At 59.3% G+C, this 135,291-nt stretch overlaps 5 protein-coding genes across 29 annotated transcripts; 4 read left to right on the top strand and 1 right to left on the bottom strand.

The window, feature by feature from the left end:
* Positions 1-31,897: 31,897 nt before the first annotated feature.
* EPPK1 (epiplakin 1) lies at positions 31,898-57,600 on the top strand. Of its 5 annotated transcripts, none has more exons than XM_039464729.2 (2): positions 31,898-31,963; positions 37,048-57,600. In XM_039464729.2, the coding sequence occupies exons 1-2, from the start codon at positions 31,913-31,915 to the stop codon at positions 48,982-48,984; spliced, it is 11,988 nt and encodes a 3,995-aa protein (XP_039320663.2). In that variant the 5' UTR covers positions 31,898-31,912; the 3' UTR covers positions 48,985-57,600. The 5 variants fall into 5 exon arrangements, with proteins under 5 accessions (XP_039320663.2, XP_039320661.2, XP_039320660.2 ...); XM_039464727.2 differs by having other exon boundaries at positions 31,898-31,972; XM_039464726.2 differs by having other exon boundaries at positions 31,898-31,981.
* Positions 57,601-61,751: 4,151 nt separating this feature from the next.
* Positions 61,752-69,216, top strand: NRBP2 (nuclear receptor binding protein 2). Of its 3 annotated transcripts, XM_010329873.3 has the most exons (18): positions 61,753-62,149; positions 62,635-62,757; positions 62,834-62,935; positions 63,036-63,125; positions 63,401-63,441; positions 63,557-63,651; positions 63,793-63,816; positions 63,888-63,971; positions 64,050-64,105; positions 64,219-64,314; positions 65,217-65,349; positions 65,463-65,565; positions 65,644-65,694; positions 65,769-65,904; positions 66,666-66,719; positions 66,816-66,879; positions 66,971-67,026; positions 67,116-69,216. In XM_010329873.3, the coding sequence occupies exons 1-18, from the start codon at positions 62,027-62,029 to the stop codon at positions 67,182-67,184; spliced, it is 1,500 nt and encodes a 499-aa protein (XP_010328175.2). In that variant the 5' UTR covers positions 61,753-62,026; the 3' UTR covers positions 67,185-69,216. The 3 variants fall into 3 exon arrangements, with proteins under 3 accessions (XP_010328173.2, XP_010328175.2, XP_010328174.3); XM_010329871.3 differs by having other exon boundaries at positions 61,752-62,149; positions 66,816-67,026; XM_010329872.3 differs by having other exon boundaries at positions 66,971-67,227.
* A 3,587-nt stretch (positions 69,217-72,803) lies between these two features.
* Positions 72,804-85,544, top strand: PUF60 (poly(U) binding splicing factor 60). 6 transcript variants are annotated; one of them, XM_039464535.2, is made up of 12 exons: positions 72,804-72,916; positions 77,668-77,766; positions 80,010-80,105; positions 80,237-80,326; positions 81,225-81,275; positions 83,388-83,549; positions 83,638-83,730; positions 83,848-84,061; positions 84,141-84,331; positions 84,461-84,596; positions 84,795-85,030; positions 85,101-85,544. In XM_039464535.2, exons 1-12 carry the CDS (start codon positions 72,893-72,895, stop codon positions 85,398-85,400), a joined length of 1,692 nt encoding a protein of 563 aa, XP_039320469.1. In that variant the 5' UTR covers positions 72,804-72,892; the 3' UTR covers positions 85,401-85,544. The 6 variants fall into 6 exon arrangements, with proteins under 6 accessions (XP_039320469.1, XP_039320471.1, XP_039320470.1 ...); XM_039464536.2 differs by having other exon boundaries at positions 72,828-72,916; positions 77,671-77,766; XM_039464537.2 differs by lacking the exon at positions 81,225-81,275.
* A 603-nt stretch (positions 85,545-86,147) lies between these two features.
* Positions 86,148-109,875, top strand: SCRIB (scribble planar cell polarity protein). 9 transcript variants are annotated; one of them, XM_039464438.2, is made up of 38 exons: positions 86,150-86,748; positions 87,906-88,023; positions 88,125-88,203; positions 88,331-88,420; positions 88,519-88,575; positions 88,669-88,732; positions 88,873-88,947; positions 89,015-89,159; positions 89,576-89,694; positions 90,568-90,767; positions 90,841-91,007; positions 91,096-91,226; positions 91,307-91,432; positions 92,159-92,326; positions 92,807-93,220; positions 94,092-94,154; positions 94,704-94,793; positions 95,222-95,299; positions 96,161-96,484; positions 96,598-96,657; positions 96,771-97,052; positions 97,458-97,568; positions 97,674-97,967; positions 98,048-98,236; positions 105,460-105,570; positions 105,651-105,704; positions 105,882-105,956; positions 106,941-107,003; positions 107,525-107,602; positions 107,762-107,869; positions 107,961-108,114; positions 108,186-108,333; positions 108,409-108,594; positions 108,680-108,822; positions 108,898-108,935; positions 109,062-109,136; positions 109,361-109,412; positions 109,496-109,875. In XM_039464438.2, the coding sequence occupies exons 1-38, from the start codon at positions 86,590-86,592 to the stop codon at positions 109,639-109,641; spliced, it is 5,034 nt and encodes a 1,677-aa protein (XP_039320372.1). In that variant the 5' UTR covers positions 86,150-86,589; the 3' UTR covers positions 109,642-109,875. The 9 variants fall into 9 exon arrangements, 8 of the variants coding, with proteins under 8 accessions (XP_074243370.1, XP_039320372.1, XP_039320373.1 ...); XM_039464437.2 differs by having other exon boundaries at positions 86,151-86,748; positions 96,598-96,678; XR_012514215.1 differs by having other exon boundaries at positions 86,152-86,748; positions 96,598-96,678; positions 109,118-109,136; positions 109,496-109,517.
* Positions 109,876-109,895: 20 nt separating this feature from the next.
* On the bottom strand, positions 109,896-131,945 carry LOC104649947 (IQ motif and ankyrin repeat domain-containing protein 1). Of its 6 annotated transcripts, XM_074387277.1 has the most exons (8): positions 131,685-131,945; positions 131,444-131,569; positions 111,448-111,738; positions 111,233-111,325; positions 110,916-111,024; positions 110,722-110,815; positions 110,511-110,645; positions 109,896-110,436 (listed from the first exon to the last, which is right to left on the bottom strand). In XM_074387277.1, exons 3-8 carry the CDS (start codon positions 111,673-111,675, stop codon positions 110,133-110,135), a joined length of 963 nt encoding a protein of 320 aa, XP_074243378.1. In that variant the 5' UTR covers positions 111,676-111,738; positions 131,444-131,569; positions 131,685-131,945; the 3' UTR covers positions 109,896-110,132. The 6 variants fall into 6 exon arrangements, with proteins under 6 accessions (XP_074243378.1, XP_074243377.1, XP_074243376.1 ...); XM_074387276.1 differs by having other exon boundaries at positions 110,511-110,815; XM_074387275.1 differs by having other exon boundaries at positions 109,896-110,815; positions 111,448-111,502; positions 111,599-111,738.
* Between the last annotated feature and the right edge of the window lie 3,346 nt (positions 131,946-135,291).

The raw sequence follows: 135,291 nt of genomic DNA, 5'->3' as shown, positions 1-135,291 counted from the left end.
CCCGCCGCAGGTGCCCCCACACAGCCTCCTCCGCCCGCCGCAGGTGCCCCCACACAGCCTCCTCCGCCCGCCGCAGGTGCCCCCACACAGCCTCCTCCGCCCGCCGCAGGTGCCCCCACACAGCCTCCTCCGCCCGCCGCAGGTGCCCCCACACAGCCTCCTCCGCCCGCCGCAGGTGCCCCCACACAGCCGCCTCCACCCGCCGCAGGTGCCCCCACACAGCCTCCTCCACTGCCGCAGGTGCCCCCACACAGCCTCCTCCACTGCCGCAGGTGCCCCCACACAGCCTCCTCCACTGCCGCAGGTGCCCCCACACAGCCTCCTCCACCCGCCGCAGGTGCCCCCACACAGCCTCCTCCACTGCCGCAGGTGCCCCCACACAGCCGCCTCCACCCGCCGCAGGTGCCCCCACACAGCCTCCTCCGCCCGCCGCAGGTGCCCCCACACAGCCTCCTCCACTGCCGCAGGTGCTCCCAGTACAGGAGCTCTGTTAGGTTACGGGCCCTGAGTGGCAGGGCCTGGCTCCACAGCCTCAGCAGCTGGGCTACCCTTCCTTTTCCTGGGCCCCACTCAAAACTGGAAGCCTCCGTGCCACCTGATAAAGGGATCCATGTCGGGTATCGTGCCATATCAAGAACCCAGAGGCCCTCTGGCTGCTGGGCTTCTTTCCCAGTGGTAGGAAACTCAAGTCTCAAAGCTCGTCCTTGACCTGGGACAGGATGTCCTAACACGTCCAGATCTCTGGACTCCTAAAACCATTTTTTTTTTTTTTTTTTTTTTTTGAGACGAAGTTTCGCTCTTGTTGTCCAGGCTGGAGTGCAATGGCATGATCTCAGCTCACCGCAACCTCCGCCTCCCGGGTTCAAGCGATTCTTCTGCCTCAGCCCCCCTGAGTAGCTGGGATTACAGGCATGCGCCACCACACCTGGCTAATTTTGTATTTTTAGTAGAGACGGGGTTTTGCCATGTTGGTCAAGCTGGTCTCGAACTGACCTCAGGTGATCCGCCCGCCTTGGCCTCCCAAAGTGCTGGGATTACAGGCGTGAGCGTCCGCACCCAGGCTGACTCCTAGAACCTTCATGATGTGACCAGTCCCTGAATCCTGGCTCAGCCTCTCTCCCACCCTAGAGTGCCCGTGTCCTAGCAGGATGTTCAGAGTGCCCGCCACTTCCTGCTCGCCAGGCCTGGTGCGTGCGATGCTGGCAGTAAACGGACCTGTGTGTTTATGCTTTGGACAATTGTCCATGTGTCTGCGAGTCTGTGAGCCGCTGTCCACCCATGTGAGCCGGAGCTGCCTTGACCTCCTCCCAGTGCAGTGGAGAGCCCTTTACCCGGCCAGCAGCCACAGACCGCTGTCTGAGGCCGGGAGTCTGCAGCCAGCACAGCAGCTGGGCCGGCGCTGCCGGGGGACACTGGCTCCGCCGCCGTCCGCCACAGTCCACCCAGCTCTTGTAGGGACCTGACCAGAAATCAAGTGGGAAGATGGTGACCATCACCCCTGCACCCTTTAGGCACCTGAGGAGTTGCTGACGCTGCCATTTTGACCAGGATGTCGTATTGCTTTGTTTGGCTGGGGCTAGGGGTCGTTTCTAAGGCTTCCATTTGGTCTTTCTACTACCGTGATTTTTACGCCGTGGGCCAAAGAACTACGTGAGGATTTGCCCGCCGTTGAGCACACCTGTTCCAGTCACACATTCCTGGGCTGGGAAATGATGGGCTGAGACCTGAGCCGGGACTCCGTATACTTCCTGCCCGGACGGGGAGCCTCTGAGGGTGCCTTGGTCCCAGGTGTCCGCCTCCGCTCAGATCCTGATCTGGGCACCTTCTCCCCAGGGCACAGTTGTCCAGATAAGCGGCTTTGGGTCCCTGGGACAGGGACGGAGGGGTTGCTGCTGTCCACACTTGGAGTCCTGAGGCCTCACAAGGGGCCCTGGCCCCTCTTTCATGCCGTGGGCTCTGGCTCTGAGAACTGGCTCACATAAGGAGACAAAGCAGCCGCTGTGTTTTCAGCAGGAGCAGCGGGCCTGGACTCGCCGGTGCTGTGTGCTAAGCCGGTGGTCCTCCGAGTATGCCCTTGGGACCACCTGGGAGCTCGTGAGAGGCAGAGCCTCGGCCCTGGCCCAGACCAACGGAGTCAGAAATTCTGGGCCTGGGGCTCAGCCACCTGTGCTCTAAGGAGACCTCCAGCAGCTGCCACGCGCCCGCGTGTGAGAACCAGCGTCGTGAGCTGCCCCGTGCAGGCTGCCCATCTGCGCCTCCCCTCAGGGTGCGGCTCCCACGAGCCAGCTTCACGGGCCCCGGTGGTCAGGGTCTTCTGGCCGCTGCCCTGCCCCCAAACTTCCCGCCCACGGCCAGCAAATCTCAACAGGTGGGAGCTCCGTGGCTGCACTGCCATGGATGCCAGGCTGACAGCGTTGCCAGGCAGTTGGCATTCTGATCAACTGCGGCATCTGTGCCCCAGGACCACGTCTGCGCCCCCTGTCCCAGGTCAGCTCTGGGAGGCGGAGCCTGAGCTGCACATGGTTTCTAGAGAACTCTCAGGAAAGAGCTGCAGGAAGTGGGGAGGGCAAGGAGCCGGCAAAGCGGGCTGGAGCCACAGCCCGCCCCGTGGGCACCTGAGAGGTGGGCACAGCCCAGAGGCTCCCGCTCCTGCGCAGACATGGCTCTGAGCTGCCTGAGATGTGGCACGTGGACCTCGGGCATCTCTGAGTGAGCAGCTCTCGTCGGCCAAGGGCAGCGTTCCGGAGGACAGGGCAGGTGTGTGTCTATGGCAGTGGGGGAGCGGCGCACGGAGCCCCCGGAGGGTCCTGGCGGAGTGGCCACAGCGCCCGCCTTCACAGACGGAGCTCCTCAGCAGCGCGGAGGGACGAGACACCCTGAAGACCCTCCCTCGTGCTGGGCGCGGTGGCTCAAGCCTGTAATCCCAGCACTTTGGGAGGCCGAGGCGGGTGGATCACGAGGTCGAGAGATCGAGACCATCCTGGTCAACATGGTGAAACCCCGTCTCTACTAAAAATACAAAAAATTAGCTGGGCATGGTGGCGCGTGCCTGTAATCCCAGCTACTCAGGAGGCTGAGGCAGGAGAATTGTCTGAACCCAGGAGGCGGAGGTTGCGGTGAGCTGAGATCGCGCCATTGCACTCCAGCCTGGGTAACAAGAGCGAAACTCCGTCTCAAAAAAAAAAAAAAAAAAAAGACCCTCCCTCGTAAAGTCAGGTCAGACTTAAATAGCTTCTCAGGCGCGTGCCTGACGTTACCCCAAAAGAAAAAGAAAGCCCCAGGGATGACAGACAAAGGGAGGCGTCAGCGGCTGAGCTGACACTGCCCAAGGAGCCTGCTGATCATGGAAACCCTCAGGGACAGGAGGCAGGTCGCAGGCCACACAGACAGAGGCCTCTGTGGCTTCTAGATCCTCAAAGGGCTGCACCCAGTGAGAAGGTGGGTGAATCCAACGATCCAGCCACAGAAGGGAAACACCGGATTCTGCCCGCGCTCTGACAGGAAGCGTTTCCACTGAACTTTATAACTTCGGGCCATCCCCCTGCAGGGTCTGGAGAACCGCCTGTGGAGAAGTTACATTACCATGGCCCCAGGTTGGTTGCTGCCTGGACCTGGCATAAGCTAACATGATTTTTTTTTTTTTTTGAGACAGAGTTTCATTCTGTCACCAGGTGCCAGGCTGGAGTGCAGTGGCGCAATCTCAGCTCACTGCAACCTCCGCCTCCCAGGTTCAAGCAATTCTCCTGCCTCAGCCTCCCAAGTAGCTGGGACTACAGGTGTGCACCACCACACCCAGCTAATTTTTGTATTTTTAGTAGAGATAGGGTTTCACCATGTTGAGCCAACATAACTTTATCTGGAGGTCTTGGCCCCAACCAAGGCTTCCCAGGCTTCGGATAAAGCCCCAGGCTTTCCAGCGTGACCTCACAGTCAAAGGTTATAAGATGCGTGGAAACACGCATCACGAAGAAACAAGGACAGCCCTGGAACCTGAAGGACGCAGGATACTGGGATTATTCTTTAAAGAATATAGAGTAAGTATGCCTAGAATGTTTGTAACAAAAAATTTATAACGTGAGAAGTAAGATCTTAGCTAAAAAGAGCAAGAAGATTTTAAAGAAAGTTGATAGAATTCCTGGAAATGAAACATATACTAATAATATTTAAAACTCAATGGACTATTAAACAGCAGAGTAGTCACAGTTGAAGAACTGGTGATTTATAGAATAGATCTGAAGAGATTACTCAGAGTGTATCCCAGAGATGGGAAATGTGAAAGAGAGTTAGGAAGTAGAACAGAAAACATCTACTTTCAGTTTAACTGCGGCTCTAACAGAAGATCCTGGAATAAGGTGAGAACGTTTTGAAGAAATATTGGCTGATAACTGTTTTCTAGATAGGTGAAAAACATGACTCACTTATCCAAAGGCAGGGTGAAACCCAGATACAGCAAATAGAACGTCTGCATCAAAACACACTGTAGCAAAATTGCAGAAAGCCAAAAACCAAAAAATGTTTAAAGCAGCTAGAGAGAAAGGACAGATTCCCTTCGAAAAGATAATGGACACAGCGCAGTAGCAAAGGTGGAAGCCTCCTAATGTATGTTCCGTGAGCTGGGAGCGCAGGCTTCACCCTGGAACTTTTGAAATGAAGACTCTTGAGACCCACCGCAGACCCACCGTGGAGACAGAAGTGACTCCGTGCTACTCAGGAGGCTGAGGCAAGAGAATCGCTTGAACCTGGGAGGCGGAGGTTGCAGTGAGCCGAGATCGCACCACTGCACTCCAGCCTGGCAACAGAATGAGACTCCATCTCAAAAAAAAAGCCAGGCATGGTGGCTAACGCCTATAATCCCAGCACTTTTGGAGGCTGAGGCAGATGGATCACGAGGGCAAGAGTTCAAGACCAGCCTGACCAACATGTTGAGACCCCGCTCTACTAAAAATACAAAAATTAGCCGGGCCTGGTGGCACGTGCCTGTAATCCAGCTACCGGGGAGGCTGAGGCAGGAGAATCACTTGAACCCCAGAGGCAGATGTTGCGGTGAGCCGAGATTGCATCACTGCACTCCAGCCTGGGTAACAGAGGGAGATTCTGTCTGAAAAACAAAAAGAAAAACAAAAAACTTTTATTGCCTTTGTGTTTCTCAGGAAGAAGGTAGAGATTTTTATCGACTCTGGACTTTGTCAAATATCTATGTTGAAAATGCGATAGCAACTATTAAACAATGGAAGAGCCGGGCGCGGTGGCTCAAGCCTGTAATCCCAGCACTTTGGGAGGCCGAGGCGGGTGGATCACGAGGTCGAGAGATCGAGACCATCCTGGTCAACATGGTGAAACCCCGTCTCTACTAAAAATACAAAAAGTTAGCTGGGCATGGTGGCGCGTGCCTGTCATCCCAGCTACTCAGGAGGCTGAGGCAGGAGAATTGCCTGAACCCAGGAGGCAGAGGTTGCGGTGAGCCGAGATCGCGCCATTGCACTCCAGTCTGGGTAACAAGAGCGAAACTCCGTCTCAAAAAAAAAAAAGAAAAAAAAGAAAAAAAAAAAAGGCCGGGCATCGTGGCTCACGCCTGTAATCCAAGCACTTTGGAGGCCAAGGCGGGCAGATCACCTGAGGTCGGGAGTTCAAGACCAGCCTGACCAACATGGTGAAACCCCATCTTTAAAAAAAAAAAAAAAAAAGAATGGCAGCGCTGCTGCATGCCTGTCAGTGGCGCTGGGACAGGAAACAGGGTGACTGAGGAATGCTAACAAAGAAGCCATTCGCCAAGGCGTGGGCAGGGGTGACGGCGGGAGGGAAGCTGGTCCTGCAGGGTTCTGGACCTGCCAGCACTTGCTACCTCAGGCAGATCCTGGGGGAGGGCTGCTGCTCCCTGTTAGGGCAAAACAGGTCTCTCCGTTTCCAAGGTGTTTTATCTGCTGTGTATTCACAGGGTTCAGAAAATTTCCCAGGAAACATTAGACAACTTCATATTGCAAATTTAATCATCAAAACGCTGACCCCAATCAGGAAACACGTGGGCATCTGGATGTTCCAGAAGCAGCAGTGAGGCCCCACAGGTGAGCCCCCAAACGGAGGCTGAGCTCGGGAAAGAATTCCAGGGTGAGGGGTGTGTTAGGAATGTCGTTGCTGCCGCCAGGCTGGAGCACAGTGGTGCCATCACAGGCCACTGCAGCCTCAAGCCCCAGGGTTCAGGTGACCCTCCCGCCTCAGCCTCCTGCGCCGCCGGGACTACAGATGTGTGCCCGCGTGCCACCACACACAGCTCATTGTTGTATTTTTTTTTTTTTTTTTTTTGTAGAGACGGGGTTTTGCCAAGCTGTCCAGGCTGGTCTTGAATGTGTGGGCTCCCAAAGTGCTGGGATTCCAGAAGTGAACCCCTGCACCCGGCCCAGACAGCAACCGTGACGGAAGCTCCTCAGAACAGGCCGCCCAGTGGGCATACACCTGGAGTTGCAGCAGAGCCAGGGCTGAGGGCATAGGCATACCCAGTTTGTTTGTTTGTTTGTTTGTTTTCTGAGACGGGGTCTTGCTCCGTCACCCAGGCTGGAGTCTGGTGGTACCATCAGGGCTTCCTGCAGCCTCGAACTCCTGAGCCGAAGTGATCCTCCCACCCCAGATTCACAAAGTGCTGAGATTACAGGCATGAGCCAGGGCACCCAGCCTACCCACTTCTGCTTACAAGCCCGTTAAGGGGCGGTTTATGCAGAAATCTCTAGGATGAGGGTAGTGACTTCCAGGTAGTCCGGCCGTGGCCATGGACAGGGGCAGTAACTTCTGGGTGTGTGGCCATGGCAGCAGTGAAGTGACTTGGCATACTGGTGGGCGTGTCTGATGGGGAGGTGGTTCCACCCTGCGCCTGCTTTAGCTAGCCCTCACTTTTGTCCAGTCTGTCCAAACCCTGCCTCCGACCTCAGGATGAAGGTTGCCCCGACTGCTGGGCCCCGGGAGAGGGCATTCTGCAATGCTGGGGTTGCACTGAGCAGGGCCGCAGGCCACAGGCAGGGGCGGAACCCCTCCCCGCCAACACGCAAGACCACCCAGCAGCCTTTGTGCCCTGGGCACAGAGGGCCAGCATGGGGAGGGCAGCCCCCAGGCAGGAGACGGGAGACTTGTGATGGGATTGCCCTGAGTTTGCAGGTCAGCTTGGGGAGCGAGGCGGGCATAGCCTCCCCTTCATTCTTTCGGCAATGGTTTCTGGTCTTAAGTACACAAACCTCGAAGTTCTTTGGCTACATTTATTCCTGAGTGTTCTGTCATCTGCAGAGCTGCCGTGTGTGGAGTCGTTTGCTTGGTGTCATGTTTGGACTGCCTGCTGCTAGCCTGAAATACAGCTGATGTTTGTCTACCCACCGAGCATGGCACCTGTCCGGGGCCTCTCCGGACAGCCCGGCAAGGTGGCTGGGCCCGGGGGGCAGACTGGCTTGCACCACTGAGTCATATGCAGGCAGGACCCGGGGTTCTGGGACCCGAGCCCTCACCCCCGCCTGTTTGCCCACCAGGTCCCAGGGACGGCACTGTCGACAGGCTCCTCCTCCCTGGGCTTGGCATGGAGGGGCCCTCCTGGTTCTGGAGCGATCCGCAGCTCCCACCCTGAACTGGGCTGTGGGCCTGGCGGGTGAGGAGGAGGCTCCGCTGGCTGCAGCCGCTGGCCCAGAGGAGCAGCCTCTTTTCTGGAGGCATTTTTCCCACATGAAGGAAAGGGAATGGACCATGTGAGCCCAGGCGTCCGAGGCGAGGCAGGACGCCAGAAGGGTGGGGCGGCCGTGATCTGTGGGACGTGGCTTCCTGCTCTGCCCCTCTCGGAACGGGAGGCTTTGCCGTCCTAGAAACACGTTTGGAAGATGAGACGGTTTGAGCTTACTAAACTCACCTGCTTAAATTCCTGAGTTTTTTTAAAAAATTAACTGATCGTTCTTAGGGGATCCCGGCAACAAACTTACATTTTTTAAAATGGATAAATTATACCAGCCTGACCAACATGGTGAAACCCCTTCTTAAAAAAAAAAAAAATTGATGGATAAATAAAACACAAGAACCAAGAATCAAGCGCTCATTCTGTGTTTCCTGTGCAAACGGGCCTCTGGGGAGCCAGCGGCATGAGAGGAAACGTTATCATCGCAGAGTTACTCCAGCCAGTGGACAAAGACAGCAGAGCTGAGGGGACGCCCACTTCCCATGCCAGGCAGCGCACGCCAGCCTCCGAGGAGACACAGGCCTCACCCCCACAGACCTACCAGAAACCTGATCGGCTCCACCGTGTCCCATCCTGACACATTTCGGAGCCTTCTGGGGGCAGAGTCTGATCCCCCACCCTGAAACCCTGAGCGTGTTTGCTGGGGAACTGCTGGCCGGAGCCTCTGGGGAAGCGACACCCTGGGGGCCACAGCTCTGAGGCCAAAAGCCAAGTGGGCTTGGAGCTGGGAAACGCCGGGCCCTTCCTTCCCACTCCGGGAGGCAGCTGCCTGAGTCACCGCCCTCCCCTGTCCTGCCCCTGTTCGGGAGCGGGGCTTCTCTTGGGCCTGGTCAAAGGATGCTGGACTGTGGCCTGCCCTTGGCCTCAGCGCAGGGAGTCCTGGCTGGGTCCCCCTCCACACACACCTCCTCCAGCTCTGCCAGGAAGACGGGGCTCCACCTGGCCTCTGAGGTCGGGGGCTGGATGGAGCCCATTCCCCAAGACCAGGCTGAGCAGCGCACACTGGGCCCACCCCACGTGGTCCTCTTCCGTCTCACATCGAGGTGGATTCAGAGGTGGCGCCAGGGCGGCAGAGTGGCTCTGCGGCTCCCTGGGTGGTGGCAGGAGGCCACCCCTCAGGGGCACCGCCAGGATGTGGACAGCCTTCACGTGGACAGTGGCTTTGTGCTTCCACCTGCTCCAGGTCCACGGAGGCTGCTGTCCCAGCAGGGGGCGGCAAAGCACCTCCCAGCGCCGGCGTCTGGTCCTGGCCAGTCTCACTCCTGCTTTCTGACCAGAGTGGGGACAGCAGGCTGCGTTCCATCCGGGAGGTGCCACATCAGCCCCGAGGGGAAACCAGCTCAGTAAGAGCGGCGGGGGGTGGGGGTGCTAGCGTCGCCTCCGCAGCCCGAGCCCCAACACATCCCAGAGGATGGTGGTCCCCAAAACCCTCCTGCCTAGAGATTTCTCATCCCGGGGATGACGGTCACAGGCAGAAGGTTTTGGAAACATTGAACGAAAAGTATTCTAATTGGTAAAATGTAAAAAAAAAAAAACTCGATCCTGGTTACTTTATAATGTATCTACTCAAAGGATTATAAATTTTGTTTTCGTTTCAGCCTCTCTGGCCATGGGAAGGATTTGCTGAGGGGTGAGGATGGTGGCGATTACCCACAGTCATATCGTGACCTGTGCACCCCCAACACTGAGCACTGAAAGTCAACAGAAAATTTGAAAAAGAGGGCAGTCTGTGCCATGGAGTAGACATTATTTGAAAAAAAAGTTTAAGTGGGGCGCGGCTGGTGCTCACACACATGCCCTCATTTACCGTCAAGAACCCAAGAACCAGGATTCCCTACGAAACCTTCATTTGAGAATCTGTTTTCTTTTCTTTTCTTGAGCTGGAGTCTTGCTTCATTGCCCAGGCTGGACTGCAGTGATGTGATCTCAGCTCACCGCAGCCTCTGCCACCTGAGATTACAGGTGCCCACCATCACACCCAGCTAATTTCCGTATTTTAGTAGAGACAGAGTTTCACCATGTTAGCCAAGCCAGCCTCAAACTCCTGACCTCAAGTGATCCATCCACCTCGGCCTCCCAAAGTGCTGAGATTACAGGCATGAGTCACTGGGCCCAGCTGAGAATCTATTTTAAATTAGAAAAGTGGCCAGGTGTGGTGGCTCACACCTTAATCCAAGGACTTTGGGAGGTCAAGGTGGGAGGATCACTTGAGCCCAGGAGTTCAAGACTAGCCTGGGCAACATAGTGAGACCCCCATCTCTCTTAAAAAAAATACAAGTTGCAGCCAGGCATGGTGGCCTACTCCTATGGTCCCAGCTACTTGGGAGGCTGAGATGGGAGGATCGCTTGAGCTCCAGAGGTCGAGGCTCCCAGACCCAAGGCAGTGACCAGCCTGGGCAACAGAGGGAGATTCTGTCTCAAAAAAATACAAAATTTGAAAAAAAAAAATGAGGCTGGGCACGGTGGCTCATGCTTGTAATCCCAGCACTTCAGGAGGCTGAGGCAGGCGGATCACGAGGTCAGGAGATAGAGACCAACCTGGCCAACATGGTGAAAACCCGTATCTACTAAACACACACACACACACACACACACACACACACACACACACACACACAAATTAGCTGGGTGTGGTGGCATGCGCCTGTTAATTCCAACTACTCAGGAGGCTGAGGCAGGAGAATTGCTTGAACCCAAGAGGCAAAGATTGCTGTGAGCAGATATCATGCCACTGCACTCCAGCCTGAGCAACAAAGACTTCATCTCAAAAAAAAAAAAACAAAAACAAAAAACTGAATGTCACATTTGATGCACATGGCTTCCTGAACACAAGGTTGAGCACGGAGGACGAAGCCTCCCTGCACCCCAGCCCCACCCTGGCTGTGCCCACACCTCTTTGTTGATCCTCACACTTTGCAAAACACCCTCATGTTAGTACAGCTGTTTACTCATTGTGTCTGCAATGTGACTCAAAGCTTTCCCCATACACTGTTCTGTTTAAAGCCTTTTATTGATTTTGGGGGATATAAGTATAAAATGTTCCTGTATAAATACTGCTAGAAAGTGTAATAAGAGATGCGTAAGTTCTTTGAAGTTTCGCTTCTAAAAGCCCAGAGGTGATCAGTGGCAGGAATGTGACTCTGGCGGGGGTCCTGTGGGCTCAGCTTCCGGTGAGGCAGTATCTAGGGTTCGGAAGACCCTTCAAACAACCGCACATGTGGGATAAGGTAAGTATCATTCATTTGGCAGAAATCATAGCAAAATCTAGTAACATGCTGCCCAATCATGTAAGTGGAAAACAGTCATCTATACCAAAGATTACTGTTTGTCATTTAGAGGATAAATTATCTGAATAAATAACATTATGGCAGATGGAATGAAGGTGAGGATTTGGAATGAGGGGAGCAGTGGTCCCCGGCAGTGCTCCCGACTCCACTTCATCTTCAGGTGTGTGAGAGGGGCCAGACTGCCTGGTCCACCATGAGGGGCCCTGTGGGGGGCCATTGGGGGATCACGGGGTGGGGGTGGGGTCATGAGGTGGTGCTATGTGACCGGTATTGGCCAATGAGAAATGAAAGGAGGTATTTACGTGGCACTTTTACACCATGTGACCAGTATTGGCCAATGAGGAATGAGAGGAGGCATTTACGTGGCACCTTTACACCATGTGACCAGTATTGGCCAATGAGGAATGAGAGGAGGCATTTACGTGGCACCTTTACACCATGTGACCAGTATTGGCCAATGAGGAATGAGAGGAGGCATTTACGTGGCACCTTTACACCATGTGACCAGTATTGGCCAATGAGGAGTGAGAGGAGGTATTTGCGTGGCACCTTTACACCAGAGCGTTTACTTCCTATTGCACGGCCCTCCAGAGCCTGTCTCTCATCCAGGAAGACCCACAATGTTCAGCCTGGGTCCTGAAGCAAAGATGGAAGAGGGAACCTCAACCAACCTCTGCCATGCAACGCGAGTGAGAACAAGCTGTGGCTTTAAGCCGGAGACCTGGGCTTGCTTGTGAGTGGCGGAAGCAAGCCTGTCCCAGTGTATGGACTGTGGACTTTCTACAGCAAACCCCATAGGACACGCCCTAGTGGCCTGACAGCAAAGCCCTTATCAGGACAGAGACCAGTGTTATGCAAAACACTTGGCAAAACTGTCTTCAGGAAAACTGGGAAGCAGGTCATGTATCAATGAACTTGTGTTCAAGAGAAGGGGGTGGCAATAGAGCTAGGCAAATGTGTGGGTGGCTGTGGCCACGCTTGCTGAGCATTGACAAGCGAAGCTGTGTTTGACTATCGCAAGCAGCAGCAGCGAGCCCTGGAGGGGAGCACAGAATCTAATTTCTAAAGTTGTCACACTATGTTGTTTATTACTTTTACCGTTAGCTTTGTTGAGACAGTCTTGCTCTGCTGCTCAGGCTGGAGTGCAGTGGCACGATCTTGGCTCACGGCTGCCTCCACTGCCCCGGGCTCAGGTGATCCACCCATCTCAGCCTCCTGAGTAGCTGGTGTGCACAAGTGTGCACCACACCGTGCCTGGCTAAGTTCTTTGTATTTTTCGTAGAGATGGGGTCTTGCTATGTTGCCCAAGCTGGTCTTGAACTTCTGGGCTCAAGTGATCCTCCTGCCTTGACCTCCCAAAGTGCTGGGATTACAGGTGTGAGCCACTGCATCCAGGCCTATGCCTTATCATATTTACACGTAAATATATGTATATATATTTTATATTTATATATTATATGTGTGTGTGTGTGTGTGTGTGTGTGTGTGTGTTTTAAGACTGAATCTCACTCTGTCACCCAGGCTGGGGTGCAATGGCGCAATCTCAGCTCACTTCAACCTCCCCCTCCCAGGTTCAAGCAATTCTCCTGCCTCAGCCTCCCAAGTAGCTGGGACTACAGACGTGTGCCACCACATTCGGCTACTTTTTGTATTTTTAGTAAAGATAGGGTTTCGCCGTGTTGGCCATCCTGACCTCAAGTGATCTGCCTGCCTTGCCCTACCAAAGTGCTGGGATTACAGGCGTGAGCCACCGTGCCCAGCCTCTATATTGTTTTAAATGTCTACTTTTCGACAGAAAGTCATTAAACATACAAAGAAACAGGAAAGTATGCTCGTACACCTAAGAAGAGAAAATCAACAGGAACAGCCACTGAGGAAGCCCGCGCATTGCACTTACTAGATGAAGACTTAAAATTAGCTATTGTTGAATAGCTCTGTTCAAAGAGCTAAGGAAATAATATATTTTTTCTTTTTTTTTCTGCCTGTGCCTCGTGCAGCCCGAGATGGGCATGGCTGCCCGCCCCCCGGGCTGCTGAGGACTGCTCTGCCCCTCCGTCCTGGCTGCCGGGAGCAGAGGAGCTCCAGCAAAGCTCGAGGGGACCAGAAGTAATATTTAAAGAGCTAAAGTATGAGAGAAATCTCTCACCGGGTAGAGGGCATGCATTAAGAGATAGAAATTATAAAAAGATGGCCGGGAGCAGTAGCTCACGCCTGTAATCCCAACACTGTGGGAGGTCAAGGTGGCAGATCACCTGAGGTCAGGAGTTTGAGACCAGCCTGGCTGACATGGTGAAACTCCATCTGTACCAAAAATACAAAAATTAACCAGACATGGTCGTACACGCCTGTAGTCCCAGCTATTTGGGAGGCTGAGGCAGGAGAATCTCTTGAGCTCAGGAGGCAGAGTTAGTAGTGAGCTGAGATGGCGCCACTGCACTCCAGAATGGGCGACAGAGCAAGACTCTGTCTCAAAAAAAAAAAAAAAATCCACCTCAAATCCATATAAAGAAACAGAGCACCAGCATAAACTTATTTTTTGCTTGTGTCTTCCTTTTCACGGATTTAAAGGTAACTGCATAAAGTAATACTTACAAATCTGTGTTGATGAGAACACAGTGTACAAAGGTGCAATCTGTGACAAGAATAGCACAAACGGGGTGAAAAGGGATGGCGTGGGAGCAGCATTTTCAGATACTATTTAAGCATAGTTTGCAATAATTCAAATTAGATTGTTATCAAGTTATTTGTCAACAGTAATCCCCAAAGCAACCACTAAGAAAATAACTGTTTAAAAAAAAAAAGAAAGAAAAAGAAAAAAGGAGAGAGAGAGAGTGGGCGGTAAGCTCAGACAAAATAGACTTTAAGACAAAGGTTGTTAATAAAGGAAAGGAAGGACATTTTATAATAATAAAAGGGTCGTCAATCCATAAAAAAGATATTATATTTATAAACAAACTTGTGCCAAACAACAGGGCCTCAAAATACCCGGAGCAAACACAGAATTAAAGAGAGAAACAGACAATTCAACAATCACATCCTATTAAATTAGTAAAAGGAGGAAAGAAATGTGACGCACAGAAAGGTGCTCGGTGTCACCGGTTATTAGAGAAATGCAAATCACACCACTATGAGATACTACTTCATACCCACTAGAGTGGCCGTGATTTATTTATCATTTATTTATTTATTTATGTTGAGACAGAGTCTTGCTCTGTTGCCCAGGCTGGAGTGCAAAGGCGCAATCTCGGCTCACTGCAACCTCTGCCTCCCGGGTTCAAGAGAGTCTCCTGCCTCAGCCTCCCGAGTAGCTGGGATGACAGGCGTGCACCACAATGCCCAGCTATTTTTTTTTTTTTTTTTTTTTTTTTTGTATTTTTAGTAGAGACAGGATTTCACCACGTTGGCCAAGCTGGTCTCAAACTCCTGACGTCAAATGCTCTGCCTGCCTCGGCCTCCCAAAGTGTTGAGATTACAGGCATGAGCCACCGTGCTTGGCCTCATAATCGATTTTTAAAAATGGACGATAATAAGTGTTGGTTGCCGGGCGCGGTGGCTCAAGCCTGTAATCCCAGCACTTTGGGAGGCCGAGGCAGGTGGATCACGAGGTCGAGAGATCGAGACCATCCTGGTCAACATGGTGAAACCCCGTCTCTACTAAAAGTGCAAAAAATTAGCTGGGCATGGTGGTGCGTGCCTGTAATCCCAGCTACTCAGGAGGCTGAGGCAGGAGAATTGCCTGAGCCCAGGAGGCGGAGGTTGCGGTGAGCCGAGATCGCGCCATTGCACTCCAGCCTGGGTAACAAGAGCGAAACTCTGTATCAAAAAAAAAAAAAAAAAGTGTTGGTTGATGAAGGGGGGAGAAGTTAAAATCCTCATACGTTGCTGAAGGGGACGAAAAATGGTGCAGCCACTTTGGAAACCAGTGACAGTTCCTCCAAAAGTTAAACCCGAATTACAATATGACCCAGCAGTTCCATTCCAAGGTATATACCCAAAAGAATGGAAAACATGTCTATACAGAAACTTATACATTAATGTTCACGGGAGAACTATTCATCACGGCTAAAAAGTGAGAGCTCAAATGCCCATCGACAGTGAGAGGATAAAGAGAATGTGGATTTTCCTGCAATGGAACATTATTCAGCCATGAACAGGAACGAAATAGTGACACATACTACGGCTCGGATGAGCGTTGAACACATGCTGCTAGATGAAAGAAGCCAGACATGAAAGTCCGTGTATAGTCTGATTCCCTTCATATTTAACACCCAGAGAAGGCCAATCCCTGGGGACAGAAAGCAGATTAGGTTTCCAGGGCATGGAGACTTCCTGTTAAAAGGTGCGGGGTTTGTTTTGGGGGTGATGGAAATGTTCTGGAATCACATAGTGGTAACGGTTGCATAACCTAATTGTACCAAAAACTACTGTGAACTGTACACTTTAAGGGGTGAATGTTAGAGATTATTTTACTGCATGAAGTGGATGTAGAGAGGCAGAGAGGTTTAGACGAGAACAGGCTGCGTTGAGAGCCGGAATGCACGGGAAGGGCCCCGGTCGTATTAGCAAGGACTTACAAAGCTGGAAGAGGCCACCAGCGAACCCTAAGCAGAAACGCTTCAGTGACAGAGGGTAACGTATCTCAGCCTTAAATCAAGGATTAAGTCCAGAGTAAGGCCGACACCCACGATCCAGTCTCTGTAGATACCTTTAAGTGATGCAATGGCTGTAGGAAAACAACCTGAAGGTCCCTGCAGGGACCGCGGCGCGCATGATGAAGTCAAGAACTCGAGGCCGGAGTGCAGAAAGCGAAGCTGCTGTCAAACCTTTCGTCTCCAGCAAGGGTCTGCCACGTGGCCCTGGCCGCCGGGGTCAGATGGGGGAGAAGACAGCTCCTTCTGTCATTTCTCTAAAGTGTTCATAGCGAAAAATTTGAACACACGTACGAGTGAACAGAACAGGATACAGAGCTCCCGGGCGCCGTCACCAGCTTCAACAATAAGCCCGTGGCCAGCCTTCCGTCTCCAGACCCGTCCATCTCCCACGTCCGGTCATCCTCCTGCACGTCTATCAAAGACAAGGGAGCTTTTACCAAATCATAATCCCAGCATCATTACTGGGCCTTAACATCATCAGCTAATAAGGGCCCTTACACTCCTAAGACCCCCACTAAAGTTCACAAGCCGTATGTGGGTCTATGAAACAGGAAGCAAGCTGTGCCAGGCACCGAGCCCAGACCCCACCTGGAGTCCCAGCGCTCACTGCCCTGCCCTCTGCAACCCTGAGCATGAGTTCTAGGATCTGAGATAGGAATGTGGACCCCAGAGAGGGACTCAAGGTCAGCAGGCTCCCCTCCCCTCGGGCTTCTGACTCAGGATTCCTAGGAATTCCAAGCGTCTCTGAACTATTGATACCTCCAGCCGCTGAAGGGCAGGAGAGAGTGCTGTCTCTAGACTGTCCAGAGATTGGCGGCAGTGGCCTGGAAACTGATGGTGCCTGCCTGCCTTTCTCTCTGCTTTTCCCGCAGAGGTCTGGGCTCCCTCCGCCATCCCACATCTAGGACGCTTCCGCCACCTTGAATCCTAGGGTAGGGTTACAATATCCTGGTTCAGCAAAGCTAATAACATTGCCAAAAAATGGCTACCCTGAACAAGACATTTTCTTTTTCTTTTCTTGTTTTTTTTTTTTTTTTCTGAGATGGAGTTTTGCTGTTTGCCCAGACTGGAGTGCAATGGCGCGATCTCGGCTCACTACAACCTCCGCCTCCCGGGTTCAAGTGATTCTCCTGCCTCAGCCTCCCTGGTATCTGGGACTACAGGCGTGTGCCACCACGTCCAGCTCATTTTTGTATTTTTGGTAGAGACGGGGTTTCACCTTGTTGACCAGGCTGGTCTAGAACTCTTGACCTCAGGTGATCTGCCGGCCTCATCCTCCCAAACTGCTGGGAATACAGGCGTGAGCCACCATGCCCGGCCAACAACACATTTTCAGTGTAGACAAAACAACTTTCTCCTGGAAGAAGATGCCATCTAAGACTTTCATAGCTGGAGAGAAGCCAGTGTTTGGCTTCAAAGTGTCAAAGGGCGGGAGGATCACTTGAGGCCAGATGTTTGAGACCAGCCTGGGCAACAGGGTAAGACCCTGACTCTACAGAAAAATACAAAAATTAGCCGTGTGTGGCAGTATATTCCTGTAGTCTCAGCTACTTGGGCAGCTGAGGCAGGAGAATTGCTTGAGCCCGGGAGGTTGAGGCTGCAGTGAGCTGTGATCACCATTACACTCCAGCCTGGGCGACAGAGTGACACCCTGTCTCATTAAAAAAAAAAAAAGGACCAGGCACAGTGGCTCACGCCTGTAATCCCAGCACTTTGAGAGGCTGAGGCAGACAGAGTAGAGACGGTGAAACCCTGTCTCTACTAAAAATACAAAATTGAGCCAGACGTGGTGGCGTGCACCTGTAGTCCCAGACACTCAGGAGGCTGAGGCAGGAGAATCACTTGGACCTGGGAGGCGGAGGCTGCAGCGAGCCGGGATTGCACCGTTGCACTCCAGCCTGGGCGACAGAGTGAGTCTCCGTCCCCCCACAAAGAAAGAAGTGATACACTGGCATGGTTGTCACCTCGTGGGATTCTTGTTGTTAGAGATTATTTAATGCGTTTTGGTCAGAGGACTGTCTATGGGATATTGATCATTTGGGTTGTTCCAAAACTTCTCTGTGGCCTGATAAAGGAGCAGAAGTGTCCCAGAAGGTCAAAAATGAGAAAGGAGGGGTGGGCCGCGCACGCCTCTGCATTCGTGTGTCTCTGGGCCCCGGCGTCCGTGAGGTCTGCTCTGCAAGCTAGGGCCCGCCGTCCCTGGGGTGGCAGGCATCCAGGATCGCCGCCTGGAGCCCACCGGTTGCCGGTGTTGCCTGCTCCTGCTCCAGGGGTCCGAGGGTCTCCTCGTGGCTGAGTGTGGCTGCGCCTGGCGTCTCCTGCAGTGTTTGGAGCCCTTCCCTCGTCTCGTTCCGCAGCTCCACGTACCGTGCTTTGTTTATGGCTTTGCACTGGACGCGTCGTGCTTCCCCTGCGGGCCGGCTGCACGAGGCCTGCACGCCCGCTCTGACCTCGGCTGCCCTGCGGCTCGGAGAAGCTTGTCCCGCTCCTGTCAGCTGCATCTGAGCTGCCTGCTCCCCGGGCCCCTCTCGCCGGCCCTGGGCCCGGAGTGTGCCGGGGCGGGGGGGGGGGTGCACTTCCTCCTCCCCCTCCGCAGGCTCGTGGTTGTGACCCCCCATGCACCCGTCTGTTTATTTTCTCCTTTTCTTCTTTCTGACCCCTCCTCACGTTCACACCATAGGACGGCCTGCAGGCCTGAGGCCACTGTTCTCAGGATGGGCTCATGTTTAAGAGACAGCTGGATGGCCAGGGAAAAAGGCCCAAGATCAGGGATGGGGTCCAAGGCCCGGACGAAGGTCTAAGGTGGAGAAAGAGGTCTGAGGTGGGGAGGGAGGTCCGAGGTCGGGGAGGGAGGTCCGAGTCGGGGAGGGAGGTCCGAGGTCGGGGAGGGAGGTCCGAGGTCGGGACGGAGGTCCGAGGTCGGGGAGGGAGGTCCGAGGTCGGGGAGGGAGGTCCGAGTCGGGGAGGGAGGTCCGAGGTCGGGGAGGGAGGTCCGAGGTCGGGGAGGGAGGTCCGAGGTCGGGGAGGGAGGTCCGAGGTCGGGGAGGGAGGTCCGAGGTCGGGACGGAGGTCCGAGGTCGGGGAGGGAGGTCCGAGGTCGGGGAGGGAGGTCCGAGGTCGGGGAGGGAGGTCCGAGGTCGGGACGGAGGTCCGAGGTCGGGGAGGGAGGTCCGAGGTCGGGGAGGGAGGTCCGAGGTCGGGGAGGGAGGTCCGAGGTCGGGACGGAGGTCCGAGGTCGGGGAGGGAGGTCCGAGGTCGGGGAGGGAGGTCCGAGGTCGGGGAGGGAGGTCCGAGGTCGGGGAGGGAGGTCCGAGGTCGGGGAGGGAGGACCGAGGTCGGGGAGGGAGGTCCGAGGTCGGGGAGGGAGGACTGAGGTCGGGGAGGGAGGTCCGAGGTCGGGGAGGGAGGTCCGAGGTCGGGACGGAGGTCCGAGGTCGGGGAGGGAGGTCCGAGGTCGGGGAGGGAGGTCCGATGTCCGGGACGGAGGTCCGAGGTCGGGGAGGGAGGTCCGAGGTCGGGGAGGGAGGTCCGAGGTCGGGGAGGGAGGTCCGAGGTCGGGACGGAGGTCTGAGGCCCCCAGTTCTTTCCTTCCGTGCTTCAGGACGAGACGCAGTCGTCGCCGCGGCTGAGACACCTGATGCCTCGTGGCTCCCCTTAGGGACGTTTCTCTTTCTATCCCAACATTTTTACGATTTTCCTCCTTCCTGTGACGCTTCCGGGTCACAGGGCAGGGTTTTCAGGGTCTCCGCCGTGGCCTCCCTGACCCCGACCCTGTCTGTGCGGGATCTTCCCCTTCGCCCCAGTGCACAGCTCCCGGGCCTCCTCTCGCCTCTGTCCTCCAGAGCACTGGCATTTTCTTGTCTATTGTTGGCATCCTTTTCCCTCACAGCCACCACCGAGGCCCTCGCCTGCCCCCCGTGCTGTGCGCCCGGCCCGCGCCCCGGCCCCGACGGGTTCAGTTCTTTTCCTAAGCAAATTCTTGCCCTGGCTTCTGGCCCCTGGCCACGCCCCTCGTTCTCATGAAAGTCCACGGCCCTGCCCCGGGTTCCCCTCCGCTCAGCCTCGCCTGTGCCTGACGCGGCCAACGCCGCCAGCCGCACGCTCACGGCACCCCCTTCTCCGTCCGGAGGCTACAGGCTCTGTCCTGGGTGCCAGGGCACCACGGATCCTCCCGTACGCATTTGAGGGAGGTGGGTTCCACAGGTTCCTTTCCTGCAGCCCCGGGGCTGGAGGACAGGCCCGGCAACGTGAGCCCTCAGATCTTGTCACAACTGGTCACCCAGCCTGTGTTTTTTCTCAAAGCCACCATCAACCGTGGCAGTGCCCTGTGGGGAAGAGACGGATGACCGTCCACAGGTGGTGAACCAGGGAGCAGCAAGCACAGAGCCCACCCGCCCACAGCTCCCCGCACCCACACTTCCTCCTGTGGGGGCCTCACTGGGTGGTTTCTGGAGTCCACGCCCCTTCTTGCTCGGAAAGTTTCCCAGGGCTGATTTGAGGGTGGGCCAGTAGGTGTGGCCTCACGGGCAGGAGGTTTGCTAACATCTGCTGGCCGCTCCCTGGCTGGTGTGGCATGGAGGGAGGACCGTAGCTCAGGGCCGTGGAACCCGGGCGTCCTGGGGGCCCAGCGGGCTCCTTGGCTGGGGGTGGGCAGAGCCTGCCTCAGGCGCTGTGAGGAGTGGAGTGGGGACTCGAGTGGTTCTGGGGGTGACAGAGAAGGGGGAAGGAGTGAAAGGTGGGTGCCAGGACGTCGGGAGAGGCCCGGTGGCACAGCCCCCCGGAACACAGGGGGCATGGGAACCCACCACAGCTCTCTAGCTGCAGCGGAAATCACAGCCCCGGCATGGCCCCGCTGCCACAGACGAGGGAGTTTTCGGAGGCAGGGGGGCTGTGGCTGTGCTGGGCTGCTGAGCTGTGGGCTCCAAAGCAACTGCAGGGCACAGTGGTCCCGGACCTGGCCTGCGTGGCCTGGGAGCCAAGGACAGGCCACAGGCGGCCAGGATGAGGCACAGACCAGGCTGCGAGTCGAGGAGACTGGGTCTTTCCCCACTGGATCAGGGCCCACAGCTCGAGTCTCGCCCAGCGTTTGAAACCAGGCGTCCAGCCCCTGAGAAAAGAACGTGGCCGGTGGCCGTGCCTAGGCAGGCAGGCAGAGACGCAGGAGGACTGCGCAGGTGTGCCGGGTGCCGGGGGCCCGGGCATGCACCTGCTAGAGTAGACAGCTGTGCGGGGCCCACCGCGGCGGCGGGAGGCAGGGCCTTCCTGGGGGCCGCCGGCCCCCTTCCCATAGGAGGTTCCCGGCCTGGAAATGGACTCTACGGTGGTGACTCCTGGAGCCCCCCATCAGCTCGCTCCTCCTGGGACCACGGCGGAGTCGGAGCCAGCCCCAGCCACAGCCCGGCCCTTGCTGGAGCCGCCGCAGGTCCTGAGCCCACACGCACACCATCGGTGCCAGCGCTATGTCTGTCCTTTCTTGCTCAGCGCCCCCAAGCCCACCCCTCATGCAACCCCAGACCTACGCTCAGATGCATCTGAAAACGGAGCAGCTGCCCTGGCGGGGCAGTGGCCTCCGTGTCCTCTGCTCAGACTGGACTCTCAGTCCTAAAGGGCATCTGGTTGCAGGAGGGGATGCAGGGTCCTCAAGAGGGCAGCGGCAGGGATGGCAAATGGGGTCCCTGCCATTTCCACATCTTCGCCCCAGGCCCATGCGTTCTACTTACTGGGGAGGAGATGCCAAGGATGCCCTGCTGATGGGGCATAGGCCCCGCCCTGGAGCGCAGTGCCCCGCTCCACAGCCCTCGGCCACCGGCTGCCCCCTGAGCATGACTCCGCAGGGCATTTCCACCACCCGAGGGCCCCGGCTCTGGCGTTGCCATGCGGATCACCACGCGACCACAAGGCCCTCGAACGGGCTTGTCACACTGCCTGCGCTGCCTTTGCCAAAAGTGGCCCCTGGGGTTCAACTGTGTTATGTGGCATCCTGCCAGGCACAGCTCCCGAGGCTGGGAGGCATTCCTTCCCTTCCCTGCCCAGAAAGAGGAATAGAAGGAGTTTGTGGTTTCCTGGGATGGATGACGGTGGGATCCCTCACGCCCTCCATCATCACCCTGCAGCCCAAGGGCGCCCATCACCTGGCAGGCCATGGAGCATCATGGTGGCCCACTGTGGTAGGGGCCGTGGCCCTGGGACCCGGGGACGCTCGGATGCCTGTTTAGACACCTCCCACTCCAGAGATGGACATGGAACTGGAAAGAAAATGACGCAAAGAATAGCCCACGCAGAGCCACACGGAGACCAAGGCCAGCGTGGGTGAGAGCCGAGCCGGAGAGGCGGCTCGGACGTACAGACCCGCGGCGCCGCCCAGCAGCGGGACGCGCAGGGCTCAGGCCCCCCATGTGTCCGAGCCGCGACTCAGCCAAACGTCACCGCCAGGATCTCGGGGTGTCCTCCAGTGTTGCCCTCAGCCCCCCAAAGCCACACAAGGCCTCTTAGATTCTGTGACTATAGTCATACACCTGGCGCCACCTTGGAGCACAGACACAGGTGGGCAAGACGTGGACTGTCCGTCTTCACAGCTGAGGTCCGTTTGTATTTGCGCAGCCACGCCTCAGACTCTCGGGCTCAGCCAGCGGTTCCCTCTCAGGCTGTGGCTGCTTCGGTATGCAGCGGGCCGGAACACATCCAGGCCTTGCCCTCCGACTCTCCCTCCCCAGCGTCTGCTGAGAGGCACTCACCCCCTCCCAGGCCCTGCCCTGATAAATCTCCCAGCACACGCTGCCCCAGATCCCGGCAGTGGTATTTCTGGGGAACCACTCCTTCCCCACCCTCAGTCCGTGGCTCAGCCGGGCCAACCCCACCCCCAGCCCCAGGCCCCAAGATGGCTCAGGTGGACCTGCCTCCTGGGGCTGCCTCAAGCAAGGACCACAAAGTGGGAAGTCAAACAGCAGAGATGTACTGTCTCCACATTCTGGAGGCCAGAGCCTGTGATGAGGGTGTTGGCAGGGCGTGCTCCTCTGAAACTGTGCTGACCTCTCCCTGTTCATCAGCTTCTGGCTGTTTGCTGCCAATTCGTGGCAGTCCTGGGCCTGCGGCACAGCGCTTCAGCCTCTGCCCCCGTCACTTCTCGAGGGCTCACAGGGCGGCGTTTTCTTGTAAGGACGCCACTCCACTAGGAGTGGGACCCACCCTGGTGACCTCATCCTCACTTGATGACGTCAGCAAGTGCTCTATTTCCAAGTAAGGTCGTGTTCGCAGGTACTAGGATGAGGACTGCAGCGTGTCTTTTTGGGGGGCACCGCTCAGCTCAGGACAGCAGGCCATTCGATGAGAACTAACGTGCTGTTTCTAGAATTTTGGGAGCGAGGCTCATGGGCTTCCTCTGCCCGGTCGGCTTCGTGCTGGCCTGGCCCTGCGGGTCCTGGTGCTCCGGGCTCCCCAGGCTGGAGCTGCAACCTGATGCTACTTGACCCCAGCCCCCACCCCTCCACCCCCCACCTCTCCACCTCCCCCACCCCATCAGTGCTACCAGCTGAGCTGCCTTTTTATTTTCTGTTTTTAAAGACAGTTTGAGCTGGGCACCGTGGCTCAAGCCTGTATTCCCAGCACTTTGGAAGGCCAAGGCAGGTGGATCACCTGAGGTCAGGAGTTTGAGACCAGCCTGACCAACAGAAAGAAACCCCATTTCTCTGACAGATACAAAATTAGTTGGGCATGGTGGCAGGTGCCTGTAATCCCAGCTACTTAGGAGGCTGAGGCAGGAGAATTGCTTGAACCCAGGAGGCAGAGGTTGCAGTGAGCCGAGATTGTGCCATTGCAGTCCAGCCTGGGTAACAAGAGTGAAACTCCTTCTCAAAAAAAAAAAAAAAAAAAAAAAAAAAAACACACAGTTTGAGTTCGGTTTCTGGGGACTGGCTAGAGTCTGGGCGTCACTCATTACTCTGAGGGGCCTCAGGGCGTGGGACCTGCCATGTGGCCACTTCTCCAGCTCTGGGAGGGGCCCAAGAGCTCTGCCCAGCTAGGATGGGAGTGCAGGCCCCTCAGATCAGAGTATCCCAACTCTCTGGGCTTTTCTATCACAAAGACACCCGAGCTGATCGGTATGGAAACAGTTCTTCTTGCCATCATTTTTTTCCTAGTGAATCTTTGGATCTTGCAAAGAAAAGCCACTCCTTATCTCAACTGACACCCCCACCCCCTTCAACCCAGGTCTCTGCTGAAGTCGGCTCTCCCTGGGACCCCTCCCCATGCCAGCCCCTTCCTTCCAGGGGCTCAAAGCTCCCCTGAGAGGAGAAGAGCCTGCTGTGCCCATTCGGCCCCTTGTCCTGGGCCAGAGGGGAAGCCAGAGTCCCAGCCCCAGGCCCTCCGCCCTGCCCCCTCCAGCCCCTGTGCCTCCTGCCTCGGCAGACCCCCAGACCCTGGCGCTGCTCCAGGCCCCATGAGCACATCCGTGTGTCCACAGCTGCTGTCAGGCACACACAGCGTGTCCGCCAGGAGGTCCCTGGGGCTGGGGCTGTCTGGGCTTCATCTGTAGCGCTGGTCATCTGTGCCTGCCCTCAGGCCATGCACACGGGGTCCTCCTGGGCCTGCGTCTGTGCCGGGGCTGGGGCCGTGATGCCCTGAGGGCAGAAAGCCGCAGTGCAGTGGGGCCAGACCTCTGTCCCCAGCCCAGGTCCGGGGCACGAAGCCAGGGGAGGAGGGGTATTGCGAGAGGATGTCAGCTTGAATGGGCACGGAGAGGACAGGGAGAAGGGAGGTTATGGTAGACAGATGGCCTGCGTGAAGGTCCCGTGGCAGCACCCAGGATGAGCCCCAGCAAGGCAGCTGCTTCTGTGTGCAGGGGCAGGCATGGAGGGCGGGCCCCGCCTGTGACGAGGAAGCCTCCCTGGGGAAAGGGACCCTGTGGGCAGCTGAACTACCAGGAGCTGGATGTGCCCCGAAACTCGGAGAGTGGCTGTCAGAGCCCCTGGGGGAGGTGGGGTGGCCGCCGTGCCTCAGGGGTCCTGCCCGGTGGGCGTTGCTGTTCCCATCCGGGAGGAGCCGGGCTTAACCCAGGTGCCAGGCAGGAGAGGCTGGAGGCTACCCTGGGCCTCAGTCCTGTGGCCAGCCTTATGGAGGCTCGAACAGAGGCCCCACGCGCCCTGCCTGGCTGAGGAGGCGACCCAGGGTGTCAGGACCCAGGGCACCTGCCCCCCCTCCCCGGGGGAGATGCCCTCCACTGCTCCTGTGGGGCTCACATGCTTGGTACCCTGGGCCTGGGGTGGGGGTGTCCGTGGGCAGCATGGACCATCCGAGGGTGCGGGCCAGAGCAGCCCCTCCCAGGAGAGGCGTCCACCACCCATCCACCCACAGCGTGTCTGCGGCCCGCCCGGCCTACTCACCCCGCCCAGCATTTTCTGATGGAAAGTTCCGCAGGCCACAGCAGCACAAACCCTGTGAAGAAGACATGCCTGGGCAGGGGTGGGCCTGGGCCCCACAGGCTGGGCAGGCGCTGGCCTCCAGCCCCAGGGACTCCCAGTCTCTGTCCGGGCGGCCTGGAGGCTGTCCCTGCTCTCCTTCCTCTCTCCCGGGGGTAGCGCAGTGGCGGGCACAGAGGGGCCTTGGCCCGTGCGCCCAACACACCACCCTCTCCCCGGTAGAGACCAGCGTCGCAGGAAGGACTCGGTGGGTGGGGGCAGTGCCTACTGACCAGCTGACCACAGACAGCCTGCACCTGCAGGGACCGGGGCGCCCACCCCTGCCCTGGGAAGTCCCCTCCTCCCATTGTCAGGCCTGGGAGGGGGGGCTCCAGGCTAAGGACGGGCAGTTTCATTCCAGGCCTGGGTGGGGGTGGGAAAGGCGTGGCCACAGGGCGGAGGTTCCTGGAATCGAGACCAGCCAGTCTGGGGTGGTGGGAAGTCTGGGGTGGGGGCTGTCGGGGCCCTGGGGGTTGGGCAGCTGGGGAATGGAGAGACCATGAGGGTGTGGGTGAGGAGAGAGGCGTCCTTGGGGTCTGCATAGCTGCAGAGGAGGAGGCGGGAGAGCCCAGCTGTAGTTCCTCAGTCCCTGGCCCACAGGAATGTGCCCAGCGCCCCCATTTCCCCCGCCCCCAGTTCCTCCCAGGGCAGGCCTGGCACACACCGCCAGCAATCCCTCCCCCTGGCCGCCCGCCCAGCAGGGGAGCTCAGTCCGGGTGGGCTGGATGGGTGGGGCAGTGAGCCCCTCCCACCCTGGCCCCTCCACCGCCCCCGAGGGGCAGGGAAGCAGGGGCAGGGTGAAAAGCCCCTTCCCAGCCCCTCCTCCTCACACGGTTGGGCCAGGCCCTGGTCTTCCCGGAAGCAAATGGCTGAGAGGAGGCCGGGTGGAGAGGAGAGAGGGGCACTGACCGCACCTGACGGCTGCACCGGCCAAGCTGTGGCGGGGAGGGAAGGCTGGGGCAGGGGCGTCGGGAATGGTGGAGCTGACCCCGGGCTCTGGGCTCCCTGCTGCCCCCTGGCCTGCTGCAGCGGTGGCCACAGACAGTAAGTCTGAGGACGCGTTCCCAGCCCCAGGTTTGAGCACAGGGCTGAGGGCTGGCAGGCCCAGCAGGCTTCCGGGTCCTTTCAGGTCCCCCTGCCCCTCAGCGCTCACCGTGGGAAACCTGGCCGCATGGTGGGGCTGCCTGGGGCCCAGAGGAGCCACTCAGGGCTAGGCCCCCAGGCCAGGGAGTCTCTGCTGCCACTCCTGGAGCTCCCGGGCCTGGAGGATCCCCCGTGCCATGGAGGTGACAGAGAGTGGTGATGGAGACGGTGGTAACAGAGGCTGTGAAGCGGGAGCCTGGCAAAGGGGAAGGGCAGCCAGCTCTGGTGAGGAAGCAACAGCCAGGGTGGGGGGCCGGGCAGTCCCAGGGCCAGTCATACCTCCGGCAGGCATCCCCGGGGTCCCTGGATGCCCTTCGAAGCTGGCTGGACGGTATGGAGGAGCTCAGGCCTTGTAGGAGTCTCTGGTCCCTCATGCTGTGGCAGCCACCACCCAGCTGCAGGAGCATGAGGTATGGAGAGCAGGGGGTAGGGCTGGGTGGTGACACCTTTGGGACCCCCATGGCCTCCTCTGAATCTCAGCTGAAGCCACTGATGCCTAATGATGCCACTGGGCGTCAGGTCACAGCCGACCCCACCAGGGCAGACGCTGGTGGAAAACATGGTTCTTGTCTCCATGGCCAGTGACCCCTGAGAAGGGCAGCGGTAGGAGGACTGGACAGAAGCTGTCAGCCCCCTGTGCTCAGCCTACCTCCATGCCCCAGCAGCTGCTCCTGTGCCTGCTGTGGGTGAGGGCACCACAGGTGGGTAGAGGCTACAGGAAGACAGGAGCCCCTCGGAGCTGTATGCACAGTGGGGCCGCCTGGAGCAACAGGCAGAGGCCAGGTGAGGGGGCAGGAGTGGGGAGGTCACCATCGCAGGGAGCGCACCACTGGCCGCCTGGTCATGGTCCCCAGGTGGAGGCTCCTGGAGCAGCTTGTCCTGGCAGCGCAGAGCTTTGAAGTGGCCCACCATGCTCTCCTGGCTGTGCCGTGGCAGGCAGCCGGAGCCTGAGGGCTAGGAGGGGCCGGCCCGGGGCTCCTCAGCACATGTCCCCAGCACACATGTGCCCCAGCACGCGTCTGCAGCATGTTCGTGGTGGGGCTGTGGCATGAACCCCTCAGCCTGGCTGGTCGGCCCCCCAAGGAGTCCTGAGTGCTCTCAGAAAAGCTCCCCCACAGCCCCTCCCCCGCCATTCCTTGGGGTGCCATCCTGGTGCGGATGTCTGTGATGTTGCCCCAGGGGACGTGTCCCAGGCCCCCAGTTCAAGGCCCCCTCCCGATGCCCGTGTCCCCACCCCGGCCCCTGACCCCTTTCCCTTGCCCCTGGTTCAACAGGGGGTGAAGCTCAGCTGGTGGGGCAGCCGCAGGGGCTCCAGGACTAGGTGAGGCTGGCCAGGGATGGCACTGCCTGTGCTCAGTGGGAGCAGCTGCATGCCCCGAGGTCTGCTGAGCCGTCACCCCAGCACGCCTGACGGCCCAGCTCGCGCTGGCGGAAGCAGCCTCTGAACGTTGAGGACTCACGAACCAGGAGCGGGTATTTGCACCCACCTGGCCAACCCCAGAGGAAGGGTTTCCACCTGCCTGTGCCTTTGGGGAGGCTGCAGTTCACAGCCCCGAGGAGCAGGGATGGCTAGGAGTGCCCGAGGGCTTCCAATCCCCAGGCCACACTGCCCAGGACCACACTAGCTTTCCCCCGGCTGAGGGCCCGGCTGGCTAGCATGGCATGGGGGGCAGAGGCAGCTGCCCACCCAGCGGTGGCCCCAGAACAGCACCCTCTTACCAGGTAGCCCCAGGCCTGCTGGGTCAGGCTCTGGAGGGTGCAGGGGCCAAATGTGGAGGGTTCCAGGCCCAAAGCTGGCAGTCAGGTGGCACCGTCTCTCCCCAGCTGTGCTTTAGGCAGAGGAGGACTCCGGGGGAGCCCTGGTCAGAGCCTCAGCAGCCGGACACGGGGCTGAAGGCCACACAGGAGCCAGGCCAGCAAACCTGGTGGGGCCTGGTGGGGCTGGAGGAGGGGCTTTGCCAGAGGGCTGCTGGGCCCCAGTCTTACAGGTGCCTGGGAGGATTGAAGGAGGGAGGAGGTCACCCCAGAGTCCCTGAGGAGAGGAGAGGTGACCACGGGCAGGCTGGACAACGTGGGCCTCTGGGCTGGAGCTGCTGGGAGGGGCCGAGCAGAGGACACACGCTGTTTTGGGAAAAGAGAGTACAGCGGTGGGGGGCGGGGGGAAGGGAGGCAGGGGCAGGCGGGGTCGGGCGGGGCGTTCTGGTGCCGATCCGTGGCTCGGCTCTCACCCTTCTGACAACCTGGAGCCCCCTGCGTGGCCGCGTGGCTCTCCCATGGGCTCAGAGCTGGAGGTACGGGCGGCCTTGGGGCCCCCAAAGGTGGGTCTAGCCAGCCCAGGGGCAGCGCCTCTCGGAACAGCACTGCCGGCCTCTCAACTGTGTTGGGGTGGGGCCCGGCGGGCCCAGGCACCTGGCCATGACTTCTACCTATTCTAGCAAGTGGAATTCCCAGTTAAGATCGTGGCATCGCTGTGTGTGACCTCCATGTACGTGGCGATGGGAAAGCAGATACATTTGGAGCAAGACAGGAAAAAAATGTGCCTCTGAGGTGAGGTTGGAGCCTCCTGTCCTGTGCTCAATGCAAGCTCAAGGCCCAGAGTGGGCTCTGCCCGGGCTCGGCCTTCCTCTCCCCTCTTCCTCCTCCCTCCCTCCCCCTCCTCCTCCCCCGCTTTCTATAAAATGGGGGAAGCTGGGCTCGCAGGAGGCAGTCTCAGGCTTTGCCTCCCCCCGGACCCTGCAGCCCCTCTGCCCTTGCTCTCCCTGGCTTATTTCCCTGGCTTGGGGACTGTTTGGATTTCCTGGGGCTTCCGTAATCAACTATCCCCAATGGGGCGGCTCTGACAACAGTAACGTGTGGACCCGAAGCTCTCCAGGCCGAAGTCCATTCTCCTCCTGCAGCAAGGCCTGACTCCAGGCCCCGTGGCGCCTTCCCTGTGCGTCTTCACACCGTTTCCTCTCTGCGGTCTGCGTTTGTGTCCAAGCCCCTGTCTGAAAGCACAGCCCCTCCAGCGTGACCTTCTCCAAGTCACCGTATCCGCAGCGACCCTGCTTCCAAATAAGGTCCCGTTCCCGAGGGATCTGGGGTCAGGCCTTCCATGTGGGAATTTGGGGTGCAGTTCAAGCCCCAGTCGGGAGGAACGCTCTGGCCCTTCCTCTCCTGGCCCTGACTGAGCACACGGGGCCCTGGCAGCAGAGGCTGTACTCGCTTCAGCCGGCCTCCGAAGCCTGGGCAGCCAGGGCCATCACCCTTGCTGGCGGGGGACAGGGGGTGAGTGCGAGGCACAGCAAGGAGGGTGTAGAGAAAGAGAATTCGGGATGTGGGGGGTTCTCAGGGGGACAGAGGCAGCAGGGCTCTGATACCCACCTCAGCCCTTCCCCTGCCCTGGAGGCAGGTGTGTCACCAGGCTCCTCTGACGGCAGGTGTCCCCTGAGAGCCATTGAGAGGAAGGCCTCCCACCCCCTGTACCCCAGCCTGTGGTTGGAGCTTTGGGTTCCCATGTCCAGGCCCTTGGTGGAGAGGTCAGCCTACGGCTCAGCCCTGTCCCACCCACTCCTGCCAGGCCAGCCGTCCTGCCTGCATCTGCCCTGTCTCCTCTCTGGGCCGTGTGCCCTGGAGGGAACACTAGAGGGGGACTCCCTGCTCCCAGCTGCTTTATGGAGCAGTGGCGGGCACTCCTGTTCCTGCTAGGCCAGGCCAGGACCCGAGGGACCAATGGAGATCCTGGCCAGAGGCTCTAGCCAGCATAGTGCCTCCACGGACCAGCCCAGGGGCAGCGTGGGCACTGCTCTTGGGGCTCTGCCCTTTGAGGGCCTCCCTGACCTGTAGGGGGAAGCTGGGTGCCCGTACCAGGTAGAACTGGGCAGTACTGGGTATTGGGGCCATCTCGCTCACCTCCTGACACCCTCCCTGACGCCCCTCCCTGCTGTGTAGGCGCTGTAGGCCCAGGTCTGGGGGCTGGAGGAGTGACCTGTGGCCCCTGGGGAGGTGGTAGCTCCCAGAAGCCCTGACCCGGGCCCAGGGAGCTGAAGAGTAAGGCAGGCACCCAGGATTTCCCCCCGAAGGTGTCCCCAGAGGTCGCTGGACTGGAGGACTCCACTGGGCAGGGGATCTGGAGTCAAAGGAAGTCAGAGCCAAGGAAGAGAAGCGGGGGACAGATGCCAATGGGTGCATCGAGCAGGGCCAGCTCCATGCTGCCTGCCTCCACGGGAGGGGTGGGAGTGGCAGGCATGTGGCCCATCCCTGGGCACTTGAGCAGGCTCGGCCTTGCCAGCCTCACGCCCCGTTCTTGCAGCGAGGGCTGGCATACACCCAGGTTCTGCGGCCTGGCAGGGACGTGGCCTGCAATGGCTCAGCTGAGGGAAGAAGTGGCTCTGGGTGCACTCCAAGCCACAGGCCACCGCCAGACCCACCACGCTTTCCAACAAGACTGCACAGTGTCCAGGCATCCACTGAGCAGGCCTGGGGTTGGATGCGGTTGGAGTGTCTGTGCCTTGGGGGAATGTGGGCCCGTCCAGAGCTCTGCAGAGGTCAGGGCTCCCAGCAGCCGGCAACAGCCACGGTGCATGGCCCGTGTGGCAGATGTGGACAGGGTCCAGGCAGCCTGGGTGAGCAGGTGTGAGTGTGGGCCTGACGGCTGGGTGAGGGCAGAGCCAGGGCAGTGGCCCGAACACCCTCACCCCTGAAGGCCTGACCCCTCCCTCCCGTGCCTGCGTGGGCATCTATAAGTGCCCTCATAGTGTGCATCGTAGGTGACTAGGTGGCTCTAGGTGAGTTTCTGGTCAAGAATGACCCAGGTAGAGGTGAGGGCTGGGGCTTGCGGGAAGGGGACACTTGTGGGGGGTGAGGAGCACCTGAGCCCTTAGGACCTCCAGGACTAGTGGACAGTGGAGAAGGAGCCCTGGGGACACAGGAGGAGGGGCCCTGGGGACACAGGAGGAGGGGCCCTGGGGACACAGGAGGAGGGGTCTTGGGCCCTGTCCTTCCCTGGCCCTGCCCACCTGGGATCTCAGGGCAGCCAAGGAGAGGGCCCAACAGAAGATCCATGGAAGATTCCCCTTAAGGCTGAGGCTGCCCCCAGGCCAGCCCTCGAGGCTGTGAGCCTCCGTGCCCAGCATCTCCAGCTGGCCCCAGCTTTGGAACGTGGGTGCCAGAATGGGCTTCAGAGAGAGGGCCAGGTACTCCCAGGGTGACAGGGGGCATTCTCTGAGCCGGATGGAGGGGGTGAGGCCTGGCCCTGCTCCCACACAGGACACAGAGACCTCAGCTCTTAAAACCTCCTAGGGGAAGAGGGGTCCGCCAAGGAGAGTCTTGAAAACCCCGGACCCAGCAGACACAGGACGCCAAGCAGTGCTCCAGGGGGCTGAGCAGACAAGAGGGGCGTCGGGGCTGGAGGCAGCGACACCAGCCGCATGGCAAGCAAGTGGCCTGTGAGGAGGGCAGCCGCTGCTCTGGCCGGTCCGCGCTTCGCTCCAAACGCCTTTCCTTAAAGAAAAAAAAAAAAAAAGCTGTTCCGAAGAGCGCAGGACGCCCCCACCCCCCACGCCCCGCCCGCGGCGCCTTCCTTGGCGGTGACTACCTGCTGGGGCGGGGACAGGAGAGGGTCCTGGCTGCCTGCCCCGCCCCGCGTCCGGACCCCACCTGGCCGCCGCCCTCGACGGGGCGGGGCCTGCGCGGCTTGAAATGCGGGCGGCGCGAGCGCGCGGGACACTGCGGACGCCACGGCACGGGCAGGTGCGGCAGGTGCGGCAGGTGCGGCAGGTGCGGCCGGGCGCGGGGGGACCCGGACTCTTGCGGGAGCCGCTCGCCGAGGCCAGGGTGAGGCGCGGCTTGGGCTCCAGGGCCGCAGGTGTCCCGCCTGGGGCAGTTTGAGCTCGGAGGGCCGAGGTGGCCCCTCTCCGAGTCCCGGGCGCCCGCCCCGACCGTCACGGGAGAGGCGGCCACGGGTGGGGGTCTCAGGGGCCGGGCGGTTTCCGGCAGCAAGGGCTGGGCGGGGCGGGCTCTGCGGGGGGCAGGGCTGGGCGGCAGATGGAGGGGGCGGCGTCGCTCACCCGGGGGAGCTGCCTGCGTTGGGTGAGCCGGTGAGCGGTCCCCGGGCGGCCCCTGCGGGAGGCAGAGGCGGGAAGGGTCCTGCCCGTCGCTTGGACCCAGGGCTCTGCGTCCCTGCTCCTCGCCGCGCTGCGCTGTACCAAGCTGGTTAGCGGGGCCTGATCTCCGACTGTGGTGCAGGATGCAGGCGGGTGGTGTCTTCCCAAAAGGGCACATACCCGGGCAGAGGCCAAGTCTGCCGCCTCCTGTGTGGGCCCAGGCAGGGTCTGTCCTGACCCGGCTCAGGCAGGCAGCTGCAGCCGCCCCGACCCGTGTCCCAGGCCGCAGCGAGGACCCGCTGTGCAGTCTGGTGACAGGCAGTGACCTCTCCCAAGAGATGCAGACCCACCTTCCTCGGGAATGGCCCTCCACCACTGGTGCCTGGGGGCCCCCTGAGGTGGGGAATCCGCAGGGGGGGGCCTTTTGTGCCTCAGACTCTGGGGAAATCTGCTCAGCCTCCTCCCCATGGTCACCTGGGCAGCAGCCACCTCCTCCCGATGCCCCCACACTCGAAGCTGCCCTCCCACCCCCGTCTGGCTGCAGACTCTCCAACCCACCTGCCCTCCCCAGTCCCCACATGGAGTCAGGCGCCCTCTCCTGGGCCTTCTTCCTGCCCAGGCTCGGAAGGGGCAGGGCCCTGGGAAGGGGCAGGGCCCAGGAGGGCTCATACCAGGCCCAAGGTCACCGAGGAAGAGACAGGGAGTGGCGCAGGCAGCCACAGGCCGCATCTCACACACGGTGCGGGCGTGCACTGGCTGGCACACACACATGCAGGGCACGCCTGCCCCCGACTCCCTGCTCCAAGCACCCAGTCTCCAGCCTTCCTCCCTGAATCTCCTCTTTGTTTGGGGAACTGGAGCCGCTGGCCTAGCTTCTTCGGCCCACACAGCACGTGGCCGGTCTGGGCTGGCTGCCCGAGCCCAGGTCGAAGGCTGGTCAAGATGCTGTCCCCACCCTCCCCAACCCCCCACCCCATCCCTGCCAAACTCAACACGCATTTTGGACTTGGCTGCCACCCACCTCCGCGACACAGGCTATGGAGGCTCCCGTCTCCAGTAATAGGATTCTGCTCCATCTTTATTCACCCATTAAATCTGAGACCTCCTCCCACCTCCCAGTGGGCACCGCCCCTCCCCCTTGCTGGGAAGCCAGGTGCTCCTCTCATCTCCTCACCTAGGGGAGGCAGGCTGGGTTCCTGGAAGCAGTCTGATGCAGGGGTCACAAGGGAGTTGTCTCAGGATGGCCTCAGGAAGGGAAGGGAGGAGGAAGCAGGGTGGATAAAGGAGAAGCTGGCCCAACCCACCATCTCGTGCACCCCCTGAGAAGCAGAGAAGGTCACCCCAGACAGGCTGTGCCCTTGAACCCGGCCTCTTCCTGGGGAAGTACAGAAAGAAAGTTCTCAGTGAGGATCTGGCCCCTGGGGCCACCTCCCTGTACTCCAGGCCGGATGCCCTCCACCCGGGCGTGCCTGCTGGCTCAGGACTTGTCAGGTGTGACAAGATCCTGTTCTGTGAGGGTCCCCTCTAGGGCTGGGGGTGATGTTTCATTGACTGTGAGAACCAGGCAGGACCTGGGTGCCCAGACCAGGTGCCCGAGCACTGCCTGCCCCTCTCCGCAGTGCCTCCTTCTGCTGCCCAGGCCTGCCCCCTGCCAGATGGGCGCCTCCTCCTGGCTTGCTCCTGGGACATGACAGTCTGGAGTGGCCTGGGAGCAGCATAGCCTTTGACTCAGTGACACTAGCTGTGTCCCCTGGAAGAAGTGTTCCCCTCCAGGGACCAGGACAGCTGAGCCCACCCACCACAGAGCTATGGAGCTGAGGAGCCCAAGTGCCATCATGTCCATCATGGGTCAGAGGGAGAGGGTGGGTGGGCCACTGTGGCCACCAGGCCTTGGTTCCCAGAGACCCCTGTGGCCCACCTCCTGGGACACACGCATGGGACACCAGGTTTTGGAGTGGTATAGCTGGCTTCCTGGGGAATGGTGCTCCAGCCTGCAAGATGTCACTGGGGAGCTGGCACTCTAGCTGTGCCTTCCAGAAGTCATTCGGAACAGCAGATTCTGGCTTGGGCAGTTTGTGGTGTCACCAGCGGGTCCGCGGCCAGTTGCACCATGATGATTCGCACCCAGGCATCCCTGTGGTGCACCGGCCAGCTGCCCAGATGTCTGTAGCCTCTGGGAGCTTTCTCCAATGCTGGCCGTTTAACAGCCGCCTGCTCCGTGGTTCTCTGCATCCTCCACATCTTCTCAGCCACCTGACACTGCATCCTGAGCACGGCCCCTCAGGACAGCTGAGCTGCAGCACTGCTCCCTGGAGCCCTGGCTCTCTGCACGTGGCCAGTGGGGTGGTGGTGAGCCCTCTGGCCCTGGCTCTGTGTCTGAGGCTCCGATCAGCCCAGCAGCAGCAGGATGCCCTGAGGAGCCCCAGGACCAGTATCTGCAGATGGGAGGAGAGGGGGCTAGAGTTTTGCTGTGGAGACTAAGTGGGCCACAGTTTTAACAGGCAGCCCTGAGGAGGGGCATCGATAAGCCTTGACAGCCCTTGGAGTTGCCCCAGGAGTGTGCCCTTCGTGGGACCAGATGTGGGGAAAGGGGACGGGAAGGACTCAGCGCTTTCTAGGGTTAGGCTCTGCACATTCAGAGGACGAGCAGCATGGGGTGCCAGTAAGACCTCCAGGAGGCAGCTGGACCCAGGACAGGCTGGGCTCTTGCTGCAGATTTGGGAGGCTGAGGGTAGGTGGGAGGAGGTCTCAGATCTAATGGGTGAATGAAGATGGAGCAGAATCCTGTTACTGGAGAGCGGAGCCTCCGTAGCCTGGGCCACGGAGAAGGGTGGCAGCCAAGTCCAAAATGCACGTGTTGCGTTTGGTAGCCGCGGAGGGCAGCTGCCTCAAGAGCTGTGGAGAGTGGGGGTCGGGCGCAAACGTGGGGTCCGGCCCTTCTCCCGAGACCCCTTGTAGAGGTAGGGAAGGGTGGGCATGGACAGGCTGCTGAACAGAGGGAGGCTCCAGCCGGAATGAGGGTGAGAACCAAGAGGGGGTCTGGTGCCTGTGGTGCTGAGAAAATGGGGAGCAGACCCTACTCCTGGGTGGGTGGGCACAGGGGCGCAGAACACTGCAGGGGCTTGAAGAGCAGGAACTTGCTGTCACGCCTCTGGAGGCCAGAAGCCAGCAGGCGAGGAGTGGGCAGGGTCGTGCTCCCTCCGGAGCTGGAGGGAAGGATCCTTCCTGCCGCTTCCAGCTTCTGGGGCCACGGGCGTCCTGGGAATTCCTTGCTTGTAGATCCAGTCTCTGCCTCTGTCTTCTCCCTGTGTGCGTGACTTCTTTTTTTTCTTTTTTAAATGTTTTCATTTTTTTGAGACGGGGTCTCACTCTGTCGCCCCAGGCTGGAGTGCAGTGGTGCAGTCTCAGCTGAAACCCCCGCCTCCCGGGTTCAAACGATTCTCCTGCCTCATCCTCCCAAGTAGCTGGGATTACAAGCACCTGCCACCACACTAGGCTAATTTTTGTATTTTTGGTAGAGACAGGATTTCACCATGTTGGTCAGGCTAGTCTCTGCCTCCTGACCTCAGGCGATCTACCCACCTTGGCCTCACAAAGTCCTAGGATGACAGTTGTGAGCCACTGCACCTGGCTGTTGTCTGTCTTCTTACAAGGACACTAGTTACATTGGGTAAGAGCCAGCCTAGCCCGGTATGGCCGCACCTTGACGGCATGACATCTGCAAAGATCCTGTTTCCAAATAAGGTCACATTCTCAGGGACTGTAGATTAGGACTTACACATACCTTTTTAGGGCACACAGTCCAACCTGGTGCAGAAGGGGATGGGCCTGGGTGGAGGCGGCTGACGTGCAGGAGCGGTAGGGATGCAGGTGAGGCACCTGCGCCCTGCTCAGCCAGTCGCACAGCTGTGGATGGAAAGGGTCAGCACGGGGCATGCTGGGGCTGCAGCCGGAGGACCGGGGCCCATCGGGGAGAGAGCCTTGCCTGGCCTGCACACGGCTCCTCGCAGGACTACCACGTGGCTGCGGCCCCCAGGGCAGGGTGTGGGCTCAGAGGGGCAACAGCCCAGAGGCCGCAGTGCTGGGGCATGTGAGATCTAGCACAGGCAGAGGAGGGTGCGGGGCCCGGCTGGGTTCAGAGGGCAGGATTCGCGCTGGAGCCTGGTACATGGCTGCGGAGGGAGGGCGGAGCCAGCAGGAGGTGGCAGAGGCTTCTCTGGAGTGACAGGTCCAGGTGGGGTGGGAGGTTTCAAGAAGTCGCTGGAGCTAGGGTGGGGCAGAGCCTTTGGAGAACAAAAGAGAGGAGCCCGGAGGTGGGAAGATTCCCCGGCTGAGTGGTGGGCCCTGACGGTGGAGCCACAGCCCCATGGAGTAGGGCTGGGCCCCTCAGGCAGGGTTGGGGACCGGGGTGCCCAGGCATGACCCGAGGGCACAGGGCCTGGGGTGGAGGCCTGCAGGAGGGACAGCCCTGGAGTCCCGAGAGGCTCCTGGCAGCCAGCCTGGGTCCCTGCGCTCTGGTTCTCTGTGCCCGCCCTGTCCCTCTGAGCCTGCACTTCTGTGGTACTCCTGATGGAGCGCTCCCAGGCAGACTCAGCTCCTCGGGGACTCTCTGGCTGCACTCTGTGGGTGGAGCTCGGCCCGGATAGCATGGGATTGGCCCCGCGACCACATCTTCCCTCGTGCCCACCAGGCCACGCAGGGTCCCTGACTGAGCCTTTCTGTCCCCTGCAGGACAGAGGTGGACCTCAGCAGGCTCTGCATAACCAGCTATATGTGATGAGCAGCTTTCACCTCCCGGGCACCAACAGCACGGAGCAGGCCAGCGTCCCCAGAGCCATGGCAGCCACGCTGGGAGCCGGCACAGCCCCCAGGGCCCAGGCCAGGAGCATAGCTGGGGTGTATGTGGAGGCCTCGGGCCAGGCCCAGGGCGTCTACACTGCCATGGAGCAGGGTCTTCTGCCCGCTGGGCTTGGGCTGGCTCTGCTAGAGGCCCAGGCAGCCACTGGGGGCCTGGTGGATCCTGCCCAGGGCCAGCTGCTCCCTGTGTCTGAGGCCCTGAAGCAGCGCCTGGTGGGGCTGGAGCTGAAGGAGAAGCTGCTGGCCGCTGAGCGTGCTGCTACAGGCTACCCTGATCCCTACGGGGGTGAGAAGCTGCCCCTGTTTCAGGCCATCGGGAAGGAGGTTGTGGACAGGGCCCTGGGCCAGAGCTGGCTGGAGGCCCAGCTGGCCACTGGTGGCCTGGTGGACCCTGCCCATGGCGTACGTGTGGCCCCTGAGCAAGCCTGCCAGCAGGGCCTCCTGGACCAGGAGACGTGGCACAAGCTGTCAGAGCTTGAGCCTGGCACAGGCATCCTGCACTTCCTCGACCCCAACACGCTGGAGCGGCTGACGTACCACCAGCTGCTGGCAAGGTGTGTACGGGCCCCCGGCTCGGGGCTGGCCTTGCTGCCTCTCAAGATCACCTTCCGCTCTGTGGGCGGGGCCGTGAGTGCAGCCGAGCTGCTGGAGGTGGGCATCCTGGATGAGGAGGCTGTGCAGGGTCTGCAGGAGGGCAGGCTGGCTGCAGCGGACGTGAGCGCACGGGCCGAGGTGCGGCGCTACCTGGAGGGTACCGGCAGCGTGGCCGGGGTCGTCCTGCTGCCCGAAGGCCACAAGAAGAGCTTCTTCCAGGCTGCCGCCGAGCACCTGCTCCCGATGGGCACCGCGCTGCCACTCCTAGAGGCCCAGGCCGCCACCCACACCCTAGTGGACCCCACCACAGGCCAGCGGCTGTGGGTGGATGAGGCAGTCAGGGCAGGCCTGGTCGGCCCAGAGCTCTACGAGCAGCTCCTGGTGGCTGAGCAGGCTGTGACAGGGTACCACGACCCCTTCAGTGGCTCCCAAATCCCCCTCTTCCAGGCCATGAAGAAGGGGCTGGTGGACAGCCCACTGGCGCTGCGGCTCCTGGATGCCCAGCTGACCACGGGAGGGCTGGTCTGTCCAGTGCGCAGGCTCCGGCTGCCGCTGGAGGCCGCTCTGCAGTACGGCTGCCTGGATGAAGACACTCAGCAACAGCTCTCGGGAGCCGGTGGCTTCTCAGACCCCGGCACACATGGCGGCCTGCGCTATGAGCAGCTGCTGACCCGCTGTGTCACCGACCCCGACACTGGTCTTGCTTTCCTGCCGCTCTCCGGGGGGCCCAGGGAACGGGAGCCCCAGGGACCCCCATTCATCACACACAGTACTCGGCAGGCCCTGAGTTCAGCCACAACCACCATCTCCGTGGGGAAGTTCCGGGGCCGGCCCGTGTCCCTCTGGGAGCTGCTCTTCTCTGAGGCCATCTCTGCAGAGCGGAGGGCGATGCTGGCCCAGCAGCACCAGGAAGGGACCCTCTCTGTGGAGGAGCTGGCTGCTGAGCTGAGTGCCACCCTCGAGCAGGCTGCAGCCACTGCCAGGGTCACCTTTTCTGGGCTGAGGGACACCGTGACACCAGGAGAGCTGCTCGAAGCTGAGATCATCGACCAGGACCTGTATGAGCAGCTGGAACACGGGCAGGCCTCGGCCCAGGACGTGAGCAGCCTGGCCTCCGTGCAGAGGTACCTGCAGGGCACCGGCTGCATCGCTGGCCTGCTGCTGCCCGGCTCCCAGGAGCGCCTGAGCATCTATGAGGCCCGACGCAAGGGGCTCCTGCGACCCGGCACCGCCCTCATCCTCCTGGAGGCGCAGGCCGCCACCGGCTTCATCATCGACCCGAAAGAAAATAAGGCGCATTCTGTGGAGGAGGCGCTGAGGGCCGGTGTCATCGGGCCCGATGTGTACGCGAAGCTGCTGTCGGCCGAGCGCGCCGTCACCGGCTACACCGACCCCTACACCGGGCAGCCCATCTCCCTCTTCCAGGCCATGCAGAAGGGCCTCATTGTGCGGGAGCACGGCATCCGCCTGCTGGAGGCCCAGATCGCCACGGGCGGCGTCATCGACCCCGTGCACAGCCACCGCGTGCCCGTGGACGTGGCCTACCGGCGTGGCTACTTTGATCGGATGCTGAACATGATCCTGTTGGACCCCTCTGACGACACCAAGGGCTTCTTCGACCCCAACACACACGAGAATCTCACGTACCTGCAGCTGCTGGAGCGCTGCGTGGAGGACCCCGAGACGGGCCTGTACCTCCTGCCACTCGGCAGCACACAGTGCCCGCTGGTGGACGGTGCCACCCGGCAGGCCTTCCAGAACCTGCTGCTCTCCGTGAAGTACGGGCGGTTTCAGGGGCAGAGGGTCTCCGCGTGGGAGCTGATCAACTCTGAGTACTTCAGCGAGACCCGCAGGAGGCAGCTGCTGCATCGCTACCGGCGGCGTGAGGTCACGCTGGGGCAGGTGGCCCAGCTGCTGGAGGCTGAGACGCAGAGGCAGGCGGACGTCACACTGCCTGCACTGCGGGGCCGGGTCACTGCCCACCAGCTCCTGGAGGCGCGTATCATCGACCAGCAGCTGCTGGACCAAGTGCTGGCTGGGACGGTCAGCCCTGAGGCCCTCCTCCTCATGGATAGCGTCCGCAGGTACCTGTGCGGCCTGGGAGCTGTGGGCGGCGTGAGGCTGCTGCCCTCTGGCCAGCAGCTTAGCCTCTACCAGGCCATGAGGCGGAAGCTGCTGGGGCCCAGTGTGGCCCTGGCTCTGCTGGAGGCCCAGGCAGCCACCGGAGCCATCGTGGACCCTCATGGCCTGGAGAGCCTCTCAGTGGATGAGGCTGTGCGCAGGGGTGTGGTGGGGCCAGAGCTGTATGGCCGGCTGAAGCGGGCTGAGGGTGCCATCACTGGCTTCAGAGACCCCTTCTCTGGGAAGCAGGTGTCCCTGTTCCAGGCCATGAAGAAAGGTCTCATCCCTTGGGACCAAACTGCCCGCCTCCTGGAGGCTCAGGTGGCCACAGGAGGGGTCATCGACCCCACGGGCCACCACCGCCTCCCCATGCCAGTGGCCATTCAGCGTGGCTTTGTCGACCAGGAGATGGAGACGGCCTTGTCCAGCTCCTCCGAGACCTTCCCCACACCAGATGGCCAGGGGCACACCAGCTACGCCCGGCTCCTGGAGCAGTGCCCCAGGGATGAGACTTCTGGCTTTCACCTCCTGCCCTTGCCAGAGAGTGCTCCTGCCCTCCCTACTGAGGAGCAGGTCCAGAGAAGCCTGCAGGCCGTGCCGGGCAGCAAGGACGGCCCGTCCCTCTGGGACCTGCTCAGCTCCTGCCTCTTCACCGAGGAGCAGCGGAGAGCTCTGCTGGAGGACGTGCAGGAAGGGAGGACAGCTGTGCCAGAGCTGCTCGCCTCTGTGCAGGAGACCAAGCTCCGGGCCCAGGCCCACGTCACGGTGCCAGGCCCGCGGGGTGAGGTCCCTGCCGTCTGGCTGCGGGATGCTGCCATCATCACCCAGGAGACCCTTAAGGCCTTGGCTGAGGGCAAGCAGTCACCCACCCAGGTCGCTGAGCAGCCGGCGGTGAAGGCCTGCCTGTGGGGCACGGGCTGCGTGGCTGGTGTACTGCTGCAGCCCTCCGGGGCCAAGGCCAGCATCTCCCAGGCCACGAGGGATGGCCTACTGCCTGCAGGCCTGGGCCAGAGGCTGCTGGAAGCCCAGGTGGCGTCTGGCTCCCTTGTCGACCCCCTGACCAACCAGAGACTGTCAGTGGAGGATGCAATTAAGGTCGGCCTGGTGGGCAGGGAGCTGAGTGAGCAGCTGGGGCAGGCCGAGAGGGCAGTGGCCGGGTACCCGGATCCCTACTCTGGGGGCTCCCTCTCGCTGTGGCAGGCAATGGAGAAGGGGCTTGTGCCGCAGAAGGAGGGCTTCCCCCTCCTGCAGGTGCAGCTGGCCACGGGGGGCGTGGTGGACCCTGCCCATGGGGTGCACCTGCCCCAGGCGGCGGCCTGCAGACTTGGCCTTCTGGACACGCAGACAAGCCGAGCGCTGACTGCGGCTGACGAGGACAACAAGTTCTTCTTTGACCCCAGTGCAAAGGACCAGGTGACCTACCAGGAGCTCAGGGAGCGCTGCGTGCAGGACGCTGAGACCGGCCTGTTGCTGCTGCCCCTGCCCTCGGACACAGCGCTGGAGGTGGATGAGCACACTGCAGTGGCTCTGAGGGCCATGAAGGTGCCTGTCAGCACGGGGAGGCTTCAGGGCTGTAGCGTGTCACTCTGGGACCTGCTGCGCTCCGAGTACGTTGGCGCTGACAAGCGGCAGGAGCTGGTGGCACTCTGCCGGTCTGGGAGGGCTGCGGCCCTACGGCAGGTGGTCAGTGCAGTCACTGCCCTGGTGGAGGCAGCGGAGAGGCAGCCCCTGCAGGCCACTTTCAGAGGCCTCCGGAAGCAGGTGTCAGCCAGGGACCTGTTCAGGGCTCAGCTGATCAGCAAGAAGACGCTGGACGAGCTGAGCCAGGGGGCGACGACTGTGACGGAGGTGGCAGAGATGGACAGCGTGAGGCGGTCCCTGGAGGGCGGCAACTTCATTGCCGGGGTCCTTGTCCAGGGCACCCAGGAAAGGATGAGCATCCCAGAAGCCCTGAGGAGGCACATCCTGCGGCCTGGCACGGCCCTGGTGCTGCTGGAGGCGCAGGCGGCCACCGGCTTCATCATCGACCCCGTGGAGAACCAGAAGCTGACCGTGGAGGAGGCGTTCAAGGCAGGGATGTTCGGCAAAGAAACCTATGTGAAGCTGCTGTCGGCCGAGCGCGCCGTCACCGGCTACACCGACCCCTACACCGGGCAGCAGATCTCCCTCTTCCAGGCCATGCAGAAGGGCCTCATCGTGCGGGAGCACGGCATCCGCCTGCTGGAGGCCCAGATCGCCACGGGCGGCATCATCGACCCCGTGCACAGCCACCGCGTGCCCGTGGACGTGGCCTACCAGCGTGGCTACTTCGACGAGGAGATGAACCGCGTCCTGGCGGACCCCAGCGATGACACCAAGGGCTTCTTCGACCCCAACACGCACGAGAACCTCACGTACCTGCAGCTGCTGGAGCGCTGCGTGGAGGACCCCGAGACCGGCCTGTACCTGCTACAGATTGTGAAGAAGGGCGACACCTACGTGTACATCGATGAGGCCACAAGACACGTGCTGCTATCCAGAACTGCAAAAATGCGCGTGGGGAGGTTTGCTGACCAGGTGGTCTCTTTCTGGGACCTGTTGTCCTCTCCATACTTCACAGAGGACAGGAAGCGGGAGCTGATCCAGGCATATGGAACCCAGAGTGGGGGCCTGGAGAAGTTGCTGGAAATCATCACCACGACAATTGAAGAAACAGAGACGCAAAACCAAGGCATCAAGGTGGCGGCCATCAGAGGGGAGGTGACAGCTGCAGAGCTGTTCAACTCTGGGATCATCGATGAGAAGACCCTCCACATGCTTCGTGCAGGGAGGACTGGGGGGCAGGTGCTCAGCACACTGGAGTGCCTGAAGCCCTACCTAGAAGGCAGCGGCTGCATCGCAGGGGTGACGGTGCCCTCCACCACGGAGGTCGTGAGCCTCCATGAGGCCAGCAGGAAGGAGCTTATCCCTGTAGCATTTGCGACCTGGCTGCTGGAGGCGCAGGCCGCCACTGGTTTCCTTCTGGACCCCTGCACCCACCAGAGGTTCTCTGTAGATGAGGCCGTGGTTGTGGGCCTGGTGAGCGAGGAGCTACGTGAAAGGCTCCTGAAGGCCGAGAGGGCTGCCACGGGCTACAGGGATCCGGCCACGGGAGACACCATCCCGCTGTTCCAGGCCATGCAGAAGCAGCTCGTCGGGAAGGCAGAGGCGCTGAGGCTGCTGGAGGTGCAGGTGGCCACCGGGGGTGTCATCGACCCACGGCACCACCACCGGCTCCCATTGGAAACAGCCTACAGGCGGGGCTGTCTGCACAAGGACATGTATGCACTCATTTCTGACCAGAAGCACATGAGGAAACGGTTTGTGGACCCGAACACGCAGGAGAAGGTCTCGTACCAAGAGTTGCAGCACAGGTGCCACCGGCAAGAGGCCACTGGCTGGCTACTCTTCCCAGTGGCCAAGGACGCACGGGACTCCCAGTATGTTGACGACGAGACGCGAAGGGCCCTGGAGGCAGAGCAGGTGGAGATAACAGTGGGAAGGTTCAGAGGCCAGAAGCCCACACTGTGGACACTGCTGAATTCGGAATACGTGACGGAGGAGAAGAAGCTCCAGCTGGTGAGGATGTACAGACTGGATACGAGCCGGGCGCTGCAGAAGGTAGCACAGCTGATCTCAGACACGATTGAGGAGCAGGAAAAGGGCAGTAAACAACTGTGGTTCCAAGGGATTAGAGGACAAGTCACAGCCTCGGAACTCCTAAGTTCAGGCATCATCACAGAGGAAATGCTGCAGGACCTGGAAGCCGGGCGGAGCACGGTGCAGCAGCTCAGGAAGGACAAGCACGTCCAGCGCTACCTGGAGGGCACCAGCTGCATCGCGGGCGTCCTGGTGCCCACCAAGGACGAGCCGGGCCGCCAGGAGAAGATGAGCATCTACCAGGCCATGTGGAAGGGCGTGCTGCGGCCCGGCACGGCCCTGGTGCTGCTGGAGGCGCAGGCGGCCACCGGCTTCGTCATCGACCCCGTGCGCAACCTGAGGCTGTCCGTGGAGGAGGCCGTGGCTGCGGGCGTGGTGGGCGGCGAGATCCAGGAGAAGCTGCTGTCGGCCGAGCGCGCCGTCACCGGCTACACCGACCCCTACACCGGGCAGCAGATCTCCCTCTTCCAGGCCATGCAGAAGGACCTCATCGTGCGGGAGCACGGCATCCGCCTGCTGGAGGCCCAGATCGCCACGGGCGGCGTCATCGACCCCGTGCACAGCCACCGCGTGCCCGTGGACGTGGCCTACCGGCGCGGCTACTTCGATGAGGAGATGAACCGTGTCCTGGCGGACCCCAGCGACGACACCAAGGGCTTCTTCGACCCCAACACGCACGAGAACCTCACGTACGTGCAGCTGCTGCGCCGCTGTGTGCGTGACCCGGACACCGGGCTCTACATGCTGCAGCTGGCCGGCCGGGGCTCCGCCGTGCACCAGCTGAGCGAGGAGCTGCGCCGTGCCCTGCGTGACGCCCGCGTGACGCCGGGCTCGGGCGCCCTCCGGGGCCAGAGCGTCTCCGTCTGGGAGCTCCTCTTCTACCGCGAGGTGTCCGAGGGCCGGCGCCAGGACCTGCTGAGCAGGTACCGGGCGGGCACGCTGACCGTGGAGGAGCTGGGTGCCACCCTCATTTCGCTGCTGGCACAGGCCGAGGCTGAGGCCGGGGCCGGGCGCCGACATCCAGACCCCCGGGAGGCCCTGCGCGCGGCCACCATGGAGGTCAAGGTGGGCCGCCTCCGGGGACACGCGGTGCCCGTGTGGGATGTGCTGGCGTCCGGCTACGTGAGCGGGGCCACCCGGGAGGAGCTGCTGGCCCAGTTCGGCTCGGGGAGGCTGGCCTTGCCCGCGCTGACCCGCCGGCTGACCACCATCATCGAGGAGGCCGAGGAGATCCCGGGGGGCCGGCAGGAGCTCCAGGAGGCCTCGCGTGACCCTCGGGACCCGGGGCCAGCCGGGCAAGGGGACAGTGACTCGGGGCACTCCCCGGGTGAGGCCGAGGCCACCCACCACCAGGAGCGGATCCTGCGTGGCGCCACCATGGAGGTGCAGCACGGGCAGTTCCAGGGGCGGCCGGTCTCCGTGTGGGACGTCCTCTTCTCCTCGTACCTGAGCGAGGCCCGCCGAGACGAGCTCCTGGCCGAGCACGCGGCCAGCACCCTGGGCCTGCCCGACCTGGTCGCCGTCCTCACCCGGATCATCGAGGAGACCGAGGAGCGGCTCAGCAAAGTGTCCTTCCGTGGCCTGAGGCGCCAGGTGTCCGCCTCCGAGCTGCACAAGTCCGGGATCCTGGGCCCCGACACCCTGCGGGCCCTGGCCCAGGGCACTAAGACCCTGCAGGAGGTGACGGAGATGGACTCGGTCAAGCGCTACCTGGAGGGCAGCAGCTGCATCGCGGGCGTCCTGGTGCCCGCCAAGGACGAGCCGGGCCGCCAGGAGAAGATGAGCATCTACCAGGCCATGTGGAAGGGCGTGCTGCGGCCCGGCACGGCCCTGGTGCTGCTGGAGGCGCAGGCGGCCACCGGCTTCGTCATCGACCCCGTGCGCAACCTGAGGCTGTCCGTGGAGGAGGCCGTGGCTGCGGGCGTGGTGGGCGGCGAGATCCAGGAGAAGCTGCTGTCGGCCGAGCGCGCCGTCACCGGCTACACCGACCCCTACACCGGGCAGCAGATCTCCCTCTTCCAGGCCATGCAGAAGGACCTCATCGTGCGGGATCACGGCATCCGCCTGCTGGAGGCCCAGATCGCCACGGGCGGAGTCATCGACCCCGTGCACAGCCACCGCGTGCCCGTGGACGTGGCCTACCGGCGCGGCTACTTCGACGAGGAGATGAACCGTGTTCTGGCGGACCCCAGCGACGACACCAAGGGCTTCTTCGACCCCAACACGCACGAGAACCTCACGTACATGCAGCTGCTGCGCCGCTGTGTGCGTGACCCGGACACCGGGCTCTACATGCTGCAGCTGGCCGGCCGGGGCTCCGCCGTGCACCAGCTGAGCGAGGAGCTGCGCCGTGCCCTGCGTGACGCCCGCGTGACGCCGGGCTCGGGCGCCCTCCGGGGCCAGAGCGTCTCCGTCTGGGAGCTCCTCTTCTACCGCGAGGTGTCCGAGGGCCGGCGCCAGGACCTGCTGAGCAGGTACCGGGCGGGCACGCTGACCGTGGAGGAGCTGGGTGCCACCCTCATTTCGCTGCTGGCACAGGCCGAGGCTGAGGCCGGGGCCGGGCGCCGACATCCAGACCCCCGGGAGGCCCTGCGCGCGGCCACCATGGAGGTCAAGGTGGGCCGCCTCCGGGGACACGCGGTGCCCGTGTGGGACGTGCTGGCGTCCGGTTACGTGAGCAGAACCACCCGGGAGGAGCTGCTGGCCCAGTTCGGCTCGGGGAGGCTGGCCTTGCCCGCGCTGACCCGCCGGCTGACCACCATCATCGAGGAGGCCGAGGAGATCCCGGGGGGCCGGCAGGAGCTCCAGGAGGCCTCGCGTGACCCTCGGGACCCGGGGCCAGCCGGGCAAGGGGACAGTGACTCGGGGCACTCCCCGGGTGAGGCCGAGGCCACCCACCACCAGGAGCGGATCCTGCGTGGCACCACCATGGAGGTGCAGCACGGGCAGTTCCAGGGGCGGCCGGTCTCCGTGTGGGACGTCCTCTTCTCCTCGTACCTGAGCGAGGCCCGCCGAGACGAGCTCCTGGCCGAGCACGCGGCCAGCACCCTGGGCCTGCCCGACCTGGTCGCCGTCCTCACCCGGATCATCGAGGAGACCGAGGAGCGGCTCAGCAAAGTGTCCTTCCGTGGCCTGAGGCGCCAGGTGTCCGCCTCCGAGCTGCACAAGTCCGGGATCCTGGGCCCCGACACCCTGCGGGCCCTGGCCCAGGGCACTAAGACCCTGCAGGAGGTGACGGAGATGGACTCGGTCAAGCGCTACCTGGAGGGCAGCAGCTGCATCGCGGGCGTCCTGGTGCCCGCCAAGGACGAGCCGGGCCGCCAGGAGAAGATGAGCATCTACCAGGCCATGTGGAAGGGCGTGCTGCGGCCCGGCACGGCCCTGGTGCTGCTGGAGGCGCAGGCGGCCACCGGCTTCGTCATCGACCCCGTGCGCAACCTGAGGCTGTCCGTGGAGGAGGCCGTGGCCGCGGGCGTGGTGGGCGGCGAGATCCAGGAGAAGCTGCTGTCGGCCGAGCGCGCCGTCACCGGCTACACCGACCCCTACACCGGGCAGCAGATCTCCCTCTTCCAGGCCATGCAGAAGGACCTCATCGTGCGGGATCACGGCATCCGCCTGCTGGAGGCCCAGATCGCCACGGGCGGAGTCATCGACCCCGTGCACAGCCACCGCGTGCCCGTGGACGTGGCCTACCGGCGCGGCTACTTCGACGAGGAGATGAACCGTGTCCTGGCGGACCCCAGCGACGACACCAAGGGCTTCTTCGACCCCAACACGCACGAGAACCTCACGTACGTGCAGCTGCTGCGCCGCTGTGTGCGTGACCCGGACACCGGGCTCTACATGCTGCAGCTGGCCGGCCGGGGCTCCGCCGTGCACCAGCTGAGCGAGGAGCTGCGCCGTGCCCTGCGTGACGCCCGCGTGACGCCGGGCTCGGGCGCCCTCCGGGGCCAGAGCGTCTCCGTCTGGGAGCTCCTCTTCTACCGCGAGGTGTCCGAGGGCCGGCGCCAGGACCTGCTGAGCAGGTACCGGGCGGGCACGCTGACCGTGGAGGAGCTGGGTGCCACCCTCATTTCGCTGCTGGCACAGGCCGAGGCTGAGGCCGGGGCCGGGCGCCGACATCCAGACCCCCGGGAGGCCCTGCGCGCGGCCACCATGGAGGTCAAGGTGGGCCGCCTCCGGGGACACGCGGTGCCCGTGTGGGACGTGCTGGCGTCCGGCTACGTGAGCAGAACCACCCGGGAGGAGCTGCTGGCCCAGTTCGGCTCGGGGAGGCTGGCCTTGCCCGCGCTGACCCGCCAACTGACCACCATCATCGAGGAGGCCGAGGAGATCCCGGGGGGCCGGCAGGAGCTCCAGGAGGCCTCGCGTGACCCTCGGGACCCGGGGCCAGCCGGGCAAGGGGACAGTGACTCGGGGCACTCCCCGGGTGAGGCCGAGGCCACCCACCACCAGGAGCGGATCCTGCGTGGCGCCACCATGGAGGTGCAGCACGGGCAGTTCCAGGGGCGGCCGGTCTCCGTGTGGGACGTCCTCTTCTCCTCGTACCTGAGCGAGGCCCGCCGAGACGAGCTCCTGGCCCAGCACGCGGCCGGCACCCTGGGCCTGCCCGACCTGGTCGCCGTCCTCACCCGGATCATCGAGGAGACCGAGGAGCGGCTCAGCAAAGTGTCCTTCCGCGGCCTGAGGCGCCAGGTGTCCGCCTCCGAGCTGCACAAGTCCGGGATCCTGGGCCCCGACACCCTGCGGGCCCTGGCCCAGGGCACCAAGACCCTGCAGGAGGTGACGGAGATGGACTCGGTCAAGCGTTACCTTGAGGGCACCAGCTGCATCGCGGGGGTCCTGGTGCCCGCCAAGGACGAGCTGGGCCGCCAGGAGAAGATGAGCATCTACCAGGCCATGTGGAAGGGCGTGCTGCGGCCCGGCACGGCCCTGGTGCTGCTGGAGGCGCAGGCGGCCACCGGCTTCGTCATCGACCCCGTGCGCAACCTGAGGCTGTCCGTGGAGGAGGCCGTGGCTGCGGGCGTGGTGGGCGGCGAGATCCAGGAGAAGCTGCTGTCGGCCGAGCGCGCCGTCACCGGCTACACCGACCCCTACACCGGGCAGCAGATCTCCCTCTTCCAGGCCATGCAGAAGGACCTCATCGTGCGGGATCACGGCATCCGCCTGCTGGAGGCCCAGATCGCCACGGGCGGAGTCATCGACCCCGTGCACAGCCACCGCGTGCCCGTGGACGTGGCCTACCGGCGCGGCTACTTCGACGAGGAGATGAACCGTGTCCTGGCGGACCCCAGTGACGACACCAAGGGCTTCTTCGACCCCAACACGCACGAGAACCTCACGTACCTGCAATTGCTGCAGAGGGCAACTCTCGACCCTGAGACCGGGCTCCTATTTCTTTCTGTCTCTCTGCAGTGACTGTGGTCCCCTTATGAATATTCTGCAACTCTCGAGAAGATGAGGCCTAATTCTGGTTTTGTGTGTGTTCATATTCTTTCATTTTGATGTTTTACCCATCAGCTACCTGTGGAAAGTGTTTCAAGTTATCATGTATTGTCAATGGAATTTGTCTTCCTGTGAACATCTTTCATAATTGATTTCGTGGTTTTTCTGTGGCCCTCTTGCTTTCAGATGGTTTCACTTTTCACGACTTTTTTTTTTTTCCCCAGAGCATTTTGGTGTCTGTTTTGGATTCACTTGCTGCCTTTTTAAGCAAGGTCACTGTAGACTCTCAGTCCATCATGTCAACCAGCAGCGCTTTGTCGCCGTGTAATTTTCATTAAATGCACTGATTTCCCTGATGTTGCGCCATTCATATTCATCGTGAAACCCATTTTTCATCAGCCCACGTCTCCTACTTCGTGCTCTGGCTCAGTTTGCTTCCTCCAGTGCCTTCCTGCTCCCTGCTGTGCTGGCCAAGAGCAGGGGCTGGATTCCATCTCCTGGCTGCTGCTTCACCTTATAGTGTGACCTCACCAGCGTTTACCGAGCGACTCTGCTGTGGAGAAATACCTGTGGTGACAGTTTACAAAGAAAAGTGCTGGACGAGTAAAATATGAATGAAACTCTTTTTTTTGATTTCAGGTTTTTGAAGGTTCAATCACCAATGTTTATACCCTGAATACAGAGATAGATAGTAGATTAAACAAGTGAAGGAAGCCATCCAAACCCCAGGGTTCCTAGAGCCCTATCTCAGAATCGTATCCTAGGCTGCAGTGAAGTCATGCTCAGAGATTCCCGGGAGAGCGTGAACTCCCGTTGTTAACAGAAGAGTGGCAGTTGGAGCAGGTGACAAAGAAGCTGCACCAGTCCCCCTTCATTCACTCCACACATGGGTTGCCTGCGGCATCTGGGCGGCTCGCTCTCCAACGGTAGCAGCGAGAACCCAGGTGTGCTGCCCAGTGGCTGTGTGTGGCTGGCTTCCTGGGGGCCTGTGGGCTGGGCGTGGGCACCACAGAGGACAGTCCCTGTGCTGGGCTGGCTGGACCAAGGGCAGACTGTGAGGACAGGGCTTGGACATTCTGGATGAAGAGCCAGTGGCCTCAGGGCAGAAATGACATCTGGGTAACTCATCAAAATGTGCCTTCCAGGCTCTGGAGAAAATCCCTGCCAGGGTCTGGAGGTGGGCCTGAGGGGACAGGGGGCCAGCAAGGAAACAGAAACGGTAGTGAGGTTCACATGTGCTAACGTTCACAGATGTCAAAGTCGTCACTCGGCACAAGCCACTTAACAGCTCTGAGCCAAATTTCATCGCCGTGCAACCAGTGGTGAAGGCTGGGATGGGGGATGCAGTCAGGGTGCCAGCCTGGACTTGGGGGCCAGGGAGAACCCTGAAAAACAGGTATGGGAAAGGCCTCGGCAGGGCGCTGTCACACACGTTCCTCCTGTTGTTCTTGAGCAGGCCCTGCATGTGTGCCGGGTGCCGGTGCTGCCCGAGTCCTCACTGTGCGCTTTACGGCAATGCGCGGCAGGGAATACACACCTGATCGGTGTTTATGAGCTCCACGTTTTCTAGCCTTTGACTTTTACCTTATCTTTGTCATTATATTTGAAGTGAGTCTCTTACACACAGCATATTAATGGGTGGGGGCTATCTTTATCCAATTTCACAATCTCTATGTTTGGATTGGTATATTTACACCATTACATTCTATATGACTATTTATGCATTTAGACTTTTTTTTTTTTTTGAGACGGAGTTTCGCTCTTGTTACCCAGGCTGGAGTGCAATGGTGCGATCTCGGCTCACCGCAACCTCCACTTCCTGGGTTCAGGCAATTCTCCTGCCTCAGCCTCCCGAGTAGCTGGGATTACAGGCACGCGCCACCATGCCCAGCTAATTTTTTTTTGTATTTTTAGTGGATACAGGGTTTCACCATGCTGACCAGGATGGTCTCGATCTCTTGACCTCATGATCCACCCGCCTCTGCCTCCCAAAGTGCTGGGATTACAGGCTTGAGCCACCGCTCCCGGCCTTTTTTTTTTTTTTTTTTTTTTTTTTTTGAGCTGGAGTCTTGCTCTGTGGCCCAAGCTGGAGTGCAGTGGCATGATCTCAGCTCAACACAACCTCAGTCTCCGGGGTTCAAGCGATTTTTCTGCCTCAGCCTCCTGAGCAGTTGGGACTAGAGAGGTGCACCATCATGCCCCGCTAATTTTTGCATTTTTAGTTGAGACGGGATTTCACCATATTGGCCAGGCCATCTCAACCTCCTGACTTTGTGACCCACCAGCCTCGGCCTCCCGAAGTGCTGGGACCACAGGCGTGAGCCACCGCGCCCGGCTGTACTTAGGATTTTTTTTTATAGTCTTCTCGGAGTCCCTGCCCTGCGCTCTCATTTGAGGTGAGGTTTCTTTCTCCACATGCCCCCCTCCCCGCCCCCGCTGTCTTTGTCATATTACCACATCTACATGCATTGAAAATCCTGCCTGGTAGTCTACGTGGCAGTTTTGCTTTTAACAGTAGAGACGTGTTTTTTCTTTTTGGAGACAGAGTCTTGTTCTGCTGCCCAGGCTGGAATGCAGTGGTACGATCTTGGCTCACTGCAACCTCCACCTCCTGGGTTCAAGTGATTTTTGTGCCTTAGCCTGCCAAGCAGCAGGGACTACAGGTGTGCACCACCATACCCAGCTAAGTTTTTTGTATTTTAGTCTCTACTCAACGGTGTTTCATCATGTTTCCCATGCTGGCCTGGGACTCCTGAGCTCAGGCAATCTCCCCACCTTGGCTTCCCAAAGTGCTAGGATTATAGGCGTGAACCACCACACCAGGCCTCAACAGTAATAGATATTTTTAATGATTTTTTAAAAACAGGCCAGGCGCGGTGGCTCACGCCTGTAATTCCAGCACTATCGGACCCTGAGGTGGGTGGATCATCTGAAGTCAGAAGTTCAAGATCAGCCTGGCCAACATGGCGAAACCACGTCTCTAAAAATACAAAGATTACCTGGACATGATGGTAGGTGCCTGTGATCCCAGCTACTCAGGAGGCTGAGGCAGGAGAATCTGGCCTGAACCCGGGAGGCAGAGGTTGCAGTGAACTGAGATCGAGCCACCGCATTCCAGCCTGGATGACAGAGCAAGACTCTGTCTCAAAAAAAAAAAAGTGAAAACAGCATATTATGCTTCTCTAAATATATGCCATTTCTGCTGCTCTTCCTGCATTCCTGAAGTTCCAGTTCCCTCTAGTATCATTCCCTTCAGGCTACATACCGTTCTTGAGCATTTTCTTTTAAAGTCGGCAGGTCAAGCCCTTTGGGAGGCCAAGACAGGCAGATCACTTTAGGTCAGGAGTTTGAGACCAGTGTGTCCAACATGGTGGAACCCTGTCTCTACTAAAAATACAAAAATTAGCTGGACATGGTGGTACTGCTAATCACGGCTGCTTGGGAGGCTGAGGTGGGAGGATCACTGGAATTCAAGAGGCGGAGGTTGCAGTGAGCTGAGATCGCACCACGCACTCCAGCCTGAGCAATGGAGTAAGTCTCCATCTCAAAACAAAGTCTGCTGCTGAGGAATTTTACACATATAAATACATACACTATTTTATTTTACCCTATCTAGAGTTGGTCAAACTTCTTGAATTTCATAAGTTTATATCTGTCTCTAAATTGAGGAACTTTTCTGCCATTATCTATGGGGCAGGTGGGGACAGGAGACGCACGCTCCGGGGACTCCCTCAGTCACCAGGCTCCAGGTACTTATGCCTCGGGGTTAGAACCAGGATACATTTGGAGACCCCCGGGTTCCCCTGAAAACATTTCTCTCTAGTCTCTAAGGATAAAGGATGCTCCTGTGGGGGGCAGATGGCAAGCCCTGGGGTTGAACCCCTGCCTCAATGCTCCCACTGCGCCTTCGTGACTGCGGGCTCTTCCACGAGTGACTTCACGTCTCAGTGCCTCAGTCTCCCTTTTTGTAAAGTGGTCATCATAATAACACCTAACTCGCATAGCAGTTGTGAGCACTTGGAAGTGTTCAAAAACCATCCACAAGAATGACGGAGCGGAGTAGCACAGCGTTGCTTTTGTTATTTTTAACATTTGTGTGGCTTTTTCTTCCTATCTGAAAATGAGATTTTCTCCCCAGTCAGCCCAAGTCACCCTTCTAGTGGTAAGGAAATTAGGATGATTATAGAAAGAATCCAAAAGAAAAACTAGTTAATATTCAGATTCAGATTTTTCTCCTTTTTTTTTTTTTTCTTTTTTAAGACAGGGTCTCACTCTGTCACCCAGGGTGGAGTGCAGTGGTGCGACAGCTCACTGCAGCCTTGAACTCCTGGGCTCAAGCAATCCTCCCACCTCAGCCTTGTGAGTAGCTGGAACTACAGGTGTGTGCCACTATGCCCAGCTGATTTTTTAAGGACCAGAAAGTCAAAGACAAATGCCCAGCAGGTTTTTGTAGAGATGGGGTTTCACCATGTTGCCTAGGCTGGTCTTGAACTTCTGGGCTCCAGCAATCCACCCGCCTCAGCCTCCCGAAGTACTGGAATTACAGACATGAGCCACCACACATAGCCTATATTCTAATTTATAATCAAAGTAGACTTTCCAGCAACAAAATAGGCTTGAAAGACAGGTTTGTAATGCAGTGGGTGATGGGCTGGTAATGAGGTTTGAGATGGAGTTTGTGATAGGATTGGTGATGGGGTTCATAATGGTTGGTGACAGGGTTCACAGTGAGGCTGGTGATGGGTTAGTGATGAAGCTGGTGATGAGGTTGGTGATGGGGTTGGCGATGGGTTGGTGACGGGGTTTGTGATGAAGTTTCTGACGGGGTTCATGTTGGGGTTTGTGATGAAGTTTCTGACGGGGTTCATGCTGGGGTTTGTGATGAAGTTTCTGACGGGGTTCATGCTGGGATTTGTGATGAAGTTTCTGACGGGGTTCATGCTGGGGTTTGTGATGAAGTTTCTGATGGGGTTCATGATGGGATTGGTGATGGGGTTGGTGATGGGGTTCCCCGTGCAGTTTTTGATGAGGTTGGCCATGGGGTTGGTGATGGGATCTCTGCTTCCGTTGTTCTATGTGGGTGTGACTCTTCTCCAGTGCCTTCACAACCCTTCACGCCTTCTACCCTGGAGACAGTGAGAAGAAAAGGTGGAGACCGAGGAGGTGGACGCCTGGGTTTTCTTTTCTTGACTCCTTCCAGTGCTGGTGGGGGTTATTTCAAAGACATCCTGACAGGCTGGACGTGATGGCTAATACCTGTAATCCCAGCACTTTGGGAGGCTGGGGTGGGTAGATCACTTGAGCTCAGGAGTTCGAGACCAGCCAAATCAACAGGGTGAAACACTGTCTCTACTAAAAAAAAAAAAAAAATAGCCAGGTGTAGTGGCAGGCGCCTGTAATCCCAGCTACTCAAGAGGCTGAGGCAGGAGAATCACTTGAACACAGGAAACAGAGGTTGTACTGGGCTGAGATCACACCACTACACTCCAGCCTGGGTGACAAGAACAAAACTCGGTCTCAAAAAAACAAAAAATACAAAAAAACAAAGACATCCTGACAGGTGGGCAGACGCTAAGGGCAGAGCACCGCCGTGCTGACAGAAGGCGCGCCTGTGGTTGAGCGGTAGGAGTAGCACCATCAGAGTGCAATGAGACCCTCATGCTTCCCAGGTAGTGCAGAGGCTGAGGTTGGTGCTTACACTTATGCTGTGGGGCCCACAGTGAGGACAGGTAGCCTCGCAGCAGACATGTGGGCAACAGCCCGCGCCAGGGCAACAACTCAGAGTCAGAATGCACGCTAAGCTGTGCCAGCCCGGGGCACTGATGGTGAGTCACATCGGCCCCAACTTCAACCACAATGGCCCATGGATACAGCTCTACAATCCAGACAGAGAGGGAGCTGGTGCCTCTGGGACGTCACCAACCAGGATCTACCAAAGGTGGGAAACTCAAAAGACCCTCCTACTTTACAAAAGCTCCTGAGGGGGCACAACCTAAGGGTCAACCAGCCCTGCACAGACTTCTGCCTACTAGGGTGGTCTGAAGATTTTAAGGCCTTGAGTTTGGGATAAGGCAGCTTCAGGACAGCAACACCCTAGACGTTGTCACAGATGCTCTGGGGCATTTGGGGGTCCTCGCTGATCTCCACTCATAGGAGATGTGGCCCCCAGAGTCCAGATGCCCTTCTCCAGTTCTTCAGTGTCCTGTCTCTTCACTTCTTGGATCCCCTACCTCGGCACAGCATAAGGGACACCCCACGACCCTGTGTGGCCCCAACAGCCCTACACATCACGTGGTGCCTTCAGCTTATTCCTATAAATACTTCTCAAAATGGTGTCTAGCACACAACCAAAGAAACCAGAGCACATCAGGAATGAAGACTCCATGGGGAAGAACCCACAGAAATGAGAGAGCAAGCCCACAAAGATCATGCAATAGCCATGGTCAACCGTGAACAGCAATCGCTAAAGCTAAGAATCCAACGGGCAGATTTAACCCGCATATCCGACAAGTCAGGCAGGGAGCAGGTGAAATGGAAGACAGAATAGAAGGCATTTTGGAGAACAAAGCCCATGAAGATAAAATCGGGGAAGAGCAGGAGGGGAGCTAAGGGGCAAAGAGAGGAGTCAGATGGTGTAACATACCTCAGATGGAGACCCTGAAGCTCAGAAGATAGAGAATGGGGCAGAGGAAACGCTGGAGAGGATAAAGGCTTAGAATTTTCCAGATCAAAGACATTAACGTCTGAATCAATGTCCCAATCCTTATTTATATCCTAATGAAACTGCAGACGTGGAAAGGCTGAGAGAGCTCTCAGAGGCAGCCAGAGAGAAAAGTCAGATTGCCTGGGAACAGGAGGGAGACCAACAGCTGACCTCCCAAAAGCAGCAACAGAGCCAGACCAGAGGAAGCTCCACAGAGAGCCAGAGACCCAGACTGGCCCCCAACCCCAAGGTCACAGGAGCCCCTCCCAACAGGTCCGACCCTCAGCTTGGAGACACTAAGCTTCACCTGACAGGGCCTGATTTAGTTACCGAGGGGAACAGAACCAAACCTAGCTTCCGTCCCTGCTGGTCTGGGGTGAGGCCAGGTCAGTTACAGAAGGGCCTTTGCTTCTGCTGTACAATAGCACAGGTGCAGAGAGAAGAGAAGCCGAGGAATGCTGGGCGGATACAGGATCACCCGTCGGACAATTCCGTATTTACTTGTTTGTGCTGTTCTTCTTGCTCTTCTAACAAAATGCAATTCTTTTTTTTTTTTTTTTTTTTTTTTTTTTTCTGAGACGGAGTCTTGCTCTGTCGCCCAGGCTGGAGTGCAGCAGCGTGACCTCGGCTCACTGCAACCTCTGCCTCCTGGATTCAAGCGATTTTCATGCCTCAGCCTCCCACGTAGCTGGGACTATAGGCATGTGCCACCCCACCTGGCTAATTTTTGTATTTTTAGTAGAGATGATAGGATTTCACCACGTTGGCCAGGCTGGTCTCAAACTCCTGACCTCAGGTGGTCGGCCTGCCTTGGCCTCCCAAAGTGCTGGGATTACAGGTACGAGCCACAGCGACCAGCCAACAAGTTTTGTAAGTAACTAAAAATGTCCAAACAGTGACAAATCCAAACTTCCGCTGCTCCTGCATGATAGCCAGTAAGTCAAGAGACAAGGAGTCAGAGCCAGGAAGGCAGCTTCATTTTGCTTTTTGTTTTTGAGACGGAATTTCACTTTTGTTGCCCAGGCTGGAGTGCAATGGCACGATCCTGGCTCACTGCAATCTCCACCTCCCGGGTTCAAGCGATTCTCCTGCCGCAGCCTCCCAAATAGCTGGGATTATAGGCATGCACCACCACGCCCAGCTAATTTTCATATTATTAGTAGAGATGGGGTTTCTCCATGTTGGTCAGGCTGGTCTTCAACTCCCAACCTCAGGTGATCTGCCTGCTTCAGCCTCCCAAAGAGCTGGGATTACAGGCGTGAGCCACCGCGCCCCGCAGGCAACTTCAATTTTACGAGCAGCAAGCCCAGCAGACGCGGACAAGCGCCCTCAGGAACCATTTCATGTCAGTACGAGAGTTGGGCCCTTTTCATGTTTGGGCAGGGGAGAGAGGAGGGCTTGCGATCAAGAGGTAATGATGACTGTGGACGACTGGGTGCCATTGAGGGTCCGAGGTGGCTGGGAACTCCCTCGTCCTTTCCAGGTCACGATGCTCCTGTAAATCTTCAACAAAACATAGCTAGCTGTTCACATGCTTCCCCTTCAGTCCTAGATTGAGTTTCAAAAACTACATGAAAACTACTGTTCTTCTGTTTTATCTCAGTGCTCTGCGATTATCCTGACCTACATGCAGAAGCGGGTAAAGGTCCCTCAAACAAAAAAGGAGTGAGTGATGTGAATTCTTTGGCTGTCTCACTGTTACACAAATAGTCCTTTCAAGCAGTTTGCTGCCTATGCTGAGACACCAGCAGTGAGGGCCATTTCCACCGAGAAGAGCTCACCAAAGATGTCACTCACCTTCCACTTGCTCTTGGCCTTATCTGTATGCTGTATGCATGCCTCTATTTCTTAGCATTTATGTATGATTATATTGCTGTCCTGTGAAATCTTTTTGGCAATAATTATTTCTAATCAGTACTTCACACGCGCACACTCACACACACACACATGCGCGCCTACCACGTACCAGCTTCCAAACTGGTTGTTGGCTGCTTCACGGCTGCTGTCTGGAAACGGCTGTTTCTGACCATGTGTATGCTTCACGCGCTTCCTTGGAGGCGGCTGGGAAGCCAGCAAGCCACCATCTCCACCACCCAATCTTGAAGGCACCAGCCCAGTGCCTCTGCTGTGTTCTTGCCCTGGAAGCACGTCACCCAGTCTAGTCCACACTCCTGAGAGTGGACCTCACATGAGGCAGGAGACCAGGAGGCAGAGTCGCCAGGGCAGACAGTGAGAGGGGCCCTCTGGTGCTCCTTTGAGCCCCCAGAATGGGACCCCCTGGCTTTCTCCCACCCTAGTATTCCAGGCATCCAGGACAGCAGTCCCGAGCCCCGCAAGCCAGGGGCATCATCCACCTGCCCATGGGAAAAAGGTCTACAGGAATTCAGAGACCATCTCACCTGCGTCTCACCAGCAGCTCACCTGCATGCCCCAGAGGAGAGAGAGGCTTGGGAAGACTCTAAGGCCACAACCATGGAGCCCTAGCAGATTTGCAAGCTGGGAGTCACAAGGCATTGCACAGGGGGCCAGGCGCAGTGGCTCAGGCCGGTACTCCCAGATACAGATACTCAGGAGGCTGAGGCAGGAGGATCCCTGGAGCCCAGGAGTTCAAGACCAGTCTGGGCAATATAGCAAGACTGGCTCTACAAAGTAAATTTTTAAAATAGCTGGGTGCAGTGGCATGTGCCTATAGTCCCAGTTATTCAGGAGGTTGAGGTGGGAGGATCCCTTAAGCAAGAGTGAGACCCTGTCTCTAAAAAAAAAAAAAAAAAAAAAAAAAAAGACCCAATTCACAGATTAGGCTAAGAGGGCAGGTGATGGCTCCATGGCCAAGAGCAGCCCTAGAGAACCTCCAATAAATTGAAATGGCCTGGCAGGATCAAGGGGTGGACAAGCTTAGAGGCAGAGCTGGAGGGAGGATGGGCCCCTGCCCTGGGCACAGCCTGAGCGAGGCCGGGGGGGCGTGCCGCAGCAGCCACCACCACTGTGCATGGGCGGGCAGCAGTCCGACACACTCTGGAGTCGGGGGAATGAATATGCGCTGGGACGCATCGCTGCATGTGAACATGTAGCTGTTGTCACGTTGCTATTCTTACCATGCCCAGAGCGTGTGCTTGTCCCCTCCGGCTGCCAGAGCAGGACTGAGGGATGGAGGAGTGGCTTAAAACAGCACACACAGACTTACTCACTGTACCTGAGGCTGGAAGTATAAAATCGAGGTATTGGCAGGGCGGATTGCTTCTGGAGACTCCAAGGGAGAATCCATCCCAGGCCTCTCTTCTCACCACTCATGGCCCTGGCAGTCCCAGGCATGCCTTAGCCTGTGGACAATTGTTCCAATACTGGCCTCCATGTTCACGTGACTGTCTACCTTATTTATCTGCACCCCAAGTATCCCTCTTCTTCCTCTGATAAGGACATCAAACGCCAGATTTGGGGCCCACCCCAGCATCTCAAGATCCTAAACTTATTTTCATCTGCAAGGACCATTGTTTTTGTGCTCCTAGGTACCAGGGATCAGGGTGTAGACTTTTGGGACTCCATTTGACCTACCAGAGAACATGTGTGTCTGGTTATGGGGGCAGAGAAAGGGGAGGAAATTTGTTGAGATTCTTCTGCTCAAGCCTTATCTCCTTAGGGTCTTCCCTGGACGAGCCCTCCCCCCAAAAAACACACCCCTGCCCACCCACAGATCCATTCAGCAAGTGTTTGCTGAGGGTCTGCTGTGTGTCAGACACCAACCTTGCACCAGAGAAAGAACAGGAACAAAGAACAGACATCCCTGCCCTCTGGAAGCTCCAATCGCAACAGGAACACAGACAGTGACGAAGAGAGATGAGAAAAACCCACGTGCAAGTCAGGTGGGCGTGAATGCCTCAGGAAAATTCAAGTCAAGCAGGGGAAGGAGGATGGGAAATGTGATGTCTGGATTTGTGACCAGTATAGGCCTCTCGGGAAGCGACCTCAGGGGATGTTTGGGAAGGGCATTCTGGGCAAAGGTATAACCAGGGCAGAGACCCTGAGGGGAAGTACCTGTCATGTCTGATGGATGGGACAGGGTCGTGCACTTGGGGTGGGCTCAGCTGGAGAGGGCAGGGGACATGAGATTGGGTAATGAGACCAATTACTGGGCCTTCATGTTTAGGCCCTCACGCGAGGAGAGAAGGGACCACTGGGGGCTCCCCAAAACCACCTTCAGGTTCAGTGGTTCACTAGAAGGACTCACAGAACTCAGAAAGGATACTATTTACTACAGCAACGGATGCGTTAAAATCAGCAGTGGCAAGGACTCACGGAACAGAATCGAGGAGAGACCAGCATGGGTCTGCAGCTGTTCCCACCCAGAGCAGGCGTGCGGACAGTGCCCAACCTCGCGGCACCGAGGTGTGACGATGAGCACAGCACGCCACCGGCCAGGGAAGCTCTCTGCACCTTGGTGTCCAGGGTGCTCATTGGGTTGGTCACACAGGCACGCCTGACCTCCCAAGTGGCTGACTTCGGCTTCCAGTCCTTGCAGAGGTCAGGCGGATGCCACACGGCCCAAGGCCCCTGACATGGACCACGTTGTCTGCACAGACCGGGGGTGCCCGGTCTTCAGTCTTCCCTGGCCCACATTGGAAGAATTGTCCTGGGCCACACATAAAATACACTTAATGCTAACAATAGCTGATGAGCTTTAAAAAAAAAAAAATCACAACAAGAAAGAATTTGTGTTGGGCGGTATTGAAAGCTGTCCTGGGCCGAATGCCCCCCGTGGGCTGTGGGTTGGAGAAGCCTGGCATAGACTCTGACGTGGTCCAGGTAAACACAGACATTCAAATCAGGCAGAACCTGCCAAAGGCTCAGAGGGTGTCTCCCAGGAGCTGGTCAGGGCCCGTTTCAGGGTGCAGGATTTGAACACCCCAAACCTTACTGCAGAAGGTCTCAGCAGGATCACTTGGCATTGGTGAAAGCCACACACAGGGGGCCTGGTGACCAACACGGGTCAGGAAAGAGCGACCACAGGGGATGCAGCAGGGCTGGATGTGGTTCTGCCAAAGAAAGAGGAGTCTCAAATGGCCAGAGCACGCAGCCTCGCGGAGGAGAGGATCAGGAGTTCCAGCCGGGCTTCAGTCTGACAGCCACAGGCATTTGGGCTCCAGAGACAGAAAGTGAAGGAGGAGGACCCGCCTTGAGAGAGGGAGGAGGCCACGGGAAGGCTGTAGGGGCTGCAGGCTGAGGGGTTTCAGGCGGCAGCTGGGGAGAGCCCTGGTGGTCGGTGTGGCTGGAGGGTGTGCTCAGAGTGGCCTCTGGAGGGAGAGTCCCTGTGAGCCAGGGGCTCCCCTTCATGGTTCCACTGTCCCAGGGGAGCCAACCGCAGAAAGGAGGGGCGCGTTTGAGGCGAAAAGAGAAAATCTCCACCCTGGAAGGTGGTAAGATGGGCTCGTGGGCTGGAGAAGAGAATGCTAATAAATATTGATCAACATTATCACCGACGGGCCAGGGAGAGATTTGTGGCCACCAGTGAAAGCCAGCCCGGGCCAGCCTGCTGGTGGGCTTCTCTCTCGCCCTCGGTGTCCCTCCCACCTGTCCCTTGGGGGTCGGCCGGGGCGTGGGGTGCGTGGCCCAGTGAACAGGCCCCGCTTTCGAGCCCGCGGGGGCTCCCGCAGCTGGAGGGTGCCGTGGGCTCGGGGGGCCCCAGATGCCCCTGGCCTTCCCCCAGATCCTGGGGGAGCAGCCGCGAGCGAAGTGCGCTGCTGCTGGCCCCGGGTGTCCGTGGGGCCGCCCAGGCCGGGTTCCGGACGCGGGCAGGGGTCGGGTCGGGAGCGGTGCTGGAGCCTGGGGCTCCCGTGCGCGGGACGGGGCCTCCGAGGGGGCGGGGATTTGGGGGCGGTTCCTCGGTGCGGGGCGGGGATTCTAGGCGTGAGGCGGGGCCTTGGGAGGGGCCTCGCGGAGGACCTGTCACGGTGGGGGCGGGGCAACGCGCGGCGGGGCGGGGCCTGGGGCGGGGCCTGGGGCGGGGCATCGCGGGGCGGGGCTCCGGGGGCGGGGCCTGGGTGCTGCCCAGGCTCGGCCGCTCCGGGGGACGCCAGGCTCCGGCTCCGGCAGGCACAGGCGGCTCCGGAGGGGCGCGCCGGCTCCACCCCCGGGCCCCGCCCGCCCGCCGCGCGCCGGCGCCTCCCAATTCCCAGAGCCGGGGCTGGGGCTCTAGGCGGCGGCGGCGGCGGCGGCGGCGGCTCTAGGCTGGGCGCCGGGCGCGGGGCCAGGACGGGCCGGGAGCGGCGGCGCCGGCGGCGGATCGCGCGGAGGGCGGTGGCCTGAATCGGCCGAACCATGGCGGCCCCAGAGCCGGCGCCGAGGCGGGCCCGGGAGCGGGAACGGGAGGACGAGAGTGAGGACGAGAGCGACATCCTGGAGGAGAGCCCGTGTGGTCGCTGGCAAAAGCGGCGGGAGCAGGTGGGCGCGGGGGTCGGGGACACGGGGTGACACCGCCCTCCATGAGCCGGAGGGGCCTGGAGGCCGCGCGGGGCGTGGGGGCGCTGGAAGAGCGCGGCGCCTGGAAACCTCTCCGCAGCCTCTCAGGCGGCGGGCGAATCTGCCACCCCTGGACCCCTTTGCCCTGGCGGCCGCCCTGGGATTCCCTGAGCGCCCGTCTCCTCCCAGGACCACCTCCCCATGCCTCTGGTCTCAGCCGCTAGCTCTCTGGGGAATCCCCCGAGACCCCGTGAAACCTGCTCCAAATTCCCCTAGCCCAGCCCTTGGATAGGAGCCCTTGGCTCCTGAGGGCAGCCACCCTTCAAGCCCCCACCTTCCCGTAGACTGGCTCAGGGCCTGCAGCCCATGCTTGGGCCCACCGGAAGGGTGTGGACAGGGACCAAGTCCTCACTCACAACCTCGACACACACCAGGGCACACATAACCCCTTATTCACCCCGACCCAGGTGAATCAGGGGAACATGCCAGGGCTTCAGAGCACCTTCCTAGCCATGGACACAGAGGAAGGGGTAGAGGTGGTGTGGAACGAGCTCCACTTCGGAGACAGGAAGGCCTTCGCGGCGCACGAGGTGAGGCCACTGCCCCCTCCTCATCCTGCCCGGGTGGCCACCTGCTGACCACCCAGCGGCCACCCTCCCTCCCCAGGAGAAGATCCAGACCGTGTTCGAGCAGCTGGTGCTGGTGGACCACCCCAACATCGTCAAGTTGCACAAGTACTGGCTGGACGCCTCCGAGGCCGGCGCGAGGGTGAGCACAGGCAAGGCCCTGGGCAGGCAGAGGCCACAGCCAGGTGGGGCGGGCGTGGGGACGAACCGGTTGGTGGAAATCCCGAGCTCGCACTCTGCAGGTCATCTTCATCACAGAGTACGTGTCATCGGGCAGTCTCAAGCAGTTCCTTAAAAAGACCAAGAAGAACCACAAGGCCATGAACGCCCGGGTATGGGGAGTGCGCTGGGGCGGCCGGGAAGCAGATAGGCTCGGGACAGGGGTTGGGGCAACCTCAGTGACTGGGGAGCAACCCTGGGGAGCAGGGCTGGGGCTGCCGGGGAGCAGGATGGGGTCGGGGATGAGGTTGGGGCAGCCTAGGTGACTGGGATGGGGAGGGGGTGCCCGGCGCCCCAGGCAGGGGCTGGGCGCGGATGCGGGGGCGGGCTCCGCAGGCCCAGCCACCTCTCCTGCGCCCACCCGACGGAGTCGTGCGTCCGCCGCCAGGCCTGGAAGCGCTGGTGCACACAGATCCTGTCTGCGCTCAGGTGAGGGCCTGGGCTGGCCCGGCGCTGCGCCGCGGATCCCCCCTCTCTCCAGCGCCTCGTGACCGGCTCCTCCTATTTTCCCCTCCCCCTGCCTGCTCCTTCCCCACGTCTGCAGCTTCCTGCACGCCTGCAGCCCCCCCATCATCCACGGGAATCTGACAAGCGACACCATCTTCATTCAGCACAACGGCCTCATCAAGATCGGCTCCGGTGCTGGCGGGCAGGGCTGGGCGCCGGGGTGGAGGGGGGTTGGGGGACCGGGCAGGGAAGGTTCCTGGAGCCGAGGGCCGAGGGCCCAGGAGTTACGACGCCCCAGCACCTAACCCCGCTTTTTCTCCCGCCCCTTGGCAGTATGGCACCGAATCTTCTCCAATGGTAAGTGCGAATTCTGGAGGGCTGGGGTCCTGGAGAGGTCCGGCCCGCTCAGCCTCTGCGCTCTCCCGCAGCGCTGCCGGACGACCTCCGAAGCCCCATCCGCGCTGAGCGAGACGAGCTTCGGAACCTGCACTTCTTCCCCCCAGAGTATGGCGGTGAGTGGCTCTGGGTCCGGGTGCCCCGTGCCTGCCCTGCGCTTCTGTCCTACCTGTCCTGTGCTCTTTCTCGTTCAGAGGTGGCCGATGGGACCGCTGTGGACATCTTCTCCTTTGGGATGTGTGCGCTGGAGGTACTGCACCGCCCCCCCACCCCCACCTTGTGCTCTGCCCTCCTCCTAGCTGTGCCCTGCCTGGATTACCTGTGTGGTCCCTTCCGCATGCTTTACCTGGCTCTGTGCCCCAGATGGCTGTGCTGGAGATCCAGGCCAACGGGGACACCCGGGTCACAGAGGAGGCCATTGCTCGTGCCAGGCACTCGCTGAGTGACCCCAACATGCGGGTAAGCAGCCTGCCCTGCCCTCCCCAGCTGGCTCACGGTGCTCAGGTAGGGCCAGCAAGGTGCTCCAGGCAGGCCTGGGAGAGCATCGCAGTTTGTGCAGCTGAGGAGTGTGCCAGCTGGCTGCACCCTCCCAAAGAGGACCTCAGTGGGAGCACATATTGGTTCCAGGCCAGAAGGCCCTGAAGGGTCAGCACATTTTAAGAACAAGAAGGCAAGAGAGACCCTTTCTCTGTGGCTATCACCATGTCTGTTTTATCAATAAAGAAACCGAGGTTCACAGACGAGTCTTTTGCCCAAGGCTTTAGAGTAAGTGGTAGAGCCAACCTCTGCACCTGGGTCGGCTTCAGTCCAAGTGCTCGATTTTAAATTTCCAGCTTGTGGGGAGACACGGTGGGTGCCAGGAAGGCAAAAGAGGTATGGGATGGAAGCTGTACCCCCAGCCCCTCTATTTGGAGTCCAGACTTCAGCCCATGGCCTCAGGAGCCGGCAGTGCCTGCACAGGGCTGGCGGGGAGCTGGGGCCGGAGTGGGTACAGATGGGGACAGGGTGAGGATCTGTCCACATGGTCGTCTCCAGTGTTGGGCACTGGGCTGATCAAAGGGCTGTGGGTAGGAGGCTTGCAGGTGTGACTTGAGGATCATGGCTCCCACTCCCCACGGTTTTCTGAGGGTTGAGGGAAGCAGAGCCTGGGTGCTCCGATCCCGGAACCCGGCTGTCCTCAAGCTCAGAGGACCGGGTCCTGACCTGGCTGCTGCCGGGACTCTTCCCTGTGGTCATCCCTGCATGTCCCATGTGTCCCTGAGGAGGAGGGACACGGGGAACGCAGGGGCTGCCTCTCCTCGGACTGCGGGGCCAGAGCAGAGAGCTCCCGCACACCGCCAGCCCCTCCTCCCCACCCCCAGGAGTTCATCCTTTGCTGCCTGGCCCGGGACCCTGCCCGCAGGCCCTCGGCCCACAGCCTCCTCTTCCACCGAGTGCTGTTCGAGGTGCACTCGCTGAAGCTCCTGGCAGCTCACTGCTTCATCCAGCACCAATGTGAGCAGCAGGCCGGCCTGGGGGTGGCCAGGGAGGCTGAGGTTGGGACGTGGAAGGGGGCTCTGCAGGACCCAAGGCCTGAGCACAGCACCTTGCTGCTCCTGCGGCCGCAGACCTCATGCCTGAGAACGTGGTGGAGGAGAAGAGCAAGGCCGTGGACCTGCATGCTGTCTTGGCAGAGCTTCCCCGGCCCCGCAGGCCCCCGCTGCAGTGGCGGTGAGCAGCCCGCACCCAGAAGCCTCCCCTTCCAGCGGCCCTGGCCAGCCCCTCATGTGCCTCCCACCTCCGTGCCAGGTACTCGGAGGTCTCTTTCATGGAGCTGGACAAATTCCTGGAGGATGTCAGGTGAGAGCTGATGTAAGGCCGGGGGCCAGGCAGCTGTCAGGCCTGAGTCCCCAGCTACCCTGGTGTGTCCCCAGGAATGGGATCTACCCACTGATGAACTTTGCAGCCACTCGGCCCCTGGGGCTGCCCCGTGTGCTGGCCCCACCCGCAGAAGAGGTCCAAAAGGCCAAGACCCCAACACCAGAGCCCTTTGACTCTGAGACCAGAAAGGTGAGGCCTCTCTCCTGCTGCTCAGTGCCAGCCCTCAGACCTTCCAGCAGTCAGACAAGAGGTGTCCCTCCTTCTCCCAGGGCCTGCATCCCTGCAGCCCAGCTCTCCTCCAGGCGGCCAGAGACCGGATCCAGGCGGATCCTCTGGTGGGGGTTGTGTGGGTGGTAGGACAGGCTGGACACCCCCCTTTTCTGGGAGGCTCCATGTCCCCTCAGATCCTCCCCCCACATCCTGCTGCCTGCCCTGAGCCCACTGCAACCATCCTTCCTCCAAAACTTACCCGGGTCCCGATTCCTGGACATCTGTGTCCTGGTGTCTCCCCAGACTTCTACAGTGCTGCCTACTGGCCAGCAGCCTCTCTCGGTGCAGTGCAGCCAGAATTCATGTCCTAAGCAAGCAAACTGTCTGCTCCTAGCTGGCCACAGAGATCATGGGAGTCCTCAGCTGACGCCCAGGCTCCCGGAGGCCTGATCCGCAGGCACCGTGCACTTTCGTGTGGTCCTGCCTGGCCAAGCCCACAGTTCGCTCTTTGTTCAAGTTGTTCTCTCCGTGGTGAAAGCTCCTATTCATCCTTCAGTACCCAGCCCCTCACGTCGATTCTTTAAGAAGCGTTCCTTAGCTTGCCAGGCCACTAGCGGTGAGATGGGCTCCTCTTAGAGACTCCCGACTGGACAATCTCTGCTGTCCTTCTGGGCCCCTCTGGCACGGTGGCAGGTGCTCCTGCCGCTGGGTTTGTGAGTCCCGGCCTTCCCCCGCTGCAGGTCATCCAGATGCAGTGCAACCTGGAGAGGAGCGACGACAAGGCACACTGGCATGTGAGCGGGGCCCGGGAGGACGGCGCGGCCGTGGGGAAGGCGGGGGCCCGGCGGACCCCCTAACTCCCCACCGGCCGCGCCCCGCCCCCTCCCCAGCTCACTCTGCTTCTGGTGATGGAGGACCGGCTGCACCGGCAGCTGACCTACGACCTGCTCCCAAGTAGGCTGGGCAGGGGGCCTGGGCGGCGGGCGGTGACCCGGGCGGCCGGAGGCGCAGCCGCCTCATGCCTCGCCTTACGCCGTTGCTGCAGCGGACAGGGCTCAGGACCTCGCCGCGGAGCTCGTGCACTACGGCTTCCTCCACGAGGTGTGCTGGGCAGGGCGGCGCTGCCGGGCCGAGGGGGTGTGCGGGGCGGGCCGCACCCCTCCGTCCCCCATGCCTCCCTCCTTCCGCAGGGCGACCGGATGAAGCTGGCCACCTTCCTGGAGAGCACCTTCCTCAAGTACCGCGGGGCCCAGGCCTGACCTGGTGCCCCAGCCCCAGGGGACCATGCCAGGGTGCTGCCCAGGTCAGGCCACGTTGGGGAGAGCCCAGCACTGCCAGGCCGCCCTCCACTGTGTGCCTGGGAGCACAAAGGTCCGGGTAGTGAAGAAAGCCCCACCTCCTGTGGAGCGGGGCTGACCCTGCCTCCAGGTGCCACGGGGTGGGGATGGGGGAGCCATGGGGCCTCCCAGGTCCTTAGGATCAGGGCTGCCCCCAGGACCCCTTCCTATGTCCCCGATTCTCTGCCGGGAGTTCCTACCCAGGCTGCCTGGCCAAGGCCACTGCCTCCTTAGCATGCAGGAGCCTCCCCTGCAGGGAGTCCCAGCTCTGGGGCTTGGGGGTGAGGGTAAGCGCTGAACAGACCTCTGCCCGGCAAACGGCTCCATGGGGTCTGAGAGAGCAGCTATCCCTGGCTGGCACCATAGACCCACACACGGAGCCTGCAGAGCAAGCCACTGGTGACACGCCTGCAGGTGTCAGGCACTGGGCACAACTGGGACCTGGCAGGAGAAACCGACCACAGACAGGTCTGGAGTTGAGGCTGTCGTCAGCAAAGCCCCTGGTCCCACACAGCTCTGCCCTGGAGTCACCTCCTTGGCCCTTTATCCACCCTGAGGCCAGGATGTGCGGCCCCTCTGCAGATCTCCTCTGGCCCTTGCAGCCCCTCCGATGGGCTTTTTCTCTCCTGCATTCCCTGGCCTGGAGGGTTGAGGGACCCCACATCCTCTCTGCTCCTCAAACTCACACCCCCTCCATGTTACCCCCCACACCTCCTCCCTGGGGCCACTGAGTATGCCGGCTCGTGGCTCCCTGCCTCTCTCCCGCTCCACTCGTGGCTCAGTCTTTGAGGTTTCTAAGCCCTCATGGATTCTGCCTCTGCATTCCTGGCCTCTTGATTCTTGGCTTGCCTCTCCTCCAACGACAAATTTAGTGAAACGGCCTTAAACATTTTAAGTTGTATGTATAAATGTAGCGCATTCATGCTTTTTAAAAAGCATTTCGAATGTCAAACCAGGAAGGCACACCACTGTATTAGCTCTATACTGCTGCTGTAAAATTTATCACAAACTTAGGGGCTTAAAACAACACAAACTTACTGCAGTTCTGTAGTCTGGAAGTCCGACTACGGGTCTCACTGGACCAGAGTCAAGGCTGGCAGGCTGCCTTCCTTCCTGGAGGTCCTAGGGGAGACTCTCCATCTGCTGCTCCTTCAGGCTGCTGGCAGAATCCACACCCTTTCAGTGGCAGGGCCAAGGGCCTCACTTCGTTGCTGTCTGTAAACTGGGGCCACTTCCAGCTTGTAGAGGCTGCCCACATTCCTTGGCTCTTGGCCCCTCCTCTATCTTCAAAGCCAGCAGGTTCAGTCTGTGTCAAGAACCATTTCTCTGGTTCTCTGCAGCCAGGAAAGGTTGTCCTTAAGGACTCATGAGGTCAGGTTGGGCCCAACCAGATCACACAGGTCAACTTCCCTCCTCAAGGCTTTTTAATATTAATCACATCTGCAGAACACATTTTGCCATGTAAACTAACGTTCACTGGTTCCAGGGATGAAGGAATGAACCGCTTTTGTGGGAGAAGGGTGGCATTCTGCCTACCACAGCACCCCAACAAAAAACCAAAAACCAAAGCAAGACTTACCAAGGCATATCAAATAAATTAAATGTACAAAATGGTGAATCTCAGTTATCTTAACCATTCCAATACTATTTACAAAATAATTCAAATTCTCCCACCTTCCAATTCAGACTTCGAAATCTAAAATAATTTCCATATCCTAGATGGAAATCCTGATGCTAAGCTATCCGATTATGCATGGTCCTAAATGGTTTCAGTGGCGAATACCTAACATTGTACTAGTGATTAAACTGAACAGCATCAATACTACCATTGCTGCACGTAATCACGTCTGTTGAATTTTTCCTTTTAAGTTTTATCTGTTCAGAATTATATGCATATTGCTTTTAAAGTGGAATGGGCTTTTTTTTGAGGCCAATAATAAATAATAAGTGCAGGCTCCTGCTCCGATCCTCCCCAAATTCAACTCTCTTAACTGTTCCTTCAGGCATTTGGAGTTCATGTTTCTCAAACTCACGGGCATGCCTTTACTCCGGTTTATTAGTTTTTCTACATTAGGTGTCCCCAGCTGGCATCCTCTGGGAAGAGGGTGGCCACCTGCCTCAGTCTCCTTATGCAGCAGCATTCCTGTGTGATGGGCATCACAGCTGCACGGGTATTACTACGGCTTCATTACCACACGTCTCAGGCGAGAACAGGGTGTTCTAGGATGGCATTTCTTGCACAACTTTTTGTTTTCCCTGGGATTAATAATTGCCTAGGTTTTTTTGTTGTTGTTGTTTGCCTAGTTTTCTATATGTGTTTGTCATCCATCATCTTTTGCCTTTCCTGAACAAGCATGAATATCCTCTCAGAGCTTAGGACTCATCACATAACTGACTGCTCAGTTTCCTGTTTTCCTGGAGCCCCCTGCCCAGGCTGCTTGTTCTTGGACTCGTGGCCCAGCATGGGTGAACTCTTCACCGGCGTCCTGGAATGCTTTCCTCTTCCTTCATGTGCCCCGTTGGAGGAGGAAGATCCTCCGACTTTCCCAAGAGGGTGCATAGGAAGCTAAGGAGTCTTTACCTGTTTGTCTTTCTGCTAACCTCACATATGCTTGACAGTGTGACTAGTTACAGAAAACTTTGCTTGGTTGAAAATACTTCTTCCAAGGATTTTGAGGGTGTCATGTCATTTTCTTCTAGTTCCAAGAACTCTTGTGCCTTTCTGAATTCTGGCTCTTTACCTGTGATCTCTTCTCTGTGTTTTTTACTTTGTCCCATTCCTTTGGAAATTCTCAGTGATATGTCTTGATATACAACTTCCCTTACACCCATTGTTCAGAAAACATGACTGTTTGGTTCTAGGAAATTTTCTTGATTTATCTCTTTGTTGGTTTCTCTCATTTCCTTATTTTCTGGGCAGTTTATTTACACGTTGGACTTAAAAAAAAATTTTTTTTTTGAGACAGGGTCTGGCTCTGTCACCCAGGCTGGAGTGAGGTGGTGTGGTCACAGCTCACTGTAGCCTCCAACTTCTGGGCTCAAGTGATCCTCCCACCTTGGCCTCTCTAGTAGCTAGGACTACAGGCGTGTGCCACCACATCCAGCTGGTTTTTTTTTTTAATTATTTTTTTGTAGAGATGTGGCCTTGCTACATTGCCCAGGCTAGTCTTGAACCCCTGGGCCCACGTGATCCTCCTGCCTCAGCCTCCTGAAGTGCTAGGAAGGCAGGTGTGAGCCACTGTGCCTGATCTGGGCTTCTCTTTTGAGCTGCAGTTAGGCAGTGGCAAGGGCACAGGCTCTGGAGCCATTCTACTGCTCCCTGCCTTGTGATGTTGCACGTCAGTAAAAAGGGGGATAACAGCTGTACCCTCTGCACAGCACTGGGTTGTGAGGACCCCACGAGTGAATGTGTGAGAACAGTGCTGGGCTCCATATGCCTGAGTGTGCATTATTGTCAGGGGAAGCTGTCACCACAGGGTAGTGCTTATGACTTCACCTGGTGGTGGTGGCAGACCAGCCCCCTGCCTCCCATCCATCCTCTCCATTGTGGAGGCCTTGTGTGCCAGGCTGGCCCTAGGAGCACCCGCCTGTGTTACTGCTATTCTGTCTTCCAGCTATCTGGTTTTGTTGTTATCCATTCTGGAAAACTTTATTTTTTCTTTTTTTTTGAGACAGAGTTTCACTCTTGTTGGTCAGGCTGGAATGCAATGGCACAATCTCAGCTCACCTCAGTCTCCACTTCCTGAGTTCAAGTGATTCCCCTGCCTCAGCCTCCCGTGTAGCTGGGACTACAGGCATGTGTCACCGGCAAATTTTGCATTTTTAGTAGAGACGGGGTTTCTCCATGTTGGTCAGGCTGGTCTCAAATTCCCAACCTCAGGTGATCTGTCCACCTCCGCCTCCCAAAGTGCTGGGCTTATAGGCATGAGCCACCATGACCAGGCGGAAGACTTCATCTTAAATCCTATTGAATTGCTCACTTTCCCCCCATATATTTTATTTCTAAGAGTGCTTTCTCATTTCGTGTGTTCTTTCTCTATAGCCTCCAGTTCCTTTTTATTGGCTGTAATACCTTTAATATCTCTGAGAATGGTGTTTTAGTTTTCATTTTTCTTCTGTTTCCTTTATTGTCTCTGTTCCTTCTGAGTCCCTTTTCTTCTTTCTCTGGTGTCTGGTGATCCTGGGCTGTCCAGATGCATTTAAGAGTGAGATGCTTTTAGTGGCTGGTACTTATGGCCTGGTGAGCTTCAAGGCCACTGATCTGGCTGGGCCGTTCCACTGGGCACCCCTCTGCCCCTAGTTGCCAGTTTTTTCTTTTGAGCTGGGAGCTGCTGCAGAGAGGAACCCTCCTAAGGGGCCTGATGGCATGCTGGAGGCCAGACCCAGCCCAGGGGTGGAGGTAGGGGAAGGGGCCAGAGTCTCACTTACTCTCAGGCTTTTAGATAGGGCCTTGCTTAAGTAGGGCCTCGGAACTCCTCTCCAGGAGCTCACATCCCAGCCACTGCAGGGCCCACCAGCCCCAGCGGGTAGGGACAGAGGTCTGAGGTTTCCTTTCTGTGGCCTTGCTTTCACCCACGACCCTCGGACACCAGCCTCTATAGCCGAGTGAGCGGCAGCAGCTCTGGCTGTCCACCTTCCTCCAGCTCTGCAATACCCCAGCTCTTTGCCCTTGCAGGGTTTATCTTTATAAAACCCCTTTCCTATCATTTCAGAGGGTTGCAGGAGGGAGGTGGGGAATATCCTGCCCTATTTAAGTAGAAGTGTCTGTATTAAATTCCAAACGTTCCCAGGGTTGAAAGGAGGCCTGCCCTGCTGCATAGAAAGGATGCCTTGTGGTCTCAGGCAGCTCAAGGTGCCTGAGCCTACAGGTGTGGCTTCTTCAGATGACCGTGTTGAGGTCTCGGGTCCGGCTGTAGCAGACGGCAAACGTCCAGGACAGGCAGCTCTCCGGGCAGCATTGATGGACACCCTGGGCCATGAAAGCCAGTTCAGGGACTAAGGGGGCCTGCGGGCCGAGCGACTGATGTCCGCCAACCTGTGGCTGGGGCATACGTCCGAGGCGCTGGGGGCTGACGAATCCCTGGACGGAGAAAAGGCTGCCAAAAAACGAGGCTTCCCGACCCCGGGGATGTCGCGACTCAAGGACGACGCATCTCACGACGTGAGCCTGAAATACGCGGGCCTTTCGTCACCCGAGACTCCTCCAGCCCAGGAGGCCCCGCTCTTTCCCCCGCCTCCTCGCGGAGAGCCTCTGGACGACGCCCGCGACGGCGTTTTCTGCAATAAAGGCAGAGAAGAGAAGCGCAGCAGCGGCCGCAGGGGCGAGCGGCGGCGAGGAGCGCCAGGCGCACCCACGCCGGCCACGCGGACAGACTCTCCCGGTTCGGGCGCCAAGGCGCGCGCTCCCCGCCGCCGAAGTCGCAAAGCCCCGCCCCCCGCCCCGCCCCCGGCCGGCCGGGGCCACGCCCCTTCCGTCGCCCCTCCTGGGGGCGTTAATCGTCCCTCCCCGCCCCGGAAGCACGCTCTTACCTCGTTCCTCGCGAGAGTCCCGTGCGCCCGCGCCCAGATCGCGCGAGACCGCGGAGGGAGCAGGAGTGGGTGGCGCGCGCGGCGGCTGCGACGGATGCAAGATGGCGACGGCGACCATAGCTCTCGTAAGTGAGCCCCTGTGAGCGCGGGCGGCCCTCGGCTGGTGGGGGGCGGGTCATTGGCCCGGCCTGGGCGCAGAGGGCCTCCCAGGGGCGCCGCGGTCTTCTCAGACCCTGCGCGGACTCCCTTGCGGCCCCAGGTCGCGCGAGGCGGGGGCGGGGCGGGCGCGCGCCGGCGGCCTGCAGGAGGCCTCAGTTTCCGGCCTGAGGACCCCAGCTTCCGGCGGGGCGGGGCCGGGGCTCGGGCTCGGCGTGGGGCCCCGGCGGGCGGGCGAGCCTGGCGGGGTTGCCTTCCTGCCCGCTGGGTCCGGCAGGCGGGGGTCGTTCCCGTCCCTCTGCCGACGGGTGTGTGCGCCGTGCTCACGACGGAAGTGGGGTCCTGGGGGCGACGCGTGGGCCTTCGGGTTGATGGGAGCAGAATGGGACGGGGCCTGTGTGTAGAAAGGGGTCTGCGGCTCAGAGCGCGGGGTGGCCTCGGCTCACTGCGCCTGCAGCCGCGAATTCGCGCTCCAGTGCTTGTCGAGGGGTCTGGTTGTCTTCATTCTCTTATCCCCACTCGGGGGAGAAAGACGTGCTCTCTCCCCTCCTGTGTATTTTGAGAAGTCGCATTGTCCCAAGCTCTACGGGAAGATTTGGGCGCACAGTGGGGAACTAGGCAGTCGGAGGTCTAGTGCCCGCTGGAAGCCAGTTCCCACCCAGGGTGCCATGTGTAGGGCGTTCGAGGGAGCTGCATGGGCATCCCGAGGAAGGAGCCGCCCCCTGCTCTGCTGAGTGCCCACCTCTCCGGGCAGGACGGGCGTTATTAACGTAGAGGGAGAACACCCATGCACACAACACATCGTGTGTGATGAATTCTGGTCTCTCCTCCACCCCACTTAGCTTAGAGGACCCTAATCCCCTCTTGCGTTTTTCTCAGCCACAGTTCATCCCTTTATTATTTGCCAGTCTTCCGGCAGCCCACACCCAGTGGGATGGGATAGGTCTGTTCGAGAAGACAACTTGGGTGAGTGACTGAAGACTGGATTGGTAGAACCAGGAAGTATCTTTAGACTACCTTTGCCAGCCCCCAGCTGGGGGGCTGGACCCATGTCCCACTGAGGCAGAAACCAGTTCCTAGGGGGAGAGAGGCATTGTGGGGGCACATAGTGTGTGATTCACAAGGCTGGCCAACACTCTTTCTACCGTGTTCTTTCTCTTGAAGTCACGGGAGTAAGTGACCTTTGAGGGGCGTGTCAGAGAGAAAGGGGGTAAGGGTTGAGGATTTGGTGACGTCACGGAGAGGCTGTCTCCAGGCAGCAGCAGAGAGTTGATGGTGAAGGATGGACACTTGGGAAGGTGGAGGAGGAGAGTGGATGCCTCATCCCCCTAATTACCCACAGAACCAGCACCCTGTGCCCACGAGGGCTAAATGGGGGCCAGGTCAGCTGTGGCGTGGTGCCAGATAGGTGGTGGTGGTGTTGAGTTGAATGTGGGCCATAGTGACCCCATGAACGGGTTCTCATTTGGGGTGTTCGGTGCCATCTGAATTCTGTTGGGGTTAACAAATGTGTTTTCATTGTGAAAGTTCCAGCTTGCTGCATCAGGCTCCAGGAGAGAGCTGCAGCCGGTGATCTAAGCCATTTCTTTCTTCATCATTGGGATGGGAAGGCTCCTAGAAGGTTGCCTGTTCACCACGGCCCTGTCTCATGCTGCTTCAGCTCTTACGGGAGGTTAAATGGAGCAGCTGAACTTGGCCAACAGTGGCCTGGTGGGGAAGGAAGCCGGAAGATACATAAGGGTGGGCATGCCTTCTGCCTAGTAGCTGCAGAATGAGCCTGGCTGCCTCTTGGCAGCCAGAGTAGGTCTTCTGGATGCATCGCTTCACTTTGACTCTTGGCTCCGTTCTTCTCTTCACCGACAGCCCAACCAGCTCTCATTTGGGGTCATCACCCTCGCGGTCCCAGTTGCTTTCTTCTGTAGGCACCCAGCCTGCGGTGTCGCCTCACAGAGGCCCCCTGACTGCCAAGGGTGCCATGGCCTGGCACACCTCAGAGCTGCTCTCTTCTTGGCCTGTGCTTTCTTCGTCGTGCTGCTAAACCACAGAAGTCATCTTTGATTTTTGCATTCTTTGTCTGCTGGCAGCGGACACCAGGCTCCTGAGAGATGTCTGTCTTTCTGCTCTCATTTCTGCTGCCTCCGCCGTGCTCAGTGTGGCGCCTGGGCACACGGTAAGCGGCGTGCGCCACACGAAGGGAAGCGACAGGCAGAGGCGAGGTGATGTCCTGCAGCCACCTCTCTCCTGGGTGTCTGACACTGGCTGTCAGCAGTGCTGGTGATTGCTGGAACTTGTCACTTGCTTTGCTGCTTTCTATGTGCAGGGGCTTCGGCCTGGGGGGTTGGAGGGATGCTGGGATTTCCCTGAATCTTCACAGTAGCCCTAGGAAACAGGCCATCCTCCTTCCCAGCTGAGGCGCCTGACGACCTGAGACCTTGGGTCATTTGCTCCATGGTTTGTTTTTTTTTTTTTTTTTTGCGATGGAGTCTCGCTTTGTTGCCCAGGCTGGAGTGCAGTGGGGTGGTCTCGGCTCACTGCAACCTCTGCCTCCTAGGTTCAAGCAATTCATGGTAGCACCTCAGCCTCCCAAGTAGCTGGGATTATAGGCGCCCACCACCATACCCAGCTAATTTTTGCATTTTTAGTAGAGATGGGGTTTCATCATATTGGGCAGTCTGTTCTCAAACTCCTGACTTCAAGCAGTCCACCCACCTTGGCCTGCCAAAGTGCTGAGATTACAGGCATAAGCCACTGCATCCAGCACACATTACTTTAAAAAAATTTTTTTTTTTCATAGAGACGGGGTCTTGCTGTGTTACCCAGTCTGGTCTCAAATTCCAGGACTCAAGTGATCCTCCTGCATCAGCCTCCCAAGTGCTGGAGTTGCAGGTGTGAGCCACCACGCACAGCCCCTACTCTCCTCCTCTTGTCTTCGGGTGGAAATACTCCTCTTTGGGCTGAGGAAAGGCAATGCCAGAGTTGGCACCCCAGAGCCCCTCTGCTATACCACCCCTCAGGGGGCTTCCCATCCCTCCAGGCACTGCTGCCTGGTGCTTGGGGGCATCCTGACCACAAAGCCGCCATTTTCATTGCCTAAAGATGGCAACATGTGGCTAGCTGCCATCATAAACATCAGTTTTCTCCAAGCTCTCCCAGTGTCTGCTTAGCACAGAACCCTAAGCTGCATGGCGGTGGGCTGGCTTTTCCCAAGAAAAAGCTTTTCTGAGCCATGTCCCACAGGCAACACTGTTGCGGTTCATGTGTTGGCTAGTACAGGGATTTGGGGGAGCACGAAGGTATGAATGTGCCTGATTGACCCTGTTCACGGGTATCTGGAGACTGGACCTGAAGCTGTCTCGTGTTGTGGGCAGTGAGAGGCAGCCTTGGCTGGTCACGGTGGCCCACGCCTGTAGTGCCGGCACTTTGGAGGTTGAGGTAGGTGGATTGTCTGAGACTGTCTTGGGCAACATGGAGACCGCTATCTCAAAATTACAAAAATTAGCTGGGTGTGGTGGCATGTGCCTGTAGCCCCAGTTACCCGGGAGGCAGAGGTTGCAGTTGCACCAACCACACTCCAGCTTGGGCGACCGAACCAGACCCTGTCTCAAAAAAAAAAGACAGGCAGCCTCTGCTCTGGCTGTGCATGCAGTGGGAGGGGCCCGTGTCAGTGGGGTTCTCGTTTCTTTTCACTCTTTCCGGGGCGCAGTGTCTAGGCAGCGTGGGACTGATGTGGGCAGCTGGAGTACCCGCATGCCAGCAGCGTCGACAGCAGCTCTGGGCACGGGCTGGTTGGCCTGCCCTGCTGCAGCTGGGCTTGCGCCGCTTCCCTCCTCTGGAGGTGGAGGGCCTGGGACGCTTGGGTGGGTCGGCCCAGCTTCTGGCTTTGTGCACAGGGCTCCGAGGATGGGCACACTGACCTCGTCTGTCCTGAGATACTGTGGGTCTTGTCCTTGAGCTGGGAGTGGCATGATGCTGCTACCTTTGGTTCTCATTGCGCAGCCTCTGAGAAGGTAGAGTAGGTCTCAGGGCCCTTCCACTCAGTCTCCCGACCCCCACGGTGTTCCCTGTCTCCTGCCCGTGACGCGTCTTTGCCCTGCCATTCCTCAAGACCATGGTGGAGCTGCTTCTCCTTTCTGTGCCCCCTTGGGTGTGGGTCTTGCCGAGTGCAGAGGGCCAAGCCCTTGGCTGTCCTCCCGGGCGACAGCTGCGCTCAGTTCCATTACCAGGGAATGGAGGCCTGCAAAGCTGCTTCAGGAGCGAGCTGGGACCTGGGCTTGGCCAGAGCCCTGGAAGGCGCTGGGGTTGGGGCTGATTGTGGCCTGGCCAAGGTGTATGCAGACTGCTCGGGAGGCGCCCCTGCTGCCTCAGGAGGGCATGGGGGGGCAACCAGCCGCTCCCTTTGGGCATCCAGCCTGCTGGCAGGAGAGGGTGGCTCTCCTTGGCCTGGGGCAGGAGCACAGCGCTCTCTGCCCTCCTCCCTGCTGGGACTTAACTGGCAGCTCTGGCCCAGCCCGGCCTCCACTCTTCTTCTGACTGGGTCTTTGGGCGTGCTGATGGGTGTGAGGAGTGGGCAGTTTGGGCCGGGGGCTCGTATCGGGAATACATCCCTGCCCGGCCTCCCTTGCTCAGCCCTGAGGAGCTCAGCCCTTAGCTTGAGAGGAGAGCGGGCCTGGCCGGTGGGGTGGCGTGCCTGTCCGTTACAACATCTCCTTCCTGCCTGCAGCAGGTCAATGGCCAGCAAGGAGGGGGGTCCGAGCCGGCGGCGGCGGCGGCGGCGGCGGCGGCAGTGGTGGCAGCGGGAGACAAATGGAAGCCTCCACAGGTACTGACCGTAAGCACCCTCGCCCTCAGGCCCGCCCGCCCGCCCGCCCGCCTGCCTGTGCAGCCCTGGGCCCAGAGAGGGCTGGCCGGGGGCGGGGTGGGAGGAGGCTCGGGGACCCTTCTCTGCCTTCTGGGTAGACAGCTGCCTGCAGGGCCACGGCCCTTGCCCTGCGCCAGTCCGGTGCCCTTCCCACCCAGCCATGGAGCCGGCCTTTGCCCTCTGTCTGCCCTGCTCCACGCACCAGGAGGGGCCCGTTGACAGTGCCGGGCAGGGGCACCCGGGCCTGGAGCTCGCGCGTTCTTAGGCATTGGCATCTTGCAGGAAGGGTGGGCCGCTGTTCTAGAACGTGCAGCACTTTACCAGCCGGAAATACACATTTCAGTTCAGAGTTCTGTGTTTCAGTTTAAATAATGAAGCAACGTGCAAATCAAAGCACAGTTCTGGTTGGGACTCAGCCCTCCCCATCTTTTTTCCGCCCCAGGCTCCAGAGTGGGTGTGGGTGGTTCTCGGCCTGTTCAGTGGCCCAGCCTTGGGAGCGGGTCCTCTCAGAGGTGGAGCTGGGCCTGTGGCTGGGTGATCAGGTTCTTTGTGCTTCTCCATGGTAGCACCCGCCTCCAGAGCATTCCAGTGGGGCCTCAGCAAGGTGGCCTGGCAGCCTCTTGGGGCTGGGCCCTCCTCTTGGTCCCCCAGGCACGCTCGGGGGCGGGACTGGGACTGGGACTGGGACGTGGTATACAGCCGGGATCCTGGGATATGTGGGAGCCGGCGCTCCCTGGCCCTTGGCTGGCGCCCAGCTGGCCATTGGTTGGTGGGAGAAGGGCCTTTTGTTCACCAAGACAAAGAAGAGATTGAAAAGTGTCTAGGGGGCTGAGGGGATTGGCGTTGGTTACCATGGTAACAGCCTGCTCCCAAGCCCCCGCCTCTGGCTCTTGGGCCCTCTTTCCCACTAAGGAGGAATGGGCTTGGGGCCAGCTGTGAGGGTGATGAGTACAGGCCTGGTCTGAACCGGACTGGACCACCTGGTGCCACCCACAGCCAGCCTTTGACCTTCAGGGATTGCTTGGGGCTCTGGTTGCCTGGGAAGGGGTTTCCAGGACTTCTTGCCCTTTGAGCCTGGGCCAGCATCCCAGCACTCAGCAGGCAGGAGGGGGTTCTTGGGGTTTGGGCCGGCCGGCCCCTTCCTGCCTCCTGTCCTTGCTCATCATTTCTGTGCCGGGGATCCTCCTCTCTTCTCTGCTGTCCCTCAAGGCTGTGTCTGGAAGTCTGAGAGGGCCCGGTTGGTGGCCAGTGGTCTTTGTGCTTGCTGAGCTGGGAGACAGGCGGGCATGCTGTCTGCCAGCCCCACGCTCCGCTGGGCCCGCGTGCCTCCCTGCTCATGCGGTTGCGTTCTTCCCTCTGCGAAAAGCTTCGAGATGGATTTTCACAGAAGGGATATAAGCATAATTCTGGTTAGCATCAGCTTGAGTCCACAGTGGCTGTGATCGCCCAGGGGCCTCCTGGTTCCCAGGCCTGTCTGACTAGGGTGCTGGCCAGTCTGCTCCTGGCTTCTCCCAGTGGGCTGGGCAGAGCCCATGCAAGAGTGTGTGGAAGTGAGCTGGACCCCTCCTTAGGGCTCATGTGGCCCAAGAGAGGCCCGTGTTCTTTGGGAGGTATGCACAGCGCCTGTGGGGACCGGGGGAGCACTGCTGCGAGAGAGGCCCTTGTATTTGCTCCTTGGGTGGTCCCTTGAAACTCCAGGAAAGCTGAGCCTGTGCTCATGGCAGGAGCCTGTGTCCAAGCAAGGAGCACCAGAATGTCCAGAGGGCCTGGCCCTTTTCTCCCACCTTGGAGGACAGCTGAGGCTGGCTCTCCTGCAGGGTGTGTGACAGAGGTTCTGGGGTCAGGTTGACAACCAGGGGCTGGACCCCTCTCCTGCCTCCAGCTGGTTATCTTGGTGGCCCCCGAGGAAGCCACTGTGGCCTGGGCCCTACAACTCCTCGGGGTACCTGCCTGCCTCTGTGTGTGTCCTACCTACCCCATGGGTCCCAGGGGAGACAGGCCTGGGCTGGGGACAGCAATGTCAGAAGGGCAGACCTGAGTCCAGGCCAGGCAAGGGACAGTCTGTGCTAGGGCCCTGTCTCTCTGGGAAGGTGCTGGGCCAGAGGCTGTGTGCAGTGTTCGGGAGACAGGTGGGGTGGCACTCCTGGGGTCACATGCAGGGGAACTGGAGTTTGCTGCTGACGGATTCCCTGCTCCCCAACCAGGGCACAGACTCCATCAAGATGGAGAACGGGCAGAGCACGGCCGCCAAGTTAGGGCTGCCTCCCCTGACGCCCGAGCAGCAGGAGGCCCTTCAGAAGGTGAGCGTGGCCCTCCCAGGGCACTGTGGGCATGGGCCAGTAAACCGGGGGCAGGGGCAAGGGCAGGGTGCGGGGTAGGCCTGTCTGCCATGGGCTGGGCCCCCAGTGCTCCTCACTGCCGCCTCTCTCAGGCCAAGAAGTACGCCATGGAGCAGAGCATCAAGAGCGTGCTGGTGAAGCAGACCATCGCACACCAGCAGCAGCAGCTCACCAACCTGCAGGTGAGCCCCGGCTGAGCCTCCACCTCCCCCCACCACCGCCACCGTCTCCTCCTCTTCACGCTCTTCCTCCTCCTGTGCCTGCGGCCGCCCCCGCAAGCTGTTACAGTGCTCCGATTCTCAGAGACTCATGCTCGGGACCCTCAGGGTCCTCTCTGAGGCAGGAGTGGCCCAGCCTTTCCCACCTGTTGCTCGCTGGAGCCCCTAACGCGCCACAGCCGGTTTCTTGGCTGCTTGCCTATAGCGCTCCCTGCTCCCCTTCCTGGTCATGACACTGTGGCCTCTGGTCTCCCCTGTGCCCCCTGCCCCAGCTGTGCACGGCCGACGGTGGCAGCATGCAGGGCATGGGCCTCCCTGCCCCCACGGCCTGGGTAAGACCGCTCAGGCTCCCACCCCTGCAGTGAGTCCAGACCACCTGGGCTCAGCCCTAGGACTGAGGGGTCAATCTGGAGGCACCTCCCCTGGGGCCCTGCTCTAGGCCTGCAGCCGGAGGCTGTGATACCTTCATGGGAAGAGGCCGGTGTGAGGCCGACAGGTTCCTGGGCCTCGAGCCTCACGCCCCTGCCCAGCCCTCAAGACATTCACACTGCCAGGAGACGTCCTGGCCATTCACTGCGCTCCACCACCCTCCTCTCTCCCTCCCTCCCTCCCTCCCTTCCCCCTTTCCCCCTTCCCCCTTTCCTCTCTACCCCGGCCGGCCCAGCTGCAAGGCTGCAGGGCGGGGCACATGGGGCGCTGCGGCCCCCCTGGGCAGGTGCCGGCGGCCGGCAGTGTGGGAAGGCAGGCGGCCTCCCTGGCAGGGCGGGGACTCCGGGCCTTGCCGCTGTCTGCGTGAGGTGTTGACGAGAGCGGGAGACTGCTCGGCTCCAACAGACTGAACTCTGTCTTTACTGTCTTTCAGATGGCAGCAGTGACAATGGGCTTTGGAGATCCTCTCTCACCTTTGCAATCGGTCAATAGAAATGCTCACTTCTTCCGGGGCTCATGTCCTTAGTCAGGGCTAGAGGGGGGCAGTGCAGCCCACGTGCTGGGGACCTTGCTCCCCTGGCCGGCCCTGCCCGCCAGCTCTGGACGAGCGCAGCAGAGCGCCAGGCGTGGTGGGGCCAGTGGTGTGGGCACCCACCCGGGACCGCCCCTGGGGAGGCCTCCATCTGCTCTGAGGGCCCACCTTAAAACTAACCGGCCAGGTAACTGCGGAGGGCAGCCGGCCAGGGCGGGTAGCTGCCGGCACCAAGCCCGTCTGCGCCCACACCACCTGCACACATGGGGTGCGCCCATGGCCTCCAGCCCGGTCAGTCTCCAGGCTGCCTGGCTTTTGGGTTGGGGTCAGGCCCCTGAGGAGAGAGGGGTCCTAACTCATGGCCCCATCAGACCCTGGAGGGAGGATGGACGGATGGGGTGGGGGTGGGGGGACCCAAGCGAGCAAGGGAAGGGTAAGCAGGGCCTTCGGTCTGGCTGTCAGCAAGGGGCAGAGGCCACGCAGCCAGGGTGGAGGAGGCAGGGGCCACAGCTATGGCCTTGGCTGTGGTGGGCAGAGGAGACCGGGAGGAAGGTGCCCCTCCCTTTCCCCAGAGGCAGGCTGAGGAGGAGGCCAGGCCCCGTCTCGGGGTTCCTGAGGGGAAGACGTGGTCCCTTCTCTGGGAGCCTCTGTGCAGAGGGGGCATCCTGCGTGTGCGGCTCCGGTGGGACGACACGCCTTGTTCTCTCCCGGAAGCATCTGAAAGGGAGCCCAAGCTGGGGTTCCGGTCAGGGAGAGAGCTCTCAGCCTGCCTGGGGGTGGGGCCTTACACTGAAGAGGAGACACGACCCTGTCTTGGGGGAACTATGGCCTGAGGGACAGGCCTGGTCTAGTCTCCGGGGAGCCTGCTGAGCGAGGGGGACGTGATTCCACCTTTGGGGGGCCTTGCTCTGAGTAGGGAGCTTGAGGCCAATTTGTTAGGGGCCCAGTTTGAGGAGAGCACAGTCTCATTTTCAGGGAATTCCTAGTTGGAAGGAAGATACCTCACCTTGGGAGGCGCTTCCAGGCCCTTCTCCACGGGAGGAGGAGGTCTGGCCTGTACTAGGCCAGCTGATACGTAAAGAGGGAAACTGGTCTCTGGCCACAGGGCCTTCTTTTATGGAGAGGGGCAGGGCCTGGCTCCAGCTCTGTCTGCTTTGCCTGCCCTGGCCCGCAGTCTCCCTGTGGCCCACTGTGTGTGGCTCTGGAAGTCCCTTGCCTGGCAGGTCTCCTGTGAGGTGGCGGGGGCAAGAACCTGTCCCTGAGGGTGTGGGGAGGTCCCTCAGCACAGTAGCCAAGCTCACAGCCAGGACCTGGACTGGCCAGGCCTGTCACCTCCCCAGCTCCAAGGAGCCTGGGGGCCTCTCTTAGGGTCTCTGCTACCTCATGGTGCCCCTGGGGTCCAGGCTAGTGGTCTCGCCTGGGCCTGCTCTCTTGGCGGCAGGTACGGGCTCCGGGCGGCTCCTTTGTGAGGAGTTGCAGGGCACAGCATGAGCCCCCACCTCATTTGGCCCCACATGAGCAGCTGCTCCTCATTCTCTCTTCAAGGAGCCCCCATCCAGGCTCCTGAACTACTCCCCTGGGTCTCTTCTGGGCAGTGATTGCCCTGTCTTCTGCCCTCCTCTCTTCGACCACCAAACCAGTGGGTCCCTCCAGCCTGGATGGCTCCTCCTTCCCTCTTCTGTTGTGATCCTTGGCTGGGACAGTGGGGGGATCTCCCAGCCCAGCCTGGGATACCCGGCCCCCAGACTGGAGGGATGGTCTGGGTGGGAGGGCACACAGCCCTGCCTCCTGACCATCTGTCGGCTTTGCTGCCGCAGTCTGCCTGGGACCTTGGCGGGCTGGGGTGCATCTGTGTCCTGCCGCTGGGCCTGGCCTTCCTTCTTGGGGCGGTGGGGTCCTGCGACCCCAACACCCTGACTGCAGGGATCGAGCCGGCACCTCCCTGCCACGTGGGGAACCCTTCCCACAGCAGGGCCGAGTGGGTGGGCCCGGAGGGGAGTGGGCTGCCCAGCCTCCTGCCACCCCTGACCAGCCAGCGGTTCTCTCCCCTCTGTCCTGCTGCAGATGGCGGCTCAGCGGCAGCGGGCGCTGGCCATCATGTGCCGTGTCTACGTGGGCTCCATCTACTACGAGCTGGGGGAGGATACCATCCGCCAGGCCTTCGCCCCTTTTGGCCCCATCAAGAGCATCGACATGTCCTGGGACTCTGTCACCATGAAGCACAAGGTCAGCAGGCTTGGTCTGCCCTGGCCTACTTTGGGCTCACCCCCAGCACTGGGCTCACCCGGCCTGACAGGTGGGTCCCTGTGTCTAGGGCTTTGCCTTCGTGGAGTATGAGGTCCCGGAAGCTGCACAGTTGGCCTTGGAGCAGATGAACTCGGTGATGCTGGGGGGCAGGAACATCAAGGTAAGGCAGGGTGACAAGGCCTCCATCCCACAGGCATGCACGGTGGCCCCTCCACAGAAGCCTTTTGTGGCTGGGCCTGGGTTGACGTGTCTCTCCATCTTGTCGCCTCTTCCCCAGGTGGGCAGACCCAGCAACATAGGGCAGGCGCAGCCCATCATAGATCAGCTGGCTGAGGAGGCACGGGCCTTCAACCGCATCTACGTGGCTTCTGTGCACCAGGACCTCTCAGACGATGACATCAAGAGTGTGTTTGAAGCCTTTGGCAAGATCAAGTCTTGCACGCTGGCCCGGGACCCCACAACTGGCAAGCACAAGGGCTATGGATTCATTGGTGAGCTGGGGCGGGTGAGGTAGGATGGGGGCCACCCAGGACTGGGTTTGGCCCTGCTCACTGCTGCCCTCGCCCACAGAGTATGAGAAGGCCCAGTCGTCCCAAGACGCCGTGTCCTCCATGAACCTCTTTGACTTGGGTGGCCAGTACTTGCGGGTGGGCAAGGCTGTCACGCCGCCCATGCCCTTGCTCACACCAGCCACGCCTGGAGGCCTCCCACCTGCGGCTGCTGTGGCAGCTGCTGCAGCCACTGCCAAGATCACAGCTCAGGTGAGGGCCCACACAGCTGTGTCAGCCGGATGGCGGGTGGGTGGGTGGCCTCCTGATTTTGTAGACTGACTGAAGGTGGTCTTGAGTAGCTAGAGCAGGGACTGATGATGGTGACCTTTTGGGTTGCAGGAAGCAGTGGCTGGAGCAGCAGTGCTGGGCACCCTGGGCACACCTGGACTGGTGTCCCCAGCACTGACCCTGGCTCAGCCCTTGGGGGCTTTGCCCCAGGCTGTCATGGCTGCCCAGGCACCTGGAGTCATCACAGGTGAGTCCAAGTGGGTCCAGATTCTCTCTTCTCCTGCCCTGGCGTCTCTCTTCCCGCTGCCCTCAGCTGCCTGACCCAGGTGGTCCAGGTGCAACCCTCTGAGCCCAGGGCAGGCCATCCATGGCTGGCTAGCTCTGTGCCTTTCTGGGAAGGGGGTGGGTGGGGGGCGACTACTGGACCCGGTTGGTTTTGCTGCAGGTGTGACTCCAGCCCGTCCTCCTATTCCGGTCACCATCCCCTCAGTGGGGGTGGTGAACCCCATCCTGGCCAGTCCTCCGACGCTGGGTCTCCTGGAGCCCAAGAAGGAAAAGGAGGAGGAGGAGCTGTTTCCCGAGTCAGAACGGCCGGAGATGCTGAGCGAGCAGGAGCACATGAGCATCTCGGGCAGCAGCGCCCGCCACATGGTGATGCAGAAGCTGCTCCGCAAGCAGGAGGTGCGCCACGGGCCGGCGAGGGGGGAGGGTAGGGGGTGGGGCCGGAGCACTCAGTGTCTCCCCTTCACAGTCCACAGTGATGGTTCTGCGCAACATGGTGGACCCCAAGGACATCGATGATGACCTGGAAGGGGAGGTGACAGAGGAGTGTGGCAAGTTCGGGGCCGTGAACCGTGTCATCATCTATCAGGAGAAGCAAGGCGAGGAAGAGGATGCAGAAATCATTGTGAAGATCTTCGTAGAGTTTTCCATAGCCTCTGAGACTCATAAGGCCATCCAGGCCCTCAATGGGCGCTGGTTTGCCGGCCGCAAGGTGGTGGCTGAAGTGTATGACCAGGAGCGTTTTGATAACAGTGACCTCTCTGCGTGACATTGGCCCCTTTCCCTGGACTTGTACCTGCTCCGTGTTTCCTCTGGGTTTTATAGTGATCACAGTGGTGTCCCCGGGGCCAGGCACCCTCTGCCCAGCCCAGCATATAGTGCGGATAAAGGTGCGGATGCTGCTGGCCTTGAACATCCACGTGTCTGCCATTGGTCCTGTCGCCCCTCCTCTGTGTGTGTGTCCTTAGGGGGTCGAGGGTGACGAGGCAGGAGTGGCGCGGGGGCGGGGGCGGCGTGGGGGTCCTCTGGCGCTGCTGCATGCGTGGAGGCAAGCGTGGCCTTGGTGGCGTGGGACCTGGGGAGGGGGTTGGCACCCTTGGCTCTGTCCCGCGGGTGCCACAGGCTGGGCGCGTGGGGCTGCCCGGGGCACGTGGCCCTCGGGTGCGGGCTCGCAGCCATCCTGTCCGCGCAGGGCGGTACTGGGAGAAGACTGGGCCCCGTGACACCGCGACCCGCTGGACAGGGCGCGCTGCCAGTGCCTTCGTGCCGCGGAGCCGGCCTTCCAATTCCAGAGAGCAGCCTGGCGTGGTCGCCTCCCGGAAGGAGGCTGCGCGTTGAGACGCGGGGTCGAGTGCCGAGAGGCCAGAGGACGAGGCCTCGGTGGGTGGCGGGTGCGGCCCGGCGTGGACTGCAGCTCCCACAACTCTCAGCGCGGGGCGGGCCCGGCTTCCCGGCAGGCTGTGCGCGGGGCCGCTACGGGTCGTCGGAGGCGGCGGCGGCGCGCGTGGCCTTCTGGGGGCCGCAGTCCGGGCGTGCTGGGCGGCGAGGGCCGGACTCGGCTTCCCGGCGGGCTGCGCGGCGGCCGGGTGGGTGTCGGCGGGGCAGTCCGGCGGGCAGTGGCGGTTCCGGTGCGGCACTGCGAGCGGACGGGCGGGCGGGACGAGCCGAGCGGGACCGAGCGGGATGCGGAGCCGCCGCCGCCGCTCCCCCCGCCTCCTGAGAGTCTGAGAGCCGCCGGGCCGCGCCCCCCGCCCAGGCCCGCAGTCCGAGCGTTCCGCGCGTTCCGAACGCGGGCCGGGCCCAGCGCCGGCCCCGGCCGCGTCCCCGTCCAGTCCTGGGCGGCCCGCCCCCTGCCCGCGCCCCCTCTCTCCGCGCGGCGCCCATGCGGACTGAGCCCCGCCCCCCGGCCCCGAGCCCGCCGAGCGCCGCCGCCGGAGCCCGCGCCGCCCGCCCGCACCATGCTCAAGTGCATCCCGCTGTGGCGCTGCAACCGGCACGTGGAGTCGGTGGACAAGCGGCACTGCTCGCTGCAGGCTGTGCCCGAGGAGATCTACCGCTACAGCCGCAGCCTGGAGGAGCTGCTGCTCGACGCCAACCAGCTGCGCGAGCTGCCCAAGGTGAGCGGCCGCCCGCACCTGCCGCCCGCCGGCGCGCGCCCAGCCCCCGGTGCTTCGGTCGGCAGAATCTGCCCGGGCGAGCCACCGCAGCTTCCAGCCGGCCCTGCTGGTTTGCACTGGCCAGGTCCCCACCCCAGCCAGCCCCACCCTCCCCTCCCAGCCGCCCTGGCTGGCACAGGTGGCAGCGGTCATCAGGTGCTTGTCTGGGGATAGCGATTGTCGCCGAGCCCGGAGGAGGAGCCTCGCAGCCAAATCCGTGGAGATTCAGGGAGGTTGATGGGATTACGGTGGAACTTGGGCTCAGGTGGCTGATGAGTACCGGCTCGTTGGGCCGCTCTGGAGGTGGGGGCCAGGCCTCCTCTGCTTTTCTTCGTGGGTGCAGGCAGGGGTGAGTGGGGAAGCCCCTCGTCAGATCTGCTTGCGGTCTCCGTTTCTGTGCCTTTGTTTCTCAGGGTGCTCTGTCTTCCTAAGACTGCTCCAGAAGGGAGGACGGGGAAAGCGGCTTAGGAAGCATCTGTTTTCTGGAGATGGGGTGCTGAGTGGCTGATGCCTAGGAGTTGGGTGCCCCAAAGAATGTGGCCCCGCTCTGGTCCTGGCAGTGACAGCTCTGTTCTCTGTGGCCACCTGCAGGCCTTGCACAAAGCATGGTGCCCGTGGTGCCCTGTTGTTTTTGTTACTGTTCTTTTGGGAACCGTTTACTGAGTTTTTGCTGCGGAACCAGAACAGGCTCATTGTTGGAGTGCAGTAGCAGAGGCCAGTGTGGGCCCCTGGAGGGCGGCAGAAGTGGTTTAAGGGCCGGGTGGGCCCTGAGGTAAGACACAGAACAGGGGATAGGGGCCTCATCTAGTTGTGAGCAGGTCTTTTCTTGGAGTGGAGGCCGGCCTGAGGAGTGGAGGGAGGCGGGCCCAGTGGGAGCAGGTGCCTTCTCAGAGCGGAGGTGGGTGTGAGTAGAGGGAGCAGGGAGCAGTGGGCGTGTGCTTCGTGTGTTTCTTTGCTTTCCTTGCCACAAACGGGGTGTCATGGCTGGACTCCAGGACCCTGTGTGACCTGGAGGAGGCAGAGGCCCGAGGACCCTTGACTTGTGACACCCACGTGTCCAGGAGCTCTCTGCTTTGGAGTGGCCTCTGCCACAGAGCCCGTGTCCTCCCCACCCACAGCCCTTTTTCCGGCTGCTGAACCTGCGTAAGCTGGGCCTGAGTGACAACGAGATCCAGCGGTTGCCTCCCGAGGTGGCCAACTTCATGCAGCTGGTGGAGCTGGACGTGTCCCGGAACGGTGGGGAGCCTTGCGGGGGCTGGAGGGATCCAGGGGAGTGTCCGCCGGGGCCACAGACGTCTTGCGGGTCATGACGCTTGCTCGATGTGATTCTCTAACAGATATCCCTGAGATTCCAGAGAGCATCAAGTTTTGCAAGGCTCTGGAGATCGCGGATTTCAGCGGGAACCCTCTCTCCAGGTGGCTGGCAGCCTGTGGTAGAGTCGGGAGTGGCTGGGGGTCTCGCAGCCTGTAGTGGGTTCAGGAGGGCTGTGGGTCCCGCAGCCGTGGTCTGGTCCTCTGGAAGCTTCTGCTTCCTCCCATACAGGCTCCCTGATGGCTTCACTCAGCTGCGCAGCCTGGCTCATCTGGCCCTGAATGACGTGTCCCTACAGGCACTGCCCGGGGACGTGGGCAAGTGAGTGCCCTCTCGGGTCGGGGGGTGGGGATGGGGCCCCACCTGCCACCACTGCCTGCCTGCCTGCCTTATGCCTCAGCTCCTGGTCTCTCTTTCAGCCTCGCCAACCTGGTGACCCTGGAGCTCCGGGAGAATCTGCTGAAGTCCCTGCCAGCGTGAGTGTGATGGGCATTTTCCCAACGGCCTGGGCAGCACCGCGGCCCGGGGACCAGGGTTGTGTGGTGACACTCACCCTGCTTCCTGTGCAGGTCCCTGTCTTTTCTGGTCAAGCTGGAACAGCTGGATCTGGGAGGCAACGACCTGGAAGTGCTGGTGTGTGGAGGCCCGACAGACGGCAGGGCGGAGACTGGAGGGCCGGCAGGCGGGCCGAGTGCAGGGGCGTGGAGTCTCGGGGCGGGGCGCAGCAGGAGGCCTCGCCCCACAGAGACTCTTCCCTCTGTCCCTTCTTGCAGCCGGACACCCTGGGGGCTCTGCCCAACCTGCGGGAGCTGTGGCTGGACCGGAACCAGCTGTCGGCGCTGCCCCCGGTGAGTGGGGGTGGGGCCGGCCTCCTGCGCCTGCCCGTCCGCGCCCTGACTCTCTGCCTGCCTGCAGGAGCTGGGGAGTCTGCGGCGCCTGGTGTGCCTGGACGTGTCGGAAAACCGGCTGGAGGAGCTGCCGGCCGAGCTCGGTGGGCTGGTGCTGCTCACGGACCTGCTGCTGTCCCAGAATCTGCTACGGCGACTGCCCGACGGCATTGGTCAGCGCGCCTGGGGGTGCGGGAGCTGCTCACGGAGCCCGGCTCCAGAAGGGGCACGGGGTGTGGGGTGGAGCGCGGGAGGATCCTAGGTCTGCCCAGGCTCTGGGACCTGTCCCTGAGGAGGGGTGGTGGGGCCCTGGGGTGTCTCAGAAGGCTGAGGAGGCAGCTGGTGGTGCCGAAGGGGGCAGTGGAGCCCGTGAGAGCGGAGGGTGGGTGGTGCCACTGGAGCCTGGTGTTTTCTGCCGGGAGGTTGGGTCAGGCTCGTCGGGGCGAGGTAGGCAGGGTTCTCTTGAAGTACGGCAGTGGCAAGAGGGACTGGGGGGTCTCGCCCGCTGCCCTGAGGGCACCCTTGCCCAGGTGGGTAACGCGTGTCTGCGGCTGTGCTCAACCACGTCACCCTGTCTGCCCGACACCAGGTCAGCTGAAGCAGCTGTCCATCCTAAAGGTAGACCAGAACCGGCTGTGCGAGGTGACGGAGGCCATCGGGGACTGTGAGAACCTGTCTGAGCTGATCCTCACGGAGAACCTGCTGATGGTAGGGTCCAGCTTGCCAGGCAGAAGGGATGAGACCAGCGGGCGTGTAGAACAAGGGCAGGCATCGGCCTGTGTGTGCTGCTGGGGGTGCTGGGGGTGGCCTGACCCACGGAGCTGTTTGGACAGGGCTCCTTTCCCATCAGAAGGGGAGCCTCCTGGCCGGAGGTCGGTGGGAGGGGCAGCAGAGTCAGGGCAAGGACCTTTGCCGTTTGCAGCGAAGAATCGAGGTTGCGATTTTACTGGTGCGTGTTGTAACGCGGGGGAGCGGTTGCAGATAAGGCAGGGATGGGATGGATGGGTCTAGGAAGGGCAGATTGGGAGCAGGAAGCCAGGTTGCTGCCCCTCACCAATGAGGGTAAGCTGAGGCCCACCCTGGGGCAGGGCTGAGGGATGGTGGCGCTGCCATCCCCAGGCTGGGAAACAGGAGCGAGCCGTGGGTAGGGTGCTTATTCGTGGGAGGAGTCCTCAGTGGGGACAAGAAGAAAGGGAGTCTAGGGTTCAGGGCTTTGGGAAGGGGCTGGCCCTGAGCAGGCAGACTGGACCTGGGGCCTCAGGAGCCCTAAGAAGGACAGGGCAGACGAGTGGGGCACCAGACAGGCTCGCAGGTCAGTCCAGGGCACCCATGGGAGAGAGCCAGGGGTGACTTGGTGGTGGGGACTGAAGGCTGAGGGCAGTGGGCAGAGCTTGGGGAGCAGAGGGCACAGAGTGGGCTGGAGACGGCCTCCGTGGTCAGGTCCTTGTCCAGGTCTCCAAGGGCTTCGAGGGGTCCTGGCTGGAGCTGGCCTGGGGTCTCTGTGGCTCTGCCCCCACAGCCTGTCGTCTCTCTCCCGCTCCCAGCAAGCCACTAGCGCTCTGATCTCCTCTTCCTGGCCAGGCCCTGCCCCGCTCCCTGGGAAAGCTGACAAAACTGACCAACCTCAACGTGGACCGGAATCAGCTCGAGGAACTGCCGCCGGAGATCGGGGGCTGCGTGGCGCTCAGCGTCCTCTCCTTGAGGGACAACCGCCTGGCCGTCCTGCCACCAGAGCTGGCCCACACGTCCGAGCTGCACGTGCTGGACGTGGCAGGGAACCGGTGAGTGCCAGCCTGGCCCCATGGGCCCGACCGTGGCCCCAGCGCGCGCTGACTGTGCCCGCCCGGCCCCCAGGCTGCAGAGTCTGCCGTTCGCGCTCACCCACCTCAACCTCAAGGCTCTGTGGCTGGCAGAGAACCAGGCGCAGCCCATGCTCCGGTTCCAGACAGAGGACGATGCCCGGACCGGCGAGAAGGTGCTCACCTGCTACCTGCTGCCCCAGCAGCCCCCGCCCAGCCTCGGTAGGTTGCTTTCGACAGGCGCTTGGTGCGGGTGGGCCTCAGGCGGTGCTTGGGGACCAGCCTGGGTCCTGACACTCGCCTGCTGCAGAGGACGCTGGGCAGCAGGGGAGCCCCTCAGAGAGCTGGAGCGACGCCCCCCCGAGCCGTATCAGCGTCATCCAGTTCGTGGAGGCCCCTGCGGGGGACGAGGACGCCGAGGAAGCTGCAGCCGAGAAGCGGGTATGGGGTGGGGACCTGGGAGGTGAGCCTCCGCCTGAGCCTTGCCCTGCCGCTGCTACTCGCCCCTGTCCCCACGGCAGGGCCTCCAGCGCCGGGCCACGCCTCACCCCAGCGAGCTCAAGGTGATGAAGAGGAGCATGGAGGGGCGGCGGAGTGAGGCCTGCCCTTCCCAGCCAGACCCTGGGTCGCCCTTGCCTGTGGAGGAGGTGGGCATGGAGCCATGGCAGCCGGGCGGGCCACTGCCCTTGGGAGCCGCAGTGGTCCGGCCCATCCTGGGAGTGGGGCTGTGAGGGCCAGGGCAGCACAGAGAAGGGGCAGGACATGAGGCTGGGGACAGGGACGTGGAGCTGCGGGGCCAGCTGGATGACGGGGTGCCAGGGTGGATGCGCACGTCTTGCAGGGAGACCTGTGGGGCTGCGTACGGGGAGAACCAGAGGCAGGTGGACCTGGGAGCACAGGGAATGGGTTCTGGTTGTGGGGTGGACAGGGTGTGCCTCGCAGAGCTGGCGTGGGTATCTTCAGTACCTGGGAAGGGGTTTGGGGCTGGCACAGAGCAGGCCTGACTCTCGTCACTCAGAACTGGGATATGCACACTGGGCTCCAGGCTGCAGCAGCACCAGTGATCTGGGCTGGGGTAGGATGTGTGGGCAGGGAGGAGGCTCGTATCAGGCAGGATTCTCCTGGGAACTTGTGGGGTCCCTGTTCTTTTTGGGAAAGGCTTTCCTCAGTGCTGGGCTGTGGAACTGTGGCTTTGCCCGCACGAGGCCCCAGAGACGCATGGCTTCCTTGGGGACTGGGATGGAGAGCAGCTGCGAGGGCGCGAGCCTGTTACAGTGCCTGATTGGGGCAGTGGGAAGCTCAGGGAGTGACTGCCACGTAGGGGCCTCTGAGCCGGGAGCGCCCTCAAAGCCTGACCCTGCTTCCCGCTGCAGGAGAAGCGGCTGAGCGCTGAGTCTGGCGTGAGTGAAGACTCTCGCCCGTCTGCCAGCACAGTCTCTGAGGCCGACCCGGAGGGCCCATCGGCCGAGGCACAGGGACAGAGCCAGCAGGAAGCCGCGACCGCTGGAGGGGAGGAGGCCGCCGAGGAGGGTTACGAGGAGGTGCGAACGGGCAGGGCGGAGGCGGGAGGCCGGGCCGGGCCCTGCTGGTGCTGCGTGGGCAAGGCTGGAACCTGCGGGGAACTGCCCTGTGCAGAGTGGCTATGGGTGGTACGGGGCGGTGCAGCTGAGGGTGCCCCACAGAGCTGCCACCTAGGTGTGGTGAGGGTCTCCCCCGGCAGCTGGGCTTACGGACCCCACCCACATCACAGACCGCCTCCTGTCTCCGGCGTGGGCTCCCAGTGTCAGGCCCTGGCACACCTCTTTGTTTCTACCTGGGCCTTGTGCGTCCAGGAGGAGCCCCGTGGCCCTCCGTCGTCCTCAGGGCTGAGACGACTGTCCGTCACTGGGCAGTTATGCTGAGTCCTTGTGTGGAGGGAGCCTTTCAGAGCCCCCTGTGGTGTGGACACACTGCTTAGCGGGGCCTTCCTGTGGATGCACAGCCACAGAGCCGGGGCCACCCTCACCCTTGCACCTGCACAGCCCACAGTGCATTTCGCGGAGGACGCGCTGCTGCCCGAGGACGATCGGGAGAGCGAGGAGGGGCAGCCCGAGGCCCCCTGGGCCTTGCCGGGGGGAAGGCAGCGGCTCATCCGCAAAGACACGCCTCACTACAAAAAGCACTTCAAGATTTCCAAGCTGCCCCAGCCCGAGGCTGTGGTGGCCCTGCTGCAGGGCATGCAGCCCGCCGGGGAGGGCCCTGCAGCTCCCGGGGGCTGGCACAACGGCCCCTGTGCACCCTGGGCTCCTCGGGCTCAGAAGGAGGAGGAGGAAGAGGCCAGGCCTCAGGAGGAGGAGGAGGAGGAGGAGTTGGAGGAGGAGGAGGAGGAGGAGGAGGAGACCAGCGCGGAGGAGGAGGACAAGGAGGGAGCTGTGGTTTCTGCGCCCTCTGTCAAGGTGGGTGGCAGCCTCATCCCTGCCTGACCCACATTCCCCTGGCCCTCCTGGGCACCCAGGGCTGGGGCAGGGCCAGGGCCAGGGCCTGACCCACTGGCCCCCAGCCACCCAGAGAAGGTGGTGGACATGCCTGCTCCACGGTTGGCATCGTGGTGGCTCTCACCAGGCCCCCGGCCTGCCCTGGCGTTGGTCTCAGTGCCAGGGGCAGCTCTGCTGGCCGGTATCCGGACCTGCTGGCGAGCACAGAGCTCACAGAAGTCAAGCGTAGCTTCCCGCCCTTTGTGGGCCTTCCAGGGCCTGTCTGCATGTGTAGTGGTCCCAGGGCAGGGCTCCTTCCTCTCCCGGGATCCCTGAGCTCTCCTGGGCCCCTCCCCATGTTAGGCACTGGCCGTGGGACTGAGGCCCTGATGGCTGTTCTGCCTCGTCGGGCCCTCCTAAGGTGCCACACCAGCCTTTGGGGCACCAGTGTGTCCCTTCCTGGTTCTCAAGTCTCTTCTCTATGGCTCGGAAAGGGTCTCATCTGCTCTCTGGGCAAATTCAGATGCTGGGGGAGCCCCCAGGCCCCACTCCCCCTGCCCTTGATGACAGCCCATCCCCAAGTGTGGGCCAAGGCATGACAGCTGAGGGAGCTTGGAGGCAGCAGGGACAGCCAGGCAGGGCTCCGCTCAGCTCTGGAGCGCCCCCGTGAGCCCTGCTTGTCCCGGGCGTGCAGCGTCACTCAGGCCTCCGGGACGGAGGCGCCCGTGGAGGGGCGGCCACGGGAGCTTGGTGTGGTTTCTTTCCTTTCTGCTCGTGGCGGGGGCTGGGTGAGGCGGTGGTGGTGGTCTTGGCGGTGGCTAACCTGCATGCCTCGCTGGTCCTGTCCTGACAGGGGGTGTCGTTTGACCAGGCCAATAACCTGCTGATAGAGCCTGCTCGCATTGAGGAGGAAGAGGTCTGTACTGCTCGCTCTGCGCTCTGGCCGGGCCGCTGCTGGCCTTGCTTCCCGGGCTGCGGGCTCATGCCTCTCCCTGCCCCTGTTGCTTGAGCACAGACCCCCCCCCAACCCGACCCCACAAAAGAGCTCTCAGATCCACCTGGGCTCTGGGGCCAGGACATCTCCTGCCTGGGACAGCCTGTCTTGTCAGGGGCGAGCGGAGAGGTTGGGCCGGCTCCCGGCAGCTGCCTGTGGCGCTGAAGCTTCCCTGCAGAGGTGGCACAGCCCTCATCCTCTGACGGGCGGCAGGGGGCCTCGGGCCTCCGTCACCCAGAGGTGGGCAAGCCCCGGGCCCCCACACTCTGCAGAGGATTGCTCTTCTGCTGGGGTCTCGGGGCTTCTCCAGCTGGCCCCTGCACTGGCCCTGGGCGGTGAGTGGCATGAGACCCCATGCAGCTGCCCAGGGAAAGCCAGAAATGGTGTCTGCACGCCGGCGGGTTCTCCTGCAGAGAGCACAGGCATCCCTGCTGTGGCCTTTCCTGGACACCTTGTCTGTTCTGTTTCTAGCTGACTCTCACCATCCTGCGGCAGACTGGGGGCCTGGGCATCAGCATTGCGGGTGGCAAGGGTTCCACACCCTACAAGGGGGACGATGAGGTGAGCACTGCCTGGGTCCCACCGCCACCCACCTGCTCCACCTCAGTTCACACCAATGGCTCGCAGGCCCCTTGCCCTGTGGACACTTACACACTCCGACACGGGCTGGGCCCAAGGCACCAACTGTTGTAGGATCCTGAAGTCCAAGGGCAAACCCGAGGGAGTATGGGTCTATCCTCCCTTCTTGGCCTCCCTTCTCTCGCCAGGTGCCTCTGCACCAGGCTTGGGGCCATGAGCCGTTCCTTGGGGTTGACCTGCTCCTTCCAGCCATGGCACTCAGGATTCTGCGGTGGCCAGCGCTCAGCCCTCCTGCCGGCCAGGCCTGGGGGCTGCTGGGAGTGGGTCTTGCCCTCCTGGGTCTTCTGCAGAAGGGGCAGGACTGTGGGTCCCCTTCCCTGGCCCCTGCCAAGCTCGTGTCTGTGCCCTAGGGCATATTCATCTCTCGGGTGTCCGAGGAAGGCCCTGCAGCCCGGGCTGGAGTCCGTGTGGGTGACAAGCTCCTCGAGGTGAGTTGGGAACCCCTTGGCCTCAGGTGGCAGCTCTGCCTTCTGGAGGTACACAGTTCCTGGTATTAGGGTGATCGGCTGCCTTCTCCCAGCCCCCCAAGAGTTCTAAGCGCAGGACACCAGGACTTGTGGGTGAAGCCACGGCATCTGTAAACCCCAGGGGAGAGCCACCTGGGCAAGAGGCCCCGTGGGTCAGGCAGCAGCTGCACCAGACACTGGCCTCTCCAGGACGGGCCAGGCTGCTGGCTGGTCTGATGGAGTTTAGACCCTGTATGGGAGCCCTGGAGCTCCCGCCTGGGCACCTGGCAGTCCAGCCTGGGCACTCATGTCAGGGGGCTCAGGAGAGGCAGGTGCCCTTCTCATAGGGACACCCCGAGGGCAGGTGAGGGCCCTGGAGCCTGGCCAGGAGGCGTCTGCCCACGGCTCAGATGCTCTTTCTGCCACTCAGCTCTTCTAACCTTTTTGTGGGAACTCCTGTCCCTGGGTGTTGGGGTTGGGGCGTGCGTCAGTAACCCCGTGAGCTCAGGTGTGTGTTGGGCTGCTCAGATGGGCAGGAGGTGTCCAGGAGCGGGGCTGCGTGTGGCCTGGTTGTGGGGATGTCTGCCTGCCGCCCATGGCCAACCTGTGTCCTAGCCGTGGGGCTGCACACATGGGTTTCTGAGGACCTGGTTGGGGTGGGGGGGTCAGTGCCCACAAAGAACTCTGTATGTAAAAGGCTAGGGTGGTATCAGAGCTTGGGACCTCACCCCCTGCCCTGTGCCTCAGTCTCCCCGTCCTGGAGGGAGCATGTGGAGCCCCCAGCACATGGCCGTCGGTGGCCGCACAGGGTTCTGACGTGCACGTGGCCTCTGTGGCCCGCAGGTGAATGGTGTGGCTCTGCAGGGCGCCGAGCACCATGAGGCCGTGGAGGCGCTGCGGGGGGCCGGCGCTGCCGTGCACATGCGCGTGTGGCGTGAGCGCATGGTGGAGCCTGAGAACGCGGTCACCATCACGCCTCTGCGGCCCGAGGATGACTACAGTCCCCGGGAGCGGCGGGGAGGCGGCCTGCGCTTGCCCCTGCTCCCGCCCGAGAGCCCAGGGCCCCTCCGGCAGCGCCACGTGGCCTGCCTGGCTCGTAGTGAAAGGGGGCTGGGCTTCAGCATCGCTGGTGGGAAAGGCTCCACACCCTACCGGGCCGGCGATGCGGTGAGGCTGGGGCCCAGGGCAGGGCCGGGGAGGGCTGGCCGCCCCAGGGCAGGGCCGGGAGGGCTGCTCCAGCCTCACTGGCAGCCCTGGCTCCCCTTCACCCTCCCCTGCAGGGCATCTTCATCTCCCGCATTGCCGAGGGCGGTGCTGCTCACCGCGCAGGCACGCTGCAGGTTGGCGACCGAGTCCTCTCTGTGAGTGGGGATGGGTCCCGCCCCGCACGCCCTCCGTCGCCCTCTGTCCCATCCTGCCCTTGGGCCTCCCTGACTCGGGTGCGTTCTCGCAGATTAACGGAGTGGACGTGACTGAGGCCAGGCATGACCATGCTGTCTCCCTGCTGACCGCTGCGTCCCCCACCATCGCCCTGCTGTTGGAGCGGGAGGCTGGGGGCCCTCTCCCTCCTCCTCCCAGCCCTCCACCACATTCCTCCTCACCCCTCACCGTTGCTGTGGCCACCACCAGCACCACCACCCCCAGCATAACCACTGCCACCCCTGGGGATCCTGGGTTGCCGAGGCTGGCCCCCAGCCTGCTAGCTGCCACCTTGGAAGGGCCATACCCAGTGGAGGTGAGACACATGCCCCTACCTAGGCACCTGCCCAGCTTCACCTGTGGGTGCTGGCCCTCCAAGGATCTGCGCTTTTGTGACCCTGCAGCCCACTCTGGGTGGGAAGCTGGCCTGCTCGCCCTTTGCCCTGTGGCCCCTTGAGACTGGGGCTTTGCCTCACAGCCAGACTCCTCAATTTGGTTCCCTCAACAGAGTCTTTTGGCCAGCCACATGGCCACCGTCAGCAAGGATGTTGGCCCAACGCTGCATGCCTGCTTGGGCAGCCAAACACTGGTGGCACAGGACCCCTCATGGGCACGTTAGGGCAGCCCCCGCCCACCGTCCACAAGCACCTGGATGGACTCGGGAGCCTTCCCACACCCCTTCCCTGTGCTGACGAGACCTGTCCCTTGTCCGTGTCCCCAGGAGATCCGTCTGCCAAGAGCTGGGGGCCCTCTGGGGCTCAGCATCGTTGGAGGCTCCGACCACTCCAGCCACCCGTTCGGTGTCCAGGAGCCTGGTGTGTTCATCTCCAAGGTAGGGCAGCCCGGCCAGGCAGCTCTGAACAAGGCGCACCCATCCCAGGTACCAGCTCAAGTTGGCGTGGCCTCGTCCACCAGATGTCACCCTCCTCCCTGACAGGTGCTCCCGCGGGGCCTAGCTGCTCGCAGTGGCCTGCGGGTTGGGGACCGTATCCTGGCAGTGAACGGGCAAGACGTGCGGGAGGCCACGCACCAAGAAGCCGTCAGCGCCCTGCTCCGGCCCTGCCTGGAGCTGTCGCTGCTGGTGCGGAGGGACCCAGCTCCCCCAGGCCTGCGGGAACTGTGCATCCAGAAGGCACCCGGGGAGAGGCTGGGCATCAGCATCCGAGGGGGTGCCAGGGGCCACGCCGGCAACCCCCGTGACCCCACAGACGAGGGCATCTTTATCTCCAAGGTGAGCGAGCGCCCCACAGCCTGCCCAGGCCTGACTCCCCACCCCCCACCAGGTCCCTCCCATACCGCGTCTCTCCACAGGTGAGCCCCATGGGGGCAGCTGGGCGTGATGGCCGGCTACGTGTGGGTTTGCGGCTGTTGGAGGTGAACCAGCAGAGCCTGCTGGGCCTGACGCACAGCGAGGCGGTGCAGCTGCTACGCAGCGTGGGCGACACCCTCACCGTGCTGGTGTGTGACGGCTTCGATGCCAGCACCACTGCAGCCCTGGAGGTTAGCGCCCCCACCCCAGGACCCAGGCTTCCCTCTGGCCCATCCTGAGGTGTCCTGAGCCACAGACACCTCTCAGGGCGGGCGACGGGTCCTCTGTGCCTCTGGGTCTGGGAGGTGCTCTGCATCAGCTGTGAGGGGTGGGGAGCTGGGGGGGGCGGTGCCCACCTTCCCTTGCTGCTGAGCTCTGGCCATTGAGCTGTCCAGAGGCCTGGCCCAGGTAGGACAAGACATGAACAGATGGGGGTGTGTCTGGGGCGCACTGCATGGTCTGGTCCTGAAAGAAGTTGTTGAGCCACTGGCGACTCTCGTGCAGAGCCCATGAGGCTGTGACGGGATGGTTCGGAGCCCTGCCAGGGCCCGCCAGCCAGGCAGACTCCTTGGGACTCTGAGGGTCCCCGCTCCTGTGCCCAGTGGCACCCTGTTCCTTCCAGCCTGTCCCTGGGCCATGCCTGACTTCAGGGCTCCCCCTTTGATGACCTCTGAGCAGAGAGCTCCTTCCCCACGATCTTCTACCCAACTTCTGGTCCTTCACTTCTGGACTCCAGAGCAAAAGCCCGGACCAGGAGTTGGGGTGCAAGGTGGGGCCCCAGGAGTCTCGCTCCCAGCATGGCCTCCCTGGACAAGCCTGGCCTCTCACAGGGGTCTCTCATCTCCCTTCCGTCTTCTCCCTCATGCTGTCCTGGGGGTCCCGCAGCAGGCTGAGATGGCCCCCAAGGGCACAGCCAGTGTGCGCAGACCGGGTTCCCACCTGGGGTGGGGTGCAGGGCCGCAAGAGGGTGGGTCATGAGAGGGCCGGCACCCACAGCGGAAGCTGGGGGGTGCCTGGGCGGGGGCATGTGTCTTCACCTGAAGCAGCCACCCGCTCCTAGAGCGTGTCCCTGCTGGTCGCACAGGTCCCCAGGGGCCAGGTGGCTGTGTCACGCTCCCTTCGGCACATGCATGGCTTCCTCTCTAACAGCCTCTGGGATGGGGAGGCCTCGCATTGGTTCTCTCTTGCAAGGGATCTCTGGGATGGTGGCTTTCTGCCAGGCTGGCAGCGGTAGAACGTGTCCTGCGCCTGCCCCCCCGCCAACACTGCGGGAAGTCGGTCTGCATTCATCTGTTTTCAGCATAGGGTGCAAAGTGCCTCTGCATTCGTATTTTTTGGTCCACAGCTGGATGTTGGGCTTGGGGCTGGTGAGCCGGCCTCACTCACCTCCTCTGCTGTCCTTGAGGGAGTCCTGGTGGTTTCTAGGGAAAGATTTCCCTGAGGGCTCAAGCCCTGGACCATCTGGCTTTCAGAGCCTTGCCTTTTATTTACTCATTTTAAATGTATGTTTAAATGCATTTAAAATAATATTCGATGGATTTACTCATATACTTACTTTTTATTAGAGAGAGAGCCTTTTCCAGGAAGGGCTAGATGTGTAGAAAACGGGGCTAGTGCCGTGTCTGCAGCCGGCGTGCGCCTGTCTGCCTGCCTGCAGCTGCCATGCATCTGTCTGTCTGTCTACCTGCAGCCAGCGTGCGCCTGTCTCTCTGCGTGCAGCCGGCGTGCACCTGTCTGTCTGTCTGCGTGCAGCCGGCGTGTGTCTGTCTGTCTGCGTGCAGCCGGCGTGCGCCTGTCTGTCTGCGTGCAGCCGACGTGCGTCTGTCTGTCTGCGTGCAGCCGGCGTGTGTCTGTCTGTCTGCGTGCAGCCGACGTCCGCCTGTCTGTCTGTCTGTCTGCTTGCAGCCGGCGTGCGCCTGTCTGTCTGTCTGCGTGCAGCCGGCGTGCGCCTGTCTGTCTGTCTGCGTGCAGCCGGCGTGCGCCTGTCTGTCTCTCTGCGTGCAGCCGGCGTGCGCCTGTCTGTCTGCGTGCAGCCGGCGTGCGCCTGTCTGTCTGCGTGCAGCCGGCGTGCGCCTGTCTGTCTGTCTGCGTGCAGCCGGCGTGCGTCTGTCTGTCTCTCTGCGTGCAGCCGGCGTGCGTCTGCCTGTCTGTCTGCGTGCAGCCGGCGTGCACCTGTCTGTCTCTCTGCGTGCAGCCGGCGTGCGCCTGTCTGTCTCTCTGCGTGCAGCCGGCGTGCGCCTGTCTGTCTCTCTGCGTGCAGCCGGCGTGCGTCTGTCTGTCTCTCTGCGTGCAGCCGGCGTGCGTCTGCCTGTCTGTCTGCGTGCAGCCGGCGTGCACCTGTCTGTCTCTCTGCGTGCAGCCGGCGTGCGCCTGTCTGTCTCTCTGCGTGCAGCCGGCGTGCGCCTGTCTGTCTGTGCAGCACTGCTGCTGGCCACAGGTTTTCCTTGCATCTGGTCAGGTCCCCCGTGAGTCTGCCATGACGCATGGGTACAGGAGGGATGGCCTCACAGGACGGGATCGGGGCCGGTCTCAGACATCACGCTCTGGCTGGCAGCCCACCACAGAGCTACCTCCACACCCTCCCTGGTGTTGAGGGCAGAGACCGTTTCTGCTGTGTCTGGCAGGCCAGGGCCCCCGAGCGGTGGGGCTGAGAGCTGCAATCCACCACCGCTGTCTTCCTGGGGGCTCGTCATCCGCCCCAGCACTGCCCTTGCCCTCCATTGTCCGCCTGGCCTCTGCCCAGCAGTGCTCGTTGCTCGTCTCTGTTCGGTGGGTGCAGGTGTGATTTCCTCCAGCTCTTGCTCGTCTTTTCCTTGAAAAAATAGGATCTTTTGAGTTACAAAAATGTAAATGTTTAAATTATGTCTTCTGATTCCTTTATGACTTCGGGATTCTGGTTTCTTCCTTTGGAAAATCTTCCCTACTGCAAGATAAACATCGTCCTGTTTTCTTCTAGTATTTCTGGCAATTTAAAAAACGTAGCTCCGTGGCTCACCTGGACTTGTGACGAGGTCTCCTTGGCACCTAGGCTGGAGTGTGTTGGCAGATCGTGGCTCCCTGCAGCCTCCACCTCCCACACTGAAGCCGTCTCCAGAGTCACTGAGACCACGGGCGCGCGCCCCCACGCCCAGCCCTGCCGCTTCCCCGCTGATTTGGGGGAAATGTGGTTTGATCATGTGTGCAGCTCCTGTGTGCTCCAGGGTCTGTTTCTGGACTCAGTTCCAGTGAATTGCCAGCTACTTCTGAGCCAACCCCACACGTTTAAATGCCTCACTTTATAGCAGGTTTCATACCTGACCCTAATGGTCGAGGCTACCTGCTCTTGAGAAGTATCTGTCATGTGTTTACAAGCGAACCTGCCAAGTTCCGCACAGAAACCGACTGGAATTCTGGGTTGTCACAGACTTGTATGTGTTATCCGTGTATGTGTATGTGTTTTAAGAAAGGATCTCGCTCTGTCACCCAGGCTGGAGTAGTGGCACGATTGCTGCTCACTGCAGGCGCAGCCTGCTGGGCTCAAGCTATCCTCCCACCCTTTCAGCCTCCCGAGTAGCTGAGACTACAGCCACACACCACTACCCTGGCTCAAAGATTTTTTAAAGTTTTCTGTGGAGAAGGGGTTTTGCTGTGTTGCCCAGGCTGGTCTTGAACTCCCAGGCTCAAGTGATCTGTCTGCCTTGACCTCCCAAATTGCTGGGTTTCCAGGCGTGAGCCCTGCGCCCGGCCTTGGGGTTATCTTTATGGTGAGTTTTTCTCTAGCGCATTCTCAGGTTGCTCTTGCTGTCCTAGTAATTCTCCTGTCGCCCTTCCCACCTGGGCCTCTCCTGTCACCCTTCCTGCAGAGCTTCTAGCCCCATGGGGGTGGGGCTTGCCTTGTGCTCAGGTTTAAGGGACGTTCCTCTTTTGCAGTGATGTTTGCTGTAGGCTCTCATGACATTTTTTAAAGGGCTGGGGAGCTGTTTCTGTTTATAACCTGTAAGAATTGTTATCTGAAGCTGGGGCTCTAGAAGCTTCCAAAGGTGGTTCCTGAGGTGTCTTTCTGTTTTTAGGGTTTTCATGAACTCATGAATCTTTGTTTTCCTGATGGGTTTCAACACACTGTTCCCTTGATGTCCCCTGATCAGGCAAGGAATACTCCCCAGCTGCTTTGACAAGCCATTCTTTGTACTTCCGGCCTCAGCCCTGGATTCCACCACTGCCGTGTGGCACCAGGTCCCTCTCGGTGGGAGCTGAGTGTAGAGCGCCTAGCCGTGGGCCAGGCGGGCTCAGGACTCTTGCTCAGCCTCTGCCGCTCCGCGGCCTCTGCAGCAGATGGAGGCTGAGAGGTGGAGATTTTTATATCCATGAAAGAGAAAATTCATGAGTTTGTACTGTTATGTTTAGCTCATTTAAGATTATAGGGTTTTTACTAACTTTTGTGATGTTAGATTTCTCTTTTTCTCATAAAATCTCCAATTTCTTAATTTCAAAATTAGCTGAGTGTGGTGGCACGCACCTGTAGTCCCAGCTACTGAGGCGGCTGAAACAGGAGGGTCGCTTGAACCCAGGAGGGTCACTTGAACTGGGCAAGACAGTAAGACCCTAAACAAAAACCACGCCCCCCCGTGGTATGACAGAGCAGGAGCGTGGCGCTGAGTTCTGGGAAGCCATCTTCCTGCGGGCTCACCCCGCCGGGGCCGGCAGTTGGCAGCCTCCTGTGTTCTCTGCCACTTGAGAGTCTTCTGCGGTTTTGCTGCCAACTTGATACACAGTTGGGCTGACTCGTTTTAGCTTTTAGGGTGACCTTTTTTAAAATCTGTGTCTCTCTTTTTTTTTTTTTTTTTTTTTTTTTTTGAGACAGTCTCGCTCTGTTGCCCAGACTGGAGTGGCATGATCTTAGCTCACTGCAGCCTCCTCCCGGGTTCAAGCGATGCTTCTGCCTGAGCCTCCCAAGTAGCTGTTTCTTAATTGTGTAAATCAGCACATGGTTCTGAAGTCGAAGTTACAGATTTACTTCAGAAGGCTGGCATCCATCTCTCTGCTCTGAGGCTGCCAGCTATATTAATTTTGGTTTATTCTGCCATTTGTTTCTTTTTGAAAAATATAAGCACACACATAAATGAATTTTAAACTCGGAGAAAAGTTGCAAACACAGGACAAAGAACGTGTGACACTCAGCCCTCTTCCTGGCCCACCCACCATGCCGGGGACGGGCTCCATCGTGGAAGGGCATGGTCCGGTCCCTGTGGGGCTTGGCCGCTGCACCCCTCTAGTCTCCTTCCATTGGAGCTGATTCCTCAGACCTTGATGCTTCTGGTGGGCACAGGCCCTCCCTGCCGTGACTGTCCCCACGCTGGGTCTGATGTCCTCACAGGCTTCAGCATGTGCATCTTGGCCGCCGAGAAGCCACGTGTCTCCATACCGCTCACCGGGCCCCGCTGCTGATGCTCTGAACCATGGGTCAGCCAGGTTTCCCCTGAAGTTACTCCTGCCCCTGGAAGTCAAGTGGTTGTGAGAGGTGCTTTGAGAGCACATGACATGTTAATTTTTCTTTCTTTTTTTTTTTTTTGAGACGGAGTCTCGCTCTGTCACCATGCTGGAGCGCAGTGGCAGTTTTGGCTCACTGCAACCTCCACCTCCCAGGTTCAAGCAGTTCTCCTGCCTCAGCCTCCCAAGTAGCTGGAATTGCAGGCGCCTGCCACCATGCCTGGCTAATTTTTATATTTTTAGTAGAGACAAGGTTTTACCACGTTGGCCAGGCTGGTGTCGAACTCGACCTCATGATCTGCCTGCCTCCGCCTCCCAAAGTGCTGGGATTACAGGCGTGAGCCACCGCGCCCGGCCCCATCACAATTTTGATGCTCAAATTGTCACAGCCTTGGCCCACGAAGGTGCTTGAGGGCCTGACTCGTTCTGACACGACCTCCCGTCTCTGTGCACCTCACCTTCCGCATCCAGGAAGTACTGGGCTCCTCTCCTTGCCCTGCCCGGCCCTGGAGTCAGCCGTTTCTCTCAGGAGTGGTGGTTCCTTTTAGTGGAGAGTGGTCCTTGGAAACTGGTCTCGGCACTGGACGTGGACAGCGCTCTCGGGAGTGGGTCAGGACCTCCCTGAGGCCACAGCTAGGGAGCGTGCCAGTCTTCCACGGTTATTCCTGGAACGATAGAGCACGAGCTCACCGCGGCCTCTCCTGTGTTTGAGCAGCTCTCTGCCGTGAGAGGCTGGGCCGCCCGTGACCTTGCTTCCCACCCTGCCAGGCCCCCTGCCGCTCTTGGACCTGCCCAGGGGCTCTGACCGACTTCGGAAACTGAGAAGATCGGCCCCTTGTTTGTTGTTTGTCGTCCTGGTTCCGTGAGAACCTGAACGAGGTGTCGTTAGGCGCTCTGTGGAACTGCTTTCACGACGCTCTGTCTCCGGCGATCTCTGCTCTCTGTGTTCAGCTGCTCGCTTGTTGAGCGCTTAGAGTTGATGATTGTTCCGTTGTTGTAAGTGGCACCTCTGTGGCGATGGTGTCCCTCTGCCTGCTGGACAGCTGTCACCTCTCACCCGTCTCCCGGGTCTGAGCAGCCGCTCTCTGTGTCTCCCGTGTGTTTGCCTGGCATCTCTGCCTACCCCTTACTTCCCATGTCAGCTATGTTTTTAAGCAACAGCACGGGGCTGGGTTTGTCCTTCCGGCCACACTGAGAGCACTGTGATTCACAGGGACCCCGTCTGTGAAGAGGGCCAGGAGCGATGCTTCTCTCCACTGTGCCACCTCTGGCTGCTGGCGGTGGAGGCTTGAGCCAGTCCCACTGACCCCCAGGGGCTTGGAAGTGAGCTCTTCCCATGGTTCTGGCTGCCTGTGTTTATTTACCCTGGGCTCAGGATCCAAGTACAGCTTGTGCCCAACCAGAAGCCCCTGCCTGTCTTGGCCCTGTCTCCTCGGCCCCCTCTGCCCTGCCCGTCACTGGCGCGGGACAGATGATTTAGGTCTGGGAAGCGCAGGGCTGGCTAGCCTTCCTGCGTGGTGTCCTTTGTTTCAGAACCCCTGCTCAGCACTCACGCCGGGGTCTGGAGCCAGCCTGTCCACCCGAGGGGCCGCTCTGTGCCAGCAGGTGCAGTGCCCACTGCTCACCCCCTCCTTGCCCCATTTTGGAGGCTGTCAGTTCTTCCTGGGGGTGACTTTACACAGTCGCCTGTTTTGCCCTGCCCAGACAGAGTGGCAGGCATCACGCCACTTTAGTCTCACTTAGTGCAGACGTGACCATGTCCACAGCAGCCCTGTGAGCTGTGAGGGGCCGGGCCGGGCCGGGCACTGGAGGGCCCAGCGCAGTGCCCTCTGAGGCCGCCCCCACGGTGCGGTCGGCCCCACCCAGGGGCGCAGCTCCTTGGTTCACCTTTGCTGGCTGTTCTGGGCTGGGGCCGCGGTCTCCCCTCAGCCCACACCCCTCTCTTCAGGTGTCCCCAGGTGTCATTGCCAACCCCTTTGCGGCAGGCATCGGCCACCGGAACAGCCTGGAGAGCATCTCTTCCATCGACCGGGAGCTGAGTCCTGAGGGCCCAGGCAAGGTCAGAGGCGCCTGCAGCCGGCAGCCCAGGGCCAGGGAGCCCGAGGCCGGCAGCACCTGATGGGTCCGCTTTGCTCACAGGAGAAGGAGCTGCCTGGACAGACCCTGCACTGGTCCGAGGCCACAGAAGCCGCAGTGAGTAGGGTCACCCCGCCCTCCCATCAGGGCACTGGATCGGGGTACATATCACCCATGGGGTGCTGGATAGTGACCCCGGGACCCCCTCTTGTGCCTGTGCTGTCCCCCTTCCCCCGATGGCTAGGGGCCGCCACGGAGCTGCCCTTGCTAGTGCTGTGTCCGCTCTGCTCCCAGGGTCGGGGTCTGGAGCCCCTGAAGCTGGACTACCGTGTCCTGGCCGCTGTGCCCAGTGCTGGCAGCGTGCAGAGGGTCAGTGCCCCCACCTCAGTCCTGTTCTGCTCATCAGCCACCCCAAGATGAACGCCAGGACCTTCATGGAGGCCTTGGGCAGGGTGGGGCCGGGGTGGGAGGAGGCCGCGTCTGACCTGCAGGCTACCCCAGCCGTGCCGCCCCGCCCCCGCCCTGAGCTTCGGAGGGGCGACACAGTCCGGGGCTCCTGTACTCACCGAGCAGGCCGGTGTGGTGGGGTGGGGGGCTGCCCGGCCCGAGGGTGCGGGCTGGAGGCAGAGCCCCTGGAGGATTGGGCAGGCGCACGTCGCTGGGGGGGCGCGGGCTGGAGCGGCTGGAGGGGCAGTCGCTGGGGACAGGCGGGAGGGTGTGCAGGCCCGTCCCTCCCGAGAGACGCAAATAACCCCCCCAGAGGGTGTGCCCCGCCAGCCTCTGCTGGGAGGCCCGGAAGGAACGTGAGTGGCTGGGGGGTCTGCCGGGCCCCCGCGGGGGTGGTAGAGTGGTGGTGAGGGGCTGAGGCAGCGCATGCAGGGGCTCTCGGGTACCCCGACCCTGCCTCCCCTGGCCACGGGCAGCGCTGAGAGGGAGGCTCCCAGGAGACCCTTCATCCTCATGAACAAGAGCACAGCTGTGGGGGCAGCGGTCGGGGCCCCGCTCGAGCCCTGAGGGCTGCACACCGCAAGTAGGGGCTCCCCGCTGGCCCCTCTGTCCCCCGCCCCTCCCGAGCCCGCCCTTCCCCCTTCTGCAACTATGCTGTCTGCTCCCGTCTCTCCTGCAAAGCTCCAGCACACAGCTACAGAGGCACCAGCTGCCCATCCCAGGCCCCTGCACCGTGGGGGTCTGGGACAGCCCCTTCATGCTGACCTGGGTGGCCCTGGGCTATAGTCAGTTTGGGGAGCTGAAGAGCTTCTGTGCCCTCCAGGCAAGCGCCAGGACCCCCAGTCCCTCCTGCTCAGGGGCCACAGCCCTGCCAGGCCTCACCCCACCCACTGCCTGATCCTCCAGGTACCGTCTGGAGCAGCTGGAGGAAAGATGGCCGAAGCCCCCCGCTCCCCTAGTGGCCAGCAGGTGAGTGTCCTGAGTTACCAGGCGCGCCCCACAGCAGGTGGAGGGCAGGGCAGATGGCCGCTGTGCAGAGCCCCCTCCAGGGAGAGGGAGCGGCGTGCTGTTGATTCCGGGCTTCCCTCTGCTACCATGGAGCCTGCTGTGCGAGGACAGCCGGGAACACTCTCCTGGCCAGAGCTGCCTGGCGATGGGCTCGGGGCCCGGGCTTGCTGTTCCTGGAGGGGCTCAAGCTCCGGAGACCCCGGTCATTGTCTTGGGCCCAGGGCCTCCCAGGGCCCGCTGGCCTCGCCCCTGCCTGCTTCTTGTCAGGGGGTCCCTGTCCCCCACTATCGGCACTACCCTCAACACACTACCACGTGGGGGTGGGGACGGCAGCACCCGTGAGACCCAGCCACAGCTCAGCACCTCAGTGGCGAGATGTCAGCCCCACCCAGGTGTCTCTCTCTCTCCCTCTCTCCCCCCACCCCATCCTTTGCCTTAAATCCTTGATCCTGCTCTCCTCTGTCCCCACCTGCCTTTTCCAGACAAAACCAGGGGTGATCCAGCCATTGGCTCAGGCCTGGGGCTCCCCAGCCCCCAGGGGCAGAGGTGGTCCCTGCTCCGTGAGTGCTCTCTCCCATGGGTGGGGTGCAGAGCCTCCTGCCCTGGCAGGATGGTGGATGGGATCAAAGGCAGGCAGTGGGGACAGCGGGTGTTGGGCTGGGCGCAGCTGCAGCTCCGACAGCTGCCCGGCGCAGCTCACGAGAGCCCCACCCCCCCAGCCACCCTCCCCGCCCTCCCCGGATGAGCTGCCTGCCAACGTGAAGCAGGCCTACAGAGCCTTCGCAGCTGTGCCCACTGCACACCCTCCTGAGGACGCCCCTGCCCAGGTGTGTGGGGCAGCACCCCTCCCTACTGCGTGTGGGTGTGGTGGGTGCCCCAGAGGAATGCCAGCCAAACCTCAGGGCCCGCTCCCCCCAGCCCCCGACGCCCGCGGCCTCCCCGGAGCAGCTGTCCTTCCGGGAGCGGCAGAAGTACTTCGAGCTGGAGGTGCGCGCGCCCCAGGCCGAGGGGCCCCCTAAGCGCGTGTCCCTGGTGGGCGCTGATGACTTGCGCAAGATGCAGGAGGAGGAAGGTGAGGGGCGCAGAGTGCGGTGGGGGCTGGGGGGCGGCCGGCCCAGCTTGACCCGCCCGGCTGTCTGGCAGCCCGGAAACTGCAGCAGAAGCGAGCACAGATGCGGGAGGTGGCGGAGGCCGGGGCCGGAGCGAGGCTCGCCCTGGATGGAGAGGCCCTGGGCGAGGAGGAGCCAGAGGACGAGGAGCCACCGTGGGCCGGCCCGAGCCCCACTGCAGGGTGAGCACCCACGCACCAGACACCCCGCCCCCGCCCCACGCACCCTCCCCACAGCACATGCTGTCCCTTCCCTAGGCAGAGCCCCGTGTCCCCCCCACCCCCGGGAGGTGGCGCCCCGGTGCGGACCGCCAAAGCTGAGCGGCGCCACCAGGAACGGCTTCGAGTGCAGAGTCCGGAGCTGCCGGCACCGGAGCGCGCCCTGTCCCCTGCGGAGCGCCGGGCCCTGGAGGCCGAGAAGCGAGCGCTGTGGAGGGCGGCCAGGTAGGCCCCTGAGTGGGGGTCCCCACGCCGCCCCAACGCCTGCCCCGGCTCCTGCCCGGCTCACCAGGCTTGCTGGTCTCCGCAGGATGAAGTCGCTGGAGCAGGACGCTCTCCGCGCACAGATGGTCCTCAGCAGGTCCCAGGAGGGCCGGGGCACTCGGGGGCCCCTGGAGCGTCTGGCCGAGGCCCCTTCCCCCGCGCCCACCCCGTCGCCCACCCCTGTGGAAGGTCCGTGCGTCTGGGAGGTTGGGGGGTCAGCCTGCCGCATGGGCCGCTTCCAACACCTGCTTCTTGTCCCCCCAGACCTCGGCCCCCAGACCAGCACCTCCCCGGGACGCCTGGTGAGGAGCCGGTGGCTGTGCCCGCCCTTCACCCCCGAGACGTGGGGGGTCTGGCCTGCCCCCGCCCCTGTGGCCCTCACCCCTGTCCTCTCACTCTCTGCCTCCCCCTCACGCTGTCCTTTCAAGCCCTTGTCTGGAAAGAAGTTTGACTACAGGGCCTTTGCGGCCCTGCCTTCTTCCAGGCCGGTCTATGACATCCAGGTACCCGGCCGCCAGGCCTCTGCATGCCCGCCACCCCGCCCGCGCCTGCTGCCGCCTCTGTCCGCGCCTGCAGGGCCTCCTCGCGCTCTGCCCTCGCCCCGCCTCTCCATCCCCTCCCTCCTTCAGCTGGGCTCTGTGGGCCTCAGGGCTGGGAGCCCACCTGTCCACGCGGGTGGCCTGGGGCAGGACGGGCACCGGCCTCACCAGCACTCTCTCCATCACAGTCGCCGGACTTTGCTGAGGAGTTGAGATCCCTGGAACCGTCTCCCAGCCCTGGTGAGTTGGGGCTGGGTGCGAGGTGAGCTCCCCGGAGCCCGGCTGCCCTCGGCTCACTGCCCCCCCCGTCCCTGCCCCCCCAGGCCCACAGGAGGAAGATGGAGAAGTGGCCCTGGTGCTTCTGGGCCGGCCCTCACCCGGCGCCATGGGCCCCGAAGATGTGGCACTGTGCAGCAGCCGCCGCCCCGTGAGGCCTGGGCGCCGTGGCCTGGGCCCTGTGCCCTCCTAGAGGAGCGGGTGCCTCCCCCAGACTTGGGGTTGGGGCCCTGCCAGCTCCAGCACCACCCTTGCCCTGAGTCTTTTAACCTGGGTTTTAGCATTTTAAAGAGACCCCGCAGGAGTTCCGGCCTCTGACTAACTGCCCCACCCCAGCCGAGACCTCGGCGAGACTGTAACTAGTGACGTTTGTACAACCAAAGACTCTATTTTGTGGTTTAAGGAGAATAAAGTTGACTACATTTTACCTCCCATTTGTCTGTCCATCCCCCACCCACGGGCACAGATGCCGCCTGCCCTCCGAGGCCAGGCTGAGCCCCAAGCGCTGCAGCCCCACCCGCCCGCACACGTCTCCCGCTGCGCCTCCCCGTCCCCAGCAGGGTCCCCCAGGGGTCTGCACATCTGTGTCCGCGGTCGGAGTCACGGGCCACCCTGCCCCTCACACACACAGCACAGGCGGCACCGCGCCCCGGGGCACACGCTTTATTGGGGTTGGAGCCGGCGCTAGAGGCCTGTGCCCGGGAGCTGCACTCGCACCGGGAGCAGCACCTGCAGCTGCTCAGCCGGCGGCCACTGGGCCTTGGTGACGAAAAAGACGCGGAAGTGCTCCAGGCGCGCCTCCTGGAACTGCGTGGGGCTGTACTCGGGCTCGTCCGTGGGCCGCAGCAGCGACAGGTACCGCTCCTGCTCCAGCAGGCCACGGCTCAGCAGCGCCTGGGCCAGGCCGGGCTGCACCGCCTCCAGCTGCCGCTGCACGGCTGGGAACAGGTCCACCTCGCGCAGGTCGAACACCAGCGGCTTCCCGTACCTGCCCCAGGAGGCTGATGAGGCGGGGTGGGGCCGGGGGTGGGGTGGCTGTACCTGACGCCCCGCCTGCCTCACCGCAGAGCCCCCAGAAGAGCCAGTCGCATCCTCTCCGGCCTCAGGTGCTCCGGGTTTACCGTGTCCACATAGTTGGTGTCCTGGTAGCGCAGGAAGGTAGCCGCCTGGCCCGAAGGGTCGATGACGAGAGGCCACCTGGGGACAGCGTGAGGTCGGTGCCGTCTGTCCAAACCCCAGCGGCCTGGAACCACGTCCGGCCGGGAGCACTGACCGGCCGTCCGCTCGGATGCGGTCGCCCACGTCCTTCATCAGCACGTCATGCAGCTCCGTGACCTGGCACTTAAGCCCCTGCACCTCTTCTTCACCTGTCGGGGTGGCAGAGTGCAGCTGACAGGCAAGCCAACGCCGCCCCCCACCCTGGGCTGTGCCTCCCAGCCCCCAGCCGGCGCCCCATGCCAGGCCCACCCTCCTGCATCTGTTCCCGCAGTGCCAGTCTGGCCAGAGCCAGCGCCTCCTCAGCCTTCTGGGCCTCCTGCTGCAGCCTGTCCACCTGGTCCTCTGCGTCCTTAATGGCCTGGAGGAGGGGCCACGCTGACCCTCGCTTGTCCCATCCCATGCTCTGGCTGGGGAAGGCTCCTGCCCGGGCCTCCTCCCCACCCCACCCAAGGAGGCCACCATTGGCTGGTGACTCATGTTTGAGCGCGAAAAATCCTGGGCCTGGGAGGGAGGAGCCCTGGGCTGCTGTGGAACAAGGAGGGCTGTTGAGGCACAGCACGTCCCACCTGCAGCGTCAGCTTCGTCTTGTCCGCGTGCCTCCGCTCACACTGGTCGTGCTCTGAGATCCTCCGGCTCAGCTCGCAGTAGGCCTGCTGCAGCTGGGCGGGCGTATGGGCAGGCCCTGGCGAGGCCGGCCAGTGCCTTCTGACCAGGTCACTTCCTCGCCTAGCTCTTCCCCTGGGTGCCTGTCCCCCCGGCTCCTCCCTGAGGTCACACTCACCTCCTTGGAACACTGTTGCTGCTCCCTGGCCAGCTGCTGGACCTTGAGGGTCAGGCTAGGGAACGGGAAGGAGCTGGGGCAGAGGTCCCTGCCAGCGTCCGCCGTCCCCGCTCCCCGCCAGCACCTCCCACACCCCTCCTGCCCGCCACACCACTCAGCCTCGGCCTCCTGGTGCCGCTGGGCCTCCCGGGCCCGGCGCTGCTGCTCTGCCTCCATGTTCTGGAGCATGGCCTCTGTGAGGCTCAGGTCCCACGAATGCAGCACGCTCACCACCGCATCTAGCGAGGCCACCTGTGACAGATGACATTTGTCCGGCACTCAGGGTGCCCGTGTTCCAAGTCTCCTCAGCCCGGAGAGGAGCCGCTGCTCTTCCATTTGGGAGAAAGGGCGCCATTGTGCAGAAAGGCCTCAGTGCTCACAGCTGGTGTGTGGCAGGCCCTTTGGGTGCAGCCATCCCCAAAGCCCAGGCCACCAGGATTTCTCCTGGGCTCCCTGACCAAGTCCAAGCAGGAACCTGCTCCTGTGGCTGGGCCTCCAAGGGCTTCCTTCCCCCTCACGGCCCCCAAGGACCCGCCCCAGGCTTCCTGCCTCTGCTGGACCCAGGTGCACGCCTGCGGCCTGGGCTGCTACTGCTGCTTCCTGAGCAGGCGGCCGGCCCGCAGCACGTGCACCGTGCGGCTCCCTCTGTGGTCCCTGCAGATCTCTGCCTGCACAACGCAGCCCCTGGGGCTGCCGCTGCCTCTCACCCTCTGGAGCCCCCAGCACTCCAGGAGCAAGGAGTGGGTGCAGAGAGCTGGGCTCCAAGGCCAGCCGCCCAGGGCGAGGCCCTGACTTCCTGTCTGTGGAGCTGGGGTGGGGCTCAGAGGAGTTGCAGTGAAGAGAGAGCAGGAGCTCAGGGCAGACCCACATGCGCCTGGTGGCGGCCCAGTCCCGGCCTCACCCTTGACCAGGAAGCTGTTTGTTCATGGGTGGCTGTGTGTGTGAACGCTGTTTGCCCCACGCCTGCTCTGGGAAGGCAGGGCTGACCAGGGCCTGCTGTCTAGTGTGGCTCCCTAATAACTGGATGGTGGCGGAAGGCGGCCAGGCAGTGGCTGAGGAGGGCCAGGTGGTGCAGGGAGACTCTTGTACTCAGAATTAGGCCTGGGAAACAGTTGGGGCCCAAGGAGCTGTCGGCTGGAGAGCAGAGGCCTGGGAGGAGGAGAGCAGGTGGCTGAAGGTGGGCGCCACAGCCAAGAACAGACCAGGAAGGTGTGGGCAGGCTTGGCAGCGGGGCCAGACAGAGGTGACAGACACGGGCCACGGAGCAGGCAGAAGGCAGCACTGGGTCGGGGTCAGCAGTGGCGTTCCCACAGAGCGAGGCGTTTGTGATATGGAAGGAGGGCGCCAGGCGCGGGGGGAAGCGGGGGAAGATGAGATCTCCGCAGCTCTTCCAGGGAGACTGGCCACAGATCCATGCAGACAGGGAGAAGGAACAGCAGAATGGGGACGAACTCGCAGATGTGGGGAGGGACGGGGCCAGAGGAGACCAGAGGGAGAGGAGCAATGGCACAGCGGGCAGCGTGGCCTCAGGTGACGGCCATCCTGGCTGAGCAGGTGCCAACTCAGGCGCTCACCTACAGACGCGGGGGCGGTGCAGGGGCCTGCAGCTCCGAGGGTAAACTCACCTCCGCGGCCACCCGATGGGTCCGCGGGCCAATGACAGCCTGAGGACCAGCCCTGTGCTGTCTGCTTCACAGCAGCTAGGAGCAGAATCTCAAAGCCCACCAGGGCCAAAATCAAAATGTTACGCAGACCTTTGCTTTAAATAGAGCGCAAATACGCATGTTTCTAGACATTTAGACACTGCTTGCTTTGTGTATGCTGCAAAACTGAACCCAACATCATGCGGATGAGACAAACCCTGGGGCTACAGAATCCTTCAGGCGGGGCTGCCCTCTGCTGAGCGGCTCCGCCTGGTGCCAAGCCTCCGTGAAAACCTGTCCCAGAGCCGCCGGAGTGAGGCTCACTGCCTGCTACTGCCCCCTCCTGGCCCTGTCCTTTCCTCCATCAGCCCCCAAACCCTCCAGCTTCTGAGCCTCATTCCCCCGCAGCCACAGGGCTCCTTCCTGTCCCCTTGGGGTCTTACACTGGCCAGTCCTCCTGTCTGGAAGCCCCTCAGACGTTCACAGCTCTCATTCCCTCACCGCCGAGTTTTCCCTTGGATGTCACCTCAGCAAAGCCCGCTTTGGCCACCTTTCTTAAGATTCCAGCCCAGCCCTGCCCGCCCTGGTAGCCTGGTATCTCCACTGCACTCAATTGTGACAGAAGGGACTTTGTTTGGTCAAGGATGTGCCCCAAGCACCTAGAACAGCACCCAGCACAGGCCTTCTGTCCGCTGGCCCAGTGGCTGAGTAGTTCCTAGGTTAGCGTACACCTAATTGTTTTGGCAGATAAATGGGTACACAGGAGAGACAACCACACAGACATATTCATTTGTGCACATTTCTCTGCACATTCGTCAATGACTGTCTACATTTGTAAATATAAATTTACAAATATGAACGTGGGTGGGTGAGTGAAGGCATTTATGTAAATGTAATCCTCACTCTGGGGTCCTAAGGACAAAGGGTGACTTCAGCTTAGCTTAAAATCACCTCAATCCCTGAAATTGGCAAAATGACTCCAGACTGTTAGTACCCCCAACACATGGCAAAAGCTAAATCCTCAGTGAAAAAAGAGTGAAAAATACCTTCCTAGGCTTCAAATTATTCCTACCAATAAAACACATGACATGGCCAGGCAAGGTGGCTCATGCCTGTAATCCCAGCACTTTGGGAGGCTGAGGCATGCAGACTGCTTGAGCCTAGGAGTTCCAAGACCAGCCTGGCCAACATGGCGAAACCCTGTCTCTACTAAAAATACAAAAATGAGCTGATGTGGTGTGTGGGTAACCCCCCACATAGGCACTGAGGAAGGAGAGCTGAGCAGAGCCCTGGCACAGTTAGGGCTTGAGGAATATCTCACTTCATAGTGTCACTACTCAGCTATTTCCTTTTGTATAATCCTTTACATAATCATATATTAGTTTATAGAATTAGGGCTTGAAGAATCCCATTATATAATTCTCTCTATGTAATCATTAATAGTTGATAGTATGAGTGCCTGAAGAATATTTCCCTACGTATATACATATAATTATATCTTAGTTAATAATCGGAGGAATGCCTAGAGTGGACACAGTACAGAGCATGAATTGAGAAATAAGCAGCTTATAATCAGAGGAATTCCTAGAGCAGACACAGTGCAGAGCATGGTTTAAGGGAAAACAGTTATACCAGGACAAGACTCCACGGCCCAGGCGGCAGCGTTCAGTGTCGTAAAGATACCCGCTGTGTGGCAGGCTTGGGGCGAGAGCCGCTCCTCCTGATGAAGGAGCTGCAGGACCCTGCTCCAGTTCCTGTGGAAGGCTGCCCTCAGACCGGCAATCCACCTTGGGGACTGTGAACTTCATTAGCTCTTGCTGCTGTGCTGCTCGAAAAGCATCTTCCCATAGAACCCAATGGAAGCTGCCAGAAGGTGGTGGTAACTTTGACAGCCCTGTCACTGCTGTGTGACTTAAGCATCCTCCCATAAATCTTCTTAGAAGTAGTTTGCCCATAGAAGTCTTGCACACTGCACCCTCTTCACTGTGCAAGGCCCATCTTCAAGCCTCGGTGACCTAATGGGGGTGGACCCCTTGTTTTATTGCTCATGACCCAATCACTATCCTTAAAGATGATTTCACTCACTGCCCTGCCCCCTAACCTATACACAATAAATACTCAGGCTTCCGGACACTCGGGGCCTCGCCTGACTCCGCTCATGGGTGACGTGGCCCCCCGAGCCCAGCTGCGTTTTCTTTGTACTTCTGTGTCCTGTCTCTATTTCTCGGATCCTGCGCCTCCGCACAGCATCAGGCTCACCCTATGACCCTGTGGGGCCCTCAGCCCTACAGTGGTGCAGCACGCTGGTAGTACCAGCTAGTCCAGAGGCTGAGGCACAAGGATCGCTTGAACCTGGGAGGCAGAAGTTGCAGTGAGCTGACATCATGCCACTGCACTCCAGCCTGGGTGACAGAGGGAGACTCTACTCAAAAAAATAAAATAAAAAGGAACAGGAAAATACAAGACAATATCAACAAAAACCTGCAGAAACTACAGATTATAGAAATAGCTCCATGAGGGATCAGGATATTAAAGTTATCTACAGGTTTTCAAATAACTATATTTACTCTGCTCAAAAGAGAGACTAGATTGAGAATTTCAGCAGTGAACTGGAACCAAATAAAAATTTTGACATGAAAACCAAAATTAAGAACAAAGTGCATGGATTTAATAACTAGCTGGATACAGCTGAAGAGAGAATTAGTAAACTGAAAAACATGTCACAAGAAAATATCCAGAATAAACTCAAATAAAAGGATGGAAAATACAGAAAAGAGGGTAAAAAACGGTGGTAGTTATTGGTGCTGATCATCAAACACGTCCATCCCTCCACCTTCTAGACATAGCATAGGATTACACTTCCTGACCAATTTATGGTTACGTGGAGCCGAATGACTAGATCTGACCAATAAGCTGTAAGTTGAAGTGTTTGTGCCAGACCCTTCTGAACTCTTTCCCTCTGGAATACTGACTGGCAACATTCAAGATGGTGGTCGCCTTGTCAGCTTGGGTCTCTAAAAGACTACAGTTAGCAGAAGCCCTCTGTTAACCCTCAATGGACATGAAGCATAAGTAAAAAATAAACTCATTTTGTTTTATGCCATTGAGATTTGGAGACTGCATGTTCCACAGCACATCTGTATTAGTCTGTTCTCCCACTGCTATAAAGAACTACCTGAGACTGGGTAATTTCATAAAGAAAAGAGGTTTAATTGACTCACAGTTCTGCAGGCTGTACAGGAAGCATGGCTAGGGAGACCTTAGGAAACTTACAATCATAGCAGAAGGCCAAGGGGAAGCAGGCACATTTTATATGGCTAGAGAAGGAGGAAGAGAGAGTTGGGGAGGTGCTGCACACTTTTAAACAACCAGAGCTCATGAGAACCCACCACCATGAGAAGAGCATGGAGAAATCCACCCCCATGATCCAATCACCTCCGAGCTGGCCCCTCGTCTAACACAGAGGATTACAATTCAACATGAGATTTGGGTGGGGACACAGAGGCAAATCATGTCAACACCCTAGTCTATTCTGGCTGATACAGAAATGTAGAGGCTATGGTGAGACCTACCGAATACATATTTGGAGAGTGAGGATAAGGACAGAAACAAAGAGGTAATGACTGAGAACTTTCCAAAAGTCACTCATGGGGAAAAATAAAAACAAAACAAGGCGGTAAGACTAGCTTTTATCTGGTGTAAGGCTTGTTATAAAGCTACTGTAGTCAAGACATGAGTGTTGACACAGCGTAGATCCACGGACCTATGGAACAGTACAGCCATCCCAGAACAGAGCCATGAGTATACAGACCCTTGACTTAGGGCACAGGTGATGGTGCAGAGTGAGGAGGGTAGTCTTTCACAAAGACTGTGGGTGCTCTCAGGACAACTCTGCATCCATATGAGGAATAAAGCTTGAACATGACCTTTATTTCATGTTCAAAAACAGACCAAAAGAGCATACAAAAATCTATTAGAGTGGATGATGGCTCTGAATGTGAAGGATTTAGAAGACAGCATAATAAAGTATCTTTATGTCCTTGGGAGAAGGGAGGGACTTCCTTAATTGACATGAAAACACCAACCATAAATGAAAAGAATGATAACATTTACTACAGTAAAACAAAATTTTCCATCAAATTATAACATTAAGAGAGTGAAAAGCAAGTAAGTCAGAAGACACCTATAATACATACGACTGATAAAGAGTTTGATCTAGCCAGGTGCGGTGGCTCAAGCCTGTCATCCCAGCACTTTGGGAGGCAGAGGCGGGTGGATCACGAGGTCAAGAGATCGAGACCATCCTGGTCAACATGGTGAAACCCCGTCTCTACTAAAAATACAAAAAATTATCTGGGTGTGGTGGCACGTGCCTGTAATCCCAGCTACTCGGGAGGCTGAGGTGGGAGAATTGCCTGAACCCAGGAGGCGGAGGTTGCGGTGAGCCGAGATCGCGCCATTGCACTCCAGCCTGGGTAACAAGAGCGAAATTCCGTCTCAAAAAAAAAAAAAAAAAAAGAGTTTGATCTAGAATATATAAATAAGGTCCATAGAGCAATAAAGAAAATAAATCAGGCAACTCAGAGAAAAGTGGTCACTAATGTGAACAGGCAGTACTTAAACATATATAACCAACTGGCCAATACGCCTGAGTTCTCACTTTCATTAACTGGCAAGGAAATGCAAGGTAAAACTGCAATGAGATACCACTACACATCCACCATGAGTCTGCATTAAAAAACACTGGCATAGACCAGGTGTGGTGGCTCACACCTGTAATCCCAGTACTTTGGGAGGCCGAGGCAGGTGGATCACCTGAGGTCAGGAGTTCAAGACCAGCCTGACCAACATGGAGAAACCCTGTCTCTACTAAAAAATACAAAATAAGCCAGGCATGGTGGCACATGCCTGTAATCCCAGCTATTTGGGAGGCTGAGGCAGGAGAATCACTTGAACTCGGGAGGCGGAGGTTGTGGTGAGCTGAGATCACACCATTGCACTCCAGCCTGGGCATCAACAGCAAAACTCCATCTCAAAACAACAACAGTAGCAATCACAACGTCTGTGAGAGCATGATGAGGCCATGGGACTGTAACACATCATTAGTGGGAGTGGATAAACTGGTACAACCATTTTGGAAAACTGTACACGTGTACCAAGAGACATACACAAGAATGTTCATAGCAGCATCATTATAGTCAAAGCCTGGAAACAAGCTGAACACTCACTGGCAGTAAAATGGATAAACATGTTACAGATATTTATATAAAGTCTCCATAACGGCCGGGCGCAGTGGCTCAAGCCTGTAATCCCAGCACTTTGGGAGGCCGAGGCGGGTGGATCACGAGGTCGAGAGATCAAGACCATCCTGGTCAACATGGTGAAACCCCGTCTCTACTAAAAATACAAAAAACTAGCTGGGAGTGGTGGTGCGTGCCTGTAATCCCAGCTACTCAGGAGGCTGAGGCAGGAGAATTGCCTGAACCCAGGAGGCGGAGGTTGCGGTGAGCCGAGATCGCGCCATTGCACTCCAGCCTGGGTAACAAGAGCGAAACTCCGTCTCAAAAAAAAAAAAAAAAAAGTCTCCATAACAATGAGCGCGAATGAACTACAGCTACAGACAACAAGACTGAATCTCACAAATATGGCCTGTAGCAGAGGAAGCCAGACAGCAACGAACAGCTGCCATGTAAATCATTACATAGAGCTCAGAAACAGGAAGCAAAGCTATATTATTTAGGCATTCATGCTTAGGAATGAAGGGATGAATGAATAAATGGATGACTGACTGAATGAATAAATGGGGGATGATGTGAAGATGTAATAAAGAATAGGGTAGAGAAAAGAAAGTAAGCACTGACAAGCCCACAGCCAACAGATACTGAATGGGCAAAAGCTGGAAGCATTCCCCTTCAAAACTGGCACAAGACAAGGGTGCTCTCACCATTCCTATTCAACATAGTATTGGAAGTCCTGGGCAGAGCAATCAGGCAATATGAAGAAATAAAAGGCATCCAAACAGGATGAGAGGAATTCAAACTGTCTGTTTGCAGACACCATGATTCTATATCTAGAAAACCACATAGTCTCAGCCCAAAAGCTCTTTCAGCTGCTAAACAACTTCAGAAAACTTTTAGGGTACAAAATAAATGTACAAAAATCACTAGCATTCCTATACACTAGCCATAGCCAAGCTGAGTGCCAAATCAGAAAGGCAATCCCATTCACAACTGACACAAAAAGAATAAAATACTTAGGAACACAGCTAACCAGGGAGGTGAAAGATCTCTACAATGAGAATTATGAAACACTGCCCAAAGAAATCAGAAAAGACAAAACAAGTGGAAAAACATCCCATGCTCATGGATAGGAAGAATCAATATCATTAAAATGGCCATACTGCCCAAAGCAATTTACAGATTCAACACTATTCCTATCAAACTATTATACCAAGCATATTATTCAAAGGACTAGAAAATACTATTTTAAAATTCACATGGAACCAAAAAGGAGCCGGAATAGCCAAGGTAATCCTAAGCAAGAAGAACAGAGCTGGAGGCATTGTGTTACCTGACTTCAAACTATACTACAGGGCTACAGTAACCAAAACAGTATGGTACTGGTATAAAACAGGCACATAGATCAATGTAACAGAATAGAGAGCCCAGAAACAAGGTTACATACATATGTACAACCACCTGATCTTCAACGAAGCTGACAGAAACAAGCAATGGGGAGAAGACTCCACAGTCAATAAATGGTACTGGAATAACTGGCTAGCCATAGGCACAAGATTGAAGCTGGACCCCTTCCTTACATCATCTATAATAATCAACCCACGATGGATTAAAGACTTAAATGTGAAACTCAAAACTATAAAAACCCTGGAAGACAACCTAGGGCAATACCATCCTGGACATAAGAACGGGCAAAGATTTCATGACAAAGACACCAAAGGCAATCACAACAAAAGCAAAAACTGACAAGTGGCATCTAATTAAACGGAAGAGCTTCTGCACAGAAAAAGAAACTATCGTCGGAGTACGCAGACCACCTACGGAATGGGAGACCATATCTGCAAACTGTGCATCTGTCAAAGGTCTAACATCCAGCATTTATAAGGATTTTATACAAACTTACAAGAGAAAAACAACCCCACTAAAAAGTGAATGAAGAAAATGGGGCTGGTCTGAGTGCAGTGGTGTTTACAATTCGACCAGTTATAGATTTCTTTATTACTTCTCCACTCCCACTGCTTCACTTGACTAGCCTAAAAAACAAAAAGAAAAAAGAAAATGAACAGTTTTCAAAATAAGACATGCATGTGGCCAGCAAGCATGTGGGAAAAAAAAGGCTCACCATCACTGATCATTAGAGAAATGCAAATCAAACCCACAATGAGATACCACCTCACACCAGCCATAATGACTATCATAAAAAGAAAGTAACAGATGCTGGTGAGGTTGAGGAGAAAAGGGCACACACACCGGTGGTGGCGGCGTGAAGTAGTTCAGCCCCCGTGGAAAGCCGTGTGGCAAGTCCTCAGAGACCGCAAAGCAGAACTACCATTCGACCACCAATCCCGTTACTGGGTATATACCCAGAGGAATAGAAATCAATAGACACATGCACATGAATATTCACTGCAGCACTGTTCACAATAGCAAAGACGTGGACTCAAACTAAGTGCCCATCAGTGACAGACTGGATAAAAAAAAAAAAAAGTGATACATGCACACCATTGAATACTAGACAGCCATGAAAAAGAACAAGATTGTTGGAATTCACTTGGGGTGGCTGACAAAATATTACAGAAAATATTACGGAAAGTTGTAGATTAGTCTCAAACCTTTAGGAAGGCCAAAAGTTTTCACTGGGGCAGGCCAAAGGTGGCCAGCCAGTCAGTCCATGACTAGGGACGAGATCGGGAGGATAAAAGGCTTTCCCAGCTTAAACCCGTTTACCCCACATCCCTTTGTCTCTACATTAACTGTTTGCTCATGCAAACTTTGTGCTGGATGGCCGTCTCAGGGGGAGGGCAAAGGAGAATTCCCCATGAACAGTGTTTACTCCGGGCCCGGAACCTAAGTTTTTTATCATTTGTATAACCACTCTTTTAACCATGTTAATTACCCACAAGTGTGTTGACTTAGAACCTGTTTGCAGTCTTTTACCACGGAGAGGGAGTGTTGGTTGATTGGTTGCATTTCACCCATCCCTCGCCCACTGGAATCCCTGCAATGGTGTGAGAGCGCATTCATCCCTCCGCTGTTGAGTCAGGGTCTGCAGAACAGACCTCCCCAGGCCAAGCAGTCAGTAAGTCATTGGGACCCACTGGAGATGGCCAAGCTTGGGGAGGCATTGTTTCAGGCCAGGAATTCATCACGGGACAGCAGTTACCAGCACAACAGAAACAGCTTCAAGCTCCATCGAGCAACACAATTCAAACTGCTGCTTCCCAAAGCCAGCGGTTCCTGGCGAGGAGCACGCTGGACGTAAAACCCCAGGAACAAGTGGGGAGAAATCACACACAAAGGCAACAAAGAAACGGGAACCAGGACCAGGACGCACCACAGAGACAGGAATTCGTCTGAAGCAGCGGCAATACCGAAGAAACTCAGCCCCCTTAGGAATTAATAATCGGCAAGGCAATCAGGTGTATGTTTATAAAAAGGTCAGAAAAAAGGCATTACAGGCTGGGTGCAGCGGCTCACACCTGTAATCCCAGCACTTTGGGAGGCTGAGGCGGGTGGATCACAAGGTCAAGAGATCGAGACCATCCAGGCCAACATGGTGAAACCCCAACTCTACTAAAAATACAAAAAAAAAAAAAAAAAATTAGCCAGCCGTGGCGGTGCGCGCCTGTAGTCCCAGCCACTTGGGAGGCCAAGGCAGGAGAATTGCTTGAAACCAGAAAACGGAAGTTGCAGTGAGCCAGGACTGCACCACTGCATTCCAGCCTGGTGATAGAGTGAGACTCCATCTCAAAAACAAATAAAAAAAGGGCATGACAGGCCAAAGCCAAGTGGCTGAGCAAAAAGAAAAAAAAAAAAAACGGGGGAAATGCTCCCGCAGAGAAGCTCTGCTCAAGCTGGCCCAGGTGGGGCAGTGAGCAGCGCCAGTGCACGGCAGCCACCCGGAGCGGCCAGCTCAGCTGCCATCCGGGGCCTGCCATCCCGGGGGACCTGCCATCCCGGGGGACCTGCCATCCCAGGACCTGCCACCCCGGGACCTGCCATCCCAGGGGACCTGCCATCCCAGGACCTGCCATCCCAGGGGACCTGCCATCCCGGGGCCTGCCATCCCAGGGGACCTGCCATCCCGGGGCCTGCCATCCCAGGGGACCTGCCATCCCGGGGCCTGCCATCCCAGGGGACCTGCCATCCCGGGACCTGCCATCCCAGGGGATCTGCCATCCCAGGACCTGACACCCCGGGACCTGCCATCCCGGGAGACCTGCCATCCCGGGACCTGCCATCCCAGGACCTGCCATCCCGGGACCTGACATCCCATGGCCTGCCACCCTGGGACCTGCCATCCCAGGGGACCTGCCATCCCAGGGGACCTGCCATCCCGGGACCTGCCACCCCGCAGCCTGTGCCGCTGAGCTGCTCTCCACAGGTGTCCCACGGTAAAATTTCATGTGTTCTTTGTATACGAGCAACATCCCAAATTGTAATTCTCTGCTAAGATTTAAGTAAATTTAAGGATTTGTAAAACCTTTCTCTGATATTAGCCACTGTTGTTATTCCAATTCTACTCTTAACGTGGCTCTTTTAAAATCCAATTTAAGTAAAACAGTAACCTCTGAAGGGAGAGAAATTACAGCTAGCCATGAAATGAGTGAGGAGCAATTAAAAGCCAGTCACACAGCTTTGCTCCTCTGTTTAAAAAGAAGTTCCTCATGGATTAATATGCTGCGAAACCCGTTTTCTATCTTAAAAGGCAGCACCACCAGCACAGGCTTTATTTACCCTTAATTTTGTAAATTTAAATGACAAATTTCAATCAGCTATAAAAGAAGGCCCACGAATTAGTTAAAAATCAATTAAAAGCTAAGCATGTAAAACCACACTTTGCCCTTTAAAGGAGAACTCTGAACCAAATTAATATTAGTTGAATAAGGAAGTAAAAATGTTGTGCCTGTTCTCAGAAAGTGAAGGAAATTTGTACGTAAGTAAGGTGAAAACATTCCCATGAACGGCTGATGAGAGGGAGGCTCTGCTCAGCTAGCAGGTTCCTGTTTTCAGAAGTTTGCCCGTTTAAAGCCTGAAAACTCAGTTGCAAGATTTAAGCTATTCGGCCTGTGACTTTAAGCACATGGTTAAAGCATATTCTTCGAGTCTCTGCTTCAGAGATGCTTTCTAATTTCCTTTTAAACGTCGTATTACCAATTTCAGCTTGCCACGTCAATGAATTACACAGTTAATTACTAAGTTATAAACCTGATATCATCAACATTCCTTTAAAGAAAGTGTAAAAAAACAAAGTCAGAGAGAGGGAGAGAAAGAGGTAAGGAAGGCAGAGAGTCGCAGAAAGTAAAACAAAAGACACGGTAAACGGGAAAGAAAAAATATTAAGGAAGTTATAAGATTGCACCTTTAGTAAGGAAGGTTATAACACACAGTTAAAGCCTGTCTAAGTTTGTCAGTGAAAGTAGTAAAAAATGTTACAGAAAATGTATGCAAGTAGGTTGTATAAATTTTGTTTTGAAAGATTAAGCAAGTTTTAAAACATCAGCTATTCTTAAAATTCCATGTGTAAACATATTAGTTAAAAGTTAAAGAAGTATCCAGCTTTTCTGGGAACTGGACATTGAGATAAAGCACTACAAGCTTTTCTTAAAGCACTGACCTGCTCTTTTACAAAGATTATAAAAAGTGTCTCAGTACGGGCACAAGTCCCAGAATTTCCAGGAACCAGCACCAGCCAAGAAACTGTGTCCTCACCAAAGGACGGAAAGGAGAAAGCCCCGAAGCCAGCCTAAGAGACCCTGCCACACGACCTCACCAGCCCCGGACATCACCTCCTCCGGGAACGCTGAGGACCAGCAAGAGGCTACGTGAATCCTGCTTGGGATTTGTTTTTTATTCTTTCACTCTGCCTGCAACCTGTACTTGCTACACGGCGTCAAGCTCATCTTGTAATCTACAGTTCTCTGCCCTGGCACCTAAAGTGACACCCGCGTCACAGCTTCTGACAGACTAACTGCGTAACTAGAAGAGATGAACGTGCCGCAGGGAAGTCCCTCGGTAGCGGCACACGGTAAACTGAAATGCAAGGAACGCTCCAGGTCAAACCCAGAGCATTCGCGGTTACGCTCACGGCTTCTGGAGTCTCGGCCGTCGTCCGGCCCGCGTGGCCGTGGCATCTGCTACTGTCAGTACCAACAGCTGCTTTTGTCGATAATCTGGCCAAAAATGATGACCAGGTGTGCGAGGGCACCTCTCCTGGCTTTCCCAGGATCATCGAACCGGCTTTCCCAGCTTAAGTCAGTTTACCCCGCATCGCGCCGTCTCTACTGTTCACTCACGTAAACTCTGTGCTGGACGGTCCTCTTAGCGGGAGACCCAAGAGGAATGGCCCGGTCGTTTTCTCTGTGTTTACTAAGAATGTTGACTCTGGGCCTGGAACCGACAACTTTCATCATTCCTATAACCACTCTTTCACCATGCTAATTATCCACAAGTGTGTTGACTTAGAACCTCTGTGGGCAATCTTTTACTGAATAAACGGAACCATGGAGAGGGAGTCTTGGCCGATTGCTTGCATTTCGCCCTGTGCAAGCAGCGGCGAGCATTCCTAGCCCACGGGAATCCCTGTAATGGCGTTGAAAGTGCGGTCATGCCTCCTCCGCAGGTGGTGATACACGTCTCATGAGATCACGTCCTTTGCAGGAACACGGATGGAGCTGGACGCCACTATCCTTAGCAAACTATTGCAGGGACAGAAAACCAAACACCGTATGTGCTCACTTGTAAGTGGGAGCTAAAGGATGAGCACTTAGGGATACAAAGAAGGAATCAAGAGACACTAGGGTCCACCTGAGGGTGGAGGGTGGGCGGAGGAGAGGGCAAGAAGAGGGAACTGCTCAGAACTGGGCATCATTCCTGGCTGAGGAAACAGTCTTTGCCCCGGATTACCACACAAATCCCCATGACGAGCTCACCTACATAACAGACCTTTACATGCACCCCGAACCTAAACTAAAAGTTTAAAAAAGATGACTTAATATCTCTGGGCTTAACTTTCTTTGTATATGGTAATAAAATATAAAGTCTTTATAATAAATATAGTCTTTGGCCGGGCGCGGTGGCTCACGCCTGTCATCCCAGCACTTTGGGAGGCCGAGGCGGGTGGATCACGAGGTCGAGAGATCGAGACCATCCTGGTCAACATGGTGAAACCCCGTCTCTACTAAAAATACAAAAAAATTAGCTGGGCGTGGTGGCGCGTGCCTGTAATCCCAGCTACTCAGGAGGCTGAGGCAGGAGAATTGCCTGAACCCAGGAGGCGGAGGTTGCGGTGAGCCGAGATCGCGCCACTGCACTCCAGCCTGGGTAACAAGAGCAAAAACTCTGTCTCAAATAAATAAATAAATAAATAAATACAGCCTTTCTATATCATGTAGGAATATTAACAATACTACAATCAGTTTTGTTGAGAAGATTAAACTGGGGACTTTATACATATTTCAGTAAAGTTTTCTAACTGGAGAAAAAAGGAAGCAAGTATTATTAAAATTCAGGATATGATTATCTGGGGAGAGGTGTGGTATTCGGGCAGCATTTTATTTCTTGAGTCAGGTGGTAACTACATGAGTATTTCCTTTGTGGTAAATAATTGAGCTACAACTCGGATTTGTGCAACGTTCTGTATGTCATTTGTATTTTACAGAGGAAGACAAAGATGTACAAAGTCCAGGAGGGGCTAAAACCAGAGAAGGGGTGAACGGACATCTAGATAAATCAGATGGAAGGGTGAACAGACATATGAGTGAGGTGATGATTTCGTGACTTAAAAGAAATTGTGAATACTCATTTAAAATAATAATAGCTACCAGCCGGGCGCGGTGGCTCACGCCTGTAATCCCAGCACTTTGGGAGGCTGAGGCGGGTGGATCACGAGATCAAGAGATCGAGACCATCCTGGTTAACATAGTGAAACCCCATCTGTAAAAAATACAAATTAGCTGGGCATTTTGGCGTGTGCCTGTAATCCCAGCTACTCAGGAGGCTGAGGCAGGAGAATTGCCTGAACCCAGGAGGCGGAGGTTGCGGTGAGCCGAGATCGCGCCATTGCACTCCAGCCTGGGTAACAAGAGTGAAACTCCGTCTCAAAAAAATAAATAAATAAAATAATAATAATAATAATAGCTACCATTCCTTGAGAACTGACTCTATACCAGGAATTGCACTAAGGAATTTCTTTATCTCATGAATCTTCACAAAGCAGGCTGTTATCAGCCCCATTTCTTAATATATGGAAACTGAGATTCAAATAAGCTTCAGAACTTGCCAAATTTCTGTCTGTAAGTGGAAGAACTGGAATAGATAGAAGATGAATGAAGAGATAAGAGGATAATATAATGAGTGAACTTATGAGTGTCTTAATGAATCGGCAATAAATGATAAATGAATGAGTGAATAAATGAATTAAACTATAAGACAACGAAGATTAACTGAATGAACTGATTAAAGGATGAAGGGATACATGAAAGACTAAAAGATGAATGAGTGTTGAATGGGTGAATGAGATAAACAAATGGTTGGTTGGGCAAATGGATGGATGAACTGATCGGTGAATTTATTGTTCAACAAAATGTTTCAGTGCCTGTCACGTGTCTACCAATACACATGACATTGGGCATACGATCACGGGGTGACCGCGACACAGTCCTTCCTGGCTTCCTCATAATTTTCTGTCAAGTAGACAGCATAAACCTGTGTATGAATAGATGAGCGGATGTCTGAATGAACAGTAGATAAATGAATAATTATTTAAACATGGCATTAAGGTTGGAATTGGCACATTAATGAGTGAATTGGCTGCTAAGTCTATAAATAAATGATTCATGGACGGACCTGGTGGCTCACGCCTGTAATCCCAGCACTGGGAGGCCAAGGTGGGTGGATTACCTGAGGTCAGGAGTTCGAGACCAGTCTGGCCAATGTGATGAAACCCCGTCGCTACTAAACACACAAAAAAACAAATTAGCTGGGCATGGTGGTGCATACCGGTAGTCCCAGCTACTCAGGAGGCTGAAGCAGGAGAACTGGATGAACCCAGAAGACAGAGGTTGCAGCAAGCCGAGATCACGCCACTGCACTCCAACCTGGGCAACAGAGCAAGACTCCATCTCTAAACACGTAAATAAATGACTCATGAGTTAATAAGATAATTATGAATTGATGAAAGAGCAAGCCAATGCCTGGAGCGAGACTGGATGAAGTGGGTCAGTGTATGGACACAACGATCAGTGAATGGTGGAGCGTCAAGCAATTCTCCTGCCTCAGCCTCCTGAGTAGCTGGGATTACAGGTGTGTGCCAACATGCCCATCTAATGCTGTATTTTTAGTAGAGACAGGGTTTCACCGTGTTGGTCAGGCGAGTCTCGAACTCCCAACCTCAGGTTATCCGCCTGCCTTGGCTTCTCAAAGTGCGGGATTACAGGCGTGAGCCACCACGCCTGGCCTATTGAGTCTGTTTATTTCTACTTGTAGCTCTTTTTTTTTTTTTTTTTTTTTTTTTTTTTTTGACGTGGAGTCTTGCTCTGTTGCCCAGGCTGGAGGGCAGTCTTGGCTCACTGCAATCTTGGTTCACTGCAACCTCCACCTCCCAGGTTCAAGCAATTCTCCTGCCTCAGCTTCCCAAGTAGCTGGGACTACAGGTGCCACCACACCCAGCTAATTTTTTTTTTTTTTTTTTTTTTTTGAGATGGAGTCTCACTGTGTCGCCCAGGCCAGAGTACAATGGCGCAGCTTACTGCAACCTCCGCTTCCCGGGTTCAAGTGATTCTCCTGCCTCAGCCTCCCAAGCAGCTGGGACTACAGGCGAATGCCACCATGCCCAGCTAATTTTTTGTATTTTTAGTACAGACAGGGTTTCACCATGTTGGCCAGGCTGGTCTCAGTCTCTTGACTTCGTTATCCCCCACCCCCAGCCTCCCAAGTAGCTAAGATTACAGGCATGCGCCACCACGCCCAACTTTTTTTTTTGTATTTTTAGGAGAGACAGCATTTCTCCATGTTGGCCAGGCTGGTCTCGAACTCCTGATCTCAGGTGATCTGCCCGCCTCAGCCTCCCAAAGTGCTGGGATTACAAGCGTGAGCCACCACACCCGGCCAAAAATTGGGTTTTAAAAATGGATTTAACTGCTTTGCTAAACTGAAGGGATTTTCAAGAGTGGCCTCATTTTCTGTTTAAAATTCCTAACCTCAGTTCTTCTTAGAGGTGCACTCACAAATCCGGCTCCCTGTCTCACAGGGACTTTTCTAAGAGGGTACATGTTAGACACTTACTGTTTAGAAGGAAAAGGGAAATTGTTCATGTCCTTCTTACATTATTTTTTTCCTCAAGTTGGAAAGGGTTTAAGGGAGCATTGGGTTCAGATCCTTCCTGTAGCCCCCTGGTCGCCCTGTCCTCGACTTTGTGAGATGTATTGTAGGGGGCAAGTTAGGGGGGCCCAGGGCTTTTCATTGGGTGAGAGCTCTTTACTAGGCTTTTAATTTTTCTTTTTACATGAAAACACGGGTGTTCATTTAGTAATTCAACAAAGAGCTTGTTACAACTGCGCTAAGTGTGCCTGCTCATCAAACTCACACTCTTGCAAAACCGTCATTAAAAGTTTCACTTTCACTGTTCCCGGGTCTCTAGGTCCATTCTTTGGGTTTAAACACTTCAATTTGTTCCTCACACCCGGGAGGCGGAGGTTGCAAAGAGCTGAGATCGCGCCACTGCCCTCCAGCTTCCCTTCGGCTGTCCTGGGAGGTGTGAGGAGCGTCCCAGGTATGCAACGCCTCCTCAGGTGTTCACCTGCCATCATCACATCCTCTTCGGTGAAATGTCTCTTCATGTCCTTGCTCATTTTATGCCTAGATTGTGTGTTTTATTTGCTGTTGAAATTTGCGTTCTTTGTATGTTCTAGACACATGTCCCTCGTCAGATGCGTGGTTTACAAAGGTTTACTCCCGTCTCTGGCTTGTCTTTTCCTCTTGACAAGTCTTTCACAAAGCAAACGTTTAACATTTTGATGAGGTTTAGTTTATCAATTTGTTTTTTCCTTTTGTGGATTGTGTTTTTGTGGATTGCGCTTTCTGTGCTACGTCCAAGAACTTTTCACCAAGTCCCAGGCCCCAGAGATTTTCTCCTATGCATTCTTCTAAAAGTTTTGTAGTTTTACACTTTACATTTAAATCGATAATCCACTTTGAGTTAATCTTTTATAGGGTGTGCACCTCCGGTCCACACTAACCCCTTTGCCTATGGACGGTCAACACTCCAGCACCATGGAGTGCATGACCCCCTGGCACCCAAGGGCTCCCCCAGCACCCCCAGCTGCTGCCCTTCTCAGCTCTCCGGGCCTCCACGCCCCAGGCAGCAGGTCTGCCAGACACCCCAGCACCCCTGACTCCCACTTGAACCTCTGGACACCTCACAGTCTCCTCGGCCACTCCCTAAGCCCACCGCCTCGGCCCTGCCCCTCTCTACCAACCCAGAAAGGACCCTTTGCAGACAAGGAGAAAGAAGAGAGGGGCAAGACAGGCTCCCAGGCAGTACCCACAGGAGGAGAGTCGAGGGGTGGGTCCCTAGGCGAGCAAAGGCTCTGGCAGTGGCTGAGTGGAAGCATCTCCCAGGTGTCCGCGTGGGCCTGAGGCAGAACACAGGCTCCAGGTAGCACCTCCAGACTTTCGTGGGATGTGGGGTGGGGTTGGGAGTGGGGTGAGGGAACATAATGACAGTCGGGAGAGGGACTGGTGTTCAAGTTAAGTTGATTTAAATGAAACCAAGGCAGGCGAAGTCCGTGGCCTGGTTTTCCAGCCACTGCTCCAACAGGCAGAGTCAATCCCGGGCCCAGGACAAGTCCAGGCATGGTGTCTCCGGTCTAGCCCAGGGCAGACTCTATTTTATTCTCATTCTGTTACCCAGGCTGGAGTGCAGTGGGGCAATCTCACTGCAACCTCTGCTTCCAAGTTCAAGCAATTCTGCTTCAACCTCCCGAGTAGCTGGGATTGCAGGCACCCACCACCAGGCTCAGCTAATTTTTGTATTTTCAGTAGAGGCAAGGTTTCACCATGTTGGCCAGGCTACTCTCAAAATCCTGAGCTCAAGTGATCCACCACCTCTGCCAGCCGAAGTGCTGGGATTACAGGTGTGAGGGCATGAGCCACCATGTCCAACCACACTGGCATTTTTTTTTTTTTTTTTTTTTTTGAGACAGAGTTTCGCTCTTGTTGCCCAGTCTGGAGTGCAATGGCACAATCTCAGCTCACTGCAACCTCTGCCTCCCGGGTTCAAGCGATTCTCCTGCCTCAGCCTACCAAGTAGCTGGGATTACAGGTGTGTGCCACCATGCCCAGCTAATTTTGTATTTTTTTTGTAGAGATGGGGCTTCTCTATGCTGGTCACACTGGTCTTGAATTTCCGACCTCAGGTGATCCGACCGCCTCAGCCTCCCAAAGTGCTAGGATTACAGGAGTGAGCCACCCCACCTGGCCCAGATTGCCATTCCTAACACGGCATAACTCCGTGGCCAGCCAGAGTTCCTACCTAGAGCCTTTTCTCTGGAAAGCGGGAGTGCAGAGAGAGAGGTTGTATTCGTGGGCCCCGTGCTTCCCCCACCACCATGAGCTCTCTGCCAACCCTGGAGTCGCCAGCCTCAGTTTCTCCATCAGTAACACCACTTCCTCAGGTAAAGCATGGAAGGAAATGATATGAAATCCGACACAAAAAGGCATTCACAAAATGGGAGTGGCTTCTGCCTTCATTGCAGACTGACAAGTCAGGACTTCTGGGAAGGGAATGGGGCACTGAGGGGCTAGCTCCAGCAGGGCCACTCGGGCTCCTGACAGCTTTCAGACACAGTGGGTGGGGCGAGTCTTGCCCTGACAGAGTGTGCACCTGCTAGACTCACACCTGCCTGGTCCACACCTCCCGCGGCCCACACCTGCCCGGCCCACACCCGGAGCCCACATCTGCCCGGCCCATACCCGGAGCCCACACCTGCCAAGGCCCACACCTCCGGGGCCCACATCCGCCCGGCCCACACCTCCGGGGCCCACACCTCCCGGGGCCCACACTTCCCAGGCCCACACCTGCTCAGGGGTGCTCCCGTCCTCTGCGTACACCCGTGGGTCTGCTCCGAGCTTCAGAAGCACCTCCACGGCTTCCAGGTGGCCCCCAAAGGCTGCGCGGTATAGCGGCGTCCGACCGAAGGCGCCCTGCGAGACGGGCTCCTGAGCAAGACCCAGGCCTCGTCCCGGGGGAAGGAGGCCCCCGCGGGCTCCGGACCGCGCCCCCCTGCGCTCGCTCCGGCCTGCAGCCCACGGCGCCCACCTTGCTGTTGGGGCTGGCACCGAGCTCAGCCAGCAGCTGGATGGCCAGGGGCTGCCCGCCCGCGGCCGCCTCGGACAGCGGCGTGTTCCCGCTGCTGTCCTCGCACTCCACCAGGGCCACGCGTCGCTGCAGCCGCCGCGCTTTGCCCGCCTCGTCGTGGCCCACGCCCTCGCGGGTCAGCAGCTGCTCCACCTGGGCCGCCCGCGGCGGTCACCGCGCTTGGCTCCGCCCACGCGCCTCGCTCCGCCCACGCACCACGCACACGCCCCCACCGCGCGCCCCGACCCTTCCCGCCCCCCACCCGGGCCCGGCCCCGGCCCCGGCCCCGGCCCCGCCCCTGCCCCGTCCACTCGCCTCGCTCCGCGCCACGCCCACGCGCCACGCCCACCCGCCCACGCGCCACGCCCACTAGCCAACCACGCCCACGAGCCCCGCCCCCCGCTCCCGGCCCCGCCCCTGCCCACTCGCCTCGCTCCGCGCCACGCCCACCCGCCCACGCGCCACGCCCACGAGCCCGCCACGCCCACGAGCCCCGCCCCCCGCTCCCGGCCCCGCCCCTGCCCACGCGCCTCACTCCGCGCCACGCCCACCCGCCCACGCGCCACGCCCACGCCCCGCTCCTGCCCTGGCCCCGCCCCGGCCCCGCCCCTGCCGACCTCCTGCAGCACCGCCCGGATCTCGCTCACGTCCCCGTCGAAGGCGGCGTCCAGCAGGCGGCGGCGGCGCTCCAGCTCCTCCCGCCGCTCCCGCTGCGCCGCCTCCTCCTGCTCGCGCCGCCGCCGCGCGGCCTCCTGCTCCCGGCGCACCAGGGCCAGATAGGCCTGCAGGCCCCGAGGTCACGGTTCACGCCCGGGAGGGCCCGGCCCAGCCTGAGCTCCACCCCCGCACCCTGCCGACCGCCCGTCCTCACCTCCCTTTGCAGCTTCTCCATCTGCTCCAGGTACTCCCGGCGCTCCTCCCGGCGGCGGGCGAGCTCCCTCCTGGCCCGGAGCTGCCGGAAGGCGCCCTGGATCGCGCTGGCGGCTCGGTCCTCCGCGGCCGGCCCTGGGGAGGGGAGACGGCTCGTGGGGCCGCGTTCTCGCCCCCAGCCACGCCTGCTGCGCCCCTGGGATGGAGCCGGCGGAGACCCCGCCCCCGGAAGGACCCAGACGGTTCTGAAAGCCGCCAGATGCCGCCGAGCGAGCACGCGCCTGCAGAGGCCACACGAGGCGGCCGCGTGAAGGCCCGGGGCGGAGAGAGGACCCAGGTCTGCGGGAACCCCCCACCCCCCGCGCCTCCGGGGATCCTGTGAGCGCCGCCGAGCCCGCAGCCCGGGAGCCCCGAGGAACGGTGAGGAAGCAGCCCCGTCCCCCGCAGGACTCGCCTCCCCTGAAAGCCGGAGGCCTCTCCTGCATCCAGGCCCCAGCGGGCAAAGGCTGGGCTGGCCGGGAGACCCCTGGCCTGGGAGGGCTCATCACAGCCGCACTGGACTCAGACGACGGCGCGGAGCCCAGGGCCCCAGCGGGAGCACCGTTCTCAGGACTCGGCCTCGCCCCCGCCCCGCCCCATGGCGGCTGCCACCCAGCGCTGAGCCGTAGCCTGGAGCCGCCTTGCCGGGAGGAAGGCGACGGAGGAGAGGCCTTTGGGCCCAGCCCTGCCCTCGGCTGCCTCATGAAGTCAGGGCGCCATGCAGCCTCCCCGGGCCTCGGAGCTCTAACATGGAACGATACTGGCCGCTTTCTAAGGGTCTGGTAATGGGCGCTTCGGGCGCCTCCCCCCCAGTGAACCTCAGCGTGCGCCCAGTGGGTGTGACTTGTACCAGGGCACACAGGGGGCCGGGCGAGGCTGTCGGGCCACGCGGGCACCCGGCAGGGAGCCACAGCCGTGCAGGCCGCCACGAGAGCCCAGGCCCGAAGCAACCAGGCAGCTCAGCTGGGTCCACAGGTGATCCCGCTCGGGAGCCAGGGACTCTGATTCCCACAGCCAGGCTCCCGGGAGCATGGACGGGATGGCGGCGTGAGGAGAGACCTAGAGGCCCAGAAGACCAGGGCACGGGGCAGAGCCGCCGGGGGGCGGGGCGGAGAGTGGAGTGGCGTGGGAGAGTCACCGCGGAGGAGTCAGAGTAAAGGAAGAGCTGCCAGCAGCTAGGAGGACGGGACGGCGCGGTGGACCGAGAGGACACAGTCATGAGAAGCACGTGTGGCCAGGATGCAGAGGCCGACGGAGGAAACGGACCAAACACTCCAGATAAAATCCAGGAAAGCCTGAAAGCAACCTTAGGACGAGAGAGGCAAAAAGAAAAATGTCAGAAAACAAAGGGCATGAACAACAGGCATCAGACACAACTTGCCGAATTTGCGCCTCAAAACAAAATGTTTTTCAAGCTCGGAGGAGAAAAGGCGAAGCACCTGTGAGAGGAAAGTCTGGATTTCCTGAGGCCTTTCTTTTCTTTTCGACACAGGATCTCACTCTGTCACCCAGGATGGAGCACAGTGGTGCAGGCTCTGCTCACTGCAGCTCCCACCTCCCGGGCTCAGGCAATCCTCCCACCTCAGCCTCCCCAGTAGCTGGGACCACAGGCACATGCCTGTGCACGACGCCCACCTCCTAAGGCCCTTTACAGAAACACTAAATATTAGAAGAAAATGAAGCAGTGTCCACAAAATTCTGCAGGGAAAACAGTAGGCCAGGAACACTCCGTGGCTGTGCAATAGGGATGGTGAGAAGACTCTGGTTCTGCAGAGGAGACGGCGGGAGAATTCTGGGGCTCTGCAGAGGAGATGGCGGGAGGAGTCTGGGGCTCTGCAGAGGAGACAGCGGGAGGAGTCTGGGGCTCTGCAGAGGAGACGGCGGGAGGAGTCTGGGGCTCAGCAGAGGAGGCGGCGGGAGGAGTCTGGGGCTCTGCAGAGGAGACGGCGGGAGGAGTCTGTGGTTCTGCAAAGGAGATGTTGGGAGAGCCCGTATGATTCTGCAGCAGAGGTGGCAGGGCAGAAGGTGCAGCCTTCCCAGTGACAGCAACAGAGAAGACAGATGAAATCAGTGTTCTTTAAACAGTCTGACAGCGCTGAAAAGCTGCTGAGGAATGAGGTTGTGAGGACGACAGTGCCGCAGGGTGGTCCCTGGCCTGGGGACTCCGACGAGGCCCAGAACAAAGGGTCAGCTCCTCAGCATAGCGTGGGCCAGGGGACTGACCGGCATTTAGAGCACTGGGTATGGCTTGGGTTTAGGGTTGCCAGATTTCGCTAATAAACAGGATGCAGTTTGGGGGATATACACTAAATGAATTACTCATTGTTTATCTGAAATTCGAATTTAGGCTCACTCCTGTAATCCCAGCACATTGGGAGGCTGAGATGGGAGGATCGCTTCAGCCGAGGAGTTTGAGGCCAGCCTGTACAACATGGTGATTTTCTTGCCTCAGCCACCTATGTAGCTTCAGCCTCCAACGTGCTGGGATTACAGGTGTGTTGCCACCACGCCTGGCTAATTTTGGTATTTTTTGGTAGAGACAGGGTTTTACCATGTTGGCCAGGCTGGTCTTGAACTCCTGACCTCAAGGGATCTGTCCGCCTTGGCCTCCCAAAGTGCTGAGATTACAGACCTGAGCCACCAAACCCAGCGAAGGTGT

Source organism: Saimiri boliviensis, chromosome 15 (genome assembly GCF_048565385.1).
Source record: "Saimiri boliviensis isolate mSaiBol1 chromosome 15, mSaiBol1.pri, whole genome shotgun sequence".
NCBI classification, from domain to species: domain Eukaryota; kingdom Metazoa; phylum Chordata; class Mammalia; order Primates; family Cebidae; genus Saimiri; species Saimiri boliviensis.
The sequence above is the reverse complement of the archived record's forward strand: the minus strand, read 5'-3'. Positions and strand labels throughout refer to the sequence as shown.

What these genes read in the sequence shown, in the direction of transcription:
- SCRIB (XM_039464437.2), top strand. Translation starts at nt 86,590, where the DNA reads ATGCTCAAGTGCATCCCGCTGTGGCGCTGCAACCGGCACGTGGAGTCG. An exon ending in GCAGCCCCCGCCCAGCCTCG is followed by an intron (nt 91,008 to 91,095) that starts GTAGGTTGCTTT and finishes CGCCTGCTGCAG; the next exon opens with AGGACGCTGGGCAGCAGGGG. An exon ending in GCACCACTGCAGCCCTGGAG is followed by an intron (nt 98,237 to 105,459) that starts GTTAGCGCCCCC and finishes CCCTCTCTTCAG; the next exon opens with GTGTCCCCAGGTGTCATTGC.
- EPPK1 (XM_039464725.2), top strand. Translation starts at nt 31,913, where the DNA reads ATGCGGGCGGCGCGAGCGCGCGGGACACTGCGGACGCCACGGCACGGG. An exon ending in AGGTGCGGCAGGTGCGGCAG is followed by an intron (nt 31,991 to 37,047) that starts GTGCGGCCGGGC and finishes TGTCCCCTGCAG; the next exon opens with GACAGAGGTGGACCTCAGCA.
- NRBP2 (XM_010329871.3), top strand. Translation starts at nt 62,027, where the DNA reads ATGGCGGCCCCAGAGCCGGCGCCGAGGCGGGCCCGGGAGCGGGAACGG. An exon ending in TGAGTGACCCCAACATGCGG is followed by an intron (nt 64,315 to 65,216) that starts GTAAGCAGCCTG and finishes CCCCACCCCCAG; the next exon opens with GAGTTCATCCTTTGCTGCCT. An exon ending in CTGCTTCATCCAGCACCAAT is followed by an intron (nt 65,350 to 65,462) that starts GTGAGCAGCAGG and finishes CTGCGGCCGCAG; the next exon opens with ACCTCATGCCTGAGAACGTG.
- LOC104649947 (XM_074387273.1), bottom strand. Translation starts at nt 111,675, where the DNA reads ATGCTCCAGAACATGGAGGCAGAGCAGCAGCGCCGGGCCCGGGAGGCC. An exon ending in AGCAACAGTGTTCCAAGGAG is followed by an intron (nt 111,326 to 111,447) that starts GTGAGTGTGACC and finishes ACGCCCGCCCAG; the next exon opens with CTGCAGCAGGCCTACTGCGA. An exon ending in AGACGAAGCTGACGCTGCAG is followed by an intron (nt 111,025 to 111,232) that starts GTGGGACGTGCT and finishes CCCCTCCTCCAG; the next exon opens with GCCATTAAGGACGCAGAGGA.
- PUF60 (XM_039464535.2), top strand. Translation starts at nt 72,893, where the DNA reads ATGGCGACGGCGACCATAGCTCTC. An exon ending in ACAAATGGAAGCCTCCACAG is followed by an intron (nt 77,767 to 80,009) that starts GTACTGACCGTA and finishes CTCCCCAACCAG; the next exon opens with GGCACAGACTCCATCAAGAT. An exon ending in AGCAGGAGGCCCTTCAGAAG is followed by an intron (nt 80,106 to 80,236) that starts GTGAGCGTGGCC and finishes CGCCTCTCTCAG; the next exon opens with GCCAAGAAGTACGCCATGGA.